The sequence below is a fragment of the Momordica charantia genome, assembly GCF_013281855.1.
Source record: "Momordica charantia cultivar OHB3-1 chromosome 7 unlocalized genomic scaffold, Mcharantia_2.0 BLBB01000007.1, whole genome shotgun sequence".
NCBI classification, from domain to species: Eukaryota; Viridiplantae; Streptophyta; class Magnoliopsida; order Cucurbitales; family Cucurbitaceae; genus Momordica; species Momordica charantia.
The window spans coordinates 16,474,980-16,596,875 of NW_028275165.1; the positions used below are offsets into that span (position 1 = coordinate 16,474,980).

A 121,896-nucleotide genomic window follows, 5' to 3' on the forward strand; every position below is an offset into this window, starting at 1 on the left:
ATTTTTTTTTTTTTTTTTTTTGGGGAGAAATAGGTATCAGAATTATTTCTCAGCAGAGGGGCCATCTGTCCGAAAGAGCATGACAACATGTGAGACAAACTTCATACAAGGATGGGTTATTTGAATTTCATTTAAAAAACACAAAACTTTAATAAGATTGTGTTTTTTTTCCTCTCCTTTTTTTTTTTTTTTGGAATGAATGTTTGGACCAAATATATTATTGTCTATATTTCCTATGTTTGAAAAATATGGTGTTGGTAAATGTGCTTTGATTACGTTTTTACCCTTGCCATCCTACCTAATTACTATAACATTTAATGCTTTCATTTGCCTTATAGAATCCATCAAATTTGTGCAATTATTATTTTACTAATTTTATTGTTCTTGCCTAATTTTTATTATTTTTGGGTCCGAGTTTTTGTTTCCAATCTTTCAACAATGTAAATATTTTGTGATTGTTTCTGTTTCTCATTTCTCATTTAATAAAAAAATAACATGTAATTTTGGGAGTAGATATTGTTGTTATTTCTATTTCTATTTTTCCTCTAAAATATAAATAAAAGCATTATTTTGTTTGAATTACAAAACATATAATAAATATTACAAAAGTAAATACAAGATAAAAATTTTGAATATTTAATCTTTTTTAGACATCTTGGATATGTAATTTAAAAAATTGAATTTCATACATAAAATTTACTTTTTTTTCCTTCTAAATTTAATATTGTAGAGAAGAAGAAACACGAAAGAATTACAAAAACAAGTTTTAATTTATTTCTTAAAAAACGGAAGATAGAAAGAAAAAAAAAAAACAGATACCAAATGCAGCTTTGTTTTAACTTATTAAATTTGAGAAAAACAAGAGACAAAAAATAAAAAATAAAAAATAACGTTACTAAACGGACCCTTACTTGTTTAAATGTACTTTATTTAATGTCCTCCTAAATTCATTGCAAAACACAATTTTGTCAAATTTAAAGTATTTGTTTTAAAGAAAATAAGCTTCAATAACATTACCAAATGATCTTTAAGCTAGTATTTAAACTTTCCTCATTAGCTATACCAAGCAGCCAAAGGAGGAAAATAGAATAACCACGACATCGAAGAAGATGACGAAATTGCTCATTTTGCCAACTTATGGGCTACAAAAGTTACCTCTCTTAACACGATGAAAGTTCGATAAATTCAAAATTTTGAGCTAAAGAAAAGATATCACCCATCCATGTGCTCGATTTCATCGAGGGCTTTAATCTCTCCATTGAGCATCTAAATCGTTTGCAAAGAATCAGACTCAACTTGGATCTTGCACAAATTCATCAAAATTATAAGTTCTTCAATCTACAACGAAAGGTATTTTCAAATATAGTGAATATACCGTAATTTTTTTTAATTTTCTAATGAATTTTTCAATTTACAAAACACATGTTTAACTTACGAACCATACATGCATTTAGGAATGTGCAAGTCCACAATGAAAAAAGAAAGTGTAAGGAAATTTGAGTGGATAATTTTTATAAAAATATTTGTAAATTTATATTTATTCTACAAAAAATAAGCATTACCAACAATGTTTCTTATATAATAATTACAAATAATTAGAATTTCATCTTAGGGAGCCCAAATATTCAAACATAATGGTGGGATTGGTAGAACCAAATCGACGTCGGAATGAGCTAGAGACAAGTCGAGATGAGAAGGATGAAAATAAGGTGAAGAGGGGCTGTAGGGCCATTCTGCCCGAGAGCACAGAAAATAACTGTGGGATTTTGAGAGGTTTTGGCAGCACAACAGAGGTAGCAGCTCGGGTATTGTCAACACAGAAATCTTGATTATTCGGTGGGGTGTTTTTCATTCATGTACCTAAGTATATTGTGTGAAATAATGAGAAGTTAGGGACTTTTGTTGGGACCTCTAGAGAGTGAATATCTCTAGGAGTTATTAGAGCGTTTGTATTCAATCTAAATTTAGTACGAAATCCACCTCTGAACAGTAGATTGGACGTAGCATATAGTTGGGGTTCACAGTATAAGTTTTTGTGTCATTTTCTGCTTTTTCTTAACTTCTCGTATATTATTGTGTAATTGACTTTATAATTTATCTGAATAATTGTGAAAGAGGAAATTGTTTGGATAGACACCTGAAGGAAAAATAATCTCAAATTAAGCAATAAATATCCAAGCCAAGCTAAAAGGCATCACACATTATACACAATTGTTTAATAATCTTATCTCAATTCTGAAATTTTTAAAATATTTATTTTAGTCCTCAAACTTTTAAAAGGTAACCACTTTGATCCTTGAACTTTTTAAAGATGATCATTTTCTATATTATTTTTTTACCTAATATCCACTTATAATATTTTTCCTTTAATTTATGTGGTATGTAGTTTGGATACATACGTTAACACATTAATATACCTACTAAATCCGTGTTATTAATTTGGTAAAATCAAAATAAAGATAGGAATTAAAATAGTAATTATTGTTTTAATTTCAAAGACTAAATCGACATTCTTAAAGTTCAGAAAATGGAACAAACTTGAAAGTTTACTGCTAAAAATAGAATTTTACTTTCATTGTAAAAGTTGGTGAAAATAAAATAGAATTTTGAAAATTAAGATCCCATTTAATCACTATTTCATTTTTTATTTTTATGATTTTAAAAATTATGCTCCGAATGATTAACTTTATTTTATTTCTTAAAGTAGCTGAAAAATTCAATAACTGTTTTTTTTTTACTAACATAACTAATTTTAAAAGTACTTTCAAATTATCTGCAAACAAATAATTCCTACGTTTAGGGTATTGCTTCTTACCAAGATTAGAATATCACTTCTTATAAATGTAGCTTTTTTGCTGAAGTTTTATTTTGTACCGAAGCCATAAGAGAATTGAATGATTGTGGGCAATGTGTAAATAAATGTATCTGCATCTAGTGTATCTGCATCTAGTGAGTTTAATGACGTGTAATTTTAAATAACCATTATTAGGTAGAAAAATAGTCATCGGTAATATAACGAATGAGATCTCCATTGTAATAAAAATACTAGACGTAGTCTCGAGATTGGAATACACCAATATAAACTAAGTATTTTTATCCCCATCTCTTATTCCTTAAAATTTAACCTACAAGAAGATCAATTATGGTATAATTTTTCCTTAAGCATTAATATAATATAAACACGTGGAAATCATTTAATTACCCTTCTAAAAGACTAATTTAAAACAAAAATACTGAAAAAAGAAGACGACTCATTAGAGATGGAAAATGATAACTATTTACAACCTCTCTCTCTCTCTCTGGCATTAAACTGCTTTATTTATTACAGATAAAACAGAGAAATACTATTATTGTAATTAATATAATAAAAAGTAATATTGGAGATTAGGAAGTGAAAAGAAAAAAAGATTATTCAATTAAGGGAAAGAAAAGTTCTGGGCCTTGTTTCAGGAGGCCCAATGAACAACTCTGTCTCCACCTCTGAAATTGGGCTGCTGCTTTCTGTATAATTTCCCAAATTCTCTCCTTTTTGCCCTTCCTTTTCTCCCCCCACTGGCTCTCTCTCCCACTGTAAACCCAAAAATATAATAATAATAATAATAAATAAATAAATAAATATTGTAATGATTTTAACATTGGGCTAAGAAATGAAATGAGATTTTACAGAAATGAAAAAAACATATCAAATAAAGAACACAATATAATTTTGAAAACCAAAATGATTATCAAGCCTTAACAATTATGATTTAAATATATTTTTTTCTTTTTCCAGCTTATTTACAAATGATTTTGCTTCAGTTGCAAAAGCTAATAGCTAATTAAAATATATATTCTCAAGGTTGGGATGATTGCTCACACATGTTGAACTTAAAAAGAAGAAAAACGTTGCTCTAGTTTACAGTATTTTAAATATGGTTATAGAATTTTCCTTCAATAATAAGTAAAAAGATTGAGAATAAGGGTGTTCAAAAAACTCGATGACACCGATCAACCCAATCTATACGGTTTGGGTTGGGTTATGGATTCAAATAAATGAAAATTCTATAGATTGAGTTTGTTTAAGGGTTTACCTAAAATAAGTTCGAGTCTTATAATTAATTTTTTAAAACTATTTTTATAGTCACCATAAAAATTATATATTGTTATGTTTATATTAATTTTATTTCATTCAATAATTCTATGTGAATTATTTGTTTTAGAATTACTTCTAGAAACAAAATTTCTAAAGTTTTTTTTTTTTTGAGAGATATTATCATTTTTTTTATACAATACTTTGAATAAATGACCAAATAATCCAAACCAACCCAACCCAAATATTTCATGGTTCGGTTGGACTGAGTTTATCATTTAATAAGGGTGTTCGGGTTCAATAAATTTACAACCCAAACAATTGAATTGAGGCTAAAAAGTACCTCAACTCAACTCATAAACCTCTTTCTTAAAAATATGAATAATCATATCTACTAAGTTTCCCAATTTGGGTTAGCACAAATCTTAACATGTGAAGATTTATTTTAATTATGTACTTTCAAATGGCAAAATTTAGTCATGTACTTCTAATAAATCTTAAAATGTATTCTCATCGTAGTCTAATGTTAGTTTTAATCTTAGGGCAAAATAATAATAGTAACAACAAATTTTTTTATTTTTATTTTTTTGAGAAAAGGGATAATGTAAATATATTTTTAATATATTTAGAGGTAAGGTCGATGGAGAATATTTTTTTTTTCGATCGAATGGAGACTATTTTTTGTAGGAAAAATTAAGCATAAACAACCGATTTGGAAAAATTTTAAGATTTCTTAAAAGTATGAGAACTAATGTAGATATTTGGGGCTCGTTTAGTATCGTTCCATTTTTTTATCTCATTTCTAATTTTTGTAAGAAATATAAATATTTTACAATTAATTATATTTCTTATTTTTTATTTTTTAAGAACATTCTCAAAATTTGTATAAAAATTTTGAAAACCACCAAAATAAGTTTTTTTCTTTTTTATTCTTATTTCTAATTTGTTCCAAAAACACAAATAGAAATATCGTTTAATCATACTTAAATTCATGGATGTTAGAATTTTTTTTTTTTGTTAAAAATGAAGAAACATAAACCAAAAATAGAATCGTTAACAAACGAGCCCTTCAACGACCAAAATGATATTTTTACCCTCTAACCTATTAAAATAGTTTAACCCAAAACTAAGATGAAAAACAATATTAAATTTCTTGGAAGCCATACGATTTGTAGGATTTTAACCAAACTTCAAATGCTCCAAAAATAAAATAAAATAAAAGATTTTTTCAAAACCTCTTTTACTGTTCAATTTTAGACAAGGAAATTATAGGATAATAATGTATTTATAAAAATTTTACGCCTAATGCTATATATAAAAATAAATATTATTCTTATGCTATTTTTGTAATTCTCTCTTTTAAAAATTAGAACGATTTTTAATATATATTTTTAAAAAACAATATAAATAAAATAGAAATGGTCGCAAAAATATGTTTTTTTAATTCGATAATGCGAAGAGGTGGGAATTCAAATCACCAACCAATCGAACACATATGCCTTAATCAACAATAACAATATTCAAATTAGGAAAAAAGTTTTTTTTAAAGAGACAAATGGCAAAGATTCAAAATTTTAAAATCTTACCAGATACATTTTCTTTAACATGATACATTTATTTTGTAAGCACTTTGGTTAAATAAATATTTATTTTTTTATTATTTTTACTTTTAATGGGTTAAAAATCACTTTCCCCTCAAAAAATAAAAATAGAAATAAAAAAAACAGAATAAAATTCAACCAAAAACTACTTATTTTCTTTTAAAAGAAAATTTCTTTTTAAGTCCTCCCTAAAGGGCAACTTTATGTAATATGTTTACCTTTTCAAGAAGACTAGCATTTTCAGCTTCCAAGACTTTCTCCTGCATTTTATTTCAACAAATAAAAAGATTATTACAAATTCTTCCTCCAACTAAAAAAAAAAATTCTTTTTTTCCCATTAAATTAAAACCCTGAAAAAAAACAGAAAAAAATAATAATACGGAACTGTTGAATCTGTTTCACCTTTTGCTTTAGTTGGCTGATCTGTTCTTCAAACACTTCCACCTGAAATATGAACATCAAGTTTATAGAGAGAGAAACAAACATTGAATCTAGTGAGAGAGAGAGAGAGAGGATTGAATCAAACCTTTCTGGCTCTAACTCTGCACACACTTTTCTCCAACTGTTGTTCAAGTTCTTGAAGTTCATCAATGGAGCAAGATCCCAGATCTTCTCCCAACATTTTCCTACAGTTCATTATTTCATCATTCAAATTAAATTCTTTGAAGAAAAGGGAGAAAAAAAAAAGTAGAAGCCATGGGAACCGTTTTGAAACTTCAAGTTGCTCTATCTTCTTCATCAGGTTTGCTGCTTCTTCTTGATTCAGATGCTCCAACTGCAAAAACATTGGTCAATGTGGATCATAAAATGTAGTTTCGTATTAAGAACTAGGAAAAGAAAATTCTTCTAATCTAGTTTGTTCTTGATAAGTGGTGAAATGTACTAATAAACCACTTAGAAAGCAACATAACATCCAAGCTTCGAGGACAAATCGCATGAACTTAAATTACCACTAAATTCAAAAGTTTATATTTGGAATCTAGGCTCGAAACTAACCTCAGACCCAATAAGTGGAACGATTTGGATGGAAATGATATTGCAGAGATTTGAATTTAGGCTAATTCAAATCAAAATACTCAAACTTATTCACCACTAAATTCAAAAGTTTATATTTGAAATCTAGGCTCGAAACTAACCTCAGACCCAATTGTGGTGGAATGATTTGGATGGAAATGATATTGCAGAGATTTGAATTAAGGCTAATTCAAATCAAAATACTCAAACTTATTAATATTTATAGATTCCATCTCAAAACCAATTGGGAATCCTTAACTTGGCTTTTCGTGGCTCTTTTAGATCTTAGCCGGATCCTATTTCTAAACCGGATGCTCGTTTGAGCTTTTAAACTCTAATACCATATTAATATTCATGGATTCCATCCTCTAACGAATTGATAATGAAAGGAGTAGTCTATTTATATTATAAATCATTGTTAGCTCCCTTATCTTTTCTTTTCAATGCAGGATCCTCAACAAAACTCGTTATCAAAATCAAAGTAATCAAGAAAATGTTTGACTCATTGAATAGAATAAAACATCACCAACATGAAACACGAACAAAAACGTTCGTACCCAACCATAAATCTTACGAATGGGTGAGTGGATGTGGAAACAGATATTCGAAAGAAACGGTATAAAAATGAAAGAAAAAGACCTGCATGTTCACAGATGAAGAATCAATGACTTCTTTGGTTTTTGCATGCTTTCGGTAACGTTCTATAGTTGCCTGCATGCTGAAGAAAAGCAGAAAAGTGGAAGGAAATTAGCCTTCGTTTCGGAAAGATATTAAAGAGGCATAAAATCAAACTAAAAGAAAAGTCTCAGAAGATAACTACAGAACTCTTTCGTCACCGAATGAGCTTAAGAACGTAGAGATCAGTAGTTATATTTCCAAATCAAAGAGTATAAAGTAAATGCATAACACAATATTAGAGAACAAATTAAAAGTTTTGAATACTTCCCACATGTCATTATCATATTGTCTTGTGACTCGTCTACTACCAATCAGATACAAATAAATAAGTCTAATATTACATTCATGTTTTTGTCTAAAGCCTTTCTTTTTCCTCTTTTGTATGTTTCTCATGTACTCTAAACGATAGTACATCTTTTTCAAAAAAAAAAAAAATGTTGACGTTATTGTACTAAAGTAAATTTAATTATTTAACTAGGCTGAGTAAAACAGAAGATATTTTTTATTTCTCACATATTTTCAGTTGCACTATAGTTAGGAGCTTTCCCACTTGCAAGGAAGGAAACCTGGCCAAAGAAGTAGTGACTTTACTCATCCTTTCTTGTGAGTGTTTGGATGTGAAAGAATATTTCTAGTTAAACATAGTAGGAACTAATATCAAAAACTACTAGAAAAGTTGATAGTTCTTGCTTTTCTTAATCTAATTAAGTTTAATATCAGATAAGTCTTGTTAATTCTAAATTTGTGAGTATTCATCACACGCTTTCAACATAACATTAATGATCTTTTTCTGAAGGATAGTCTCAAAGTGACACGCCTTCACATCTCCTCAAACTCTTTGTGCCATAACCACAAATCTCTACTTCTTAATGGGTATTAACTGTTGTTTTGTTTAGATTTCATGTTTAAAGAGCTAAGTTTGAGCATATTCCTAATCTCTTAACAAGTCTCTTTTTTTTTATTACCCAGAGTCCCAAGTGGCTTGAATCCAAGACTTCAAGATATTCCTTGAAGCCCGAACCATCTTTTTGGGACATCTCTTAACAAGTCCTTAAAGATCTCTTAACAAGTCATTAATGTTTTGGTTTTTCAGTTTACATTCTTTTTTCTCCCGTTTTTGGAACATTTTCGTGAATTAGATGAGCTACGTATGTGCAACATCATTTTTAGTCTTGTCCTGGTTTTGGTTAAGAATTTTGGACCTTAGTTTGACCTGTTAGAGTTGTTTACCTATGAATTTATAAACTCTTTCATTATTGTTTAACTTTTAAGGCGTTTTTACTTAAAAGGGATCTTACTTTCCTTCTGATGTAATTCCCCACTTCCTGCATTTTGTAAGGTCCATGTTCGCAAGACTTAAACATATGCAAATATCATCATTAGAAAGGTCTAAATTTAGGGCTAAGTTCATGTTGGAAACAATAGTCATAGAGCAAAACTGAAAATAGAAGCCATTAAACCACGCATATCCATCCATTTGGAGGAATTCGGGACATGGGTTTAACATCTTAAGCATAAAAGATTAAACATGGAGGTTTAAGGGGAGGGTTTAGAAAATCAGTGTTTAGGGTGAGGTTAAGGAACATTGTACAAGGAAGTGGTTCTAGGAGGAATAGGTTTAGGGTACAATCTAACAAATCCTAAGTCTCATCTTAAGCTAAATTCATCCAAATCCAAAGCCTCACTCCAAATACAATCACATAACATATGTATTACATATATATTGATCTCACATGATTTGGAACTAACAACCTGAGCTCAAACATAAAAATTCATTTTTTTCTTCAAGAAGTGAAGACTTTCATCTATTATCTTTGAGAGGAATCAAAACCACAAGGGAAGCTTGCTTATTTAACAAGTTTAAGAGAGCTAATAATGTGTTGAATAGAAAAGTTCTTGATGATACATTTTCATAGATCTACTTTGGGAAGAAAGATTAGAATAGTTGGAAAAGGAAGGTTTGATCTGTATGGAAGATTAGAGTGGAAGATCAAAAACCTTTCCAATTCAGAAATTGAAAGATTAGAGGGGGAGATCAAAATGTTTCTAATAATTTACTATTATCCATCGTATCTCAAAGGTCGATGGTTTAATCTTTCATCTTCGTGACTATTGAACTAGAAAATGGAGAATAATCTTTATACTAATAGAGAAATAGGAAAGGAGAATCCTATATTCTTCATTTCATTGTCTTATTCAGGAACTTAATATTTAAATTATGTAATTAAACTAGCTATATATTGTGAATGTTACGTGATTATTGATGTTTCAAAAACTGCATGAAAAGAAATCTGTAGTTCTTTTATTTTCATTTATTTTTCTATATATTAATTCAAATATAGAAATGAAGTTATACTTAAAAAATGATTAATAATTATTATAAAAAATTGATTGATAAAACATGGAAAATAATAAAATCCTATTTCTTCTATATCGAGGGTACAAATCCGAAAGACATCAAAGATTTTTCATATTAAGTTTTCTATATCTAAAAATAATTTTTCATGATGTTAGAACTCATTTCTTCTCACTCTACTCTAGCTCTTCTGGATCAATGGGACACCTATGGTGATTATTTTGTCACATGCTATACAAATTTATTGTAGATTTTCTAATTCTAGACTATAAGAACTCATGTCAATTAAAAGTATGAGTCAAACATCTCCAATCTTTTAGTAAAATATTATAGGTTCTAAAACTCAAATCACACAAAGAAACTAGAGATCTTGAAACTTACTCGAGCGAGTTTCACATATCTTTCAATTTTGGAACAACTTTTAAAAAAATATTCTTTTCGATAACATTTTTTATGTAAAAATAGTTTTAATTAAAATAAATCTCTAAAAGTTATCTAACATATGTCAAATTATCATTATCATATAATGATTCTAAAGTAATTTATGGTCACGAGGTTGAACTCTAAAATGATTAATTATTTCAAAAGTGATTTTGATTTATTACCAAATAGTTTAGATTTAAAAAATAAACATGAGCTTTTTTCCTTCCAAAATCATTTAAGAAGTTAATCCAAATCGAAGTAAAATACTCCTTGTAAAAAAAATGGAAACACATGGATTTGATCAAAGTTCATGTACTATACTTTCTCATGCAATGCATTGACTCAAGTTCATATCAAATAGTGTGTCTTTAAAATATGTATTCTACATTTTTATTATTAGTGTTAACTTTACGAGCCTCAATCATATGATGATAATAAATTGTATTTAGTGATAATTTCAGTGTTACAAAATTTCCATAATATAAGGCTTAGAAAGACATTCTTGTTTGGTATGCCTTTTGAAAAAAAAAAATACTTCTAAGTGAAATAAGTATTATATAAGTACTTTTGGAAGAAAATGAGTTAAATACTACCTCTAAAAGTACTTAAACACTCTTCTTCTTTTTTTATCTATTTTAAAAATTTCTCAAATCACTTTAGATAATAAAAAATAATAATAATCAAAAGCATCATTAACCACTCTTTAAACTCTTAACCAAACATTTCCCATTTTTTACAAACACTTTTGATGATCTATGATGATCACTTTAAAAAGCATGTCAGACACACTATAAGTTATAAAAAATAAATAATAAATAAAAACCATAATTTCCCAAAAGGGTTGGAGTAATTAAGGTTATTTGGACTGCCTGTTGGGGAGATTATTTACCATACCCTTTCTGATGTTGATATCCTGTAAGCAATGGACTTAGAAAGTTTTTTATACTTCTCCAACTTATTTTCCTCCTTTCCTACCAATAACATGAAATGAGTGCTAGCATTTCAAGTCCATGTAACTCAAAACTTGTTTCCAAACATTTCCTTATATCAATATCATGAGAAGTCACCAAAAAACACTCAAATCTATTGATATCTCCATCCATAGAGAAACTAAAGCTAAAAAGAAGCACCCTACTAAAATAATCCTTCCTTCCATGTGAAAGTTGGTCAAGGATACTAAAATAACTCTCACTAATCCTATTTGTGATCAAAGTTATCTATGATAGAGTAAATTTGTCTTACTTTTCAGAAACATATATAATACATATCTCAAATCGAAGGGAATGAATTAGTGTCGAGGTTATTAGAGTCGACATTAGTCATTGTTTAGATCAAACGCTCTCTAATAATTGCACTTAAATATTTTATCTTTATTTATATTATAGGCAGATTTCTACATATATATTTCTCTTTTTTTGATAGTGACTACTTATTAGTCAATTAGTCAAAGTGATAAGTCGTAAAGTCATATATCTGAAGTTATGTGTCAAAATATAGTGACTACCTATTTTAGAATATAACATACTACACAAGTTTCCGATCTCAAATATGGTAGGATTAGATGCTTTTAACTTAAAAAACACCCTCCATAAAATACTTTTATACTGTTAATCTTATAATACCAAAAAAAAAAAAAACTTCCAATTTACTAAAAGGTGGTTAAGTAGCAATATTTACACCAACTAAAAGCTTGTACAAAAACTTTCTCTAAAGCTGTCAAAAGAGAGGTATTTTCATTGCAGGTTCGATTTGTCGTTAGAAAAATATATGATGATGTCAATTATCAACCCATTAATTTTTTTTGCAAAGGAATCAACACATTAATTACTATTAGGGTGACATCATAGATGTTATTACTCTCCAAATCTTTATCTAATGAATATAGAAATTTTCTATATTGCATGCAATAATCTTCTATACAAAACTAATAGAACTTGCAACAAAGATTCAAGATCATTGAATCATTATAAACAACGTTAAAATGTTGTAACATTAAAATATAATCAAAGAGATATAAGTTAAATGTAGGTATAAGAAATCATATTAAGAAATTAAGGATATGCATGGAAATATTAGTGACAAATGAAAACATCATTATTTACTAATGAGTAATGATATCATATTTCTTTGGAAATCTTGAAGCCTTTATGGCTTGTTTGAAAGCTTTTATAAATGTTAATAGTATTGCTACATTCAAATCACTGTTCACAAATCCAAATTCATTAATAATAACAGATAGTCAAAAAAAGAAAACTAATAATAAAAGATAGTTATCAAAACATATTTTAACTAAATTTATATTCTAAAAAGAATATAATTTTTTAAACCAAAAAAGGGGTTTCTAGAAAGGAGCAGCCATTTCAGACTCTTGCTTCTGATATGTTATATCTATATAAGGAATCTACTGATAAATTAATACAAACCAAACAGCAAATTACAGTGTGAGCACTTAATTTATGGCTCAACATAGTACCAACCCTTTTTCACTTCTTCCAATAATTTCATTGAAAACCACAGCAAAAACCCATACTAATAGGCAAAAGAGAGAAACATTATCATTTTCCTTCTATCCAAAATATAGGACTCAGAAGGGAGAAAAAAGGAAAAAGAGGAAGATAAACAAATTTACCCCATTTATTTGAAATCAAATCACATCCTTATATTTCCATGAAAATTAATTTTCCATCAAATCAAAACATCTATGGTAACTGCATCCAGATCACTTCCATTCTCATAATTTTTAACATGAGCATCTGCTGGGAACAGTTCAAATTTTAATATATATTTTCCAAAGTGTTGTGTTCAAGTGATTCATGCAAGAAAACCCTATTTGCTATGCCATTAAAGTCAAACATATAGACATGGAAAAAAAATTTCAGATCCAACCATCCAAACTAAACGAATATTAGGCAAATAAAACAAAAAAGAACTATTTCATAGGAAAGCTCCATTTCTTAGTACCTTGAGCTTGCAAATTCGTAAAGCTTTCCTCTAGGGGAGAAGATTATAAGAGCAACCTCAGCATCACAGAGAACTGAGAGCTCAAAAGCCTTCTTCATCAGTCCATTTCTCCTCTTGGAGAAGGTCACTTGCCGGCTTGTGGCGTTCTCTATTAGCCTCATCTGTGTCTTCCCTCTCACCATTTTTGGTTCTATTGGAGAGCCCTTCACACAAAAAGAGGGACAAACAAAAACTATATGAGGAAAAAAGAAAAAACCTCTTAAAAGCATCTCATATATGAGTGAAAATGAGAGGGAGCCTCAAAAGGAAAACCCTTACCACAGAGAGGAAAACTTGAAGGTCTGTTCACAGACAGTGATTATCTAGAGGGATTTGAGATGGATCTCAAGAAACCCCCAAAGGGTAGGGAAATGGGAGGATGATTTTGCAGATCAGATGAGAGAAAAATAGAGAGAGAGAGTAAAAAGATAGAAGAAAGAGGGAAGGAGGTAAAGAAAAATAAATCCAAGGCCACAGAATGGAGCAAAAGTGGAATAGAAGCTGAGCTGATTGCAAAAGCCAAAGCCAAAGGCAAGGACCACAAGCTCCAATCTCCCCTTTGCCAAAAACAAACAAAAGATCAAAAACAAAAAGTAAGAAATAGAGAAGTTCTTCAAAACCCCAAGAACCAAGACCCAAAAACCAGTGGGATGGGATTGAAAAACAAAACTTCAAAAACCCAAAAGAGAGAGGTCAGGCCTCAGGGGCAGAGGCAGGCCATTTTTTTTTCTGGTTCAAGATACAAAGAAGAACACCCACAAGGCACACCCAGCTTTCCTTTTACCTTATTCCTTGACACCCACTTTACAATTTCTCTCTCCCCACCACTCCACAAAGAGCAAACCACCAAAAAAAGGAAAGGGGAATATTTGCAATGATACTGTAAAATTCAAAGCACTACCCAAAATCAAGGAGAGGGAAAGAAGAGCCTCATGATCCAATTTCTTGTTTTGGTAAAAAAAAGAGAAGGAAGGAGAGATTACAAAACAGAGAAAGAATATGAAAGGGAAAAGAGAGGGCAAAGTCAGAGAGAGCTGAGAAAATGAAAGTGAAATTAGAGAAAAAGAGGGGAAAATCAAAATGGGGATCGAATTGGTTGCTTCCAATTGGGGTTTTTTTTGCCTCTTTTTTGTAATCCCAGTCCGTACACTACAGCATGTTTGTGGTGAGAGAAAAACAAGACAGAGAGAGAAATACGGGCAGCGGGCAGGGGGCAGGGCAGCGGATAGTACTATGTTAGAACCACGTCCTTATCCATCCGTACGGTTTGGAAAATTGGAGTCCAATCACAAAGCAGCGCCTAATATTTTATTGGGTGATCTCTAAACCGCGTCTGCGCGTGCTTCTCACGCGCTTTTTCAATTTCTATCTATTTAATTCCAAATTTTATTATTTTTTGTGTTTCCGTTCTTACCTCAATTTTCGCTACATTCGCTCACTAATTTTTAGTGCAAAAAATATTTATAATTTTCCTAACACTCACTCATTTCGATGAAAAATTTAATATGGCTAAAGCACGAGATTAGTACAAAAATTTACGATGGTATCCTAAGTATCCCATTGTACTTTTGATTTCACCTCGATTTTTGTTATAATTTTGTTAGGATTTGGGAGGGAGAGTTTTTTTTAGTACAACAATTTGGGATATGGGGATCGAACCTACGACCTCGAAAGAATGAGTAATGTCAATTACCGTTGAACTATATTCCATATTGACAAGAAAGTTAAATTATATCTAAACAAATTTATAATGAATAATTACAAAATTATTTTGTGTAACGTCAAAATTAATTTTCTTATGTCATTGTAATAATAAAATTGGAAACATAATCCAATCATCAATTTGTTACCTTAGGTTAAGAGATAAATACTGGAATTATTTCGTAAACTAAATTCGGCTTTTGGAGATCTCAGAAACCAATTAGACGTATAAATAAAAAGTTAGGAACCAATATTAATAATTTTTTTGGTTGATTATGTAATTAGTCCTTATGATAGTGACATAACATTGAAAAAAAATATAATTTTTAAGAGTTGACCTTTTTCTTTAATGCTTCCACCTCATCATAGTTAACAAATACAATTTTATAATATGATTTTGGATCTTTTAAGGGAGCAAGGTCAGCTACAATTTTCAATTAGTATGAGGTAAATATTTAACATTTAATTGACACCAATGGAAGGAGAGTAGATAATATGTTGAAAAAATAATTAATTATGATCGAATATTTACGTATCAATTTACTTCAGAAATTAGTAGGTCATGATGTATTGATATTTCTGAAAAGATCCGTTCGTAATTTGAAAATAAAATATTTTATTCGTGGTAATTGATTTTGTTCGTGCACGAAAATGTTTGTTTAAGCAAGGAGGCGTATTCCTTTCCCGAGTCTAGTGATCTGCACGATGAAGGTAGACACTCTAATACCTAAGTCAATATTGGTCAGAGAACGTGTGTAGTATATTCATAAGGGAGTTGATCAACATATCTAGGTAACGGGTTACCAACTCCTATAACGATTAATAAGAAAGGTCAAGATTCTCTCCACAGGATCTCGGTGGCTAAACTGGTGATAGACGCTAACCACACTCAATTAAGTGTGTCCTTCCTGCACCGTTGATGGTAACGACTAGGCAAGGTCGACCTGGTTCATCCAGTGTCACCCGATTGGCCTACCTTGCTCAACTACCTGACACGTGGTAGCCTACTTTTTCACCCTCATAGCATATTTATTACTTTATTGATTAAATATATTATTTTTAAAATTATATGAATACATTAGCAAATATCTGTCGCTGTTAAACAGCGAAGCAAGCAATTAATTGTTATTAAAAGAAAAACAAATAAAATAATAAAATAAATAAGAGGAGGCAAGCAATTAATATAATAAGCAAAATATTGTGAATATTCTATTTACTCCGAGGTATAAAATATATGTCAATATTTCTATATGTCTATAGGTTGGATATCTCGACACGAGGGAATCAACATTTTCATAATATCATAATAAAATATCACTAATATAAACATAATATTAAACTTAATCAATTTTAATTTTTTTAAAAATAACGAAAAATGTTTATTTGTTATGAATTTTCTGTTATTATAATTTTTTCAAAAATATCTCGTCATTGACAATTTATCAATGTTTCTATCGACTCTTTTATAAAATGTTGAGACCTCGACATTTCTCATCCATATCGATATTTAAAACCGGATTTTTTCATATGTTTCATTAAGTGAATCCCACCCTCAAAACTATAAAAATAATTACTAATATTTAAATTGTTGATAACTATTAAAATAAAATAATCCAATTTCTTACAATTTGAGACATGTTATGAACTTATGATTAAATCATTGAGTGAAAAGTATTTGTTAGAAATTTGCCTCATTCATATTATTTGATCGCAACAAGAATTTTAAATGTCCAAAAGTGGTTGATATATTGTTAATGTGCGATTAAATAATTTATTTTTAAGTTTAATAGTTGCGAGTGAGATAATGATATACATATTAATCTATTAAACTGTGTTAAGATTGACTACTTTTTTAGTTAGGTTTTATTTATTCTATAATTTAGATTTATTTTAATATAATAAATTGGAAGAGTGAGGATTTGAACTACGACTACAACAAGAAGTACATTTCATTTACTGTCGAGCTAAGCTCGTGATGACTCGTAATGTAGATTCTAGTTGTCAATTAATTGATTAATTAATTTTGTTGTCCTTGTTTATGTAACAATTTGACTTGTGATTTATAAATATATATGCTTAATTCCAAATATTTTTTCTTTAGTTCGTTTAATTCCAAATAGATTGCATGTTCAATACGTTTGGCATGATGGGTGTTATTAATTAATAAATATTATAAAATTTACGCATGGGTTTTTATAATTGAATTATTTGGTTATTTATAAACTCTTATTTTAGTTTTTTTTTCTTTTTATCTTTTTTTAAGAACTCCTTTTGGTGGTTTTAACCATTCAATATAAACCTCTAACAAATTATTTCGGGCAAATTGATCTTTCAAAAATTTTAATTTCAACTTTATGTACTAAATTTATTCATCCAAGTTCTTATTATCACTAAATATAAAAAGATGATGTATAAATTTAATAACAATACTTTTATATATATATATATATATATATATATATAAAATCAATTGTTAATATAACAGCACTTTTTGTTGGGTTCATTTTCAATAACAGCAAACTAAATTCAATTTTGATGAGTTGCTATCAGCAGTAATAAAACACGGGTAAGTTTTCGATTTTACGAGATATGTCTATTTCATCAAATTAAAATTGATCAGAATTCAAAGAAAAAAAAGACACTAGCACTAGTTTTTAATTGAACTCTATGAGTTTTGGCAAAATTATTCCACGGTTTTATACATGGATCAAATTTATTTTGTGGAAAGCTTTACTTAACTAAAAGTGAGTTATTGGAGATTTTTACATTTCTTATTATTAAAATCAGTTGGTGAATTAGCATAAATCGGTAAAAATTACAATACCTATCCAAGTCTAAACTTAATTTTATGAAATTAAAAATTTATAGTGAAAATTGATACAACTTACCAAGTATACGGGTAAAATTTTTTTACCCAATTTTATATTATTTAGTTATTTTTTTCCTTATATATTCTTATTTCTTGCAAATTTAAATGTACATGTACTTTTCTGGTCCCACTACAATAAGGTCTTTAATACATGCCACATACTTCTAATTGCTAAAAATAGTAAGATTCTCTTATTTTTCTCATTCTTACGTATCCAAGCTATGTACTATGGAAAAAGGGCTACATAAATTTCTATTCCCATTTTACCCTTTTTTTATATATTTTATAAAGTCAACTTTCCAAAAATAAATAATAAAATGATGCTAGATGATAAATTTTATATTTTTACTTTGCCTTTTATATTTTTATTATCTTACATATATATTTATAACTAAAAATAATTATTTTAATAGATGTAATTATATATTAATTTTCAAACCCGCGAATTGTGGAGTATCTCCACTCCCTTCCAATGACTTTCTCTTCAAGATTGGATAAACATTTTGTAAAGAAAAAAAATAGCGAGAAGAATTCGATATTCATGAATGTGTAAATATTTTTTAATTATTTTTGTTTTTTAAAAAAATTGATATTCAATCTTAAAGAATTGGCTTAAGGAGAAAGAAACTTGTAATTTTTTCTTTTTACCTCTTACTTAACCTTCAGTGTTTAAACCCATCAAACTTTATCTTATATATAGTAAAATATACCAAACCAAAACTTTTATTTGCATGCACGTGTTGCAAACTAGTTTAACGAAATTGGTATATATAGTGTAATTAAAACAAGTCAAATCTACCGATTTCGTTTAAGCTCATGGTAAAGTTTAACGAAGAGATGTAGATTCTAGATTAAGACAATTACACTAGAATTTGAACTCAATTTTAAAACAATAAGGGTAAGATTTACAAAAATATGGAAACCAATAAAAAAAAGAGATTGTGGTTTGTAATTATTTCAAATTAATATATACCAAAATATGCTTTAAGTACAAAACACAAAAAGGGAAAAAAATCCTCAAGATTTGAGATAAGAGCATAAATAAAGTATGTAAACAATAATAGAATGTGAAATGTCTCTTGTTAGTTTGTTTGGTATCCAAAAAAAAAAAGGGCTAAAAATAGCTTACAAAAGATGACTTAGATTTTACAATTTATAGCAACTAAAAAGCAAAAAGTTTGGAATAAAGGGATAAGGGTGTGTTTTCAACTTTGAATGTGCTTTATCAAAAAGTGGATGCATAAAAATTATCAATAGTACTATTATAAAGCATTTTAATAAAAAAAAAAAAGTGTTTAAATAATGAATTACTTTATTATTTAGCTCTAATAATTAATTCACTAGTGTTTTTAAATGGGCTGTATTTACTTGACATTTAAAAAAAAAAAGACCCATCATTCAAATGGAACAATTAAAATTGTTAAAATATGAAATATGAAATAATTGAAAAGAAAGTGTATAGAGAAAGATAGATTAGTAAGAGAAATTGCAAAGTGCAGAGGGAGATTGGTAAGATTTATATAGAAAAGAATTTTGAGTAGAAGAGAGATTAGTGAGAGAAAATATAAGAGATGACAACTTGGTGGAGTGGAGTTAGAGATTCACTCCCGATTCCCATTTCAATCCATAATATAAGAGGTGGAGTAGCCCCATAGGGAAAATTATTATTTAATATTTAATATGAATTATTTTCAAAAATTAAAAATATAAAAAAATGTATTAAAAGTATAGATATTATATGAAAAATTTATATTTATATTCTTTAATAAAGGATTTGCGATGGTGTCCCCTCCCCCGACCCCACCTCGTTCCAGGCCTCAGAAATTTTGTCATCCATCACGTCTAAGGACAAATATATATAGAGAGAAGTTAATGAGAGAAGAAAGTAAGGAAGTCAATAGTGAAAAAGAAACATTGGCGAGACAATGAGAGAAAACGTGCCGAAGAAGAAGTTAATAAGAATTAAGTTTTCTTAAAAAACAATTTAAATGCTTTTTAACTTTTAGTATTTATAACCCTATAAAATCACTTTCATTATTATTCTTATTAAGAAAAATAAATTAGCTTCAACTTTAGAGAAAATATTAAATGTCTGAACTACTAAATTAATGTTAAACTAAAAATATCCAAACTTATGGAAAAAAAAATATCAAGTATAGTTTATGCATTAAACCAATAATTACTCTCCCACTATTGGTTGAATTATATTATATAATATTTGAAAATTAATTCACTTTAAAAGGAATGGTGGAAAATTTTAGAATATTTCTTTAATTGATGCAAGATTTGAGATATCTTATCATATGGGAAAATAAAATGCATTCAATTCCAAAGGGTTGATGTATTGTATGGCTATGATTATTGACAAAGATTGGAACCTATTCATTACTTTCTGGTCTGTTTTTGGAGGAACCCTTTTTAGAAATCAAAGAAAAAATAATAATAAAACAAAATTTAGACAAAAATAACAAGCCATGTTATTTTGTTGGAATCCTCACTTTGTGGCTAATATTTTTTGCTAAAATAAAAGATCATATAATATAAGTTTTTCAAATTCCATATATGGTTCTCAATTGGGCAACCTTTTAATGTCTCTTTCTCAACTTATTTATTTGAGTACTCTCAACTTTATTGTGGGATTACATTAAAAGAAAAAAACAACTGTTACCCCATTTTTGTATTTGATAATTTTTCTATAAATATCTAACGATATCGACATTTTATCGATATTTTCATTGACATCAAAGTTTAGGTTTCTTAGCACTTATATAGAATAGACATCTATTTGTTGGGTACATAGAAAAAAAATGTTAGCAGACATTTGTTTCTATTTTATTGATAGGATTAAAATAGTCTTTTATTCAAAGTTTAGAATAAAAAAAATATGATTTAAGAACCCATTATAGGATTTAGAGGAGTTTCGGATGCCTTTTGCAAAACAAATGTTTTAGAATGAAAATTATTGTATAAACACTTCTAGAAGAAAATTGCTAAGTTAAATTTTGATCTAATCACGGTTTTAAGTTTTTTTATTAAAAAGAAGTATTTTAAAAACAACATTTTTAGTTCTCTATGATCCTTTTTACAAGACACGTCAAACATGGTTTAAAAAGTGAGAGATTTGAATCTTTTCGATTTTCTAAGAAAGAAAAAAGAAGGTTAAAAAAATATTTTTAGGCCCTATATTTTTATTGGAATAACGATTTGGACCATAAACTTTAATCTGTAACAATTTAGTCCTCATACTTTGTAACAATTTAGTAGCTAGTCTTTAATATGTTATAATTTACGATGGAGACTAAATAGTTACAAATTTTAAAGATTAAATTGTTACACCATTACAAGTTTAAAATGAGATGATTTTTAATGTAACCATTATTGGTGATTCATTATCCAAAGGACTAAAATTAATTAAGATGGAATGAGTTAAATCCCACAATAATCACATACTATAGAAATTAATAATCCAGATCCTATATTTTTATAATTCACGATGGATGGAGATCGTTACAAATTTTAAACGATGAAAACTAAATTCTTGCCTTAAAACAAAAAGTAAAGAATGATAAAGTTGAAATTGGAAAATGTGCCGAGGGGATCCCATCTCCCGAGGCGAAATCTAAGCCGTTGATGGAAATCAAGTGGTCGTAGTTATGTAAAACAGACAAAAAAGAAAATGAGGATCCTCAAAATTTGGATAGTACGTTGAAACCTAAGCCAATGGGATTTTTTATTTGTGTTATTTTTACTATTTTTCAAGAGAAAGCCAATCGATTTTATTATTGTTATGTTTTTTACAAGTTAGTTAAATTATGGACAATGATTCCAATTATACTCATATTGATAAAATTTTTGTTTTTTACTCTCAATTTTTAAAATGATTTCAAGTAATACTTTCTTTGACTTTTCCCTTAAAATAAAAATAAAAATAAAAATGTAATGTGGTAATGAGTTGTGAAAAGAGATGCGTGTGTGCACGAGTGACTGATTTGGTTTCAACTATGCCTTAAAGTTTGTTTGCTGTAGGGGATAGGAGCAATGCATTATGATAAAAGTCATATATTGGTAAAAATTAATAGTCTAATCGGCTGTGAGGAGCCGATTAGACTCAAGAGAGAGGTTCGGTAGAGAAATATGTTCGTGAGAGAAAGATTGTAGTAGAGTGAAGTGGGTAGAAAGTATGGCTCTATGGAAAAATTAAGAAAATGACTCAAAAAGGAAAAATAATTGAGATCAAATCAACCTCTTAATTTCATTCTCAAATGTAAGAAATTTAACGAGCAACAGTGATTTTGATTGTCTTAGATTTATTTGCTTGTCTCTTTCCTCCTTTTCATTCATGTCCTATCATTATTTATTTATCTTTTTTTTTATATCCATAGGTGTTAGGGTTAACTTCCGTATATTTCGACTAATCTAATGAGACAACCGTCTTATCCATCTACATAATTAATTGATCATGAAAGTGAGGTCCCAAATTTTGCCCATCATTTGTGGTTTGCTTTCCCCTCAAACTAAAATTTTATTTCCCTACAAATAGGATACTATTTGAAAAAATATTTTTACAGCCCAGCGTCATGTTACGTTTTCATCTTACATTTTAACATAAAAGCTCATATAATAGTTGATTTGAAGCAATTATAAACGTTAAATGTTAAAATGAAACTTTTGAAATAATTAAGGACATAATTGAAACTTACCCCCAAAGTCCAAAGTTCAAAAACATATTTGAAACCTATCACCCTGCCCGTGTGTATTTTTACAACTCACTTCCGTATCATATTTTCGTCTTCATTTTAACCAAAAAGTGGATGGAACTTTTGTTTTTAAGGAGTTTTAAAGGTTAAGAGTAAAAATGAAACTTTTGAGACGATGAAGACATAATTTTGTTACGTTCGAAGTTCAAGGACCTAATTGAGCCCAGAATATTGAGAGTTTAGGGAATATATTAGACAAAATATTGAAAGTTTTGAAGGACATATACTATATATTTTTTTAAAATTAAGAGGCTTTTTAGATAAAACCCTCAAATTTTAAGGTCCAACCTTGTAATTTAACCTATATAATATCACTAAATATTTAATTATTTTGGCCTTTTCTGTGTAGTACAATACGTGGAGATGGAGATCGAACTCACAACCTCTAGGTTGGAGATATATATCAATAACTGTTGAACTATGCTCGCTTCGACTCTTTTTTTTTTTTTTTTTTTTTAATTTAGTCTTTTAGTACCTAGAATTTGAGTTCAAACTTAGATCCATTCTTACTGTTACAATTTAAGTTAGGAATTTTAAAAAATGACACGATTTATTTTGTTATAATTTAATATCTAATATAGAAATAACAATAAAAAACATGTTATATATCACTTGCTAGAAGTTAAGTTTTTTTAATAACAGTAAAAAAAATCGAAAATTAAAAGAAATTTTGCTAAGAAGAATTTTTTTGAGTATTCAAGATCGGAAATTGAATACATCAAACAAAACAAGTCAAATCACATATTTTATACTAAATAATTTAATAGTAATGATATAATCTCGAGTTTATTAAGATTCAATTGAGTCGTGGTGAACTTAGAGAGGGCACCCGCCTCCTTTTCAAATGTGTCCTCGACAATTTGACTCCCTATTCGATTATATTTTTAGGTGCAAAATTGTTGAGTCGTTAGGGTTTTTACGAATTTGGTTCAGCTAACTAGTCTAATATTTAATTATGAGTGGGCAAAGTAAAGACGTTAAAGGAGAAATTCAATTTCTCTTGCTATTGAAGGGTAAGATATGAGCTACACCATGGCGCACTATAGAGAGACCATTTAACATGATCTATTCTTTACTTCAGAAATACACGAAAGACACAGCAGCCAAGCTATTAAGCTCGATTAGAGTGTATCCATATAACTTCAAAACCTCAGTGATAGCCTGTGCCTAAGCTAAGTATCTAAACACAACCGCCTGTAACTGCCTAACTAATTCTGGCAACAATATAATAGACCAAAGTCAATGAATCTGCCACTATAGATAGTAAATCATTTCGGTAGGTATGTAAGCAATCCGATTCCTCCTCTTGAGAGCTTTAGGTCAAATTCTTATTAACTTGAGCTTTAAAGTGTTTGTTTTCTGAGTGCATGTCTCTCCTCACATAGATTGGTCCGAATAGCTCGACCAATCCTACCCCACACCCCACACGTGTTCTCAAACCAAATTAGTTTTTGGTATAAACACTTGTTAACTTTTATAAAATTTGACGGATCACGTTGACTTTGAAACTCCTCAAACAATATCGTTTTTTTGGCTATCATTGAAAGCAAATATTTTTTTTCCGCACATTTCTCCCTTTGTCCGTCATTATTTTCTATGTTTTTATTTTTGACCGCTATTAAAAGCAAGATTTATAGTGGATATTTTTATTCAAAAGTGGTTCAATTATTCCCATTTATCTTGAACCACGTACATGAATATAGTTCGATGGTAATTGTCCCATGCTCTTTTTGATAAAATTATATTTTGATTTTATAAAGATGCCACCATGTCCTCCACTAACGAACAATCGTGGTAAGAAAATTTTTGGACATGGCCCACCTACTAAACTACATAATTTATTGTGATTGGCCCACATAATTTAATTTAATTTATTACTTTTTTTTTGTTGCAACGGTAATCACATACTTTCATTATATTCAATAAATATAATGTTGACTTGACATGTTCTAGAATTTTCAAAAACTTAGGCTGACGCAAGCCACAAAATTAGGCTGTGACGCAAGCCATGTATACCTTCATACCAAGGGCAAAAATATAAATATCAATAATTTCGACTTTCATTGTAAAAGTGAAAAAAAAAACGGAAGAGAATTTAGTAGAATTGATTTAAATCTTGTGACGTCCATCTACCAAAATTGTGCGTAAGTTTTCTAACGACTAATATTGTAAGATTGTACGTGAAAAAATGTTGTATGATTAGACAATCAAAGTGCATATAAAATAATTAAAAAATAAAACATATTATATTAAATAATAATGATTTTATGTCAAAAGTGGTACAGTTCAATTTGTTAAGACATACGTGATTATGACATCGAATCGAATCATATATATGTTTTCATGTATTTGTTAGGAGTTTATGGATGTGGCACGTTAAAATAATACAACCCAAAAAACTTCAATTATTAAGAATTATAGACATTTCAAAGTGACCAAAGTATATTATCTCTTCGGAAACACAGTCTTCTGCTTTACAAGCGGTAGGAATCTCAAAGATGCAATGACTATTTTTTTACCTCAACTAATTAAGGCATTATATAATTATATAAAATATAATTATGTATTATTAAAGTAAAAGAAAAATATACTGGAGGCTTAGATTCAAAATTTCTAATATTTGTTGAAATGTATTTTATTAGTGTAACTTAAAAAAAAAGCATTATTTTAATAATTTTCAAATAGCTAGAGCTTTCATCTCGAGTTAATTAAACTTAAAAGATTTATTTATATTATAAGTTATAATCTTTTTAAAAAAATATTTACAATAAATGAAAAGTATTGATAACCTACCAAGATATCTTTTAGAATAAATTCAAATGTTTGAATGGTAAATTTGTCAATCCATATAAGTTTGATAAAAATTTTGTTTTTGGTTTTATATTTTTTAAAATCGAGCTTGTGTATAGCAATTTTGCTTTTTACAAATACTTTTGAAATCTCGAGTAAAAGAAAAGGAAAACTAAAATTTTTTGAAATAACATTATAAGGCCTGCTTGGAAAACTAAGAGTAAGAAAAAAAAATTATATTAACAAGTTCAAATTTAAAATTTAAAAAAAAAAGTTGGTTTGATTAGAGAGAGAAGAAAAATTTAGGGGCAACCGGATATTGGCGCATAGACTCCCTTCTTCTATATTTCAGAGAAAGAGAATTAGTATATGATCTATTCGAAGCAGCCACCAATATGAGAATGATGGAAATTTTTTTTCGGGAGTCGCGGCTGATCTACCTCATGGCTAGATAGATAAATATTTGGATTTCTACGATTACCTCATAGTAATCAATATAACCCGGTAACAAAATCCTATTTCTTGAAGGAGTATGCATTATTTGTGGGGAAGAAGTAATAAATTGTGCGTTTAAAAAAATGACGAAACATATCAAATGTTGAATAAGTGGATAAGTCACCATTTTTTTAAATCTTGAATAAATATTTTAGAGCAATAGAACCTTGTAACAAATTAGGTATACATGTTTGATTTTATTTGATAGAACGAATAACAAACCCAACAAATCTTAATAGTAGAGAATCTATCTAATAAAACAATCAAGTAATGACAAATCAAATTTAAACCACCCAAAATTGATACGATTTTAAAATTATATAAAAAAAATATTGTTAAGGTAGATTTATTTTTAGGGAAATTTATGAAACCTTAGTATCCTAATCTTGTGTTTGAAGAAGTTGGATTTAGGGTTTGTATGGTAGCAACCTCTCACCTTTTTGCCCCACATCTTCATTTCAGCTTTTCGAATGAGGTAAGTCCAGCAGTATTTTGTTCTGATTTTGGGATTTTGAACGATGTAAAACGAAGAAACGAAAGGTTTAAAAAGCTTGTTATTTGTCTTCTCGTAATTTAGGGAGAATTTAAAAATAAAAAATAGATGTGGGACCGACCATTAATTTGAGAAGTATATCTACTTAAATTCAACTACTTTATATAGTATATACATGTTATTAATGACCTTCTAATTTTAATATTTGTCCAATTAGTATATACATGTTACTATTGACCTCCTAATTTTTTGATATATACATATACTGACATTCTAATTTTGATAATTGAGTTGCATTATGATATATACATGTATTGACATCCTAGTTTTGATAATTCTTGAATTGGTATTTACATGTATTGACCTTCTAATTTTAGTAATTCTTTATAAATTTAATAATTCTTCCATGGGTATATACATATATACATTTATCGACCTTCTAATTTTGATAATAGAGTTGCATAATGTATTGTCCTTCTAAGTTTAATAATTCTTCAATTGGTATATACATTTATTGACATTTGATTTTTAATAATTCATCAAATGTTTAAAAGGATGACATAAAGTATGATGGAGAGAATGAAAGGGCGAATGATTCTATAGATGAAGAGAAGAAAAATAAATCAAACTCAAAAACTTAATTGAATAATGATACGTTGAATATTAAGAAAAAGTCAAAAAAAAATATATATGGAAAAGGGTACCGTTGGAAAATCATAAAACTCTTAAAATTACCTTTTAGCCATTTGCGTAAAATTTAAAACCCGGTGGTCCATCTAAATTCTCCAAAAATTTAAGGCACGTTTATTACAAGGGAAAAAGGTGCGAACCAGAAAATTTGAGATCATATTTTTTTTTCTTTTTCTACAATTAAAACAAATATAAAAAAAAAATACAAGATACGATATTTAAGACTATAGAAAGGGATATTTCATAGCAATGGTACAATCTCTCTCACATATATTTTCTTTTCCCAAATAAAAACTTCTCATAATTTTGACTTGTGTTAAATAGCTTTATTTTTTTAAGCGCAAAATTGAAAAACAAAAATGACAAAATATATATATGTAGTATATGTATTTTGAAAGTTCAGTATCAAATGTATAATTTAAATACATGTTTAGACCAATGTTTTTAAATTTCAATTTTACATAAATATCAATGAAAATAATCGATATAATGTCGAAGTCAATAGATATTTCTAGAAAAATCATAAAAATTATTTAAATTAACAAATAATAATTTCACCATTTTAAAATAAGTTTAAAATTCTTATGGTTATTACCGCTACATCAACGATATTTTGTTGATATTTTTTAATATTTTATCGATTCTATTTTGTAATATTATGAAAATATCAATTCACAACTTGTCGATATGGATTTCAGGAAGATATGATGAAAATATTTGCATGTGAACGGAAATTTAATATCATGTAATTTTTTAAATTGGTTTTTGGGGTCCACAGCTTGACATAAAAATAAAGAGGAGAACGTTACGTGCTGGTTTTGAAATGGTTTGAAGTTTGAACTAAGAAGCATCATCACATTCATTTGGAGATCATCTTACTATAATTAGTAATATATTTTTTTTTCAAAAAAAAAAAAGTAATATATATGCATTTAAATTCGCAAGAAATAATTTATCTAAAAAATAATATATTGAAAAATATACGGGTTTGTACCATAGACCATCTAAATTTTAATCGGTATCGTGTACCGTTGATGTCAAAATCCAATTTGCTGATGTGGTCGTTTTCGTTGCGTGTGAGTAACCTTCGAAATAACGCTAGTTTGGTGCTTTGCCTAATGCACTCCGAAGCTTAAGTCGGTATTTAATTTTTGCATAGAGAGTGATTTTAGCGAAATAGATTTAATGGCAAATGATTTTGTGAAAGTAATTTTTATGCAATATAGTGACCAGCACAGGACTAGTCCAATATCTCATGATGGATGATACCATGAAGCCGAAGACCATTGCGAGTCATCCCACGGACTAAAAGTGATTTTGAATGATTAATGTTTGATTTCAAAAGGAATTTTTAGAATCACCAAATTAATAATATATATTTTAAAAATTAATTAACAACATTTATTAAGAGATTGTGATGAAAGAAAACATGATATATATATAGCTAAATAATTGATCTCATAGAAATTTTAGAGAGAAATAAACCTAGAGAAAGATAGGGACTAAAAATTTAGAGTGAGATTAGAACAATTCTAGAGAGAACGAACAACATTAGAGATTAAAAAAAAAAGTTAGAGAGGGATAAAAATTTTCGAAATGAAAAAAGACAAATTTTTCGAAATTTTAAGGTGAAAATAAATCGAAATAAAAAGACAATTTTGAAATTTTGAATAAATAATAACCATTTTAAAAACTAATTTCCTATTATTTTTATTTTATTATTATTATTATATATATATTTTTTATAAAAATCACTTATTGATCACAAATCACTTAAGAGTGATATTAGATTTTTCCAAAATCACTTATAAATCATGGTGAAACATCACTTCCAAACATATCCTTACGTAAATTAACAAAAAAAAAATAAAAAAGAAAAACTCAATTTTCCTTTAAAATTAAATAACTTAAACTCTTAGGTATAGTCGTTTAAAATTATCAACTTGAATGTAGCTCAGCTAGATAAAATATATATTTTCAACTAAAAAATTGGAGAGTTTAGTTGGAGAGTCGAATCCCGAAAGGAACAATATTTTGAAGTGATGGGTTCATGGTTTTTTTAACTCTTCTGTGGCCCTTTTCATTTTCTCCCTCTTCTTATCCATAGGGACACCAAAAGTCTACTAAAGAAGTCCTCTTAACTCTTATCAATGGATATGCCCCTTTGGGCATATGAGTCTATAAACTCTAAAGAAAATTGATCCCATTTATACAACTATATCATTTTGTTATCTTTCTTTTTTTAGAAGGAAAAAAAAACGATTTAATGTATTGAACAAGATTTTCAATGCATCAATTATAAAAGTACGATTAACTTATGGGACTAGTTGTTTAGTTTGTAAAGTCTAATCGTCAAATAAGCTTGTTTGCAGTCCAAAAAAATAGATCTCAACGAGGTCGGGAGTATCCCTTATTGGAGATGCAAGCATATAGTTCCATGTCAATTTGAATTGAGAAAAAATTTAAATATATAAATTAGAATGTCTCAATCGACATGATGATTTTTAGACACAACCATGTGGTAGATAACATGTACTATGGAGAGTCACGTTGTTACGACAATGGCTTTTTTTTCTTTTTTTTTTCCCGTCTAAGTGAAATAAATGAAATCTATTGTCTTCAGCTTATTCACATTTTCTAATTTAAGCAATAAACATAAATTTTTGGAAAAAGAAAACACTTTTTATCGCGCTTAAGGAATTTCAATCACTTTCTATTAAATAAATTATAAAGATGCTGTTGGGAGACAGTTTTAATTTAAGGGAAAAAAAAAAGTCTACTTTGTAGGAAAAGAAATGAACTATATTCATTTCCACTATTTAAATGAATTAATAAACAATAGAAACATATTTGTATTTCTAATTATTGTTCTCTACAAATTTTTAATAAAAATATGAAACAACAATTATTTTTTAATAAAAATTAGCAAGGAAACCAATTTGAAGAACCTCTTCTCCTTGACCAATACTTGCATATATTACGGGTGATGAGTGATGAGACATCTCTAGTTATTAACTAAGAACAATTTTCTAACATTACATTCGCAGTTGCAGAGAATTCTACAAAAAAATTCCAATGGCAGAAAGATTATGAACTGGAAATTGGAAAAACCCAAAATTCTAGATGATATACAGACCAGCAAAGATCTTTTTACAAAACCCCTAACGCACTTCAAACATAAATAAGAAAAAGCCAACAAAATAGCAAGCAATTTACAACCCTGATCAGCTATGAACATAATAATTGCATTTTAAATAACTCCCATAATAAAAGAGTAATTAACACGGGGCAAAGGGTTCGAAGAGCCTCTCGCAAGGGTTTGGATCGAACTGTAGAATTTCAGCAGCACGTTCAAACTCTTCTCTCAAAACTTTGATACTATACTTATCGACCACTCGACCGAGGTCGTGCGATGTCTCAAATGGATCCTCTATGCATATCAGATGACGATCGTTGCCGATCCTCCTAGTCCAATCTTTTGCTCTCTTGCTGCACATTGAGTTGACAAGTTTGGGTTATGATATTCACTGTAATTCTGTTGTCAAAGGGGATAAAATTTCTAGCACATTTATCATATAAAAGAAAGACAAAAAACAATGAAATTATAATAATATCTTAGGCATGACCGTATTGAGAATAAAGAAATCAATCTTTCCTTAATATGAATGAGGAAATACAAACGGAGGATAATGCAAAAATAAGGGAAAAAAAGAGAACTATGAGATTAGAAAGAGAGTTGTTCGAGTATAACATACGAAGCATAACTAGAAAACACCTTGATATGGTCATAGCCACCTAAAGAGAAGAATTAAACCTAGCTATAGAACACGCCTCCCGAGTACTCTCAACTTTCAAAATAATGAATCCCCCCATGGAGTTGGAGAATAAACTGTTACTAAACTGGAAAGTCTCAATACAACATAGATCAGGAAATTTCGGAAGAACGAAAATTTAAGTCGCCTAATTTAAGTCACATTTTTTGTTATATCTATTAGTATTTGGGTCACCATACTTGCATCTTAAATAATCTCACAGGAAGCCCGCCTAATCCTACTATATTTAGTTGCCAAGAAAACTCGTAGGATATTAAATTCTAATTAGGTGGTTATCATAGTTTGAACTCATTTTTTCTAAACCCTTTATTTTTCCATTGTAATTGCCCACTAATCCAATTCATGGTGGAAAGGGGACAGCAGTGGGCTTTTCTCGACAAAATCAGTCAGCATTCTCTCTGTTGATTAAACCCTCACAAAAACTGAAAGCTCCCGTGACCTCCTACGTATGGAATTTTATGGTCCCTAAGAAGGTGAAATTCTTCTTTGATCTGTTTTCCATAGAAGTTAATTCTTCTTTGATCTGTTTTCCATATAAGTTTAAACACGGCAGAGAGGCTACAAAGAAGATCTCCGTTCTGGTCTCTTTCTCCTTCGGTATGTGGGCTTTGTAACAACGCAGCGGAAACAATAGACCACCTTTTTCTTCACAGTTCTTTTGTTACTAAGGTTTGGGCATTTGTTCAGTCAGAGCTGGATCTTCAGCTTTGTCTCCCTAGGAGAATAGATGACTTATTTCTTAGAAAATTTTGGGGGAGCCTTGCTCAAAGGCAAAGCCTACGTTCTGTGGAATTACCTACGTTTTGTGGAATTGTGCGGTGAGGGCGACACTGTGGTTGATTTGGAAGAAAAGGAATAGGAGGCTTTTTGAAAACAAGATACCTATCGAGGAGATGTTTCGTATTAGTGTACAGCATGTTGCTTCTTGGTGGTCCTTATACCACAAAAAATTCTTTTGTAGGCTAATTTCGTAATTATAGCCTACAAATGATAGATAGGAATTGGAAGGCTGCCATTGTTTAGCTTTTGGGGATGGTCTTTTCAACCCTCTGCCCTTAAGTTGTCTCCTCTTTTGATAGATCAATGAATACTTTGTTTCTTATAAAAAAAGAAAAAAACTAATCCAATTCATGGTGGTTAGTTCAACCAAATCACAGCAACTAACAAAATTACGATTTGACGAAAACTCCATATTCTACAGGCATAAGAAGATTTTTCTACCTGGCAAAGCTCTGGCTGCACAACAGAAACTAGTTTGAACTCGTTTCCTCTCCACTAACTCTCTTATTAACGTTTTCCTTCACCTAACTAACACTCTCGTCTCTGTGTACTCTTCCTCTTACGAGTGAAACGAATGGGGGTAAAATACTGTGCCCATATCTATCTCTTACTCCCAGCATCATATTTTCAGAAGCGCAAAACTAAGAATCACCTGATAAAAGTTCGGGAACTTCAAGGTCGTAGGTTTAAGTTTGGTGATTGTCTAACAAAAATATGAGAATCTTACGAGTTTCCTGATAAGCAGTTTGCAATAGGCCCCAAACTCAAGCTATTTAAGAATACTGCAACAACTGCACCTCTCTTTTTCGCTTAAAAGATGTTGAAAGAATCATGCACGTCAACCTCTATAATATAGTCCAGCATTATGTAAAACCCGGAACAAAAAGACTATCCTCGGTATCCTCAAGGGTAACAAGAGTTTCATTGATTTTAAAAGTTCATCCATATAATCATATAAACAAATATTATATCATATATCTTACCTAATAATGCTTCCAGTACGAATTGATATGACCGCATTCGCATAATCATGACAATATGCCCAATAATGGAAGAATCTCCAGACGAGTTGAGCAATACTTTCCTTGTTCTCAGATCCAAAAGTTTTTAGCCTTTCAACTTGATCAAAGTAAGCACACTCAATATTATCAACAGTTTCATGAAAAGTAACCTTCATTTCCTGATCCAGAAGGAAGAAAAAAACGATATATGAATCACTAAATGAAAATCAAGCATAAGCTTATATGAAGCCAAACATCAAATGTGACACCTTCATTGGACATATACAAGAGCTAAACTGCCAATAACATCAGCCAAATCTATTATCAAGAATATAGCCCCCTTAAGCAGAACAACAAAACATATATAAGACTCTTGGACAGTAGAATAGAGTTAATTGAACAACTGAGCAACAATTGTTAAAACAAATAACAAATAACTGAAATAGAAAACAAAAGAAGCTCCTATGGTACACATCAACAGCTTAGGGCTTGTTTATTGAAATTGATCCAAAACAGCTTTCTTTTGTTGAACAAAAAAGTCTAAGAACATATTTGGATAACTGCTTTTTCTTATTTTCTTTTAGAATGTTTTCAAAGATGACCTTTTATTCAAGTTGCTCGTAGCTTCAAATTGATGGGTTTATGAACATTGATTTCAACCCACACAATAAGATTATCCTTAACAAATATTCATCACTCATCTGATCATAGTTCTTAAAAACACTTTCGAAAGGCAAAAACAGAATACCATTTTGCAAAGTAACATTCATGAGAGCTCTTTTTTATTTAGTGAGTGCAATAAGCACCAAACATGAAATTCGGCCACTATATGTTAAGAATTGTACTACTTCTGACATAAATAGGATGCTAACTCATGTTTTATTTTCATCTTTCTAGTTCCTTGCCTCTTTTCTCCCTAAATCATAAAGCTAGATGGCCAATTTTAACAGATATCTAAAAAGTTTATTGCTACAAAATAACTATATGTAGATTGTAGATCGACCACCCATGAGAAAGGAAGGTGATAAAAGAAAAAAAAGAAGGATTTAAAATGCAAGTCTAGACCATGAGCATAAATTAACAGATTTGAATACGAACCTGTAAACATGGTAGGATAGGAGGCTCTCGATTTTGTAAGAAATGGATGCACATCAAAACATACCTGAATTGATAATAGGCATATTAGCATATTCCCATCAAGATAACATGCGAAATTCTGAACACTTGACAACTTGGAAGTGTCCACAACTTTTGAAAATCAAAAGTAATAAATTGTTTATATCCTTGTCATACCGATCATTAATCTCTAATCCTGATAGCTTCATAAGAGTAATTAATTTAACATGGATCATAATGTAGCAGAATTCCATAAAGTTTGTCAACTTACGCATAGCTAGAAAGGGTTCCCTGGTACGTTTCATTTACTCCTCTTGACTTTGCCCAATGCTTCACAATAAAAGCCAACTGTGGTAATCTCATATCTATCTGTGCATAATCCCGGAGAAGTTTTGTATTTACAACAGCCAAAACATTGTTTATGCATATGTCACAGCATATTCCCGTCACCGGATCCTTAAGCTTTATAATAGGAACCCTTGCACGCGTCAGGGCCTAGAACCATAGCCAACTCGACGTCAAATAATAGAAATTTCTTTTTTGGATAAAAAACCAACATGAAAGAAAATACAAGGACATGTAAAATAATAGGAATTTAAAGGTTTTTTTTTTTTTTTTGTGCATGCTTGAATGTTGCTTGAGGTTGAATCAGACCATTATGTCTCCGTTTAATTATTATCTTACAAGCATACTATCCTTTTTCCTCACCTAAAAAAACAAATACACACACGGTTCGGAGGACAGAATGCAAGCTCATATGAAGTCGTGCAACTAAAAATATAACACACAATCATAAATTGACCTGACATCATTACTAAGATGCTACAACTTCAACCAAGTAAAAGATTCTGAATGGTAAATAATCTAAATACCTGCACATTCTGCAGATTAGCTGACTGCAGAATATCTGCCAACTTCAGTATGATCTCAGACTTGTCAATATCAGCATCCCTAAGCACAAGACACACGTCTATATCACTATTCGAAACGCCAAAGGAGTTTGCACATGATCCAAAAAGACAGAGGCGTGCACGAGGCCATTCTTTAACCACCAATTTCTCTAATGAGGTTATCAATTGCCTCTGTTTTTCTTTTTCTCCCTCAGGTGGTATCAGGGATTCATAAATCGCAATAAGAGGAACTGTCATCATATCTATGTCGCCACGGCATCTTATATGTCTTCTATAGATCCTATCCCTTTGCGTAAGTACTTGATTCCCCCTGCTATCCTGCATAGGAAGTTTCAAAATAAATTTTGTCTCCAATGTGATCATTTCTTGCTTTAATATTAATAGCGCCTTCATACAAACATTACATAGTAAATCTTCTCGCAAGTTGATATGGTATTCAAATGAATATTTAAAGAGATCGTAAGTACAATCAGCTAGAAAAATAGTAAGGTCTCTTGTTTCAAGAGGCATACAATCTCAATGTTAAGATGATAAGTTGCATGCCTTTTTCTATCAATAAACTTCAGTTTTAGTATCTTATCGATTCACACGTGAGATATTTTAATACCAATGTTTTCATACAACAAAAGCCATTGTCCAAAAATACAAGATAAATGAAGAGAGAAAGATTCAACCTTCTCACGACGAATATACTTGGCATCAATTTTCTCATCAGGTTCGTCCTCAAGCAACAAGGAACCAACCAGCTGTTCACTGATACTGTCATGTTCCTGGTTGTCATTAATGTTCCTTGAATCGACTTCCTTCCCCATCAAACCCCGCCCCGGATGGCTGTCTCGGGCCCTGCCTTCAACAATCTCAGCGTGCAAATTCAAAACACTTTCTTCAGTATCCAATGCTGATTGAAGATCACTCCTATGCCTGTGAGACCCCTCCCCATATTGACTTGAACGAGCTTTCTCTCTACTCAATCCACGCTCTAAATCTCTCCTTCTAATGTTCCCGGAATCCCAGTGCCCTCCCCCCTTTCCCGTGCTCAGAAATCCCGGTGGCTCTGTCACCTTTGCCGGAGGGCGGAAATTGTAGTTTTCATCCAACACACGTCCTCTATTTTGCTCTGGGGAATCATACTCTCCACGGCGAAAGGAATGAACATTGGCATTCGAATTAGAACTCCCATATGATTTGAAATTCGAATTGCCATGAGAATCCAATCCCTGATTTCTATTCAACCCATTAGCGATTGTCTCGCTAAACCCCACTTCGCGGTTCAAATCCTGCGCAGAGCTATTCCCATTCACCAAAACCCTCGGAAATTGACTAGGTGAAAAAGAGCCAAACTGAAGCTTATTCTCCAGTTGATTATGCTGCGAAAAGTTAAGCACAGCCCCATTCGCTCTCTCATGGTTTGCAGGAAACCCTAGCCTCTTAAAATCATCCCCACCCCCAAGAATCCCCTCAATTCGATCACCCGAACTCTGGGTCGCCGGGAATTGGGTTCCCCCAAACTGATTCCGGGGAAGAGGAAAAGGGTTCTGCCGAAAGTGTTGAAAACCCACGAAACTAGGAGCGGCGGGAGTAGATAGAGACTGGTGGGAGTTGGACCAAGGAGAAAGAGGAATAGGGTATAGAAGATCGGAGCCATTGGCAGGCCAGGGCGGCGGGAGGGAGCTCAGGGACGGACCCACCGCCGCAACGGCAGGATCAAGAGACGGAGGAGGGAGGGGATGAGGGTGGTTGAGATGCGATTGGCGATTTGGGGGTCGTTGGAGGAGGGAGAGGAGAAACTCGCCGCCGTTGGATGGGGGCGGAAGGGGAGAGTGTTGACCGTCGCCTCCAGCGTCGCCGGCCATTGACGGCGGGTCAGCGGAGGTCAGTGATGGGGATTTGGAAGAGAGAAGAGAGAAGAGTGGGTGAAGCCGAAGAAGAAGAAGAAGCTTTGTTTATATAAAAGAGGAAACTTCAAAAGCAGGAAGCTAAGAGGAATCCGCACAATGGAGGGAAATATCATAACATAAATCATCGAATACTCAAATTCAGATCAGATTTTGCTTTCCTTTTCTCTTCTGGTATGCTCTTGTGCATTTATACTCTCTCGAAATTAGGTCTTTTTTTCTTTCTTTATGTCTCTTTTTTATTTTCAATGAAAAATTAAATTTTTTTTTTCCAATATTAGGAGTAGGGATTCGAATTCACGACCTCTTAATCGAATACATGTGTTTTAACTTGATGAGCTAGGCTTAGATTAACAAGGTAAAATTAAGTCTTACGTAAGAGAAATAGGAATGACAAAAAAGAAATTTATATTGTTAATTTAAGTTTAAATGCTATTTTGATCTATGTACTTTTGACTTTTCTTCATTTTAATCCTCATACTAAAAAAAAAACGTTCATTTTGGCCTGGTCCTTGTTTATAAAATTTTAACATAAATTTTATACACAATGGAAATTATTTATTAAAAATTTATGACTACAGTGAAATGTCATATTAAAATAGACGTTTTGAAAATATAGAAACTAAAATGAATAAATGCTGAAAATAGAAAAACAAAGAGCGGATAGAATTAAAATAGAGGTTTTGAATAAAAATGAGGCATACATGATAATTTTTATATTCTTAGTCAATTAAAAATGAATTAACTAAATTGTATACTAGAATAATTTTTAATAAAGAGAAATGACTGTTAAATTTTTATTGGGACACGTTTTGACTTAAAAGACATGCTCCTCTACTTTCCGGTATAAGTGCAGCTATAAAAGTATTATCTAGACAGATAAATAAATTAAATAATGCTTAATTATCGTAAAATAGGCTCGTATTTTATCTTTTTTTTTTTAATAATGAAAAACAATTTTGAAAGGAAGAACTATTTGTATTAAAACCAAAAATTAAATAGAGTTACTTTTCGATTACTAACAATTATTTGGTTGATAATAAATTTTAATTTGTTTTATTACTGTTTTAGCAGCATATGGCGTTGAATGACAAAATTTTGGTCAATTAGTAAATGTCACGTGATTATTCTATCGTAAAATTACACGTGTCCTAAATTAGTTTTAAATTGATGAATCAAATTGTGTCACTTATCTGATGAAATCAACTAATTGGATCAAACTTATGTCGGGGTTCGGAGAGATCCAGAAGCATAGCATTTAGAGTAATCTACAATTAGACACGCTCACGAGCTATCGAATTAAAGTTCACATATGAGAGAATTAATTAGAGATTGTAACACTACATACATAAATACAAATACAAGTTCATTAATTCGAGTTTCTCTTCTTTGAATTTATCGTCGAACAGATGGTAATAATTTTTTTGTTTCAACCATTTATTTGACATTAAATTATAATGATTAATTAAAATAAAATCGCAACAACAACACAGATTAATATACTTTTTATAAATATTATTCAATTTTATTGTCATTTTATTTATGAATAGTGAATTATAATTTAACCACTTAATTGATTTTAGTAAATAATAGCTAATTAAAGGAAAATTGCTGAAATCACCCTGAACAGGAAGAACTTGATTAATCACCCCTCCCCCAACTAACTTACAAAACGAAATTGTTGTCCATTCTTGAATAATCAAACTCTCCAACTATAGAATTGTTATAATTTAATCTAATATTTTTTAATTTATTAAAGTTTGAAAACTATAATATTAACATAAACGTGAAAAAATATTTTAAACTCAATAACTACAACTTAATTGTAATATAGAGAAATTGATCAATTTTTTTGCGAGTTGTTGGATATCAAATGTCAAGTAGAATTCGAATATTATGTCTACATGTATTAATAAGACAGTAATTTAATGATATATCAAAGTTTTGTCGAATGATGTAATTTAGAACTTTTCACCTCTTAAGGTTAAAATTTAGAATTTCAAACGATGAATGGACAAAATTGAAAATTATCTTAGAAAGATTCTGGAGCATTTTATGTATTTAGCCTAAAAATATTAAAGAGACGTTCGATTTACGGATTAGATTTGAACTCGATCATTAACCGTTTAAACATGTCAAATTTACAAACTCAAAAACTTTCAAACATCATGCTACAAAATCAAAAGTTTTTTTTTAGTAATATATATATATATAGGGGTGGAGATTTGAACTCACGATTTTTTGGTCCGAGATAAGTGCTTAATTCCTATAGACTCATCTCATAAAGTTTAGAATTAACTCATTTTAAGATTCACCAATTAAGAGAGTATAATAGAAAAAATGTTATAATGCAAGGATAACGTTGAAAAAATGTTACTAATTAAATATTTAGTTCAATCTAAAATAATATTAATTAATTTTTTAACATTTATGTTATAAATTTTGTATAATTTTTATATTTTACATGTTTTAATTTTAATAAAAATAAAATGGGTTTATAACATGAAATAATATATTTATCCAAATTTTTATATTTCTTTAATATAGTTACGCATTTTGAAATTTGAAAAGATCACAATTCCACTCCTTGAATTACATAATCTGAAAATAATTTTAAAAAACAAATATGCCAAGACGGAATTAGAGAAACAGAATGTTAATTGACAACCAAACAGGTCCTAAATTTTAAAGTGTCTAATAGTAGGTCCTAAACTTAAAAAATATATATATATTTAGTAGATCCCTAAAGTTCGATTTTTATATTGGAAAAGGGCAATAGGTCTTTTAACCTATTGGACATGTTTAAAAATTTAAAAACATGTTAAGCACAAAATTGAAAAGTAAGTAACATATTAAACACAAAATTGGTAGTCCATGAGCTATCAATTTCGTGTCTAATAGCAGTCTATGGCTTTTAAAATATATCTAACGAGTTAGAAAACTACTGGACACAATATTGATAGTTCCTGACCAGATATTTTTAAAAGTTTAAGAGCCTACCGACACAACATTGAAAGTTCAAGAACCTATTATAATACTTCTAACCTACCGAACATCAATCCTAACTAGGATTAATATGTATATTTCGACTTTTAATCTCGAGGCTTTTGAATATCTAGAGAAAAAAGAATAAGAATCAATATCAAAATTGTTGAAAACATGTCACACTTGAGGAAAATACATCAAGTGGTGAATATTCAATCCAAAAGGGATACAGATTATATTACGAGAATCAGTGGACTTGCATAACCATACCCCTCCTGGCTTATCTGCTAAATCATAGAAAAATGAGGTGGGATGAAGAGTGAATTCGAATTTAGTTTCGACTCCTCTTTCAGGAGCTATGATTAAGCATTGTCCTCCCTGCACAACATTACCCGACAACTCTTTTACGATAAACATGATTTTTCAGAGCATGTTTGAGAGTGATTTTGAACATGGCTATAATCATATCACTTCCATTTTAAAATAGAATGTTTGTCAATGATTCATAAACGACGAGTTTTTTGAAGTATACAAGTAGACGAAGAACACTACTTTCAAAGCTAGAAATTTGCTTAATGAATAATACCTCTTTGGTGAGAATAATCTCCTCGTTTGCAACAGAGAACTTGACTTGAGAATCCGTTAAAGTAGCACAAACTGCAACAGATGACAAGTTTTTGAGAACATATGCATCACTTTCTTTCAAGTAAATGTGAAAGAGGGAAAAAAGAAAGAGTTGCATTACTTCTATGATTGAAGTATGCAGATAGCTTTGTTACAATGCTTCTGAATTCATCTGAGCCAATTGAAACACAATTTCCATAGTCAATTTCGCCTACGTCCTCCTCTTCTGAAGGAGACAAATCCAATTCACGACGCCCTCGAGGCAGATTCCCTAGAAGTATCAGAATGAAAGTTCTAAAGCAAGCAAGATTAAGGTATCCTAAAGCGATTTGTTCTTATTGATTCCATCCATCAATGGTGCTCTGTTTACAGCAAACGAATAACAAACTGTGTTCTTGAAACAAAAAGAAACAAAAGCTGCAGAAATTTAGTATCATACATGTTCATAAAGAAATTCTCAGAATATATGAAAGAATCAATCAAAATTACAGAGCAGTGGATTTGGTTAGATTACATGCATCTAATAGGTCCCTAAACTTAAAATTTGTCAAACAATTTCGTGTTTAATAGGTCCTTAACTTTAGTTAAAAGTATCTAATAGTCTCTAAAATTTTCAATCTCGTAGGTAAAAAAGTCTATGATTTTTCTTTAAATGCCTACATACAATTGAAATATTAAGTATCTATTAGAATTTGAAACCTTATAAGTTAACCGAAAGAATTTGAAAAAATCCCAACCCAGAAAGACAAAAGTGAAAGAAATGTCATTTTAGATTTTCGATGCCTGAAGAAACAAACAAGGGCTTCTCGATTGAAGACAACAATGGTGCTCTGTTCACAGCAACTAAGTAATAACCTAGTGTTGATGAAACCAAAAAAAGAAACAAGATTCTGATATATTGAGAACAAAATGAAAGCCACAAAAATCAGTATCAAACATGTTCATAAAGACATTCTCAGAATATACGAACGAATCAATCTGAAGAAATGACGAAATATTCTTCAATTAGAATCAAGATTCATTAATTCGAAACAGAGTATAAAATGCATTAAACAAACTTGACTTCTGAGTATCAAAAACACACATCCCCCAAGAAACAACGAAAAACCCTTAAACTACAATCAAGATTCACTCATTGTGAAGACAGAGAAACAGAGCAGACAAGGAATTCAAACTCGAATTCCCAGAACACAAAAAAGAATCAACCCAACAATTCAATAAGAATAATCATTCAAAATATTGGGCATGATACTCACTTGAATTCTCGAATCGAAGGAGCAGGCGATTCTGATTTTCGAGAAGATGGAAGGTCATTGCAGGATAGAGCCTGCCATCCATCAAAATAGAGTGCAAGGAGTCGAGGCAAATTCTGGAAGTGTGATTCCCATCCACGGCAAAGGAGGTGAAGAATTCAGGCGACATTTGCAGCGCCGCGATGAAGGGAGGGGAAATTTGGGAGACAATTATGCAGAACTTGGTGGGCGAGAATTTGACGTCGGCCCGTGTAGCGATTCGAGTGAGAGAGCAGATTGCGTCGAAAAGAGGAGCGATTGGCTGAAGCCTGATCAGGAACATGGCGGTCGCAAGCTCAACTGGTAATGCCAAAAATGGCGGGCAAACCAAAGACAACACTCAACGAGAAAGAAGAACAAGGGCCAAGTTTTGGATTTAGGGTTTCTAATTTTTTTTCTCATTTTCCTTTCAAAACTTTCTAAATCTCTTTCCCACTCCTCCTTTTCCACTACCACTAGTTTTTTTTTTGTTTTTTTTTAATTTTCGTAATTGTCCGAGTCAGTTACGCATATCTTGACTAATCTCACAGGACAACATGCACTATCGCTAATAAACAACTATTTTTCTTGATTTAGTTCTGATGTGTTAGAAAATTTTTATAAGGTTATTTCGTAAATTATCATTACATAACATATCATGCCACTTGAAATGATATTTTTGATAGACAACTATTTTTTAACCAATATTTTATAGAAGAACCTAATTTTAATTTTTTTTAATGAAAATACTTAGGTCCTAATTGTTGTCCTCGCCCTATTTGAATGGTTTACAATTAAGAAATGTAAAAATAGAGAATTCTTTATTAAAAAACACCAATCTTGACCTAAATATTTTGTATTTTGTAAATATAAAAAGTAAAATTGAAAATTTTTAAAAATTGAGGACCAAATTGAGATTTGAATAAGACGATTAGATATCATCTTGTACCTTTAGTTTATAGAATCAATAACAAATTTACCATATATCAAAAATTAAAAGGTTTTATGTCTGAAAAAAAGAATCTTAAAAATTATAATGCAATTTAATTTTATAAAATAAACAAACTACTTCTGAAAAATGATGGAATATTAATATGTGAATTCAAACCACAAAAGAAAAGCGAGTGAAATTTTGGGGTATGCAAAGAATCTGACGATTTAGAAAATTTGGTCAACTCAATTTAAATTTAGAAAATTTATTAGATTGGATTCTATTTTTGTTTGAGTTCGTTTAATTAGTTCAAATAAATAATATATATTGTAACAAAAAGTTCAAAACATTTTTTTACAATCTAATAATTAACTGATATTTTACCCAGTTGAGTTGATTCAGAGATCTTTCGGAATTAGTTTGAGTTCAACGATATTACAAAAGTTCATAGAGGTGTATCCGTATTTGGAGGAGTAGGTGAACGTCCACGAAGGAAATGATCTACATGAAAATGAAAGAATCCGAAGTAATTAATGAAGAAAATATTGCAGAATCAAAACTAGCTCTAGTCTACATGAATTAACTAATGGGTGCTCATATGAGAGTCGGTTTAACTGCCCTAACTGTGACAAAATATTTTCGAGAAGTTAATATCAATTGAGCAATTCAAATTTTTAATTAAAAAAAAACAAAATGTTTAAATACTTTTTACTTTATGTATTTTCAAAAGCATCTATTTTTTTGTTTGCATACTTTTAATTTTTATTCATAAATAAATGATTCAAATAATTTAAGTCAATTCCACCTAAATATTTCATACTTCTATAAAAATTGGTTCAATTATCTAGCAAAGGTGATTTGAAAGTTTGAACTATTCAGATTCATTTGAATAATTGATCGGTTATAGGCAACAAGAGAATCAAAGTTACCTATTAAAAAAACTTATAATGTCATGACCCTTATTTTCCCTTCTTTTCAGGAAAATAAGTAGGATCGAAGATTTTAACTCATGACTTATTGATCAGAAAAAAGTGCGTCAATTACCGTTGAGTTAAGGTTATATTAAGATGTCCACGTTTATATTCTAATCTCTAATATTTTAAATTTTTTTCAATTTAGTTATTATTGTTTGAAGAGCTTTTGTTAGTCATTTCATGTTTTTATATTGTTCAATTATACCTTTTTATGTTGGTCAATGTTAAAATCGGTCTATATAAACTTACGTAATGTGATACTTTTGTAATCTAGCAAAAACGTTGGGAATAATTGGGCCACCTAAGGGATAAAGGATCTCATTCCTCTCCAAAATTTATAAGAAATTTTAATAGTATAATTTCTAATGTTCGAAGGGAACTTGTTAGACACTTTTCTAAAGTTCATGTTAGATATCCAATAAATGAATTAAATTTTTCTAGTGGTGGTTTATTCATCTTTAAGATGGTATCAGAGCAGGAAGGTTTCTCTCCATTTTATATTGATACCCGTATTAGATGCAAAATTGAAAAGTAAATGAGCTTGTTTTTTTTTTTTAAAATATATCGAATAGATCATAGAACTATAAAATTGAAAGTTAGAGACCAACCAGATACTTATTAGACACAATATTAAAAGTTCGAAAATTATTAATAAAGACTTTAAAATACATATATTTATTAGGACACAACATTGAAATTTTATAAATGAGTACTTATTAGACACAACATTGAAAGCTTACGATTAATTAGACATTTTTAAAAGTTTAAGTACCTACTAAACATAACATTGAAAATTCAATAACTTATTAGACACTTTAAAATTCACAATATTAAAATCTTACGAACTTAGTCTAAGCACCTATTAGTAACCTCACTCAAAGTTCGAGAACTTATACTTTAAGCACCTATTAGTAACCTCACTCAAAGTTCGAGAACTTATACTTTAAAGTTCTAAGTATACCTATTTGACACAATAGTAAAACTTTGGTATAAAAATTACACTAATTTAATCGAAGATATATTCATATAAACTTGCTAATAATGGAGGCTTTCACACCACACAAAGCATAACAAAACAAAACAAAACCAACCAAATAAGCTTAAATTTCAATGGCCAAAAATCCTCCCTTCCATTTCCGTTTCTTGTGCTCCCTTAAACCTAATTTTCAACTTCTTTCCCCTCCAAGCTTTTCACCCTCATCCATGGCCGCCTCCACCAAAATTCCTCCATTGTTTTTCCTTCAACTCCACCATGCGGCGCTCCCACACCATGTCCAAATTCAACCCGTTTCACCACCTCAACATTTCCCTCAACCCCGACGGCTCCCTCTCCCGCCTCCGCCAGCTCCCCACCGTCTCCGCCACCCCGGACCCGGCCGCCGGCGACCCAGTTGCCTCTAAAGACGTCCCCCTCAACGCCGCCGCCAACACCTGGCTCCGCATTTTCCGACCAACCACGATTCCGGCCAACGACGGTGTCGTCGCCAGACTTCCGATCGTGATTTACTTTCACCACGGCGGGTGGGTCCTCCTCACCGCCGCCGACGCCGCCATCCACCGCAACTGCGCCGACATCACCAGCGAGCTCCCGGCGATCACCGTCTCCGTCAACTACCGCCTCGCCCCGGAGAGCCGTCTCCCGGCGCAGTACGACGACGCGGCAGAGGCGCTGCGGTGGGTGAAGACCCAGATGGTGGAATCCGGAGGGGAGAAGTGGATTAGGGACTACGGCGATTTCTCCCGGTGTTACCTCTACGGCGTCGGCTGCGGCGGCAACGTCGTCTTCTTCGCCGGACTGAAGCTGCCGGATCTGAAACTGGAGCCGATGAAGATCGCCGGGATCGTGATGAACCAGCCGATGTTCGGCGGGGTTCAGAGGACGGAGTCGGAGCTCCGATTCGCGACGGACCAGCTGCTGCCGTTGCCGGTGCTGGACCTGATGTGGGACCTGGCGCTGCCGAAGGGGACGGATCAGGACCACCGGTACTGCAATCCGATGGTGGGGGGCCCGCACAAGGAGACGATCGGACTGCTGGGACGGTGCCTGGTGATCGGGTTCGGCGGCGACCCGATGGTTGACCGGCAGCAGGAATTCGTCAAAATGTTGACCGCGGGTGGGGCCCAGGTGATGGCGTGGTTCGATGACATGGGATTCCACAACGTTGACCTCGTTGACGATCGCCGAGCGGCCGCGGTTTTGAGTCTAGTTAAGGAATTTATTATTTGATTTTTCTTTTTTCTTTTTAATTATCTTAATTATTTATTGGATTTTATTATTCGTAAATTTAATGGGAATTTTCAGATAATTAAAAAGAAGAAAGAAAATTAGGTCTTGCCGCTAAGTAGTAGTTGTTTGCAATTTTTTAGGCTAAATGTAACAAATTGTAACTAATTTGTAGGTTGTTGATCTTACAAAATTTTCAATTTTACTCAAAATTCTCAATTACATCCTAAAAAATTGGTTAAAAATGTCAATGCAAATTAAAAAAAAAAGAATAGCTTATTCCTCCATCTCTTATATGGATTTCATAATTATAGGAATTGGTTCTATAAATGAGACCGAGATTCAATGGAGCTATTTTACAAATAATCTCTCATTGATTTATTGATGTTGTGCTTTTTTCTTGGCGGGAACAAGTTATGATAGAATACGTCTTGTTTATTTCGATGAAATGGACGGAGACTTTCAGTATCTTATTGATGGCTTCTCTTGCATTGTTGGGCATGAACGATTTTGTTGTAGAATTAATAGTCTTTTTTGGAATAATTACCATCCACTAATAACCGATGCTACATCCATTCAAGGTCATCAGGTATCGAATTTGGATTCTGAATCTTTGGGCATGGGCATTATAAAATTGGTTAACAAAAAGCTTATTCTCAACTTAGAATTTGTTTTGGTTGATAAAAGGTATTAATGAAGAAACCTGTAGAGGTGTTTTTATATGGTTGAAAATTGAAATATAAAAGACATGGAATCTTGGGGACATTTAATGAGCTGAAGATGGAACTAACTCAGGCTTTTAAATTATAACCATAAATAAAAGCTATTTATTGGCCTGCTTCACCGCAACCCTACCATCTACTTTTTGCTGCAATTACAAATCTACCCCTCTTTCTCTCTCTCAATTTTTGAGACGTAAATCTCCAACATAACTCAAATAAGACATATATCCCAATTAAAAGATTAAAAGTTCGAATCTCTAACATTTTAATGAGAGTTTTAAATAACGATCCTATAACATTGCTTGTCAAAAAGAAAAAAATGATATAAAAGTTTCGTGGTTGAACTTTTAAGTTTAAATTAAGAGGTCTATTAGACACAAATTTAAAAGTTTATAGACCTATAATGGACAAATTCATATACTTAAACTTTTTTTTTTTTAATAAATGGGAGTCGGAGCTTTGCTCTACTGTACCCAGAAGCACCCACACCCACCCTCGCCCCAAGGTTCGTTTTTTATGTTAAGTTTACCGAAAGATTCGAACCTGGGACCTCTAAGCCAATATAACCAAGAGATTCCAAAAGATATCTTAAAAGCTCATGTAAGCATAGTTAGTAAATGGGATTAAATACGAGTACAAATCAACTAATGTAACATTATAGAGTTTTGATCAGCTCCAAACCAATAGTGATTTTGATGACACATTTACTATAAGGTCATGGACTTATTAATATCCATCTCAAATAAATAACATCATCACTCTCGTACAGTTAAATGCATCTAATAAAAATTCTTCTCAAAGGTTCTCCCTTGATGTGGGGGCACCCCCACAATCCAGAGGGTACCCTACAGAACCCAGAAGCATATGATTCAATGGGTCAGAATTTTTACACATTTGGTAGACCCAATGGACCTTCCCCACCACTTTCACTTTCACTTTCTTGCTGAAAAGGCTGTACTGAAACTCATGCTAGTTTATAAGCACAGAGAGAAAAAGGGCAAAAAAATGTCAACTTTTAAAGTAAAGAATAGTCAGTGATGGCATGATTTGAGGGTGAGGACAGTGTGAAGAAGTTTGTAGGCTAAGGAAAAGCTTTCGCCTTTGTGCTTATATCATATTCTTCACTTTAACCCACTTGTGGTTGTGGGGAGCTTTTTGAAAAAATCATCGCCATCAACCATAATCATGGGAAAGGAGAAAAAGGGAATAACCAACGCCATTTGCTTTTGAAATTATTGAAGGAAACCGCTACAATATGCCCGATGTAGATTCGAAATGTAACAGTGTAGGCTACATTGTTACGGTCTCTTCTGATCATTTCAAGAGTTTATACTTTGAATCAAAAATGGTGAAAAAACATCTAGTTTTGACTCACCTTGTGGCCTTCCTCTGAGACTTGAAAAGGAAGTTTGACGGGGGCGATGGGGAAAACTCGAATGGAAGATGCGGTGGCTCGGCCTCGCCTGAAAAAACGGCCACAATCTCCTTCATTGTGGGGCGTTTGGATGGTGATCTCTGCAAACACAGCAATGCAATCGTGATACAAAGGAATGCCTGTTCCTTATCCAAGGAATGAATGGATGGATCAACAAGATCCAAGAGCTTCCCATTGCGGGCGAGTTGTCGAGCCCACGAGATCAAGTTCGCCCTCTCGAACTCCGACATTGGCGATGCCATTACCTGCAATGGTCGCCGCCCCGACACTAGAACTAATAATAGCACACCAAAGCTGTAGACATCACATTTCTCAGATATTTGCCCGCCTCCGCCGTACTCGGGGGCGATATAACAAACAGTTCCTCTCATACTAGGGGTGCTGCTGATGCCACCACTCTTGGGGATGTCACTGGTTACTCCATCTAGGCTGTTTCTTCTTCCATTTCTAAGATCACCACTCAATCCATCCAACCACCGATCAATACTTCCTCTACTGTTCTTATTGATGTTCTTCTTCTTCTTCTTCTTCTTCTTCTTCTTCCTCTCTATTACCGAATCTTCATCCCTCTGCCACCATAACTCTCTGCAACTACTGGAACTGAGCTCCTTCTTCTTCTTTGCAAGTTCCTCACAGAACTCCTCCTTCCACCACTCCGTTGGCTTCTTCCTGTTCTTCTCTTTCTTCCTCATTCTACCTTCATCTAGGGAGGCCCACCATTCCAATCTCCTCTTCTGCTTCTTCTGCTTCACGTTCCCACTTGAAGAAGCAATGCAGCTTTCAGATTCAACCCATTCGCTTTTGGGTCTCTCTTTTTTTATCTCATTTCCAATCCATTCCATCACATAATCCTTAACTCTCCCAGATTCAGAAACATCAATGGCGGATTCCTGTTTCCACCACCAATCCCTCCCGGACCCACCCTTCTTCCTCTCCTTCCCACTCTCAACACTAATCCTATCGAAATTCCCCTCCGACAACGGCGAATCCAGAACCGTCACCACGCAGCTATCCGGCAGCCGATCCACGGCGGCATTGTTCTCCTCAAACCCAGAAGTCAATACGCTCTCTGTTTCCTCCAAAATCGACCCGTTATCGCCGACGACTCTGCCACCGTCGTCTCCGCCGCGATCTTCCTCTTCCGATTTGAGCCTCGCGAGGCCGAAATCCCCAATTTTAGCGGAGAAATCGGAATCGAGCAGAATGTTACTGGGCTTAATATCGCCGTGGATCACAGGGGGGTTACAGAAATGGTGAAGATACTGTAAAGCAGAAGCGACATTAATGGAAATTTCGAACCTCTTTCGCCAGGGCATGAGCTCAGGGCATTTCCGGTCGAACAGGGCATCCTGTAAACTCCGATTGGGCATAAGCTCGTAGACCAAAATCAATCGACGGCGGCGGCGGTCGGAGGAGTGGCCGAGGAGGGAGACGATGTTAGGGTTCCGGAGGAGGGCGGCGATTGAGAGCTCATTGTGGAACTCGCGCTCGCCCTGGAGGGAGCCAGGGGAGTCCATGATTTTGACGGCGACGGAGAGGCCGGAGGGGAGGAGGGCCTTGTAGACGGAGCCGAAGCCGCCGTGGCCAAGGCGGTTGGAGGGGGAAAACGACGCCGTGGCGCGGCGGATGAGGGAGTAGGAGAATCGGCGGTGGGGGTTTTCTTGGTGGGTTTCGGAGGGGGCGGTCCGGTTGCGAGAAAGTTTCCGGTAGATAAGGAAAATGGTTATGAGGAGAATGAAGAGCGATCCGGTCAAGGATGCGGCCAAGATGACAAAAAGACGGCTTGGCCGGTGGAGGTGGTGGTGGTCGCCGGCGGTTAGCGGCGGAGGGGCGGCGAGAGATGGCATGATTCTGTAAATGGTGAAGGAATGGAGGGTATTTTATGAGACTGGAAATTTCATTCTCATGGAGAAGACTGAACTCTGACAGAAGCCAAGCTGAAGGAGAAGGAGAAAAAGAAGGAGAAGAAGATGAAGAATTTTTTCTCTCTCTCTCTCAAACTGTAAATATTTTTTTTTTTAAATAAACAATAAAAAATAGTTTAAATTAAATTAAAATTTTTGTTTTTGGTTGGATTTCTATTTGGTCCTCCTAATTTTGAAAATATCGATTTGGCCCATAGATTTGGTTAAATCTAACAAAGTAATCTCTCTAGCATGTTTTAAAAAATTATCACGCATCCCAAGCAAATGTATCATACTGAGAGAATTATAAGACCGAATCGTGATTCAAATGAAATCAAAATGAAAATGTTTTTTTTTCAAATTATTTACTATAAATTCCCTGGAATCAATAAAATATTATCGGAATTTAAAATAAAAGTCACATATATAACAATTATTAAAATAAATTTTTTATTTCTAACTTATTTTAAATACATTTATTAAATATATTATTTTAAATTAAAATAATTATAAATGTTATTTATTTTAATAATGGTAGGTATTTTTTTTATCCTAACAATTTACAATATATCAACAAAATAATAAATATTTAACTCAAAACTATATCAACTAAATAATTTAATATTAACAAATGATTAATGATTAGAGTAAAGATGCGCATAGCTTAAGGTATTCATTACTATTTCAAAATTCCAACGATTTTTCACTATTGAAATTGTTGAACTAAAATAAAGATGTTAAAATAACAGACATAATCAACGGTTTAACAAATTCATAGAGATCAAATAAAAAATTTTAAAATTTTAGGAATGAATTACAAACAATAAAATAGTAATTTAAAATTTAAAAAGTCAAAATATTATTTTTTGCAATCAACTTTTAAAAAGTAGTTATTATTCTATACTCCCCCAACAAAGTTTATCTTATTTTCAACAATATTTTAATATAGATACTCGAAAGTCATCTTTTATTCATTTGTTAAAAAAAGATCGAAATGATAGTTTTTTGAAAAAATTGAATGGTTAAAATAGATAATTTAAAAATTGATTGGAACTAAAAATAGATTTGAGATTAATTAACCAATTAGATTAGGAACGGTCACGAGAACGTTGTCATTATCAGATGGTGACAGTCGAATGGCCTTTGATATTATGGGAGACGTGTCCGCCTCTTAATTGGTTGGTTTTTACTGTTCCGTAACCCGCATGTGAAGGGAATACGTGAGAAGCAGTTTAAGGGAGGCGGTGTAAGACAAGCGCGGCTCTTGTGCGCGTGGGATTGACTTGTTATTCCCTAAACCAAGTACTCAACGAATCTACGTTGGTGGGATCTACGTGACTGAATTCGGGTTCTCTCCCCACGCGCGACCTGTGTCGCGCGTACAAATAAAATTATTATTATTTTTTTTTTTTCCTTTTGCTGGAATTTGGAAATTTTCAAACCTTGTCGATTTTCCAATGGTTATTATATTATCGAGAGATTTTCTGGGGGAAGTGGGAACATACCCTTCAATTGCAATCTAAGCCTGCAAAAAAATATATATATATATGTATATATTTTCCCTTCTTTTCTTATCCATTTATTTTACTTTGTCTAGATAGTCTCTGTACTTGCCACGTGGATCATTCATCCCGAAACATATCTAGGTCTATACTCAGTCATTTGAATGGTAAATTGGAATTGGCAGAATTATCCACTGTCAAATTGAAAGATAGTCCAGCTCAACCTCAACTTGAAAATGAGTATACTTTCGACAAGAATTTTGCTGACACCGTCCTATGGAAGGTGGATGATGCCAACAAAAAATATGCCGACACTAGATACAAGTGTCAAAGTGGAAGGGTTGCACTCCCAATATTCCACTATAAAAAAAGTGAAATTCCTCCTTTTAAAGATACACAATCTTTAAACAAAATCTTCTAAGTTCGACTTGACGGTAACTCGAACTTGTTTGTTGATGTAGCATCTCTTCCAAATTCTTGCATCAACAATAGTAAATGTATCTATAATACTCATCCAAATTTCACTCTAATTAGATCATAACTACCTTTTAATATACACTTAAATAAAGGAAAATTCAATTATTATTAATGACAACTTTATTTTTAAATTATAAAAACTTGTAAAATTCAAGTCCCTTTTTTTTTCTAGATCAAGAGAAAAATTTTTATCGTTTCCTAAAAAATCTTTTGAAAAAAAACGGGTCTTTCTTCCCCTCTCTAACGCAATACATTCTAAAAAATCATTAAAATATGCAAACTTCAATTATTTAAACCATCTTTAAAAATATCGTGAGTTGAAATTTCCATTTCTACTTACTGTACTACAAAAATCATGATATTTTCTTTAAGAGAAAAATAGATTGTTCTCTCTTATTTAACTAAAATTTTAATAGATAAGTGAAGTATGATATGTTCGTATTTGTATTGTATCTCCATGTTTGTAAACTATTATTAATTATATGTTGGTCAATGTCTTGGTTTATATTCTTTCAACTTTTATTCATTTTAGTTTTTTTTAGTTTTGAAATATTCATTTTAATCTCTATAATTTTAAAAATTTATTATTTGATATCTTGAATTTTTATTTTTATCTCATTTATTTTGATCAAAATTTCAGCACGATCCTTTACTGATTAAATTTCTTGACATAGAAAAATAAATTTATATTAAAAGATTCCATTTGATATAAAATTTATGTTAAAATTTTGTAAATAAAGACCAACTTGTAATCTTTCAAATGTAGATAGACTAAAAAAACTTCTTAAGCTAACTCAACTATCCATCTTATATTATTATTTTCAATCATTTCTTTGCTAATTTGTTAAACAATTGGTTAGTTGAAGTGATATAATTATAAAATTGATTTTAGAACCTATAGTCTAATTCGAAGAATAATAATCATTCTCTTACAATTTTATCTTCGTTTTTAAAATTTATGTTATTTATATTAAACATGATTAAATCATCAACAAACTAAAAAACTTAAGCTGATACATTGTGATAAATTTAACCATTTATAAGATATCTAACAATTTCCTTATTCTTTTTCGTTTATTTTCTAATCTCCTTCAAAAATAATTCTCGAAACCATAACCAAACTTTCAAAAACTAAAATCAAGTAGTCTCTAAAAACATGGTTATATTGTTATCTTTATTTTTTTTTTTAATTTCTACATTTCAAAAGTGATTTTATAGGTATATGGGTTTTTATAAGCTCAATTTTTAAAAATTAGAAACTAAAAAAGGAGGTGGATTTTTATGTTGTGAAAAGAATATTGTTTCTATTAAACTTTTTTATTGTTAGAAGGTCTTGTAAACTCCAATCATATATTATAATAAACAAAAAACAATCATGAAAAAATGTGGATAATGGAGACATCACATTTTCTTGGTCAATAATCCATTAAATATTTCACTTGACCTTATACATTCTTTAATCATTTAATTGAATATAATGCGATACCATATAGTTTTTATATAAATTATAATATAAAAGAAATTGAGTCGTGAGGTTGATAGAGCCATTCTATTTGAACTTATTAAATTTAATATATATAGTATTTTTATGATGATCAACTTGTTATGATATTATTTTTTATTTCCTGGACGCTAAAATTTCATCTTTTAAGTTATCTTAGCCATAATTAATGCAAACTAAATAATGGTATATAAATTTTAATAAGATTATCTATTATTACTCTCACATTTGAGAAAAGGGTAAAAATTAAAATACAGTAAAATAATTATTTTAAAAAATAAAACATATATAAACAAAATGTAGCTTCGTGAAAGGAATCTAACAATAATGAATTAAAAAACAATAAACTTTTTTTAAATTTATTTTTCTGGGAATTGCTCCCAATAAAGAGAATAAAAAAATGTGGGACACACTATCTCAGTGCTTGGTAGACTTGTTAATTTAAAAAAATTAATTAATTAAAAAAAAGTTTCATTTAACTTCCAATTTTTCAATTTTTTCTTTTGAAAATTTTCATGTAGTTTTTTAATTTAGTTTTGAGAAGGTGATAGTTAATTGATAATTTAAACTTTAAAGTTAAGCTTGATATATTGAGGCAAGTACGGAGGAAAAATTGAAAATTTCTCTTAACCCTATTTTAGTTCTTGCAAAATTATTTAATAGAAAACTTAACTCGTTTTAATAATACAAAATTTGACTCACTATATGTGACTTTAAACATTTCGAGAATGAAGACATCTTTGAAGAAAAAAAACATGGTCATATCATTTTTAGTATTAAATATTTATTATAAAAATTAAAGACAGATACTAAAATTAAATGTTTAGATTTAGTTCGCTAACTTTAATATTTGTGAGTACTTGCATTAGTATAACTTAGCAGTAAATGCATCTATTTCTAAAAATATTTGTGTCTTTTTAATCTCCGAGTTTTATTCTATATAGTCCTTCATACAACTAATATTGTTGATTAAACAACGATGTAGCATGTCTTCTAGACAACCGTTAATAAATTTGAAACGACGTGCCAGGCAGAAGAAGAAGAAGCGGTCACTAAATTTTAACGGTATCGAGCAACAACGGTATTTTCTGTCTGATGGAACAGTAAGGTGTGAGTTGCAAAGTTTTAGCCCAAAAAAAGACAGTTAAGAAGTAGTTTTCGAAGGGCATTAGGAAAGAAAGAAGACTTTTCTTGTAGGCATTGAGTGAGAACAAAAAGGAGTATAGTATTAAGGAAAGAAACAAAAATGTGAATAAATGTGGCATTAAGTAACTTCACTTTCAACTCCAACAAACCTACAAAAACAGCTCAATCACTTTGATGTAATGGTTGTGTGTTGTATTTGGCAGTCTTTGTTGTCTCACTTAAATGCCCATGAATGGAATCGTTTAAGAGTAGGATCCAAAGCGATGATCTCGCCTCTCTTACTCGTCTTTCGAACGAGTTTGTCTCCTTATTTAAGAGTAGTACCCAAAGTAATGATCTCACCTCTCCTACTCGTCTGTTTCCTCCCAACGAGTTGAACTCATCATGCTTTTCTTGAATTCTTAGCTTCATCACCTTGATATCGCTCATACCCTTATATCACCTTTTAAAACTTATTGTAATTTTTTTATTTGACTAGAATACTACTTAGTTCTCTAGTATCTCTACTTTCAAAATGCCTATTTTGGTCTCTGTATTTGAAACTTTTTAATGAGTTACGACTTCATTTGTTGTTATTTTTCTTGAGTTCTCAACTTCATCACCTTGATATTGCTTCATACCCTACCTCCCTTTAAAACTAATCATTTTTCTTTGGTTAAAATGTTATTTTGATCTCGATACTTTCGGCTTTATTAGTCTCTCAACTTCTATATATTTTGGTCCTTGTATTTTCAACTTCAGTTCGCTTAGTCTTTCTACTTTTAAAAGGTTTGTTTTTGTCCTTGTATTTTGGTTCCTATTTATAAAAGTTAGACAATGGAAGCTTTTTAATGTAAATTTCTAACTTGAAATTATATTGTGTAGTATCGGGTTGAAATCATGATAGAAAGAAAAATAGATAAGAAAATAAAATGAACACTTTTTAAAACTACACGAATCAAAACAAGCGTTTCGAAAATGAAAAGACTAAAATAGACAAAAACTAAAAGTAGAATAACGAAAATGAACAAAAGCTGAAAGTACAGGAACCATAATAGTATTTTAAATTTTTTTCCGACTCAAACAAAGAACAAACGTTTTGAAGTAAACCATTTTTCTTTCAAGCAAACACCTGAACTATATAAACTAGTCCCACTAAAGTACACAGTTTCAAGTAAAATGAAAAATTCTAAGCTCTTGAGCTATCAAACAATGGCATCTCCAATCAAATCAAACAACTATAAAAGGATTCAACTTCCTCATTAAACATGAAACAGAAAACTAATTCAGTTTCTAATAAGAGAAAAAGAACGCTAGTCATAGTAATAAATTACATTTATTCGACGTGATTCAAAACAGATGCATACAGACTAAATTTTCACAAGTTATTCTTCTGCAACAAATGCACATTGTATGGAAGAACTTTACAAAATTTATGCAAACTTTTCCAATTCTAATAGATAAGAACACATGAAATCACTACGAGATGAAGAACGAGACGAAAGAATTTTAAACGGTACAAACCCAGTTGAGATATTTCACAATTCCTACCTGTCACACTGCACGATCGAACATACTACCACGGCTTCGATCCACCATTTTCCTGGGCGCTGCTTGGGGTTGAAGAAGAACTGCCCCTTCTGGAGTGGGTGGATTGCCCGGTGATGGTCCGCCCCATAAACCTTCCAGCTTTCGAGAGGCCACTGCCAACAGCACCAAGGCCACTCCCGACCATGCCAACTCCAGCGTTGATGCTGTTACTGACAAGACCAACACCGCTGCCAATGCCGCTACCTACCATTCCAACTCCACTGCCAAGGCCAGACCCAACAAAGGATGCAGCTCCCTCAAGGGCATCCATTGTGCTGCCCAAAACTCCTTCCTCCTTGAGTTTCTTTCTCTCTTCAAGGATCTGCTTCTCCTTTCCCAGAGCGTCCAACTGCTCCTCCTTGTTAAACTCGTGGTAATGAACCTGGGTAACAACGCGAATAAATACAGTAAAATACCTTTACAGTCTGTAGAAGTATCTTTAAAAACATGCAAACATGTTTTCATCAAAGAATTGAACTCTAATTATTCTATAGAACTATTTCTGTGGTTCTGAATAATAGGGAGCAAAAGGAATAGTTATGCAAACATGTTTTCATCAAAGAATTGAACTCTAATTACTCTATAGAACTATTTCAGTGGTTCTGAATAATAACACGCAAGAATAAGATGTCGGTCTACTTATTCTATAGAACTATTTCTGTGGTTCTGAATAATAGGGAGCAAAAGGAATAGTTATGCAAACATGTTTTCATCAAAGAATTGAACTCTAATTATTCTATAGAACTATTTCAGTGGTTCTGAATGATAGGGAGCAAGAGGAATAGTTATGCAAACACGTTTTCATTAAAGGATTGAACTCTACCTTGACTGTGAGAGTTCCTCGATCTTTCTTGTCTTTCACTTTCAGTGTGTTGAGCGATGCAAGCAATCGCAGCTCAATCTCCTTAGTGACCTCTCCTCGAAGATCAATCAGAGGTAATTTCGCTATCCCCAGTTGCTTATCTTGACCAATATCCTGATCATAAACCTGTTCAAAGTGTAAACAAATGCCGTAAATTACTACTTACTACAATCGGTTCAGATCAACAACTCCACAGCAGGGGTAGGCTGTTATGATAGATAGGGAATGAAGGTTTCTGCCCAGTTCTTACAGGCAGACATCACAATCTTCAGGTTTTGCCATTAGCATTTAGTCCATATTCAAGCAAGCACCGTGTAATTCTATATATAAATCCAGCCTTCTCGCGTGTTGTGTGTAATTCTTATACTGAATAAACACCGAGTAATCAACTGAGATAACGGGTGAATGACAGATGGACCTGATGCTTCCGAAGACATAGAACCATCTTGCAAACCATAAAGAGAGGGGAAAAACCAAAGAAGTGCACATTAACAAAGAATAAAAACAAGGAGTATAAGTTCAAAACCTCGAGGATAACTGACTGTGTCTCCTTGTCTTCTACAATCAATTCGAATTCCTCATTCCAAACAGGGTTGAGGTTGTTCTCAACTGTCTTTGTTTTGTATTTGAATAGTGGCCGAATATGCACAACAGCATAAGGATCCGATTTTCCTATCATTTCCATGTTCTTCAAGCTGTTAGCTTTCAGAACTGTCAGGGTAAGCTTTCCTTGTGGTTTAAGCTCTAACTCACTGCAAATTTTATTCAGAGGAAAAAAAACAATTGCTCAAGGGTAAGAGCAGATACAGACTAATAAATATCTCGCCCCAATTTCATAGATGCAGAGGGAAACAAAAGAGAGATTATGTAACCTTAAATCGACAGGTATGCCACCAATTGGAACAACAATCCTATGTGGCCATTTGAGCATATCGGAAACAATTGTATCCACGGTATCCTGCATTATGTGGTACAAGCATGAGCAATGTAAAATATCTAAACATATAACAAAAAGATAAATACTAAAAATTTTGAAAAGTCAAAATACCAAAAGAAACTTACATCAATCATATCTGAAATTCCAGGAATAGCAGTTAGGCTTCCACCAACGGCCTTGAGATTATATAAAATTTTTGGCTCCGGCTGAAAAAAAATGTAGCATTCCATAAGTTCAATGACTTCGAACACTTGCCAAAAAGTTAGCCCGGACAATCTCATTAAAATGTCATTTAATATTCAATACAATGTTCTAGGCTTGTGAAGCAAGGATAATAAGCATGGAGATAGAGATAGCTTAGCTTCCATTTTAAATTTCGAGTTCTTGGAAAAGTACATTTGTAAAGAGTATAAAAAAAATTTTGTAACTTCAAAATGGCATAATATTTATATTCGGTGGAACTAATTCAGAAGGCAATCTTGTGATTGTACGGTTGTACCAAGTAATATTCTTGGTATGGTTTAATTCTACTTTTAAAGCGTTTTCTCCTGTTCAAATGCTCTAGTTTTTAAGTATCTAAATGACTAAATGTCTAGGAATATGGAAACAGTTACATCATAAATTCAGGGCGAGGATTCAATTTTACATTTCTTCAAGGGAGGTAAATTAATATTCAACAGTACGATTAAACAAACCATCAACCTTCGTAGCCACATCAATGCCATATTAAAATGTACCTCAGCAAGTAGGGCGACAACAACAGCAGAAATACAGGGTATCTCTTCAGCAAGTTGAAAAATAACCCGAATAACAGTAAAAACTTGAAGGTCCTTCAGCTGCAGCAGAAAAAATGATAGCATTAGCCAAATAAATACTATCATGATCCAACACTTGCAAAGTATAGTAACACATATAAGATTTTAAAAAATGGTTAAACTACAAGCTCTCTAAACTTTCAAGTTGCCTCTAGTAGGTCCACAATTTTATGTCGCCTATTAGACAAATTTATTGACCTATTAGACACAATTGAAAAGTCAAGATCCTAGGATTCTATCAATTTTGTGTCGAATAGGATTGTGAATTTTAAAAACAAGTATTTTTTTTATATTCGTGAGTGTTTGAGGCTTATGCACACATTGATTAATCTCACAAGATGACCGTGGTGTGAGTGTGACCCTACTATATTTGATTGCTAAGGAAACTGGTAGGATATTAAATCCTAGGTGGCCACCATGGTTTGAACCCATTCCCTCCAAGGCTTTTACTATTTACCATATAATATAGACACTTTTAAGGTATAGGAACCTATTAGACAAAAATTGAAAGTTTAAGGACCTATGAGTTAGAACCTATCAGACATAGCTTGAAAGTTCAAGGACTATACATGTCATTTAACCTGAAAAAAAAAAACTACCAAATATTTCATGCACCTACCTGAATAGGTATTGAAGCAACAAGTGCAGCTTCAACACCTAAAATGATGCTTGGATCTCCACCCCATCGAAAATCAATATCCATTGTGATCTGACCTTTCTTTAGACTCTGAACACGTATACCTGCAATTATAAGGAATTTCCAACACTAAAAAGCAATATTCAATGGTTGAGAATACTTTGACTAGAAATTGGGAAATGACAAGTATTTTCTTCAAATAGAACACTAGAACTGAGAAAATGGCAAGGAAGGCAAGGAAGGCAAGGGACAGAGGTTTGTGTTCCTCTCTCAACTTCGATCTTGCAAGCATAGGCATGCACAAGAGAGAAAATAAAAACAGGCCAACAAAAGGAAAAAAAAAACACTAACCAACCATACAACGAAGGGAGGAAAATCAAACTTCAGTTAAGACAAATGAAAGGGTGGTAAATTCAGTTAAGTGTTGATTAAACATATGTAGTGAAACAAAGAAAGACAAAATCAGGTATATTATAAGCAAAAAGGCCGTACACAGAACCATCACCATCACGTTTTACAAATCATGAGAATAATAATTTCTTTACCAGGTGCAGATCCTATGTCAATCAAAGAAATATAGGATTAATGATGCCACGAGGCAATTATAACATCAGGGCTCTCGTCATATTTTCAAGGAAAACGATATATAGGAGAGGATTTGAAGTTGTAACAACAACCAACAAACATAGAGGCTGTGGGGGGATACCAAATAATCATACCTTCAATTTTTGGTGCCACTGAACCAAGAGATAACTTGCTGAACTTTAATGAAGTAATTCCTGGGGGTCTGTACTCTTCCAGCAGAGGTTCAACAGATTCCTTTATAACCAATTCTGCTGCCTGCAAGTGGGCAGATAAATTTAGGAAACTCAAAAGAGAATATGAGGTCATCTGAAAATGCAATATGATCGACGGTTTTCTATCAAAAGTAATAAAACATACTTGCATACTCTTGAGTATTAAAGCAACAAAAATGTTCAGTCTATAGATAGTAATAACATTTAAAACATATCTTCATTTGTTAAGGATGAATAAACCACTCAACCCAAAAGCTTAAGCTAATGGGTTGGGTAAATTTAATTCATTTATATGGATTCTCAACACTCTCCCACACTTGTGCGCTTGGATAATTGACAAGGTCCAACAAGTGAAAATCAATATAAATGGGGGAACAACAATGTAGGGGTTCGAATACGTGACCTCCCACTCTGATACCATGTTAAGGATGAATAAACCACCACTCAACCCAAAAGTTTAAGCTGATGGATTGGGTAAATTTAATTCATTTATATGGATTCTCAACATCATTATTTCGTAGACCTCCTAAAGGCCACTCGAGCGAATGCATAGAGGGTAAAATATAAACCACATTTCATACAAAAATGTGTTATGTCTTTAGTACTCTGATCTTAATTGTATAAATGCTATGATACGAGTAGGATTTTTGTAAATGAAGTTTAACACTGTTACGCTGCAAATGCGGCAAAGAAACTTACATCTGCAACAAACGGCCACATTTTGCTCAGCAGCTTGTTAAGCCATTTCACCTAAAATGATACAACAAACATACAATTGAAGTAAGAGCTCACATACAATAGACATCACATGGCTAATCAAATAAAATCAATGACTAGTCACAACAAGTCTAGTCATATTGAAATGTTTTTAATACATAAGCCACCATGAGAGTTGAATATGCAAAGTAGATAAAGGGAAAAGAAAAGGACTATTGAAATAAGTATATCGCTCAAAGGAAAAAACCCATGCTCTTTTTCAACAAAAATTACTAACACAAAGCTGAGACTGCACCATTTTCAAAATATCTTCTTCTATATGTTAGCCTCGCCCCAAAGTATATACCTAAAGAAGAGAGATTAAATATCCCTCGGGAAAAAGTCACCATATGTCAAATTGAAAAAGAAACTCGTACAATAGTTTTAAAAGGAAACTCACGGGAATTGGAAAGAAGAGATGGTTCGCTAGCTCATGACCTAAAGCAGATATACAAATCAATATGCCCTCTCTTTTGCAATAAATCACACAAGAACTTGATCTTCTCAAAATGAAATTCAAACAAAAAGTCTAACCTTCAAAGGCATCCCACTAAAACTACACATGGTTAAGTCCAGGGTACGAGAAAAATCAAACATTTTTTTTTGTTTAGAACTAGGAGTTGGAACTTTGCTCCTCTATACCCAGGGCACCAACGCCCGCCCCAAGACCCGGACTCTATGCCCAAGGACATCAAGGATTTTTTATATTAAGCTCACCAAAAGGTTCGAACTTGAGACTCTAAGCCAGTATGACCAAGAGACCCCAAGCTCCTGCCAACTGGGCTTTAGGGGCGAAAAATCAAACATTAAGAAATATAAAAAATTAATAATAATAATAATTTCAAAAAAATAAGATCCGAACGTCAAACTCTATCGTGGGCACAAGAACCAACTTTGACATCATGAACAATGCTCATCAGTCATCACTGGAAAATTTTCAGCAAACTTAAAATCATTAACAGAAACCTTAACACAAAAAATTATTATTATTATTAAAACCACCATTATTGTTTATGTTAATAAACAAAAAAGTATCTTATTATATTTTTCAATAATACAACTAGTGTGATAAAGCATCACACATTCAAGATATGCATTACGGTAAACACAATAATGATCAGCAAAAAAATGAAAGGACGAGGTAAGAAAAAAACATGAACCTGTTCATAAACTGGGAAAGAGATCCATTCAGGAAAATTATCCCCGCATAGTTTCTTCAAATCATCTCTACTGAGAGAACCAAGAATTTTCATATCAACGGCCTGTTCAATGGAATAGACACACAAGTTCTCAGAAAACATGCATGGCCAAACTTTATATACTAACATTTCATTGGCAATCTGTCTTCCATTGACCATATTGATAAGTTAAGATAATTTTCTAATGTGCTTTCTTAACAAAGGAATAGAGAGTTGCAATCTCCCAAAAGCCCCAAATAACCAAAGGTGTCAAGCATGATTCAACCCAAAAGCTTAAGTTGATGAGTTATGGTAAATTTAATCTTTTATAGATAATTTAACACCCTCCATACTTGTAGGCTTGAAAATATGGGGATGAAATGACATTATAGGGGTTCGAACACAAGACTATCTACTCTAATACCATGTTAAATCAGCTTAAGCTAGTGGATTAGTCTAAATGCAATCTTTTATAGATACCTTAACACAGGAAAAATAAATGAAAAACTCCAGCAGCCATGATCCAATCAAGTCGAGCCTAAAAAGAAAACAGTTCCCAGGCCATTTCTAATCATAAGGAACTGATACCAGTATATTATATCACAAGAAATTCGTCAAATAAGCTACAAAATTAGCCTATCAACAATATATACGCAAACACTAAATCAGAGAACGAGCGCGCGCAAAAAGAGACTTATAATAAACAAAAATTGGCATAAATTTGAGCATGATAAACCAAAGAAATTCCAAAACCTTCCTAAAGGGCAAAAGACAATCCAGATACCTTAGCAACTCTTTTGGTGCTTCTGTGCCTCATCATGTGCTGCCACCCGGCCATCAATGCAATCCCAAAGATCACCCCCATAAAGATCCCCGAAATCAACCCCATTTTCGCGGAATTCTCGACCCCAATCGACGAAATATATCAGAAACTACAAAAGGGTATGCAAGAAATCAGATCACAAACCGACACAATTGCGAAAAGGAAACCCCATAACAAAATTACCAGTGGAATTGGAAATGGACGAAGGAGGAGCAGAATCTGGGGGAGGCACTGAGCTCCGAGCGATTGAGTGATGAAGAAGAGAAAGCAGATTCGGAGAGAAATGAAACGGAATTGGGGTCACTCTCGCACCGTTTAGAAAGGATAACAATAAATTTTTAACACGCACCCCTGTCTCTCTCTCTCTCGAAACGTAAAGGCTTTTTTGGATTTGATGGCTTTTCTGAAACGGTTGATTTGTTTCTTGAAAGGGTCGTCGATGTTTAAGAGAGAGAGAAGAGAGAGAGTGGACGTTTGTAACAATGTCTTCGAGGAGTCTCGGCCATGGGATTTGTTGAAATTGGTGAGATTGGTAGGACACAGGCGGAATTCTTCACCTTCCTGCATTCAATACAATTCCCATCTTCATCTTCTTCTCCAAATTTGCAAAAGCAAACAAAAAGGAAAAAAAATTAAAAAAAATCTTCTTTTTCTTCTCCCTGTCTCTCTCTCAATAATTCTTTTTCCTCATTGTGTGGTTCGTGTTTGATAAGAAGATTTGTGTTTTGCTAAATTTTAAAGATGAAGTTTAAGGAAAAAAATGTCAATCCTTTCAAGAAATGCAAAAAAATATGTCAATTCCAACAGAAGTTTAAAAAGATAATAATTCAACTGATTATAATAAATATATCCATACACATGACCGATTCTGTTCTTTGTTTTTATGGTTTTTGTTCTCAGTTCTTGAAAAATAAAAGTCATATATTTTTTATAACTGTTTTTGTTTTTGTTTTATGTTTTCGAAAAACATAAAACAAACTGTTTGAAAATATTTTTTATTTTTTATTTTTTAAAAGTTAGACGAAAAGATATATAGAGTAGAGATGATAATTCATGGGGTGAAGTATGTCCTCCATCTTCATTTTGAAAATTTTTAGTCATCATTCTAACCTCATTCTCTTATTTCGGGAATTGAAGTCTAGTTCGATCTAAGTCGAAGAATTCTCATTTGGGAATGAAGTTTTTTCGTTTGGAAAGTTACCGATTTAGTAATTAATTTTAATATTTTTAGAATTACCATCCTAAGAAGAGGGATAAATACATATATATATATATATATATATATATATATATATATTTTTTTTTTTCTTTTTGCAAAGGATAAATATATAAATTTTAAGTATAAATAATTAGTTTAAAAAATATATTTAATATTTTATTATTAATTTAATAAAATAGTTTTTTATCAAAAGAAATAACCCGTTACTAAAATATATATTTATTATTTAAAAAATAGAATCGGAGAAAAAATCGTAGAAAATACATTATTTGTTCTTGGAACGAAGACCTAACTATTCTCTCTTTCTCTAAACCTTCCTTTTTAGAGAAAGAGAGTAGAACTAAACATATGGGAGTAAAGAACAAAATTTTATACATAAAAGAATTCGAGATATATTTATTAGAGAAAATCAAATAAAAAAATGAAAGTGAAATAAAATTGAAAGAGCCAAAATTTAGATAGAGAAAAATGGGTGATATATTTGCTACAACGAAATTAGATTATATAGAAAAATAAATGTTATAAATGATAAAATTTGAGAGAGAAAAAAGTTTGGATTCAATTTTTAGGGGGAAAAAAATGAAAGTAAAATGTTAGTAAATGAAAAGTTTGAGAGAATATGATAAATTACATAGATAGAAATTTAGGCATGAAAAAATTTAGAGGAAGAAATAAATTTGTTAAAGAAAAACATGTCACAGAAAACAAAAAGTTGAAGAGGAGAAGAAAACGAGACCTTCAAAATCATAAATCTTTTTTTTTTTTCTACGTTTTAAAATTTACTTAGAATTTAAAAAACATTTATAAAAAACATAAAATTGAAAATTGAATGAGTCATCAAAGAGGACTGTTTTTCAAAAACCAAAAAAGAAAAAAATAATGGTTTATCAAACGATCGTGATTTTATAACTCATGGATATTATATTAGAAAATGATGTATGATTTATGACTCGTTAAGATAATTTTTTTAGTTGGACATGAGGCGATAAAAGTGTCTACTCATTTTTTGAGGTTGAAATTTCAATTGATACTTTAGTCTCTAAAGTTCAAAAAATTATTCTAAATAATCTTTAACCTCATTTGTCCGTTAATTGACTAACAAAAAGATAATAGGGTGCTTATTACACTTCATTTATCCCTCTATTTGACCTTCAAATTTAACATTTTCAAATTTAAGATGTCAAACTCGTGTGTTATCCCGTGGGTTTGTCAAGTCAAGAGTTTGTTGGACAACCCGACGAGTTTCAACCTAAAACTTACTTAGGTAACTGTTGTAAACACAATCATTTAAAAAAGCTAAATTAATAGTAATTAATTACTAGTTACTAAAATCAAACTTCAGTTTTTTAGACAATAAATAAAATTTTGCGGAGACAGGATTTGGACCATGACTTTAAGGTTACGAGCCTTGCGATTACCAAGTTGCTCTATCCTGTAACAAAGAGAAGAATTGTGAATTTGACATCATTTGTTTTGTTCCACTCGAGCTCTCATTTTTTGAGGGTTTTGATGTAAATAGTACATGATGGAGCTCTAGTAGAAAATATTGGTTTCCTACCCCTCCGTTTAACCCTCAAACTTAACATTTTCATATTTAAGATGTCGAACTTGAACTCCGAACGACCCTCAACCTATATTGGGTGAAGTTTTACTTATCTTCACAGGCATGTATTAATTATGTAAGTAAACAAAGTATGTGCCATTTGATTTTTTTTCTTTCATAAAATTTATTATACAACTGTGTACACGTAACAGAGACCATTTAATATAAAGTCATTATTATATTTCAAGAAATCCATTGAGTGTACTATCATGTTGAAATTGTGGTAGAAAAATGAGATTAAGAAAAATTAGAGATTAAAATTATCATTTTTAATAGTACAGTGACTAAAACGAACATTTTGAAAATTAATGGACTAAAATGAACTAAATTGAAAGTACAATAATCAAAATAAATATCTGTAAAGTATAAAATCTTTTTGTTTTAATACAACATAGGGCTGGAAGATCCAACTTTTCTTCTACCAATTATCACTAAAATAGTATTTATACTTAAAAGAGTAAAAATGAAACCTTTGTTAACCTATGGGATATGCATGAATCCCCCATTTATATATCTATATATATATATTTGTGAAAGAAGTATAAATTCCCCATATAAAAAAGTTTTTGACGCAATTCTCACGCTGTAGTTTCAGTATTCAGGCGTCTCTCGATTCCCAATTCCTCCTCCATTGCTCCCTCCCTCATGAACTGAACTTTCTACCCTAATATACACAATAAATTCCATTAGATAAAGCTTCATACCTGTCTCCATCGGCCCCTCACTCTCGATTTACAGTAAAAGTTTCATCCCCCTTCCCCCCACTCGATTATTTCCTCTCTCCACGTTCTGGGTATGTTTCAGATTTCAAATTTGATTGCATTTGAACTGCACCCATCTCAATTTTAGCATTTTTTATTACGTTCTTTATGGTTTATACTACCCTTCAATTAATAGTGCGAGACTGTTGTGTAAACTTTGAAGTGGTGTGTTAAATTTCCATTTTGTTGTTTTCTTGTTCTGAAATGATGACTGTTCATGAGATGAATCACTGTGTGCTTCTTTTTTGGATGAAATATTTAGAGTCTTATGATTGTTGTTTGTATGCACTAGTTTATAGTTTCCAATATGATCAGTGCCATACTTTAGGGCAATAATTTTGAGCCAAAAGGAGCTTTCCTCATTAGAAAATTTCCAGAGCCAGATTCTTATTTTCTTCGAGGAACAAGATTGGGGCCATCATAATTAGCAGTTCGCTCGAGAAAGAAGTTGCTTAAGATTCTTCCAATAGTGTTGGCAACCAATTTTGGCATTTTACTTTTGAGTAGTTTTTATCTCATTGAACGCCCAAAAGATATAATGTTGATTTCATTTTCTTTTTGCATATGAGTTTCCTGATAGTTTATCTCGAATGTCTGATTATTTTCTTAAAATTTTTGTTTCTATTAACAAGAGTGTCTGATTATTTTCTATAGTCAAGGTATCTTATGGATGGACAAGAGAACGTACTCGATGCCATATATGAAGATGATGACTTGGAAAATGACGATGTTGAAATGGCTGATGTGGAAGAAGGAGAGTTCGTCGACGGCAACGTACCACATGATACAGAGACAAGCAGTCTTACAGATGTCCATGCACCAAGTATAGATCATAAAAGTAAAAACCGTAGACGTCGGGCAAAGAAAAAGAAGAACAAAAGAAAGACTAGCGAGTCAGGTTCAAATGGCACAGATATTAACAGGTTAACTGGAATTTCCTAATCTTGCAAGCACACGTTCCTTACTTAATTACCCATATTATTTTTGTGAATCACATAAAATGGATATACTTTAATGGATTTACAAGTAGCAATTAGTTAGGAACTTGTATTCTGGTTGTAATATTATTCTGATTTCTGTTTCTCTCAGGTTTGTGTTAGATACATGCCGGCGTTTGAAGGAGAAAAAATCATACATGGTGTACACTGCTGTAGGTTGTCTGGGAGTCTCTGCATTAAGCGAACTTATCAACGAGGTATTTTGATTTTACTAGAACGTGATAAGAATATCTTTTTGCTTATCGATTAACATCAGTTGTCCAATTGCCCCAAGACGACTTGTTAGTAAGGCCTAAGGGCATGTAGTCTCCGTGTAACACCTACCCAGAGGTTGCATGTTCGAACCTTTGGATGAGCTTAATAAAAAAAAATTCTTGATATCTCTCGGGTCAAAGTCTTGGGACGGGCGTGGATGCCCTATCATGGGAAAGCAAAGCTCCAACTTTGGGTTATAAAAAAAACATTAGTTATATAATTTCCTTTCTGTTTTAATTTTGTCCTACTTTATAGTTCTTTCCCCCTATTCATCAAACCAACCTATATGAGTTTTATCAGTCCTTTTCTTTTTGGGTTTTCATTCCTGCCCTAAGTGAGCACAACTCATGAATTACTTTACTTCTGTGCCATATGCCTTTGTTCAGTTATTATTTCTATCCTCAATACTTTTCCTGAGGTCACGAATGATTCTGCCCTCTTCCTGCTAAAAGGTGAAAATTTTCGGTTGAACTTAATTTTTGACTGGCCTGCCTAACCATGGCCATCCACTCCAGCAAGTATCATACCACACAGTCACTCTTCATATTTAATCAGTATTATTTACTACCCTTGCAGATTCTGTTGCTGAAGCCATTTTGCTACTTTTAACCTTGTTCTCTGAGCTGTGAACCACCATGGCTGGACCACTTCGTCTGTGCTATATAAGATGATGTTATTATCCCAGCATATATATGTTGGTTACGATCTCTGTAAGATTTGTCCTTTACTAAACTTAAGCATTGGTCACTCTTTGGCATCCAATTCCAAAAAATGTGTATTCCACCCGATTATTCTTGTTGACTCCATTGAAATGCAATGAAAGTGAGAAGTTTGAATATATATTTTTAACTGTCATATTCTTGGTGTCTAGTACTTGGTCTCATTTGTTGGTCCCAGGGTTTGAAATTTATTGGTTTAGTACTTAGTCTATTCTGAAGGCCCCGCCAGCCCTTTTGAGTTACTAATGACGCTTCCCTAGAGATAGGAAGAATACTTATAAACCAATGGTTGATGTTGCTTGAACTGATATTAGCACTTCTCTTATTTTACTACACAACACCCGTATGATCTGTGTGTGTGTATACAAGTTGACATTTCGGAACTCCAGGTCAATGCAGTTCAGGCTTGTGGAGGTCAGATGACTGCAGATGGCCGGCGCTTTCGAACAGGAGGTGGTATATTATGGAGCATCATCAAAACCCGGGAACCAAATGCCTATAAAGAGATTATGAAACGAGCGAAGGAATTTGAGGTGTGTAACTAAACTTGTTTGACGTAGTTTTTCACTCGGAAGACTAATAGGCGACTTATTCTTTTATTTGTGTCATATGAATGTGCTACTCCTATCCTGGTCGCATAGGAAAATGTTATCAATATTCTTGGAAGATGCTTATTTATTTATTTTATTATCAAGAAATTTACCTTTCATCAAGAAGAATTGTAATCTACAAAAGGATCAATTTAGGCCAACACCACGGTCTAAAAGGCTGAGAGTTCAGAAAAGGAGCCACTCCAGGCCTTGACCTTACAAAACAAGAAAAATCTCCAATCCAAAAAAATAAGGCCTTGCCAATAATTAAAAAAATCGGCAGAGATACAGCCATTAAACCTAACTGAGGATGAGAACTCTCAACTCCTAAAGATTCTAATATTTATCTCAATGTAGATACTTAATTAAAAAAAAAAAAGAAAAAAAAAGCTCAAAATCCTCCGGTAACAATCCTTGTTACAAGTTACACAAACTCCAAAGGGTCTCCAAAAAAACCATCCCCAATCAAACGAGCGAACTGATAACTCCAAATGATGTGACCTAAATCCAGAGATGTCTTCCTACAAAGAATGAACTAATGCGGCCTCTACAAGAGGAAAGAATGCCTCTAAATCCACAATTTTTAAATTGTTTTGTTTCATAGTCAACTCAAGGCAAAATTTTCATCTTTCCGAATCTTTCATCTTATTCTGAGTGGCCTCAGTTTGCCAGGGAGCTTCTATCTGACAGTTCTCAAATGGCTTATATTATGTTTTCTTCTCTCTTGGATTTTATTGTGTTTTGAAGAGTTATACTTTTAATTGTGTTTTTGAAGTCTTTATTAGTTATTACAAATTTGGTAGTATGACAATCACAGTCACACGTTTTTTGGTTCATAATGATGGGGCAGAAACAATTTAAGCAACCAAATCTCAGGGGGGAAGCAACAGGAACTGAGAAAGAGAACTCTGAAAAGGTTCTTCCCCACATCTTCTCTGATGGATCTTCACGAGATCAACCGGGTATCGCCCAGAGCTTTACTCCAGAGCAAAATCAATCTAAACAACCAAATTCTGAAGAAAATCGATTGTCTGTTCACGATAGAATAAGAGTACCAGTGTCATATGATGACGACCTCCTTGGAGAGAATCTGAACGAAGAAGACATGACTTGATTGTGGTCAGATCTTCCCATTTTTTGAACACTTACTGCACGTTTTTAGTTAACGCCAAACAGAACTGACAGTATTTTACCTCCGAAAAAAGAGGCGGAAGAATGTTATATAAGCTGAGTTTGTTCCATTTCTTTCCAGTGCTTCCATATGTTCTTTTGATATCAGAACACAGAATTTTGCAGTCTGTTTTTGGCTACTACTGTGGTTGGAGCATTCTGCCTTTTTCTGTTGAGGATGGAATGAAAGTTTTTTCTTTTCTGGGTTGTAAATGGAATTAAGGTTATGCAATTATTTGTTCCTCTAATATTCTCTTGTTATTTTGAATAAGATGTTTTAGGTTTAGCCAAACTCTGATGTGCAGAGTGGTGTAGCTCATTCTTGTCATCCGGTCACCTAAATAGTATGCGACACTGAATTTTTAATCATGGCTCCCTGTACTATACTTTTGGCCATGAAATTATTGAAATATTTATTTTAGTTTCTATATATAATTATTTGTGTTTATATTTTTAAAATGTTAGTTTTTATTCTGTAATTTAAAAAAATTTATGACTATATTTCAAAAAATTTAGCAAGGGAATGAGTTCAAATCTCGCTATGGTCACCTACCTTAAGAAGTAGTAATTCTGATGTGTTTTTCGACATCAAATGTTGTAGAGTCAGGTGGTTGTCTCGTGAGATTAGTCAAGATGGACCGAACAAAATAGATGTTTATATTTAAACCACCAATTTGGTTTCTATAATTAGAATTCAGTTTTAATTTGGTTGTTATGATATAATGTTTCATTTTACTTGTGTATGATTTGGATTTGATTTCGATTTGGAATTTGGTTCCAGGTGTTGGGTAAAATTTTATAAATTATCCCTAAATTGCTTTTTACCAACCAAACATTTATATTTATATTTATATTTATTATTATTATTATTAGTATTTTTACTTAGATTTAAACCTCAATACAATTATCTAACATAGTCAACTAAACTTAAAAGTTCATTTACCTGTAAATAGAAAATGAGATAATTTATAAAATTTAACCAAATTATAGGATCAAATTAAAATTAAATCAAATCATAAGGACTGAATTGAAACTTTTTGATACTATAAGGATTACATTGAAAATCATCCAAATTCATATGGACCAAATTTGCAACAAACCCAAACACTTTCAATTAAAGCAATAGTTATAGTTAAATAGTATAGTCATTGGCTTGGTTCTAAGAAAGTACTCATGAGGAACTATCTCTATTATGACCTCATTATTTTTTAAAAAAATAACCTATATTTTTGCATTTTTCTAACTCAGCTATCAAACATTCAATAATGACCAGGAGAAGCGTAATTTCCCCGTTTTAATTAGCCTACGATTGAAAAGTTATAATGGTTTTTTACATGAATGGAAACTATATTCTAGGTGTAATTTTTGCTCTTTTATGATTTTTATTTTACTATATTTAAATCAATACATTAAAATTAGAGAAAATTAAAATGATATGTAATTATTTGGAGAAAAAATATAGCACATTTTCGTACCCAGAAAAAACCCAAGGAATTTTTTTAAGAAGTAAATTTTTATATGAAAATTATTATTATTATTTATTAGTTAAACATTCAATCTTTATGTTATATTTATTAAGTATTTTATAAGTCAAAACGACAAAATAATACTTTAAGAACTTTATTTTATTGTTTCTAAAATCTAGACATTATTTTAGAAACTATTTTAAATGTGTAACGAGAAATAGGAAATTCTCAAATGCTTATATTTCTTAAAAAAACGAAAAACAATAAATGAGAATGTTACATAAACATGTCCCTAGCAGTACTTAGCACTTTTTTTAACTAACCAAGAATAGGAGAGGGAGCTATTATCGTTGTTTCAATTCCTTAATATATTGTATAAAGTTTCTTAGCATTTTAAGTACCATTTTGGTCACGTTTCTTAAGTGATGTGTATCCTATCTCCAATAGTGTATATATATATATATATATATATATATGAAGAGTTGGGAGTGAAATAAGCATTTTATTTATTTTCCTTAATTGGAAAGTTGAAAAATCAAGTTCCTTATTGGGATTACTTATTCCTTGTATTAATTTACAAGTATAAAAATAAAAGGGCAAGAGCTCATCTTTGAAAATAATCTCCATGTAACCAATCAAGAAGTTCAACGGAGATTTATCTTTTATCTTTTTTAAATAATTTAAAAGAATATAACTTCCCGCCATCTATCTCATTCGAATCTCTACCCTCATATATGAGTGAACTAATAAAATTTAGTTGATTAGATGGATATTTAAAAATACATATGTATAATGGTCTCTTTTTTTAAGAGTTAAAGATGGTAAAAAGGTAGTCAAATCGAGCATAGCTCAAATGGTTAAGCTACGTTATTTTTTCTTTTGTTTCTATGAATTAATTTAGAAAAACTATAACTTATTTTTAATTATAATAAATAAGGAATTCAAACGTTTTGTAACTATTTATCCTTTTCGACTATATAAAGAGCATTTTCTTACCCTTCATTCCAATTTTTTTCTCACCAAAATTTGAGCATTCTTTATCCGGTATTTTTTTCTTCTTTAATCAATGTCTTGTGTTTTTCTTATCTTTTTTAATCTAATGTTTAAATTTTAGTTTTTCTTTCGATGCAATGTTAATAATTGTAATTTCAAATAAGATTTTGATTACCTAATTCAAAAAGATTACAAGAGATTGACATGCTTGCGTTTTTTTTTCCTCTTTCTTTTATGCATCGTTATGTTTAGGAACAGAAAAGGATGAAAAATCCATGAATATGTGTCTTTTTCATATGTTTATTCTTGCTTGTTGTGTTTACTTATGAGAAACTTTCAAGTAGTCGACACTTCTCAATTTTTTAGTCACATCAACCGGATCTGTGAGTGATGAGAATTATTAAAACGTTGATTTTATGAGATAAATATGGAAAATACAAAAAAACTTAGTAAGATAAACTTTGAGATATAAAAGAGTCCGATTATATTATAAGTTTTAACTATTTAATTAATTTTTATATTTTTATACTTTAAAATAAAACTATGCAGGTGTTTTATAAATACTAGTTATATATAAAATGGACTACAGGGAGAAACTTTATTTTCCTATTTGTCCTTTTAACTTTAAACATTTTCTTTATTATGTCATGACAATTTTATCATTCATTATTTTTTTTCACTTTTTATATCATATTTGTATTAATAAAAGATAAAAAGAAGTTATTAAATGCCGCCATGAACGTGCACACCTCATAAATATATCAATTTGATCCATTTATGTCTTCCTCTCAATTATTCATCCCTCCACAATTTATTGTAGGTATGTAAATATGTCATAAAGAAATGAAAACTAACAAATAAGTCCAATATAAATATCATGAAATATCTGAATTATCACAAGAAAAAATTTGAATTTTATATTCAAACAAAAAAAAACAAAATATAATAAAAATTTGTTATTATTTTTTAGATAATTTATTAGTTCTGTCATATTCCACAAGTCTGGGTGGTGTAGTTGGTTATCACGCTAGTCTCACACACTAGTGGTCCCCAATTCGAACCTGGGCTCAGACAAAACTTTTAGGTATTTATGGTGTAAATATTATATATATATATATGTATATTTTTCACATTTTGACAACTTTTTGTAATATTCTGGAAATGTTGATTTACTCTTAACGTAGATGTGCATATATATATTTCAATATTGTAAAATATTATGCTTCCTATTAAATTTTCTCTTTAAGTTAGCCGCTATCATTTATATTATCCTAACAATCTAATCTATGTGTCAAACGATATGCAAGTGTACACAAAATAATTGCAACAAGTAATAAAAGGATCGTTCCCACAAGGATATTTACCAACACACCCGAGAAATTAAATTAAGGAAGTAATGACCGAACAAATATGCTTTTACTTATTTTTTAAACTAAACTAAAATGGATGGAAATGAAACAACAAATAAGTTAGAGGGGGTGCATGAACAAGGCACATAACAATCCACAAGTAAATTCAAAATAAAAGGGGAGGGGTTGATTCTAGCATTGAAATCCTATTACAGCCAACCATACTTGATATTCTTTCGATATAAAACAATTACTGATAATCGGTTAATATTCTATTAGATGGTAATTTGTAAACTTTATTTTAAAAGGGTTATTAGATCAATTCAATTATAAACAATTACTGATAATTTGTGAATGACAATACTTCACAGCTGTCAACTGTCACGTAATTGCGACGTTTATTAATTATCACGTAAAGATCAGAGATGATGTCCGAATAAATGTCGGAGCGGTTTCGTCATTGATTCTGTTTGATCACATGATTTCATCATCATCTCAAGCTAAATTTCTAGTAGTGATTTGTTTAGAAAATTGTAAAAAAAAAATAGAAAAATTATTGTTATGTACATTTAATGAACTATAAACATATTTGGTATGAAACTGAGAGAAAATATATATTAGAGCTGTAAATTTTTTTTTATAAACAAAATGAACTTTATTAGACTACCAAGGTTTACATGTAAAGAATGATGTCTATTGGCATCTTTAGCATCTTAGAACTTTTTTTTTTCTATCTTTTCTGATTGCGTACTTGCTTCTACCATACTTTGATCTTTCATAGAAACATTTAAATATTGATTTATTAGTCTCATCTTTAATTTTTTTTAAAGATATCATTTTATTTGTAAAAAATTTAGTGGTGATCATCTAAAAATTGGTACGGAGTCGACAAACATGTTGAGAGGCTATACCAAACAAGAAAATCTATTTATATATAAGATCAAATTAAAATAGTATACATTAGATGCAATTGAAAAATAGTTTCGTAAACGATACAAATTCCAAGTCTTACATTTTATATGCTAGAGGGTGGAGATAGAAAGCGGGAGAGAAATTAAAGAAATTTAGAAGGATAGGAATAAAAAAAGTTTTGTATTGGAATAATAAAACGATTTTCGATCGAGTAAATAGTAATAAAATGATAAATTTTATATGCTTCGTGCTTTAATGAGTTATGATATGCAACATCAAGCAGTGCTGCTTTCTTGGTCCAAAAAATGCATTGTTGGAACTGGATTGTTACGTCAAGTGGCTCGAGGTTCAGGGGTTGCCGCTAGAGTTAAGAGAAAGATCATTTATATTGATACTGGCAAGATCGCTTTTTCGGACAATGAGCATACTCGAAGAATTCTATATTAGTTATGTATCAAATTCTAACAAAAAAAATACTTGTATGTAACAAAAATTCTAAAATTCACCCAGATAAATGCATTAAATCGCACTTGGTACTCACGAGTATATCAAAAGTCTACCAAGTTAGGATAAATGATATTGATTGTACAAAAAGAAAAGGATCTTGGATTGAATGATGGGAACTGCGGAAAAATAGAAATAGGAAAACCTGATGAGGATTAGGAACTCATCCAGGTCAGCAGCCACCATAGACCTATAACCAAACAAGTAAAAAAATCAAGGGTAATTCTTGTAATGGTTAGCAAAAATATTTGATTTATTTCAAAAAATGTCACAAACTTTTTTAAAATTTCAAATATAGCGAAATATTTGAATTTTATTTTCGAAATTTTTATTATTCCAATTTTATCCTTACGATATATGATATATATATTTGATGTATATCTATATCTGATATGCATCTTATGTATATCATACATCAAATCTATATTTTATATACATTTGATGTAAATTTGTATATGATATACATCCAATCTATATCTAATATACATCCGATGTAATTCTAATATACTTTCGATATACCTCTAATATACAGTATCAGATGTACTCATGATATACATTATTAGATATACCATTGATATACATCAAATGTACGTATTGTACATATAATATATATCTGATGTATTTCTAATTAATAATATACTAAATATATTTACAACTGATATACTAAATATAAGGTATATCAAATGTTTAATTTTTAGTGGTATATCAGCTGTTTAAATTCTAGTTTACAATTTCAATTGGTTGATTAATATACTAATATAATAAATAATGTTGATTACTATATCACTATTATTTATTCAATATTAATATTAATTAGATACTAAATATAAGAGATATCAACTATTTAAATTTATAAAGTATGTCAAAATTTTAACTTGTATTTTTGACATGCATAGTTCACGTAAACCTTTTATATAATAACTTTATATTTCAAAAATAAAAAATAAAAAATTTTGCACCATTGTTTTCATCTGAAAAAAAAAGGATATAATAGTACTATATCAACACACATGTATTATAGTTATATTAGTAGATATAATTGTTATATCAAAGATATATAAGTGGTAAATTATAAACATATTAAATATATATCAAATATATATCAGTATTATATTAGTGGTAAATCATATAATAATATAAAAAGTTATATCAGTAGATACCATATCAATGGTAAATTAGATACATATCACATATATATTATGTGTTGTATCAGCATGAGAAAATTTATAATCCTCGCGTAGTAGGGAGAACTTCTATACTACTTCAATTGAAATTGTGTAATGTGTAAAGGAGTTTTATTATTATTTAAATAAAAATATTTTTAATTTTTATGTGGGACCCACGGGTAAAATTGATCAACCAAGATCCCACATTCTCTCTCTTAAATTAATGGTACATTCTCTTTCTTATTAAATATTTTAGATGTGATTATTTATTTTCACTTTTCTAATTTATTTATCTCTTTATTGTTACTAGTTCGATACCTCGTGCAAATGCACAAATATTTTCTATTTAACTTAATTTTACAATGACATAAATAAAATGAGAAAAAACAATATTAGTATAATAATAACAATGATAAACAAAAAAAGAAAAAAAATTAAGATGTATATATACAAACTTCATTAAAATATAGGTACTTTACTAATTTAATCATTTAATCTATGAATGTATTTAAATTGCATTGTTTCATACCTTTTAAAGAATGTTATATTTGATTAAGAAATGTATAAATACTTTAATTTTTTATTTTAATGTTATTTTATCTAATTTTGGTCCATTATTTTCTAAAAATATTTTGTTTGTTTATTAAAAATTCTAAAAAAATTTCAAGCTAACATTTTGTTATATATTAAATATTTTAGTTTATACTAATTTAAATTCAAGTTAGTATATTCCAACTTTTTAGATTTCATACAAATTGTTGTAATTAATTTATTAATTTACTATTTACAATTAATTAAAACTTTATAACCTTACACAAATTTTTTTTCAACAAAATCAACATGAACTTGTAATAGATCAATACATTATTATTATTTTCTCAAAAAACATTCTAAATACATAAAACACTAATTATAAAAGAACAATACAAAACAATAGTAACAAAAAAAAAATCAAAGTTTATCAATACACTAATCTAAAATATTTTGATGCTTAACAATCACTATTATTTTACCTCATAAATTATGGAACGATGATCTCGCAAGCCTTGGATTCAAGATATAGTGTCGACACATGTATTCTCTATGACTTGATGAATATGTCGCCAACATGATTTTGAGATGTTTTTGAGATTGAATAATATTTGAGAGCAATGTTTTGAGAGAATTAAGTGTTGTGAAAAAATAGTGAAAGAAAGTATGTATTTATAGTATTAGGAGATAAAACGTTACAAAACTCTTGTAATTCTATTATAAATTGTAATTAAAGAAAATAATTTAATTTAATAGTGTGAAAAACCTTTTGTATTCTAACCTTGTTTAAATCATGGATATTTATTATTATATTATTATTGATAATTAATAATCAATAATTAATTTAATATTTATAATAAATTATTAATAACATAATTTGTAAATTAATAAATTAAGAAATGGACAAAAGCGTCCAAAAATGTTTCTCCGACATCCTCCCATTTTAATATAGTATAGGTAACATCTTCACTAACTTCTCTCATCTTCTATTTTTGTTTTTTTGAAAATTTCTCCATTCAAACTAAATTTCTTATTTATTTTTCTTAACGATTTCCACCTCCCCATTTAAATTATGTATGACTTTTCTATTTATTTTTTATTGTTCTTGTTCTTTATTATTATTTTTTCTATTCCATTCTAATCATTTTTATATATTTTTTTCATTTGATTATAAATACACTTTCTTTTATGTCATGAACGTATTTGAAAATTTTATTTTGTTGAATTATAGGTTCTAAACTAGCCATTGATTTGAAAAAAAAAATCAATTAACCTAAAATTCAACAATATTTGCACCAAAAGACAAAAAAGAAAGTGTATTTATAATCAAATAATCAAAATTCACAAAAATGATGAATTAAAAAAATGTAAAATATTGAACATAACATCCTTAGAGATTTACCTTTTCGGGTGGGGATGAATACATCCAAACATTTTTATGAATTCAAGAAAAAAATGAAAAAAATATAAAAATTATTAAAATGTAATAGAAAAAATAATAATAAAGAACAAGAAAAATAAATAAATAAATAAATAAGTCATACATAATTTAAATGGTGAAGCAGAAACCATTGAGAAAAAAAAACAAGAAATTTAGTTTGAATAGAGAAAAATTCAAAAAATAAAAATAGAAGATGAAATAAGTAAGTGAAGATGTAAATAAGAATAAAGAGATAAATAAATTAGAAAAGTAAAAATAAATAATCACATCTAAAATATTTAATGAGAGAGAATGTACAATTAATTTAAGATAGAAGCTAGGATCCTAATGGATCAATTTTATACGTGGATCCACATAAAAACTAAAAATATTTTATTCCTTTACGCATGACACAATTTGAATTTGAGTTGAAGTAGTATGAAAGGACTAGAAATTTTCTCTATCAACGTAGTAAATCAATGATTATATATCAGTGGTAAGACATGTTAGAAGTTTAGTATCAGAAGTAAATCAATTGTATATAAAAAATATATATGAGTGGTTAGATATATTATAAATATGTTAAACGGTGAATTTCTAATTTTATAATTAGAACTCCGTTTTTCCTTAAAAATATGTTATATTTAAAAAAATTAGTTGCGGTGGCTATTTGGCTTATTTTACTGAATTTTTTAAGTGCCCTTAAAAATCAATCTCTCCACGAAATTACAAAAATGCCACTCGAAGGGATTCTGACCTGGTTCGTCCTCTAGAAGAGCAGCACCGGCGGCAGCACCGCCACGAAGAAGAAATCTCGGCGGACGGTAGCCACGGTTCAGAGCAGCACTAGCTTCCTTCTTCGGTTGAAATTCGTTTAAATTTTCAAATTTCGAAATCAACAAAACATTGGATTTAGCAAAATATTGTACTGGATTTTCATTTGTAGGGGAAAGCGAAAGGAGGCTTGGATGGGGAAGGAGGATGCAAAGCTCCGGTCTCGGACCAAGCACAAGGGGAAAACAAAGTTCGAAGAGTATTTGGGTATGGAGACGAGCATGCGGAACCCTGGATTGTCTGCCGAGGAGGACTTGGAATTGGAGCGGAAACTCGCAAAGAAACTGAAGGTCAAGGCTGGGAAGTTGCGAGGTGAAGACGACGGTATCAATGTGTTATTTGAAGGAATGTCTTCAATGATTGATTCTCCCGAGGAAGACCTGCGGTTCTCTGAAGAGTTTGCAGTTGAGCCATCTAAGAAGCAAACACTGGGTAAAGTGGGGAAGAAAAGGAAGTCGTCAGATCAAGGCCCTGATGGTGATTTTGCGTCCGTGGAAGCAAGCGAGGCTGATATTGAGGTGGAAAAATCTTCAAAGGCGTCCAAAAGTAAGAAACGTAAGAAGAAAAAGATGTTAGAACAACACCCAGATGATATAGTTACTGGTGGGATTGCTGGTGATGATTCCATAGAGGTTGCAGTAGATAAAGTTCCTGTCAAAGCTTTGGAAGGAAACCAAAAATATGTTGCTCCTTACCTGAGATTACAGAAGGGGAATGAGTCTGAAGATCAAACTCAACTCCGAAGGCGCGTTCGAGGTGTGGAGGTTGGGCTATTATGGGGTCAATGTTTTCCATTTTTATTTCCTTTTAATTTGAAGTTTAGTCTGCACTGTTTTTGTGAATTTGCTCAGGTCTTTTAAACAGGCTCTCTGAATCAAATGTGGAATCAATTATAGCGGAAATGTCTACAATATTTCGTGTATGATATCTTCTTCTAACTTTTTGTTTTTTAACATGAGATAATTGAGTTGGTAAAAGGTTTATGTGGAAAATGAATTCAACTGTTGAGTTACATGTCAACCTGGCACTTGTAGCTTGTGATTTGATTTGGCTAGTTTTCCCCATTATGTATTAGCTTGTAAGTGAATCTAGTTTATGCTTTATCAATTTGCAGTCCATCTCTCGCAGCATTGCTTCTCAAGTTATTAGCGAGGAGGTTTTGGCATCTTGTTCACGTGGTCCTCGAGGCAATGAACAGTTGAGTGTCTGTTTTTTTTTTTATCAAACTTCACTTCTACCTATTTCTGTTATATCGAGATTCTTCTTTGATTGAATTTGACATAGATTTTGTCATTCACCACTCCTACCTAACTTCACCCTCTAATAGACCCTAGTTGAAAACTTTATTGTAGTTTAGAATGTTGGTTGGTACAATGTCTAGACATTTGGTAGTTTTTTTGAACAACAAAAGCCAAAAAACTACGACATGAGGGACCAAAAAACTCAAGAACGAGACTTGGGAAATTGAATACCTTTAAAAGTAAGCTTCATGTACCTGAATCCACCCCTTAGGTAAATTGAAAACCTTTCGCCTTCTCAAAAGCCTTAAAGCAAAAATTCTTCAACAAAGTAACAACCAACCAAGTGAAATTAAAAATTTTGCCCACTTTACTTTCAAAAAGAATAAAAATTCACATTGAGATAAAATCGACCGAAATTTCAAAATGACTCTCACTTGCAAAACCAAAGCATCCAAACTGTCTTCAAGGGAAAAATAACCACGAACTTACATAGACCATCACAACATTGTGTGAGTCTCCTTGGTTTTCAAATAAAACAGTCCCAAACAGCGAAAAACCAACCTACTGTGGATTAGAACAACCTAGAGTTTGAACAAAACTTTAAGACTTGGAAAGGCCTTTCGACTTCAAAAGATATCTATGGAATTGAATATTAATAGAAAGCCTTTCAATCATTAGAAGACAAAATCAATGGTGGATCCATAGAGATTCCAAACCTTTTCTGGTGCTTCTAAATGAGAATGGCCTTTCAACATCAAGAAGACCTCAGACCTCTGCTTACTTTAAAAGGCCTCGACCAATGCTTGGAAAATCTCAAGGAAAAATAGAACTAGCTAGAATAAGCTCTAAGTCTTGAAAAGGCCTTTCAACTTCTAACAACATCTTCACAGCTGCTTTTAATTTGAGTGGCCTTTTAACTTCAAAAAGACCCATGCGTTTCATATAATCTTCTAGGCCTCTGGCGTTCAATGTAATAATCTTCATTGATTCTTTATAATAGGAGAGAGGTCCCTAATTCTTAAAAAAACTTGGGAATCATGAGATCATTGGGACCTGTTGCATCTTTCTTTCCTGAAGATTCATCAAACAAAACTTGGAAGTCTTCCGAAAAAGAGATATTACCATAAATCGTCAGGTGAGAAGTCCAAAACTCTTGATATTCTAGGAGAATCCGTACTACTATTGCTGATACAGCCCTTCTGATCTGGGTGGTCTTGGCCTAATCAGTTTCAAAGCAAGAAGATACGGCCCTTCTAGCTAAATGGATTTGGAGATACTTTACCGAAGATTGCTCTCTAGATTGATACAAGCCAAGTATTCCATACTCGACCTCTGCAACATTCCACACAATCGCTCCCTCGTAGTCGCCAGAGGTCCTTGGAGACACATAGGAGATACTTTAACGAAGATTGGTCTCTTGATTGGCTCAAGCCAAGTATTCCATACTTGACCTCTGCAACCTTCCACACAACCGCTCCCTCGTAGTCGCCAGATGTCCTTGGAGACACATAGCCAAGCAATATTCTATGCGTTTGGCGATGGCACCCTTCCTCTGCTTTGGAAAGATGTTTGGCTCAACAATGAGCCCTTATGCCGCACCTATCCCCTTCTATTTACACTACACTCCAGAAAATTTGATCTTGTTAAGGATTTCTGGTCTTTGGAAACCAACTCTTGGGACATGCATTTTTGGAGGAACCTAAAGGATGCGGAGATAGCCGAGCTGGCAGCTCTTCTCCACAATCTATCCTCCCATCGGCCCTCATCGAATAGGGACACCTATGTTTGGAGTTTGGAATCTCATGGTTCTTTTACCACTAGCTCGCTTATGAAAGACCTTCAAAGCCCTAACTTTTGACAAAATTTCTTCTATGTTTGTTTCTTGTTAAAGGTATGCTGCTGTTTTTGCCTCATTTGTTGCTGGTATGGGTTGTTTGGTTGGTACTGACTTTAGTGCAAGGCTCATGGCTTCCCTTGCTAAAACCTTTGAGGTGAGCTTGCATGCTGAATATATTGAAATATTTGGTTTTACATGGCGGTAGAGATTTCTGCTAAAATTCGAGAATTATTAAGAAAATCATATGATTTTTCCTTTTTCCAGGATGAACACCTGAAAGAAGATAACCTTTCCTTGCGAAATCTTACACTATTGCTTTCCTATTTATGCATATTTGGAGTTTGTGCCAGGTAGGTGCAAATTATTGTTTGTTTGATGGATTTTAATTTTCTCTGTTTCTTTTTTAAATGTCTGATAATTCTAATGGAGTGTATATTTGGATAATTTGTTCCCCATGAGATCCCCATTTAAATGGTTAAATCTTCACGAGGAATCTGCATTTTAAAAAAGAAAATTTCTTAAATTTCCGAATAATGTCTCATAATTCATAAAACAATAAATATTAAAATTTAAAGTTCACAAAGACGTAAACACACAACAATGTGTCTTTAGTTTCACATATACATACTTAGGTTTAGTTTTATATTTATTTTTTAATAATATAAAAAAGTATATATAATAAAAGAGAAAAAAAGAATAAATGGAGCGGAGCCCCATTCCGTTCAGGCGGGAAAAGTATCACTCGTATTATGTAGAGCTTCTACCTGATTTGAGGAGAAGATTTATATACTATTGACCAATGACTTCTTATTTGCCTCCCGTTTGGAACATTGTAGTTTTTCAACTGCCTAGAGTTGGCATATGATTGATAAGTTCTACAGGGGCTGCTATTATTTGTTCTTGTATTTTGTATGATCATCAATTTCATTATACTATGAATATAACCACATCTTTCTAATAATTGTTGTATCTTTTGACAATTTTCAGTGATCTAATCTATGATTTTCTGAATATACTGAGCAAGCGGTTGACAGAAATTGATGTTTCCACCATCCTGACAGTCTTACAATGTAAGTTGACTGCGAGTTGGATATATATAATTCCTTTAGAGCACCATCTCCTTGAATTTTTAATCTATTACTCTTATTTCACTTGAAATTTGGATTTTGGCGTACTTTTCAAAATGTTTTGGTCCTAGTTATATTTTAAATTTATTATCTTTTTTTTTCTGAAGATTTTGTTGTCAGTGGTACCATTTCTAGTGATTCCTTGAACATTGATCGCCTCAAGGGTTGTGCATTATGGTGAAAGGCCTGCCCTTGCATTTTACCACTTGCAATCAATAATATTAAGTAGTTTCACATGTTTCCTCATTGGGAAAGGTTGTTGAGTTTGGTGGTTGTCCACTTTCAGATCTTGTGAAAATTAAAAAATATGGAGACTTCTCAGTGTATATGTATATGTATATGCATGTATATATATATATATATATATATATATATATATATGTGAACAAAAAGATGCATTAGATCATGATTATTTTGTAGTTTTCTTGGTGCGATGCAGAAAAATTTGGGTTGGGTTTCATCTAGAATTTGGCTATGAATGGATATTCATGTAATGGATAGAGGATTCTAAGCGTCACAAGTTCTTGTATAACAAAAATATCGTTCTTCATGAGTAGCTACTAAACGTTGTAAAATTGTTGGCAACAGAAAATTAGTATATAACTTAAACCATCTCGAATTTGACAGGTTGTGGAATGAAAATAAGGGGTGATGATCCCACTGGAATGAAGAATTTTATTGTTAGTGTTCAAAGTAAGGTTAATGAGTTAAAGGCAGCCCCTGGAGATGGTCCACAAAATATCAATGGAAAGAGAGTGAGTCTCTCGTAATCGGATTTTATTTTTTATTTTTTTTAATGGATAAGTAATATTTCATTTACCTATGTATTTTAGTCAAAATTTTTAATGTTATAAATTATAATGTCCATGAATGCAGATGGAGTTCATGCTTGAGACCATATGTGACATCAAGAATAACAAGAAAAGACATAAGGATGATCCTGCACACCATACACGGATAAAGAAATGGCTACAAAAGGTCTTGCTTGTTCTATCTTTAGTGGTTACTGTATTTCGAAGTGTAGAGCTCTACTTGCTAGACAGTTGTATTTTATCGAGTCAACATTTTTACTTCAAAAGTGTACCCTCACTCTTGTATCTTTGAACAATTTTGTTCCTTTTCATTATCTTAATGAGAAGTTCGTTTCTTGTTCAAAAAAAAAAATATATATTTTTACTTCAAAAGCAGATTTGACGATTTATTAGGGTCAAGTGGGATTAGATTTGTTGGTCTAATAATGCAACAAGCAGAGAAATACTCTAGTTGAGATCTTTTCTTTCTTTCTTACGACGGTTTCTTTACAATTCTTTCTTTCTTACGACGGTTTCTTTACAACATTTGGTTGTCATAAAACTCATAAGATTATAAGATTTTAATATCTTAAGTAGGTGACCGCCAACCTGGGCTAACCTCAATGGTTAAGTCATTTAGTCCTTCCCTCGAAGTCGGAGATTCAAATTCCCACCCCCAAATTTGTTATACTAAAAAGAAGAAAAAAATCAAATAGGTGGCCACTATGAACTTACGAGCTTACTTGAACTGTTCAATCTGTTTTATAAGTTGTACAATTGTGTCTAGATTTCTAAGGTGGCCGGTATGAGTTTGAACTCATTTTCTCTCACCAAAGTACCTTTCACCTTTTTGTCACATGGCCTGATACTGCAAGGCCAACTCATTGTTGTTTGCTCTATTTTGAGTCCTTTAACAAGTCATAAGACACCTTATAACTAGAACTGATCTTTTAAAAAATAGTATGACTGCACTCTGACCTTTCCTTTTTATCCTTCAATTATTTGTTTTCAGTTAAGAGTAGAAGATATATTAATTAGAGGAATTAAATGGAACAAGCTGATTGATCCTGATAAGAAGGGGCAGTGGTGGTTGTCTGGGGATATGAGTTATATGACAACGACATCAAAAAACGTCACGGAGTTCGCTAGCACAATTGATAAAGAGGTTGTTGAAGCTCAGAAAATGCTTCAGCTTGCAGCTGCACAGAGAATGAATACAGATGCCAGGAAGGCAATATTCTGTATTATAATGAGTGGAGAGGACTATGTTGATGCATTTGAGAAGCTACTAAGATTGGATTTACCAGGAATGCAGGTTGGTGGAATTTTTCCTCACTTCGTACCTTAATTTTCTATTTACATTTTTCTGAAGATTTCGATCTTTCAATTTTGTGTCTTAACACGTCTGAATTTAAAAAATAAGTTAGGGACCTATTGAACATTTTCAAAAGTTATCGTAATTTAACTCAAAAAATGTCCTTTCATTCTACTGACACCATCTTCTATAATGGTCTACAGGACAGGGAGATCATGAGAGTTGTTGTGGAGTGCTGTTTACAGGAGAAAGTGTTCAATAAGTACTACACAATTTTAGCTTCCAAATTGTGTGCACATGATAAAAACCACAAGTTTACATTACAGGTAAACTTATTCCCTTTCCTTTTTTTCTCTGCTCTACACTCTTTTGGTTAGTCGAATTCCGATGCGTCTACAAAATTACCGCCTTTTGACTATCTCTCACTTCATCATCACAGTATTGCCTGTGGGATCACTTCAAAGAACTGGAAACAATGCAGCTTATTAGGTCGATGAATCTTGCGAAATTCGTCGTCGAGATGATCACTTCTTTTACTCTGTCCCTTGCGGTTTTGAAATCTGTGGATTTGAGTGATGTCAGGCTGCTTACTCCAAAGAGAATCATGCATTTTCGCATGCTGTTCGATGAAATTTTTAAACGTCCTGACAAGCTGATATGGAACGTATTCACTCGAGTTGCTGTTAACCCCGAGCTTGAACCTCTTCGAAGCGGTATGCTATTCTTCATTAGAGAGTACATGATTAGAACTAATAAAGTTGATGCAAAAAAGTTTAAGCTTGTCAAGAAAGCGCTTAACAACGTCGAGGGAGTTCTTATGTAAGTCTTGGATTGATAACAAGTTTTCAATATTAACTTATTAATATTAGTCATTTTAACTTATTTAGAAATAGAAGATTTTTTAATTTCTCTATCTTTTTACATAAATATCTATCGATATTTCCATGAAATTAAAACATCGACATTTAAACTTTTGTTTCACTATACAATAGAAAGAGGAAAATTCGACATGGGTTTCAAGACAATGCTGGTTAAACAATGTTGGAGAATTATTAAAAACCCAAATAGCTTGTTAGCTAGGATTACGAGAGGAAATTATTTCAACCATGGAAATTTTATGAGAGCAGAAGTAGGAAAAAATTCTTCAGTTGTGTGAGAAGCATCTGAAGGATTTTTTGGTAAAGTCTTTAGATGGAGAATAGGTACCAAATCGCTTTCAATCCTTGATTGTTACTGCCGACTCGTTACCTATTAGGCATATCTCGTGTATTTTTCTCATTATCTTTCCAAATATTTTCTCAAATAATTTTATCTCTAAAAATCTTTATTTGTCTTAATTCTTTCATTAATTTTCTTTTATTAACTTTTTTCTCCATCCATCTAAATTCCTTGAAATTTTGTCCTCCAAATACAAATCTCGCTCCCATCTCCATTCTCTCTCTCTCATCTATGTTCCCCAACTTTTTGTCTATTAATTTTCCCTGTCCTCATTCATAAATTATTAAATTATGAAAATAAGGTGTCAATTATTGAGTGAAAGTGAAGAATTAATTAGTTATTGTGAACTTAAAAAAAGTATTATTATTATTTAATAATTCCAAAAGTTAAAATAGAATATGTAAAGTTTTCTTTTATTTATATAAATTAATTAAAAAAAAGTTATAGTTATTTTTAATTAGGATTAATAAGAAAATTTTAAAAATTTTAAAATTTTTTATTATTTTATAATGTCAATAAAGAGGTAGAATATGTATAGTTTTGTCTCATTTCAAAAGTTATAACTTATTTTTAATTATAATTAATAAGAAAATTTTAAAAGTTTTATAATTCTTTTTATTCTACAACTATTATAAAGAGCTCTTTCTCACTCTTTTTTCTCGCCAAAACTTAGTTTTGTTTATTCCTTTGGTATGTTTTTCTTTTTAGTCAACGTCTAACGTTTTTAAAATATTTTAGTTAGATTTCAACTTTTGTTTTTATTTCAATACAAGGTTAATAATTGTCGTTTTAGAGAAGACTTGACTATTTACCATATGTAAGTAATTTAGGGTGTATTTTGAGAGTGAGAGTAGAATAAGTGATTTTGAAAAAAAGAGATTTAAAAATAATTGATTTTTCAAAACCACCACCTTAAATTAAAATTAATTTAAGTAATTTTATATATTTCTAAAATCAATTTTTTAATTTGCCAAACATGATCAATGAAAATAGAAGTGATTTAAAAAATGGCAAAAGAGATTTTGTCATTAGATTTTGCTTAAACATGACATATTTTCTTTTGTCATTCTCTTTTTTCCATGGATCAAATAAGTAATCAAAACAAAGTTTTCTTTCCTTTTATGCATTATTATTTTTAGGAGAAAAAAGGGTGAGAAATCTAGGAATATGTGTTAAGTCGTTTATTTTTACTCGTTTGTATTTTACCTATGCCAAACTTTCTAAGTAATTTACGTTTTACAATCTTTTTTTATGCAATAATTGGATGGTGATGAGAATTATTGAAACGTGGATATGAGATAAACATGGAGAATAAGAAAAAGTGGAGGTAAACATTAAGAGAGATAAAAAAAGACTTTCCCCCCTCCTATCAATGTAGAGGCTGTTGACATGTCCATATATTAAGCGACTTGTCGACCGATATTTAAATCACCGATCAGAATACATGTCAATTACTGCTGAGTTATGCTCAATTACTGCTGAGTTATGCTCCTAGACTATGCATAAAGGAATGGACAAAAAACATATACCTCGAAACAACTTTATAAAGAGAAATTAATAATACACAAAATGGGGAGGAAATAATTGACTTAACAAAATTGAGTGCCAAAAGATGATCTTTTTAAAAAATATTTCGATTTTAAAATAATAATTTTTCACAAGGAAAAAATACGTTGTGGATTTTTTTTTAATTAGTTTGATGTAGTAAGATTTTGTAACTTTGATTCATTTTAATTTGGTTGCCTTCAAATATTCATCTTTTATGTTATTTTTCTTTTTAAAATTATTATTTACTTTTTCTGGTTCTATTGAGATTTGGGTTTTTTTTGCAAAGAAATAATAAAATCAATTTTATTTTGAGACAGGCAAGACACGAACTTTGTTCATGAATATTAATATTAATATCTAAGTTCCTTACCAATGTACAGACACCTTAGGATAAAATAATAATTTTTATATTGGAACGGCTAAAAATAAATAATAATATATTGGCACAGCACAGCTAACGAAGATCTAAGAAGTTGTTATTTGATTAAAATAAATTTAATATTTTTATAATATATCAAAAGGCTTCTAAGTTCTATTGACTAATGATATTGATTGAATGATGGGAACTGCGGAAAGATAGAAATAGCAAAACCTGATTAGGATTAGGAACTTGTCCTGGTCAGCGGCCACCCTAGACCTATGACCAAACAAGTCCAAAAATCAATATCTCTCACGAAATTACAAAAATGCCACTCGAAGGGATTCTGACCTCGTTCGTCCTCTAGAAGAGCAGCACCAGCGGCAGCACCGCCACGAAGAAGAAATCTCGCCGGACGTTAGCCACGCTCTTGAAGCCGCCGTTGTCCTTCGTCTGAGGAATCGTCAACGGAGGCGTTTGAGCCGAATCGGAATCCGGCGGCGTTGAGTACGGAGGCGGTGGCGGCTGATTCAGACTCGGCGGCAAGCCGAGGCCGGGATTGACCTGGATCTCGAAGGCCATGCCTCGCTGGCATTGAACGCCATCATCGGCGTTGGAAAAGAAGTAGTTCGGGCCTTTGATCGTCAGCGGCACCGGGATGGTCAATGGCTTGTTGAAGTCGGAATCGCCGCCGTTGTACTGGACCGTGTCGTTATCGGCGGCATCGTCGATGGAGCAGCTCTTGAATGTCGTTAGGTTGTAGGTCTGGATCACGGTCTGATTCGAATTCGTATTGAAAACTGCAATAAAACAAGGTAAACGAAACAATGACAATTAATGAAGTGCTGTTAGTTAATTGATTGATGAATCGATGATCGGAGAGAACAGAACTGTTATCGGGTTTTCAATTTTCAAATTCAGATTGGGGAATAGAAACCTAGATTTGAGCACAGAATTTGACGTATGAAGAGACGATGGCAGAAAGTTAAATCTATTGATCTAGTTGATCAAATTAATCGAACATTCGTTTGCTGAAAAATTTCTGAGCAAGAACACTCGAGGAAATTTCTTCAACTAGCTAACTAACCATAGCCTAGTTTTCTCTGTTTTTTCTCACGAAACAAATGGCAATCAGGCGGAGATTTCAGAGAGCAATCAACCATCAAGAATGAGAATAATCTAAAGGAGGAAGAAGAGATTGAACTCACTGAGGAAGTCGCCGAGATTGAAAGTTTGAGAGGCGGTCCAAGAGGAGTAATTGGTAGCGGAAGTGTTCTTGGTGGCGTTGAAGAACCAACCTGCAGCGCCACCCACCGTGTGGTTAGTGTAAGCCGTCGGAGGAGCTTGAGACGCAACCGCCGTGATCAGGAGAGAGACGACCGCCGCGAACGCCGCCGTCTCCGCCGCCATCGATTTCGGACTGTCTGAAGATGAGATGATGTAGATTTGATGAGAAATTTCTCCCTTCCGTATGGACTTTTGAGAGCTTTTAAGTTTTATTCTACTAGAAAACAAATATCAAAACAATTCTTTTTCGAAACAAAATTCAAAATCATTTGGAAAATCGAATTTTTATTTGGATTGAAAAAGGTCGGTGGAAATTCACTATTGATTTGTTTATAAAAAAAATAATAGAAAAACCATTGTGGCCCATTCCATTTGTGATTTGTAACATATTTTTCTTCTTCTTTATCGTTTCATAATTTTTAATAAAAGAAAACATAAATTAAAAAGACAAATTTTATACGAAAATTAAATTTTCAAATTAAATACTCAAAAGTTCTATATTGTATTTATTATGCATTGTATAACTAAAAAGCCTGTGAAACACATATATGAGGAAACTTACTCTTGTTGTTTATAAAAATTTTGTAATTTGAAAAATGTGTCTTTGAAATTAGAAACAAGACATAAGAATAATTGACGGAGGTATCTGTTTTTCAAAAAATTTTAAATGGGAAACGATAAATAATAAATGAGGAAAAATACTTGCTCCTCAAGTTCCATTTAAATGTTTTACAACTAAGAAGGAGAAATATAAAAATAATCTTTTTCTTAAATAATAATGAGTTGTCAAATATTTGATGGCGAGGAGGACACAATTATTCTCATTGTTGAGGAGTCAACTATTTTCTATAAATGAGAATGTTACTAAACAAGTTCGAAATTGGTGAAGTATTTATTTATTCAGTGAATAAATATTTGTATGAATTGAGTATTTGAAATTACATCAAGGAAATTGAATGTTTTTTTTTTAAGATTTAAGTTTTTTTAATATAAAAATAATTGACAATAAAATAAAATCGAGGTATTTACGGAATACATAAAAGATAGGTGTTTTCACATATAGCCTAAAATTTATAATCTAAATGTAACTCCAAATATAATATAAAATCTTCCATCACATTTATGCTATATTTTAAAAAAATTGAAAAGTCATGACATCTTAGTAAATATATATTAAATTTATGTAAAATTTTCAGTAAATATCTCTTTCACAATTCACGGTTTTAAATTCAAAATTTGTGTCTTAGGCTCTTAGCTTTCCTTAAAAATAGTGTATAATTTATTTTAGCGTAAGAATACACTTTTGTTCTCTAAGTTTGAAGATAAGTGTCTATTTCGTCCCTAAATTTAAAAAATGGACAGTTTGGTTCCTGACATTTGAAAAATGATTTTAAAAGGTTCATGAAGTCAAACTTCCATTAGTATATTTAACGGAAAATGACGTGGCAGTTTAAATTGGTGAGTGGACTCTATTGACATGGACTTTTTAAATGAGGTAGCAAAATATATGAGTTTTATATTCTTTTAGGATTGATGTGGCATTTTCTTTCCGGTTCTCTCCTCTCTCTACCTTTTCTTTCCTCCTTTGGTAGCCGCCGCTATCAACTGCACCACGCCATCAACTTGAACCAAATCTTTGTCTTCCAGATCTGAGAAGCTGAGTGGGGAGGACTTCTTCCAGATATAAAAGGGCGATCAGAAGGGAAGCTGCAAATGCGTGAATGGAGGGTAATCGACCGGCATCGAAGCCCTGGACTTAGTGCTAAAAGTTTTAGATCTAGATGAGTTTATTCTTTTTAACTTGGAAAAAAATAGAGATGTAAGTGAGGTACGATTATTTTTAACTTTAGCAATATTACGATTAACAAAACATAAACATATAATTTTTTTGTTCCCGTTCTTATTTCCCAAATATCTTAGTGCTGAATGAGTTTACGCCTCATATCAGTTTGCGAAATTTTTTTGTTCGTATTAAAGGGGAATGTGAACTGGAGAGAAGTTGAGGACGATAACCCATCTGGAAAGTTTATCGAAGTTGGTAGAAGAAGCAAAATCAAGAATTAGAAATCAAGAATTAGAAATTAAGAATTAGAAGAGGAATTCATAACCCAAAAGCAATATAGTGAAATAGCCATAGCCATGGGAGATAGTTTCATAGAGGTGGTAGAGAGGGGAAGTTAACCCACATTTTTCTTAAATAAACTAATTTGGTTTCTTTTCTTTTTTTCTTTTTTCGATAACCACAAATGTCGCATCATTTACCATAAATAGTAAATATATTAGCAAATGTCACATAATGCTTCAAACTTCGTTAAATATACTAACAAAAGTTTGACTTAGGGACGTTTTAGAACCATGTTTTAAAGGTTGGGGACTAAACTGTCAATGTTTGAAACTTAAGGACTAAATAGAACATGGACTAAAAGGGTATTTTACCCTTGATTTTGCGTTGAAAATCTTCCATTTTGTCCACTTGTGTAATTAATGTGGGAAACCTCTAAAAAAAAGCAGCCCACCTAACACTCACATGAAGGTTGGTAATTTATTGCAACACTTTCATAGGAATCACTCTAAAATTAAATACTACTCACATAAAATGAATCCCAACATGATTGTTTTAAATACATATATCTCGAATTAAAAGATTATTGAGTTCGAATCTTTTATCTCAAAATTAAATAAAATATTTTAAGATTATTTTTATTTAATTTATAAACTTTAAAAACTTTCGATCATATTCTTAAAATTTTGAATGAAATTACGTTTAACTCTTACATTGTATCATAATAAAATGATGATGTGAGTGATTAAATTAATTTTAGCGAGGTCTAATATAATTAATTTGAATATATAAGGGTAAAAACCAAAATAAGTTTGTCAAAAATTTAAAAAGCTAATGCTCCCCAAAGAGTATTACTCTTAGTCTTTGCCCATACTTTTTCTTTTCCATTTTCCAAAATTGCTCATTGTTGCACTTTTCACTAATCATCTCTAAAGTTTGAGGATTGAAGATATGAGATTTGATGGTGCAATAATAAACTCATTCAATATACATAATTCAAAAAAAAAAATGAAGTTTAAATACTATTTTAGGACTTTATTTTCATAACGTTCATTTATGCCATGTGAAAACTTTTGTTTATTTTAATCATTTTATTCTCCAAATTTCCGTTTTGACTCTTAGGAATTTAATAAGTGATCGATTTGGTTATTATTTGCAAAATTTTTAACACAAACTTTATCCCCAATAAAAGCTGTTTAATACAAATTTATGACTACATTTTAAAAAATTTAGCAAATGAAGTGTCATGATAAAATTACGATTGAAATAAATGATATAAAATGATAATGAAGGGATAAAAATAATCCCTTTTTAAAAGTATAGGAAAAAATAAACGTTTTGAAAGTACGGATGGATTAAAATAAACAAAAGTTGTCCACCGAAGCCTAACTTTTAAGACATTTATCTCTAACCAAAAGATCGTATGTTCGATTCTTCTCCCTCATATGTTGTACTAAAAAAACAAACAAAGGTTGAAAGTACAAGCACATGTGTTTGAAAAGTTATACACACATATATATAATTTTTTGATCACTTTTGTTCATCTTAGTCAATGTATTCTCAAAACGTCTATTTTGGTCAATGTCCTTTAAGTGATAATTTTGGTCAATTCATTTTTATTTTTATCTCATTTATTTTGATCATAATTTTAACACGATACTTCACTCATTAAATTTCTTGAATGGTTTTCATTGTGTAATTTTTGTGTTAAAATTTTGCAAATAAGAACCACATTGGTTGCATTTTAAAAGTATTTGGACAAAAACTAACGTGGGGAGAGTTCAAGAACTAAAATGAACAAAAATTAAAATTTTAGAAATAAAATTAAACATTTTTTGGCATCCGCTTAGCAAACAAAGAAAAAAAAAAGTTAAGAGGATCCTAATAAATGGACGAAATTGAAAATGGTGGGTAAAAAATAATACTGATTAATCAGGCTATTTTTTTTCAATAAATAATATTCTGATTTCCTTATTTTATTTATATTGATTTTGTTATCAATTATCATAAACCTATTTTGTTTTCTGCCCTTAAGAAGAAAGCAAGGACCGTCTGAGGCCGAGTTCCCGTTGTTCTTAATCGGCGGCGGCGTTTGAGGCTGTACTCCGGCACCCAACTCGGACGTTGGGCTGCAAATTTCATTAGAGAGAGATGGGAGGCAAAGGACAGCGGCGGAGAGAGCGGAATTACAGAGCTGCACATGGAACTTACGATCGTCTCCCACCTCCGCCGGACTCTTCGAAACTCGATGCTCTACCTTCCAAACTCCGCAAGCTAATGTCCTTCACTTCCTCTCGAGATCAAGGTATGTTTCCTTACAATTACCGTTTATTTGTTCGTCGATGAGTTTAATCAATTTCATGTAGTAATATACTCTCCCCCGGGTTCTCACAGAGTCTGAGAAGGTCTTGAAGGATACTCAGGACAAGCGCAAGAAAGAAGCCGTGAGTTCTGAAAAGGTAATTGGTAGACTGGTAGTTTGTTAGATTTTTTTTCACTGTCTCAGATTGCATTTTTTTTGAAGTAGTGGAGTTGAAATTAGGAGTTGGTGACAAAAGATCGACAATGTATCATTTGGTATTTGAAATTTCTAATTAATGTGTTGTTATAAGCTTGTTTGCAAGAAAGTTGAGATTAATCATCATTTTCATCATAGTCTTCTTCGGTTGCCCATGTCTTACCACGTAGATGGTTTTGTGTTATAGTACAAGGTATCCATTATTAGTTTCTTTTGTTTAGCAAAAGGGTCCTTCTGTTACTTTGTCAGGCGTGGTCATGAAATTAAGCTTACTCCCCGTGGATGGGCATGCAGAAATGCTCATGCCTGCTGGAAGAGCATGACAGCGGCTTTGTATGCCCTTAATTTCTGATACTCCTTTGTCGTTTCACTTTCACTTTCTTTACAGAAATCCCACCCGGAGGATGCTCGGGGAAGAACTGATGTAAAAAACGAAGGTAATGGTGGGAATTCAGAAATGCCTCAGCTTACAGATAGTGGTGATGACATGCAAAGCAAGTCCAGTGAGAAGAAAGACAAAAAACGAAAGAGAAAGCAGGTTAATGACCTTCGTTTTGAGGAACTAGCGGGAGAATCAAATCGGCGTTTAAAGAAACGGGAACGTAGGAAAAAGTAAGAACTTTAATGCAGGTTATGAGGTCGCATGCATTTTTAGTATTGAGATGACTCGTTCATTTTGCATTTTTTCTATTACCCATCTATAAATGGAAGTAAAAATTAACTTTTTAATGAGTTGTTTAAATGATGACTAGAAGAGTCCAGAAATTGTAATGTCCTAATGTTTTCCCTTTGGGTAGTGACATAATTTGGCTTCGTAAGACGATCCCACATACCTCATTTTTGTCAACTTTCTGCCCAAGTTTCGAGCAGTAATGTAAGTTTCTATCGTTTGGATCCATAATGTTATTAGCAAAGTGATAGACCGCAACATGCCTTACTTGTGTGAGTAAGAGGCATGGTGAGTAGAGTAGAGGATGCTTAAAAGGGTAATTTTGTCCTTTGCTGCATGGGCATCGTGGAGTTATTAATGGGGGATGAGTATTCGTGAGAAAAGGGGATTAATTAGAAGGGCAATGGAGAGGGGAGATTTCTGTACCAGGAGAATATGTTGGATAGAGGAAAAACAGGAAATTCAAGTACGGGACTCTCAAGTTTCCTATTTCACATTTTCAAACCATATTTCTTTCATTCTTTTCCTCCAAATAAAATCCCTAGTCCACTTATTCATTGAGTTAAGGGCTACGGCTATCAATCGGTATCATATGTTTATAACTGGGGGATGACAACTAAGAAGATGGATGCTGGTACGAAAGTAGTTGAAGAAAGAACCAAATCAAACCAATTTGATGTATTCAATTAATCAATTTCTAGGGACTCAAGTCAATGTTCCAATGATAGACCCAGTAAGAACAAGGGATGTACAAGGGTTTGCAGAAATTGGTGTATATAATGAAGGATAAATACTTGCAAGGAAGGAATGATGGAAAAATTCTGCTTACGCAACAAATAGTCAAGGAGTCTGCAAAAAATGCGAGCATGTGTTCTACAGCTAATGGAGGTTAACCTGCGGTAAATGGGCCAAAATAGAGTAAATCTGCCTGGAGGAGGTTGGTCTCAGCAAATTGGAATTGCCAATTTTCAAGGAATATTAGTCAAGATAAGTTAAGACTCCTTGATACCCAACAATTTCGAGCACTGGAAAAAGGAAGTCCAAGTGAAAATATTAGTGTGTGTGACTACAGAGTTAGTGAGGTTCTCAATACACGTAGACCATTGTGAGACATTCAAATACATGCTTGACTAGCAATTTCTTAATGAGTAAGAGGAGCTGAAGTATGGTTGCTTATTCTCCTGGATTTTGGGGTGAATGATGGAGGTGTCATGGAGAGTTGAGGATAAACTTACATCAAGGTGCAGGTGCATAGTTTGATTGATTATAGTGCAAATTGAAACTCACATTGGTAAGGTCCTTTGTGACTTCTAGCCAACAAGGGCATGCTACTTTAGTACTAGAGTTAATGGTCTAAGGCCTGGAGGAACCAATGTTGATTAAAAAAATGGGGTCATTGGTCAAAAGGTGTCGTTGAACCTCAAGCTCATAGGGAAAAAGGTTATGTTTGAAGTTCACCATTGGCAGTAGGTGTCACAATGAAAATGCAATTGTTGATCATTGATGATGATTATGGGAAGCTATTAGAGGGCAAGGAAGATGATGACGAATTCAGTTGTAGTGATGTCAGAAATATTATTAAGGATACTAGGGATGCAATCCAAAATTGTTTATCCAAACAAGCTATTCAGAAGGTTGGTGTTAGGAATATCATTAGGGCAAATGTTAGAAATATTATTAAGGGTATTAGTCATAGCCAAGGAGTTCGTTAGTAAAAGGTGGTTATGAATAGAGTGAGTGGGAGGGGATGAAGGAAACCATTGTTTTATTGTTTAGGCTTGAGTTTATTCAAGAGGTAGGTCTCCAAATTTTTTGAATTACTTGTAAATTTTACTGTTTTCTTTTAGGTATTCAGTACTGGTTCTATTCTCTAGATTCTATCAATTATGGTGCTAGAGCAGTTAGATGTTCGGAATGTTAAAAAAAACTCTAGATGGAATGGAGAGTGGTATTACAGCAATCATATTGGAGGGATTTGAGGCATTGAAATCGAAATTAAAGGGGAACACAGGAATAAGTAATCCAAATTCGTCAGAGGAGCCTATGCAAACGTAAGGCAATCAACCCATGTCCAATCAGAGGACAATTGTTGGCAATACTGATGAAGGGAAGGGAAAGGAAAGAAGTTGCTGAAATGAAAGCAAATTGAAATTGAAGAAGGTGGAAATTTGAAGACCATGAGTTGCCAAATGCTGAAGGTGCTTGGTTGGGCTGGGAACAAAAAGTGAGTTGTAGTTCATCGTCACAGGAGAAAATTTGAGTTTCAAGCGGATAACCCTTTTTCCTTCAGCTCAGGCCGTATTGCCAACAGTCCTTGGCATGCTGCTGCTTTGAGAAATCAGCACCAAGCTTTTGTGAGTCATATCCCATTATATGGAATGAAGGTTTCTTTTTATGGCTTATTGGTTGAAATTACCTCCCTTTACATCCATACGTCTATGTTTCATATGTCTCAGCTCTCATCTATGGACCGGTGTTGGTAATCTAATTCAGTTTTGGGAAATCCTTCCTGACTTGCAAAGGATCTAGATTTGGTGATGGAATTGAAATTTGTGCAGTGTTTTGGCCTTCCCACGTTTTAATCTTTTTATTTATTATTTTTATGGGAAATTGAACTTTTCATTGGAAAAAAGAAAAAAAGAATGAAAGAAGAACACAAGGGCATACAAAAAATAACAGCCCAACAAAAGGGGTTCAACATAAAGAAAAGGAAAGGTTAACACCCAGCTAGTAATGACATTCTACTTTTTAATGAACTTGTGGTTTTGTTAAATTGAAGGGGATCACTGTCTATGAAGTATGAAGCAACCTTGGAGGCTTTTGGCCATGTTCAACATTAGTTTCTCTTCCTTTTTAGGATAAGGTGAAACTTCGGGTGTAGAGCCTGACCCATGTATATTTGACTTACGTGAGAAAGAGGCATGGTGAAGCTGAGTATAGCTAGGGATGCATAAAACTTGGGTAATTTTGTCTGTAACGCCGTTGTGGAGCTAGTTATTGGGGGGGAGGGGGGGCGATGTAGCCGTGATAAAAGAGGATGATTACTTAGGAGGATAGGGGAGAGGAAGAGGAAGAGGATCTCTGCTTATCTCTGCTTAAGGAGAACAGGGTGGGGTACAGAGGAAGAACACATAATTCAATATGTATTTGGAGAGATGATGGGGGACTCGAATTTTCTGCTCCATTTTTTCAACCAGAATTCTTATCTAAAATTTAAAAAGCATGGACACTCATTTTGGGTAACGTGTCAGACATCCGACTTTCTGATACGTACTACACATTTGTTAGCTCAATAGTTGTGTGTCACACACAAGTTGTATAAAGTGAATATGGATTTGACACTTGTTAGACACGTATTGAACACTTGTTAAGCATAAAAAATAGACATAAATAGCAATATGTGACAAAGTATAATAAATTTAGAGAGTAAAATGCAACAAACTCATTTTGTTGACTTTGAGTTTTCTTCCGGTATAAAAATGATATATACTTAAAAGGTATACTGTAAGGCCCCTAATAGTCAATACTTATGTTAGGAGGGGCAGAGAGGGAATTTCATCCCCCTCAAGTTAGTTAATACTTATATGGGGAGGGGTGCTGTAGTGACAGGGTATGTTTTGTTTGTTTAAGGAATCTGGGTAGGGAGAGTGCAGTCCTCTCGAATTGGCTGTGAAGACTTTTGTATGCCTTAGGGCTCTCTTTGCTTTGAATATCAACTTTTGTCAGGAAGATTCCTAACAAATTGGTATCAGAGCAAGTCATCCTAGGGAGGTTAAGGAAAATGGCTCAGAAACAGATTGAGGAGCGTTTGGAACTAATGGACGTGGAAATGAGTGATTTTTGGAAGGAGCTAGCACGTCTTCCGGCCATAGAGGAATCTCTGGCAAACATTGCGCGTAGCGTGGAGATCTTAACAACACGCTCTGAGGAACAACGACGCCGACCGAAGAAAACCACCCGACCATCTCGGTCGGTGAAAACAACACGGCGGCGAAGCGAAAGGCAGTTGACGACACCGAAGTGTTCGATGACAGGAAAGGTGACGGTGAAGGAAACTTAGATAGAAGCAAGTTCAAAAAGTTGGAGATGTCGGTTTTCTCCGAAGTCGACCTTGACGACTGGATGTTCCAGGCGGAAAGGTATTTTGACATACACCACTTATCGGACTCTGAAAAGGCAACGGTTTCGGTAATCAGTTTCACTGGGAAGGCATTAGCTTGGTACCGTTGGAATGATGGAAGACCACCTTTTCGTGACTGGGGAGACCTGAAGCTGCGACTTTTTACCAGGTTCGGTTCTTCCAAGAATAAATCTCTCTGTGCTAAATTCTTGGCAATCAAACAGGAAGGAACAGTGGAAGAATACATTGAAGCTTTCGAAACCACGGCCGCGCCGCTGCCTCACCTGACGGAGGAGATCTTGGAGAACGCCTTTATAAATGGACTGGATCCAGTGATCAGTACGGAGGTGTTATGCTGGGAACTGGTTGGGCTGGAGAAATTGATGCGCAAGGCCCAATTGGTGGAAGACCGCGAGTTAGCCTGGTCCAAGAGAGCAGAAGAGAACGGTGCACGAGAAATCTACCCGAATCCCAAGTCGCAGGCAACACAAAGTACGACGACAGCTAAGCAGGAGGTGCCCCCTACTCGTACGATCACGCTACCCAGCTCAACCTCGATTCAAAAACCTATCACCAAGGAGGAAACCCCTTTCAAGCGACTATCCGAGGCAGAATTTCAATCACGGAAAGAGAAAGGATTGTGTTACCGTTGCGATGAACGGTACACGGTAGGTCACCGATGCAAGGGTAAAGAACTTAGGGTTTTGTGGTTCAGAAAGACGGAACCGAAGCCGAAGTAGAACTCGAAAGAGACGTTGTCAAGGAGGCCGACATGAAATCAACAGAAGTAGTGGAGGTGGCCGAGCTTTCCCTCAATTCGGTGGTAGGGATATCAACACCCGGGACTATCAAACTGCGCGGACAGATCGAAAATGAAGCCGTGGTAGTGGTAGTGAACTGTGGAGCTACACCCAATTCCATCTCTCTAAAACTGGTAGAGAAGCTCAACATCCCACGGTCCGAGCTTCCAACTACGGTGTCATAATGGGGTCGGGTACAACCATTTGTGGTAAAGGGATATGCAATTTAGTAGTGCTCTCCCTACCTAATCTTACGATCGTGGAAAATTTCTTACCCCTCGAGCTTGGGGGCATCGACGTGGTGCTGGGTATGCAGTGGCTGACCAACTTAGGGGTAATTGAGGTTAACTGGCAAAACTTAAAGATTCCAGGACTCACGTACGACACTCAAGGGAGACCCGTCCTTGACTCGTGCCAAAGTGACGATGAAAAGGCTAGTGCAGACATGGGATATGAGGGATCAAGGGTACGTAGTTGAGTGTCGTGCGATTAATGTTCAAGAAAGGGAACCATGGGAGAGTGAGGCCATCAACCGCACATCGGAAGAACGGCTCATCAACGATCTGGTCGTAGGGACCGTTTTCGGATGCCCTCGGGACTTCCCCCCAATGCAACATCGATCATCGAATCACCCTAGCGGAGGGGCACCCATCGGTCAACGTCCGACCTTATCGTTACCCACACATCCAGAAAACAGAGATAGAGCGTTTGATTGAGGAAATGATGACCTTATCGTTACCCACAAATCCGACCGAGTGTGAGCCCGTACTCGAGTCCCGTGTTGGTAAAAAAGAAGGATGGCAGTTGGCGGTTTTGTGTCGATTACCGGGCGCTGAACAACGCCACAATACCGAACAAATTTCCCATACCAGTTATCGAGGAGTTGCTAGACGAACTTCATGGCTCCCAAGTGTACTCGAAGATAGACTTGAAGTCCGGGTATCATCAAATATGGGTCCATGAGGAGGACGTGCCCAAAACTGCTTTCCGGACACACGAGGGGCATTATGAGTTTCTGGTAATGCCATTCGGCCTCACCAATGCGCCATCCACCTTCCAAGCACTCATGAACAGTATCTTCCGACCTTTCCTTCGTAAATTCATTCTTGTTTTTTTTTTTATGATATCTTGGTATATAGCCCAGATCTGCAGGCACACCTCCAACACCTCATTATGGTGTTCAATGTGATGCGCGACAACCACCTGTATGCTAATCGATCCAAATGCTAGTTTGGGCTACCTAGAGTGGAATATCTCGGGCATTGGGTGTCCGCACAAGGGGTCGAGGCGGATCCGGAAAAAGTGCGAGCCATGATAGAATGGCCGGCGCTCCATTGCCCGGTGCTGTAATGAGAAGCTTTCTGCCAAGTTCTTCGACCCATATCAAATTCTGGAATGTGTGGGTATCGGCTGGACCTCCCCAGTTCGTCAATTCATCTAGTGGTCCACATCTCTCAACTCAAGAAGGCAACAGGGGACACGACAGAGGTCTGCCCACATCCACCTCGCCTCTCCGAAGATTTTGAGTGGACAGCGATCCCTAAAGAGATTATGGAGCTGCAGCAAAATGAGGATACTCGCCAGGTAGAGTTGCTCGTGCGATGGAAGGGGCTACCAGAATGGGAGGCAACATGGGAGAACCGCTCAGAGTTTCGGCATCAGTTTCCAGAATTCCACCTTGAGGACAAGGTGCTTTTGTACCCCGAGGGTGATGTAAGGCCCCCAATAGTCAATACTTATGTTAGGAGGGGCAGAGAGGGAATTTCACCCCCCCTCAAGTTAGTTAGTACTTATATGCGGAGGGGTGCTGTAGGGACAGGGTATGTTTTGTTTGTTTAAGGAATCTGGGTAGGGAGAGTGCAGTCCTCTCAAATTGGCTGTGAAGACTTTTGTATGCCTTAGGGCTCTCTTTGCTTTCAATATCATCTTTGCTTTGAATATCAACTTTTGTGAGGAAGATTCCTAACATATGCATTAACAAACGTGTCCTTGCCGTGTCTGTATTCTAAATTTTTAGAAAATGATGTGTCAATGTGTCCTTGTCATATTGTGTCCGTGTCTCACATCCATATCCATGCTTACTTTCTTATGGTTGTTTACTAAAAATATTCCCAAATCCTTTGTTTATTCAACTGAACTCAAGGCTGTCACAAAATTAAATTACCCTTAAATCCTATTGAGCCCCACAATGTTTATCTAGCAGTTAAATAATTTAAAATCTGTAATAGGCAGTGATGCAGTGTGTTTCTGTATACACTTGTTTATTTACCCATTTTCAGTGCCATGTACCATTTTACAAAAGTTTATTGTAGAAGCTTAGTGACCTGGTAAAATATCTGTTCCCGTTTCTAACAGATATTGCCATTACATTTATTTTTAAATAGATTTCAGGAGGCGAAAAAAAATAAACATAAAAAACCCAAGACAGAGGAGGATCTAGACTTCCCAAGACATGAAAAAATCAAATTTGGAGACGTGGTTGAAGCTCCACTGAAGTTGGTTGCAGTTCCGAAGGTAACATCTAATCGTATAAGATCAAGTTAAATGAACATTTCAGTTTTGAGTATTTAACAAGTTGTATTTGTCTACTCCTTCCTCGGTGTTTCATACAGGCATTTAAATCTGCACAAGTTGCTTCACAAGAGAGGAAGCGATTGCAGGCTATAAATGAATATAGAAACCGCAAGGCATGGACCTCAAGGCCAGGGATACAAATACCTTCAATGGGGATATCGCCCGCTGTCTAATTGATGTAAGTGTAGCATTAGTCCATTCTGTTACCATTATTCTGTTTTTCTTTGCTAGAGTCTGATCTGGATGTAGTTGTTAAAGCTTATCCTCTTAATCTTCTAAAGTATATTGACAATGGAAAGAAACAAACTGTGTTCTACTTCTAATCAATTGCAGAAAAATGGTTTTGAATATTGATAAATGGGAGACCCTTTTTCTTAAAAATATAGACTATCAACATTATCCATGAAAGTTTGTAAAAAATCAATACCCCAATACATATATTAGAAATAGTTTAAAGTCATTTTTAAGGTTCTAAGTTGCTTCATATTTTCTTTTTCCCTCAACTCTATTTCTTTTGTGCACATATTATCATTCCACTTTCCAATTTTCATATTAGTTTTGATAACTGATTATGTTGATGTTTAATCAATTCACACATATATGTTAGTTTTAATCATACAAATATTGATTTTTTTATCAATTCAAATCATTTATACAAAATTTCACTTTTGTTTGTTATTTTTCTTGAAATATCTATCATCATTCCATTATAATGTAGGTGTAAGGCTGTAAATTTGTTTCATTAAACCCATCTTCTTGATTTGTCAACTTGTACAACAGAGAACTTTCTTAAAAAATCTTTGCATGTCAATGTGCCGGAATGTTATTACACCACACAGCAACACAAATAGTGACCTGGCAGTTGCTTTGCAGTTTTTATTTGAAAGGACACCTTGCTAATTTTAGGCTGCAATCATAACCATCTTATGCCAGAATAATTCTGCCATCAAAGCAGCCAGCCACCCTGGTTTTTCCCTTTTCTGATTTCTCCTCTTTCTATGTAACCTAAATGCTTTAAATCTAAGAAATTAAGGACCTGTATTGCTAGAACAAGTTTTAGAAATTGTTTCATCACACTCAGATTGGGTTTCTGTACACTTGAAATCATGTTTACAAGTTTGAGAGATTTTTGAACATGTAGATATTCAACTTTTTAAAAGCATGTTTGATGGAATTTTTTTTGGTTCTCTCACTGTTAAAGGTCATATCCACATCTTGAAGAACATTTATTTTTTTTGGGTGGAACAAAAAATTTCCAAATACAAAACTAAGCATCTTTAGTTGGCAGCTGGATTTGCATTAATGGTGGTGGTTGTGTTGGGGCAGGAGCAGATTTGGTTCCATTAGGAGGCCATAAGCTGGCATTGGCAAATGGCAATGGGAATCTCTGCATCACTAACCAAAGTACAGAGAAATATATCAATATTTGCTGGGAAGATTTGCTCCAAAAATTACCCATCAATCAGCTAAGAAATCAAAGGTAAGATTCTGAAAATCTTTGATAGAAGCTAACCATCTTCTGCTCATTGCTTCATCCGAGAGTAATAGGCTTTTTTGCAGAGTCGTTTATTGTTCGAAAATTGAGATTGAGAATGAGAATTGTGGGTGTTTTGGGTTAAAATTATACTTCTCAAGTCTCGACGTAGTTTTGTTCTTATACTTTTAAGAGTTTATATTTTGTTCCTTTCCTTTTGTCTTTTCCCTCTCTAACTGACTATATTTATTTACATTTGGAGAGAATTTTTAAGTTGGTATGATTATAAAATCATAAATATGACATAGTTGATATGTTATTTTTGCATAAATGAGGCGTATATTTAATATTTAAAGGATGTCATTTCATTGAAAATTATTATTTTCTAGACCTCATCACCATTCTTTGAAACTTTGAGAAAGTTATATGGAAAATTTAAAACATTTGGTGTTGTTTGATAATACTTTATTTTTAAATGTTTTGTTTTAAATTTTTTTTTTTGGGCACATTATCGTTACTAAAATTTTCACCTCTTGAAAATATGTTTGAATTATTAGTCAAATTTTAAAAACAAAAATAAGCTTTTGAAAACTATATATATATATATATATATATAATTGCTTTAAAAAATGAATCAACTATTGATAAAACAGTGAGCTATCATTTTAATTAAGGTTAAATTAATTGATTGTAAAATGTTTAGGTAGTTCACATACTTTTTAGTTGCAATTTGCAGGTTTAAATCTTCTTTCCATCCTCAAAATTTCATACTTATTTCATTTTAGTCCTTGAATTTGTAGGTCTTTTTTTAATTTCTAAAACAACGAAATAGATTCATCTTTTACATTAATTATTTAGTATAAATCTAATTCTACTTTGGAATCTAACGTCTTCGACTTCAAATATTTGTCTATATTACTAGACATTTGTTTATTAGATAAATGAACAAAAAATGTATCTATATTAGGTTTGTATTTATTAGTTTATAAAGAAAGTAATAAAAAGGATTAGATGAGTTTTATTTAAATTAGAAATAAAAAGGAACTCAAGTTTTGGGATCAAAATATATACACTTGAGCTCGAAATAAGATTTAAATATAAATTATACTTTAAAGTTACTAAATTAATAATTTTGGACGTCTGATAACAAGAAACTGAGAACTCATTATATAAAATATTGGAATTGACCCAATAGTCAAAAGATGTAGAAAATTAAATATTTTTCAAATATTAAGATAAAAATTATAAAATAATTCTAAATTTAGAAAATGAATGATATAGAATTAATGAATTATGATTCAAAATATATTGTAATGTTGCGCAGCCACGAGCAGCCCCTTCTTCCAACTACCCTCCGACAGCCTAGCACTGCTCCCCTCAAACGACGTTCTCTCTTGAATTTCCCATTATACCCCTCCTTCAATTAATTCTATATATTCTTTATTTATTGAGATAACAAGAAATTTGATTTAAAGTTTATGAGTTATTCTCTAACATTTCCATTTCAAATTTCTCCTTTTTTCTCCCAATTTTTAAGAAACATGTATGTTTAGGCAACTATATATATTTTAAATTTTCATTGAAAGTAAGAAATTTTAGGGGTGCTTGTTTGGTTTCGACTTTGCAAACTTGAGTTTAGGTTGCCTGAGGGGTTTATTTGGATGGTGTAGGGAACTTGAATGTTTTAATAATAGACTTTTAATTTCATAATTTTTACAAAAACATACAGGGTGAGAATATGAATTTACGATCTTTTTGACGGAGATATATGTCTTAACCAGTTGAACTATACTTAGGTTTGCAATTTCAAATTGTTCTTTAATTGATGAGAAGATGAAGATATTATTATGCAGTAGTAAGGAGGATTTTGATGACTTCAAAGCATATGAGAACTTTTATTAATTTAGTTTTCTTTTCTAATTATATTGGAAGTTTCTCTTGTTCGTTTAAAAACCCGTCTCTCCCTATATGAAGCTATTTCTTAAGTTTCACCGACTTGTCCAATCTGAGATGGAAAATACAGGTTCCATTAAAGAGAAGCCTAACCTATGAAAACTTTCATAAAAATTTTTGTTGAATCAAGAATGAAATTTTCATTATGGACATGCCAGGTCATGGATTAGTATTCGCATCCAATCTTTTAAAAAAATCTCATATGTCTTGAATTTTCTCTTTCTAAAATGAAATATTCATCGAATCTCCCTAAGTAGGATAAAAATATATGAAATGAAATAAAATACCTATATATAGAAAAAGAAAATTTCCTATTGTGACCGTTCGACCCAGTTTACCGTTAATATTGTGACCGTTGCCCAAAAAAAAAAAAAATTTTAGTTATTGTTCCTCGTGCAAGTGGGTAGTCCGGAGGTCAAAAGCGTAATTTCTCTAAAAGTAAGAGAAAGCAAGAAGCCACCTCTGTGGGTGTGGCGTACGCCAAGCACATAAACCACTTTTGATATTTCCAGCTGTGTCCAAAAGAGCCCTGTCACATTACCCAAAATACCCTAACCATGGTTACCTCCTCCCTTAACCCCAGTTAACTAACTTAACCACTCTCTCTTTTATTACCCCTAAACCCTTCTTTTGCTTCTCCACTCTCTGCTCTCTCCTCTTCCCTTTCTAATGGCGGATTCCAAATTCCTCTTCTTCGTTCTCGCCCTTGCCGCCGCCGTCGCCGTCGTCTCCGCCCACAATATCACCGACATTCTCAAGGACTTCCCGGAGTACAGCGATTTCTGCAACTACTTGCAGCAGACCAGGCTCGCCGACGAGATCAACAGCCGTCAGACCATCACCGTCCTCGTCGTCTCCAACGGCGCTCTCTCCCCCGTTGTCGCGAAACATCCTCTCTCCGTCATCAAGAACTTCCTCAGCCTTCACATCGTCTTGGACTACTACGATCCGACGAAGCTCCACAAGATCTCCAATGGAACTACACTCTCCACCACGCTCTACCAAACCACCGGCCATGCCCCGGGGAATCTAGGTTTCGTCAACATTACCGACCTCCAGGGCGGCAAGGTCGGCTTCGGCTCCGCCGCGCCTGGATCTAAGCTCGATTCGAGTTACACTAAGTCGGTTAAGCAGATTCCGTACAACATTTCGGTCATTGAGATCAGTGCGCCGATCATCGCGCCGGGGATTTTGACGGCTCCTGCTCCATCTGCCTCCGATGTTAACATTACGGCTTTGCTCGAGAAAGCTGGATGTAAAACTTTTGCGTCACTGATTGTTTCTAACGGCGTGATTAAGACTTACGAGTCGGCTGTGGAGAAAGGATTGACTATATTTGCGCCGAATGATGAGGCGTTTAAGGCCGACGGAGTTCCAGATCTAAGCAAGCTCACTAACGCTGAAGTCGTTTCGCTTCTTCTCTACCATGCTGTGTCCGGTTACACTCCGATCGGGGCGTTGAAGACCAATAAGAATCCGATCGACACTCTGGCCACTAGCGGTGTCGGAAAGTTCGACATTACCACGACTACAGCCGGTGATGCCGTGACTCTCCACACCGGAGTCGGCCCCTCGAGAATCGCCGATACAGTCCTCGATGCGACTCCACTCGCCATTTTCACCGTCGACAGTGTGTTACTTCCGTCGGAGCTGTTCGGAAAGTCTCCTTCGCCGGCACCAGCACCAGAACCAGTAAGTTCACCTTCACCGACGCCGTCCTTGGCTCCAAGTCCTAGCCCTAGCTCCGCCGAGGCTCCGTCTCCACTCGCCGCATCGCCGCCTGCTCCACCTTCCGAGACGCCCGACGGTTCTCCGGCCAATGCACCTACCGCGGAGGCGCAGACGAGTACCCCGGGCAACTCCGCCGTTCACGTGAAAGCTCCCGCAGTCCTCATCGCCATCGCTGCCACTGTGATTTCCTCCCTTCTCTTGTCCTAAATCGTAATTTCACCCATCAGCAATCTTTCTTTTTTTCTTTTTAGTTTATTTTAATTTATTTTTGGAATTGCTACTTTTTTTTTTGCTTTAATTTATTAGTATTTTTCTGAATACGCCTGTGTAGCTAGCTGCCCATTTTAGCAGCAACCCGAGCCCCGAGTGACTGGGAGTTTGTGCGGTGGTGGGGCCCGCGGGCTGCTGGTGTTTGGTTTGGAGGAATGAGCTGTCAATTTTACAAATTTTTTTTTGAATTTTATATCATTTTCATTTTTTACAATCTTTTTAATTTAATTTAAGAGAATGGTCTTTTTTTTAGTTTTAATCATGTACAACCCGTTCTATGATTTGATAACGTGAAACTGTCGGTGAACGGCATGGGTGGTGTGGTGTTGCCGTGGGGTCCACCGGGGGAGGGGTGTTTCTGGAAGTTTGTTTTGTTTTAAGTAAAAAAGCGCGTTGTGTAGATGTTTCCGGAGCCTTCACCGTTTGTCTTATTTATTTATTTATTTTATTTGTTTATTTGTTTATTTCTTTTCTCGTTTGCGGCGAATTGTGGGTTCGCGTCTGGGGGAAATCAAGTCATATTAAAATAATATAATGAAATAAATATGGCGTTTGTTGGACCGAAAATAATTTTCATTAAAATATGTTTTTTTAAAAAATATTTAAAGCATTTTTTTTTTTTATTTTGATGTGTCTTTTTAGATAATAACTTATAGGGAAGATTCAAATTCACAAGATCGATAAAAGTTAGGGGAGTGGATAAGTTAATTTCTGTCGATGTATATTTGCTGGGTTGTCCACCAAAACTCAGTGTTTCGGTTTGATATTTTAGGAATATTACATAACAAAGGTTAAAAGAGAATAAATTAAAACGTGTGATCCAAAAAATAAGGCGTTGGTATTTTGGTTTCAATCGAATTGAACTATTATGTTGGCAATGCATAAATCATGTTTCCAACATTCAATTTATTTTTGGATCAAAATTATATGATAAAATGAAATTAAGAATCTGATTGGTAATATTTTTATTTATTTGTTTCTTTGTTTTTGGAAAGCACGAGTTTGATAACTGTTTTTCTTTCTCATTTTTACAAAATTGTGTAAAAACTTTTGAAACAGCAAAATTAAGTTTCTAGTTCCTAGTTTCTTTTCAAAAAATAAAAAATAAATTATTTTATTATTCTTAACTCATAGAATGCCTAACAAATATTAAGAAAATAAAATATAACATAAACAATTTAAATTTTGATTAAAAAATTAATTTTCATATAAATTCAATTTTTTTTAATTTAAAATTTTAGAGAGTGAAAATTAAAAATGGTTAATCAAACCATGTTTTTTTTTTTCAATAAGAAATAAACAAGAAAACATAAGAAAACAGTCCTAATAATCCAATTGAATCTAGGAATTTAAAATTTTAAACAACAATCAATCATCACAATATTTAATCGAAATCATTATATGAGATATTTCCAATTTATTAAACGTCACTGTTGTTCTTTTGACATTTGTATTTTGGAATGAGTAATTATAGGGGAAAAAAGAAGCCCTTTGCTCAACAAAAGAACATTTGTATTTTGTAAAAGGCATCTTGAATTAGATCAATGACTATAGTTGGACGGTGAAAGTGTGTATTCACCCAATCTCATGTAAGCCTAGAGGTTGTAGATCTCGAGTCTTAACGGGCAATGAAAGTGGTAGGACAAGTAGATTGTAGTTCAATCGGTCAGAACACTGCCCTGTCAAGGTGGAAGTTGCGGGTTCCGAGTCCCATCAATCTCGATGGATCAAAATCTAAGTAGTGTAGTCTTTCCTGGTCAAATCAAAGATTTGGGGCTCAACCTATTCATTTAGGGAGTGCAGACTAACCAAAATTTACATGTTTTAGTATGATATTTCTATAAATAAAAAATTGTCAGATTTCATCAATAGTTTTGCCAAAATATTGTAAATTATGGATTATTATTACTATTTCTTTTTTTTTTTTTTTAGAATATTAGATTTCAAAACAGAGAGTGAAAATTTGAATTTACGATGATTTATTAATGTCTTACGGCTGATCTATTGAAAGGAGTAAACATGAGAATGTTTGTATACAAAGCCAATTTTGATAATAAATATATTATGAAACGGTATTTACGAAAATTTCCTTCGGCATTATTTGCTGGGCCTGGGCCCAGTAGAAGAGGCCATTCTGAATGGAGCCCCATATGATATGGGCCGTTGTGCTACAAGGTTATGGGCCCGAAAGTCTGGGCTTCGACATTTGGCCCAAATTTCATGGAAGTATAATTAATTATTTTTAAATATGGATAAATCATGATTTTGTATTGTATGATAGTGATAAATGATTAATACAAATCTATAATTACCTAGATAATGGTTAACTATAATTAATTACAATATTTTAGGGTGCACGTTTTTTATTGATGTTAGTTTTAGCACAAAACCGACACTGACCATCGACTATTCAATTTTGGTTGGTTAAAATCAATTTTTTTGGTTTGTACAAAAGAATCTATCCGTTCGATTGATCGGTTGCAATTAATTTTTAATGGATGTTGGAGGTTAAACATGCGGATGAAGAAGGAAAATGAGGAAAGAGATAATGCTTTGGTCAACTAAACTATGTTCACGTCGGAAAATCTAACCAAAGTCGAAGTACAATTTTTGTTATCGAACATTTATACCTTCTATTTTCATTCACAAATATCAAAAATATCAAATTTGGCTAACTTCTATCTTTTTATCATATTGGTATATTGAAAGGTGTTTTAGAACCTCAATTTTAATCCTTAAATTTTTTGTTAAACTCAAAATTTATCTATGAATAGTCATTAAAATAGATATAACAATTAATAGATAACAAATAGCCTACACCAATCTTTTCAATAACCTATAATAATTAAGACTTTTATTCCAATCAAAATGTTGAAAGTTCAAATCTCCACTCCCACACGTCATTGTATTAAAAAAATTAGGATTTTTATCAGATAAAAGAACTTTTTTTTTTGAGATATTTGGAATAAGTATTCAAAATTATTAGGGCGACCAACGTCTATGTGAAAGAATATGTCATTATTGTCTTACGTTGTTAACATTGTTGTCCAGCATCATACAAACCATGTAGTCATGTGACAAAATCAATAATATCAAACACTGACCTAACACGCTTTTAGTTATAAGTCAAATTTCTATCTTTATAAATGAGCATGTTGTAAAAGGCCATATTGAACGATCCCGACACTTGACCCAGCGCTCTGATAGTTAAACACAACCCCAAAATTAGCTTCGTCATATCACACAAAGATGGAAGGCAAAGCAACAACCAAAAACGTATCCATCCTCCAATCTTTACTTTGCCATAGTCTTTAATATTCCACTCCCTAAATCATAAGATCCATAACCCAATGCCACTTTTTTTAGGCATTTTTCTTTGTGGGTACCTTAGCCCTCATAAACATTTTGAATAATGTTTTCAAAAGCAACTTTAGAATCTCAACAATTTTCTAACAAAGTGTGATCATTGAGAGTGCAAGGGCTCTTCGTTCCCATCATCATAATGATCCTTACAAAATATGGTCCATCTCATTTTCTTAATAAGAGTTCAAAATTTCTAAATGAAGTGAAGTTATGAGTGAAAAAGGAGGGATAATTAAAGAATAACTAACGAGTGCCATTGATTCGTAGATGAGTCAGTCGGTTCGAAAGTTGGTTCAGCGATATCTGTCGTTGATGGGGTAGAGGGTCTGCAGATACTCGTCGGAGCACCTTTTTCACATAGGGCAGTGTTCCAGATCATAAGGGAAAATCCGCTCTATCAAATTTGGTGCTTTTTGATCCCCAGTTGCTATGGAGAACAAAGGGGGCAATCAAAAAATACCTGCTTTTGACGCTACGTTGTGCCGACCTGGGAAACCCGAGGAGACTGTATAAACTTATCTACAAGTCCGATTGGAAGATGAAAATATTTAGAATCCTTCTAAAAACGAATATAGTGTTTCGATTGATCCAAGTTATTTTACTATAAAGAGAAATGTATATAATGTTTGGGAATTGCAACCCCTAGTTCAAGGTAAAAAGATGCTTAAGATCAAAGAAAGAGTATTTTCCACATCGATTTTGTTGGGTAAAGATACGACGTATGTGTAAATTAAGCTAAATAAGACTGACAAACAATTTACAATATAATTGGTTATAAACAATTACAGATCTTGATAACTTAATGAACATTAATTTAACGAAATATAGTTACGACATGTTACAATAGTGCTGACCTAAAGATAGTTATTTACTCTAGTACACAAGTTGTTTAATGACTAACTTCGATAGAACGACTACTTCGAACTGCTCAAATCTGGTAGAACTTTTAGACACTTGTTCTCAACACAAACAAGAACAACAAAAAGAGAGAATTTCTTGTGAGGAGGAGAACACCCAATTGTAGGATGTCTTGATATCTCAAACGAAGAAGACGACTATAGTTGTACAAACATTGTAACTCCTTACACAAAAATAAAGTAACTTTAATAAAATGAAACAAACTCCTTATTTAAACATTATAAAAAAAAACTCCTTATTTAAATATATAACTTCAATTTTAATAAAATATATGAAGAAAGATAACAAGTAAATAAATAAAGAATTAATAAGCAAAATGATGTATATGTGAATTGTCAATTACGAATTTAATTTCCAAATATTAAATTCGTAAAAGTTAAACTCGATATCAATATTTTCAAATTCCACTTCTGTTTACCCATTAAAAATCCAACAGGTTTATGTAACTACACATTTAACCCATGATATATCTTATATCAAATATATCAGATCTAGTGAGAAAATTTCTACATAGTTCAATGATAATTAACATATATATCAAACCAAACACTAAAAAAAATTTAGAATATTTCACACTTTAATTTAGTCGATATTTTAGGAAATAAAAGTTTCAATTTTGATTGAATTCAACGAATTAATATACCGTCCCAAATTAAAGTGGAATTAGGAAATTGTTCAAAAAGTAACAAAATCAATCTAACTACGCCAACCTGAGTATAGTTCAAATAGCTAAATGCTAATTCTCCAACAAAAAATCGTGAATTCAAATCTCCATCCCCACATATACTAAAAAAATTCTAACTATCGAAAATGTATAATAATATTAAAATCTAATTTTCATATTCTCACGATTTAAAAGTTTTGATTTGACGAAATGAAAACATTATAATAAAAATTTAATTAGAGATGTTAATTTTTCTCCCGAGTATCCCTCTTGAATAGGGCGTAGGTATTCATTCATTTTTTTTTTGAAAAAAGGTATTCATTGATTTAATCGAGTACTAGAGAGTATTTTCATTTTTGTTCAATTTGTTTTCTCTGCCTTAGATGAGTTGAGTTTGTAAGGTGATTGCAAACAAAGTCCCACATTGGTTAGGGAAGGGACTGATCATGGATATATAAGACATGATAGTTATCTACATTGGTTTGAGGCCTTGTGGGTGAAACAAAAAACAAAGTCGTACGAGCTATGTAATCCGTGGGAGCTATGTTCAAAGCGGACAATAGGATCATCATCTTTTAATTCCTCTCATACATTAATAAAAATGATTAAAAAAACAGAAATTTATATAGGTAACGTTATGCTTATTTTTTTTAAAAAAAATTTTATTAGTAAAACCCCTCTCTTAAAAATATATATTTAAAGTTTTAGCCAAATTTTAAAAATAAAAACAAATTTTTGTTGGTTTTCAAAATATGGCCTAATTTTGAAAATGTTTATAAAACTATATAAAAAAATAAAGCAACACAAAGTAATGATAAATAGAAAATCAAAACAAATAGTTATTAATACTCAATATCTTTTTAATACAAAGCAAATCAAAACTAAGAAGAAAAAACATAGAATTCTTTTTCATGTAAGTATGAAATTCTTAGGCCCTTTCACTTTTGAACACTTCTATAGTCAAAAATCAACCACGACTACATTTCGACAACAAAAGTGATGTGATGAAACTATTTTCACCCCTAAATCATAAAAGGATTTTTTTTTTTTGCTTTTAGAAACGTTATTTTCGTCGCATAAAGCCTCATTTCTTATAGTGTTCTTCAAATATATATGTAAAAGCAACAAGTTTTTCATTAGACTCTGCAAAGAAAAGTTTGCCCTATAATCGCTGGTCAAAGAAATGATCAGCCGTTATTGTTATGCTAAGGCAAAAGAAAATAAGAAGTTTCTCCCTTATATTTAAAATAGATTGGTTAAAAATTTATATGGCATAATATTTATTATTTAGTGATAAGTTCTAAAAAAATTTAGAAAATAAATTAGGTTACTAAAAAAAAGGTAAATTTATAATTGTTCTTTTAAAATATTTAGAAGTGGGCATAAATTTTGACTTTTCTTCTCCGGCCTAATTCCTCATCTAAATTTCTACTAAGGTATATTAACTAAATTGATTAAGTATGATTATCATTGCAAGTTCATCATTTTTAAGTTAATTAATTTTCTCAATTTTCATCAACAAAGAGAGTAATTAAAAAATGTTAACACACACAAGGGCACTTAAACTGAAAAAATACCCTAACACTAAAATATATTTTAAAAAAAATTAAATTACAAATTTAGTCCCTAAATTTTATTTAATAACTCTTTACATTCTCAATTTAGTGTCTAATAATAGATTCCTATATTTTTAAGTTTATGTCTAATTAATATATCACTAATTTATTAAACACTTTTTAAAATTCCCAAGACTATAGGACACAAAGGTTGGGACGTTCAATTAGAAACAAAATTCAATCCCATATCCAATAAATCCATGATTTTTACAAAATATTCAATAAATCAAGAGCCTGATCATCGATATGATAATTCTAAACTTCGAGAAGTTATCAATCACAAAACTGAAGTTTAGAGATTCTAAACACTCCAAACAGGTCAGTTTGTTTCTCGTTTCCAATTTTTTTTAAGAAATTTAACTATTTTGCAACTATGTTTGTGGTTTCTAAAAACAAGTTTCTTTTTTCTTTTTTCTATTTCCAATTTCCTCTAAAACATAAATAAAAAAATTTGTTTTATCATACATGAATTCATGGACGACGTTGGACCATACAATTCATTTTCCTTTATTTTTTCTGGATTACCCAGGAGTCGGCGGCCCTTTGGCCTTTATGATGCCCTATACCTAGAGTATTTACACTGTCTCATACCCGTACAGGCTATGAATCATTGCTTAATTAATTTTTTTTTAATTAAAAAAGAAAAAGCAGAAATTAGAAACTAGAAACAAGAATGTTATCCAACGAACCCCTAATTAATTTAACACAAAAAAAAGAAAGGCACACTGGAAAACCAGCATGGCTAGGGTTTCCCAAAAGCAAAAGAAGCCTTCGGAATAAAGACTAAACTCAAAACCTTTACTTCCAATGGCCGCCATAGAGAAAGTAAGTAAGAGAGAGAGAGAGTTTTTTTTTTTTTTTTTTAACGCCTACTGAAAACTGAAAGAGGGGTCTGTGGTTTGTTCTGGTTATTGCCTCGAAAAAGAGCTGTTTTCACAGAGCATTGCACGTGTGACCCAATACCCAATGCTCAAAAAAAAACCCTAATCCTTCTCTCTCTCCTCTCCCCAGTTTTCAGAAAAAAAAAAAAGAAAAACAAAGAAGCTTTGAAAATTGTAAAATCTTACCTCATTTCCTTAACTGCCCCACATATAATTCCACCACCCAATTTCCCATTCTCCGGCCGCCGCCAGCCGCCGCCAACCGCCACCTTCTCCGGTGGCTTGCCTTCTTCAGCTCAGTGTAACACAAGATACGACCAAAATAAAAATGTAAACCTTTTTCCCAAACAAGTTATCAGACCTACAACCACATGTCATAGCTACGAAGAGAGGATCTTTTTTTTTTTTTTTTCATTTTTGGGTAATATAATCAACTTTTTGATCTAATAGCTAGGTTAAATTACCAATCGGGATTTATGGTTTTAAAAGTTTCAGTTTCGTCTTAGTTTCAACGTGGGTGCAGAATTTATCCGGCCCAAAACTCTTATAAGAACAACAAACACAATCAAACCATATAGAAAATTCCTACAATTATTGACTATCCTTCTTTTTGGATTATACCTGTTATCTCAAGTTTTAGATCGAACTAATCTATTGAAATAAATAGTTCAGGGAGGGAAGAAAACTAAGTATGAAAAGTTAATGCTATAAGGGCAGAATTAGAACATCTTTTAAAATTAGAGAAAGTTGAAAATTCATACTTTAAAATAATAATTAGTAGAATCTTGTAGCTAATTGCTGGAAAAGAGAGGGGGAGAGGGCAAAGTTTAATTTTGGCAAAATATTCAAGAACCCCATCTCAAAATTTGTACATCCTTCTTCTAATGAATAATAATAATGATAATAATGATTTTGATAATTTGTTATGTTGAATGAAAACCACAGCTAAAATCTCTCAGAGATCATACACGAGAATATTGGAGTTGGAAAAAGGATGATGAAAAGAAAAAAACTAACTAAAAACCCAGAAGAAAAATTAAATTATTTGTAAATTAAAGAGAGAGTTGAAGGATGGATAAAGCAGATGAACAGAAAAATCATAAGCTCACAAAATCAAACCCAAATATCAAATTTTCTTTCAATACGGTGGCCGACCTGTTCCCCAATACGCCGCCGCCGCCGTCTCCGCCGGCAATTGGCAAGAATTCACCACATTTTGCGCCACCCCATGAAACAAACCCCCATTTGGATCCCCCAACATCTGCTGCGGCGGCGGCAGCTGTCCTCCGGCCATCTCGGCCGCCGGCGAAGTTTCGTCCTCGTCGTCAATTGGGAGGCGTTCATACGCGGCATTCCCGAAAGAAGCAGCCATGATAATCACCGGGCCGGACGCCGTAAGTGGGCCGATCGCGTTGCCGCCGACGACCTGCCCTTGTCCTCCGGCCAAGTAAACGGTCAGCCCGGACGCCCCCGGAGGAGCCGGCGGTGGCAGGAAGGAGCCGGAAAGGGAGAGAATTTCAAATCTGCCATGTAGGGTTATGACTGCACCGGCAGCGGCCGGCTGCCGGAGGGTGACGTTGGCGACAGTGCCGGTGGCGCTCAAAATGCAGAGGCCGCGCTGGCGGCGGCGGGCGAAGGCGGCGAGGGAGTCAAAAATGTCGGCGGCGGAGGCGATTTCGATGAGGTGGGATCGGAGGGCGTTGGCGCTGTCTCTAGTGATGATAATGGGCGGCTTAGGCTTGTTCTTGGAGCCCGCCGGTCGCCCGCGCGGCCGTCGAGAGGATGAATTATTTGAATTTTCTTTAGCCTCCTCTGCCGTGGTGGTAGGAGTTTCTTCGCGATCCCTCTTGTGGGAGCCGCCGCTGTCGCCGCCGTGATCGTCGTCGGAGTTGTGGTGGAACAAAGCGTGGTGGGGGTGGAGGTGGAGATCTTTGGAGAGGAAAGGAGGGAGAGAGTGAGGGGAAATTCGATCCATATGGGAGAGTAGTAGTAAAAATTTCTTATAAAAAAGCAATCTTTTTGCTTGAAATTGAGAATTTTCTTCTTCTTCTTTCTTCTTGTTTGAATTTGGAGAATTAATCAACTGGGTATTGTCTGGTTGATCTTGTGGGTGTAGCCATGGATGAGAATTGGAGTTGCAGGCCAAGACATGATAGGGGATGAGAGAGAGGGATTTGGAGAGGTGGGTTTTTGGGTTAAGGGTTTGGGAGAAAGAGAGAGAGAAAATGAAGAACCGAATGGCATGGAGTGGAGAGAGAGAGATATATATATATATGGGATAAACTTCTGCTGTGTCCTCTCATAATTGATATATTATTTTATTTTAAGAACCTCGCATAATTATTAAATGCAACTAATATGATGGATAGTAAAAAAAAAGTACTTCGAGCACCAAATCGTTCTTACTGCCATCAAAAAATTGACAATTCATTAATTTAAAAAATATATATATATATCTGATTTTACATCTTTCAGTTGTCAAACATTTAATAATGGTGAAAAGACAATATTGATCCTTCAACGATAAGAGTAGTATAGAAAACACCTCATATTAGGATAGTAATATAAATTAGAAAATAATTAGGTACTGACACACTACCATTAATTAAATAGTTGAAAAATAAGATAGAGATTCAACAGTGGCGAACAACATAGGGATAGGTATTTATGAGTAGTGTCTTTCTCATAAATTTTATGTGTATATATGAGTTATGTTCCTATCGAGCTAGCTTACGGACGGACCAAATTATTTGAAGGGACGGGCCAGCAATGTGATTGATGAATCTACACCGTTGAAATAATAAATGAGAAAGAATTTAAAAATTGTGTTTCAAACATGAACTGAATGAGACACATCAATGATTATCCGAAGAGAATCGAATTGTGACGACCTAATTAAATAATTTATATATTTTTTTTGGTGTAATGTTGGGTTTGTAAGGGAAGGATTATTAGGTCTAAGGAAATGGATCGATGATGGGTTTTGGGTTTGGTTTTGGTAAGACAGAGTGCGCATGGGCGGTGCTGTGGGCCCCACTGCCCCCTCTCTCTTCCTCTCTCTACACAACATGCACTCCTCAAATCTCAGCTTAATTTTCACTCTTTCTCCATTTTTCAGTAACCGCTAGCTTTAAAGTTTTTACTTTTAAGCCCCATTTTTCTCTCTTTTAGGGCTTTGGGTTTTTTACTTTCTAGAATAATTAGTGAGAAAGTCCTGGGATTGTAACGTCGAGCATAACTTAACGGTTAAGATAAATATTTTTTTCTTTCTAAAAGTTTAAATCTTCATTTTGATACTATCAGGTGTGGTTCGACATTCGATAGTTCTAGTTGTAGGTAGCAACCACAAGTGTAATTTTTCTTATTGGAAATTTCCGATAATAACAATAAGATCTTTGAGAACACTTCAAGACGGGATCCTGTAAGAAGGAGTTAGCACTCTGAAGTTATCTAAGTAACATTTACACTTGTGCGTGTAATATCAGATTTCACATATCTTCAGTCTCTGTTCTTACAAGTATTTAGAGTACCCTTTGATGATCGTTGGTGTAAAAGGTTTAAAGTCAAGCCCACGACTACTTCCAGATTTACAGGCGAAGAATGGTACATGTGGGGAGGAGGATGCGGCCTGTCCATACTGACATGGACCCCGCATGTGCGAGCTTTTAAGTGAATTAGGGATGACGTGGGCATAATCGAACTTCCGACTTAATCAGTAATTATCCTTAAACTTCCGTGCTTGGTAGGGTAGAAACGAATAAAGATACGCTTGCTTCCTTGTCTTGTTCTCTACTATGAACTGGGATCGCTATGGTTAGGCACGATCCACAACAAACAAAGGGTGCAAATTACAATCGGATATAACATCATTTTTTGAAATTAACTAGGTTTGTTAAAACTTTATGTAGATCATGGTTATAAATAAGTTGAGCCTGTGTTGAACTTATATATGCAACAATCGGATCTTCTTAGATTTAGATTTTGTATTATTAGGATGATTTTAAGATTCTAGCCTCCTCTCGGTCATCAAAATCATTATCTCTTTTATAATTATAATATAGCTACTATTTCTCTCACAGGAGGGCATTCATTTTACTCAGATACTTGTCGTAATGAAAAAGTATTTTTTTGGAAAACCAAAAAATTCGAGGGCCTATGTTTAATACATAAGTTTGGTTATCCTAACTCGCTATGAGTTTGTTAATTTTAGATTTTTGTTAATTTCAAGTTTACATATATAAATTCATGTGCCGTAAACTCGGGTTTTCGAAACTCACTTAGTCACTTTTTATATTTTCTACTAACATTTACAGATTATATTCATAAATACTATTTTGGTCTACGTACTTTCATGTCTATTTTGATTTTATACTTTTAACTTTTATTCAATTTAGTTTTGGTATACTTGTGAAATATTCATTTTGGTCCTTTTACTTTTAAAAAGGAATCATTTTCGTCACCCTTCATATTTTCATTTTTATCTCATTTATTTCAATTAAAATTTTAGCATGACACGGTTTACACAATAAATCTTTTGAAATGTGGTTATAAATTTGTATTAAAAAATTTTCATTGTGGGTATAAAATTTTGCAATTTTAAGGACTAAAATAGTCACTATTTAAAAGTACAAAAACAAAAAAAAAAATGACGAGAGTACGTGAACAAAAATATTATTTAAACCTACAAATTATTAACCTAACTAACTAAACACAAGAAAATATGGGCAATTGACTTGAGTTTTTATAACAGTATTTTGTAGCATCTAAAATATTCAACAATCAACGTCAAAATGTTTTTTATTTTAATTTCACAAAACAGTGATAATTTGAGCATACTTTAACTAGTTAAAACACTTATTTTTCTTTTACCAAAAAGTCGTGAATTCGAATCACCGATCCGATGTTGTATTAAAAAAAGAAAATGGTTTTTGAAATTATTAAGAACTTTCCATAAAGAATAACTCAAAACGTTTAATGATTAATTATTTTTATAAACAACTTTCCATATAGTTTTAGTTTAGTTTGTTACTCGAGAATATATGTTCATAATATTAATTTTAAATTTGCGAGGATTTCCTGTTTATGGGTAATTATTTAATGGGCGTATGGATGTTCTCTAGATTTGAGGAATTCAATTTCCAACTTAAATTCTTTACTTAACTATAAGAACTGTTCGGCAGATAAAAATCAATTAAAAATGCATGTAATCTTTTATTATTGTAACTAACGAAAAATTAACCATAAGAACTTTTTGGAGTTTTTTTTGTTTGTCGTCTTTTTTTTTCTGAGTTTTTTTTTGTTTTGTTTTTCTTTTCCACAAAGGTTCATATACATATATATATATATTTTTTTTTTGCAAAGGAACATATGCATATAATTGATGAGAGGAAACATCATAATTCAATTTTGAAGCTTTTTTTTTAACAAATTCAATTTTTGAAGTTGATGACATTATATGTGGAAATTTAACTAATACATAGAAGGTATTAATTTTATAACTTCATAATTCAATTTGATCAAATCAAAATTGTGAAGTTAAATAATGATAGTAAAAAATTTGAAATTAAAAATATATGTATTCTCTTTTTTTTTTTTTTTAAGTTCAACAATATTTAATCAAATCAACATTGATATATGTCTTGATAAATTTTTTTTATTAAGTATAACATATGGGATGGGGATCAAACTCACAGCCTCTCTAAAAAAAGTATTTTTTTCATTGTATTATTTATATGATGGTAATTTCTTTAGAGTATAGTGACTAAACTTGATAAATGAGAAAACAATGACTAAATTGAACAAAAATTTAAACAATGACTAAATTGAACAAAAATTTAAAGTGCAACTACTAAAATAACATTTTTTTTAAAGTTGATGAATCAAAATTAACTAAAGTGAAAACTACGAACCAAAATATTATTTAAATTTAGAGCCAATAAGTGAAAACTACAAATGATGACATAAGCAAAATGGTAGAATTACAAGTTTCTCAAGGAGTGGTAATAACAAACTATTGTTATAGCAACCGTTATCGTTTTTCTCTATCGTTATTACTATCGTTACTGTTATCGTCGCTATGACTAAAAAAATAAGTGAGGAGCATAGAAAGTCATTTGTCAGATGATATCACTAAGGTCAGAATAACAAATTTTACAGGATCGGATCATATGTTATTGACCTCCAAATTTGTATCATTCCTACAATTCACCCAAATTTTAATGCTATGAATAAATAGATGTGTTAGGCCACTATAACTCCATCCACAAACTAATAGTTCTATTTTATTAACTTGACGACAAATTAGTAGTATTTCGAATTATTTTAAAAGGTTTTTTCAAAAAAAAAAAACATATATATATTTAAAGGTAATTTGTCACAAATATTTTAAACTTCAGAAACTCCAAAGTCCGGTGAACGTTATTCTTTCATAACTTTAAAACGAAATAATAATAAGCTTAAAAGAATTTTAATCCATATGCTTTTAATCTTAATTTTAATTTACTATTAAACTTTTTTTTTAGAACTAAC

The 121,896-nt window shown here is 32.4% G+C and overlaps 12 protein-coding genes, 1 non-coding gene and 1 pseudogene across 17 annotated transcripts in view; 7 read left to right on the forward strand and 7 right to left on the reverse strand.

The window, feature by feature from the left end:
* Positions 1–283, forward strand: part of AGL6 (AGAMOUS-like 6) — a 5,286-nt gene extending 5,003 nt beyond the window's left edge. The window contains exon 7 of the mRNA XM_088126375.1: positions 34–283. Within this exon, the coding sequence (XP_087982501.1) occupies positions 34–124 (91 nt within the window). The 3' untranslated portion in view covers positions 125–283. The remainder of the gene's footprint in view (positions 1–33) is intronic.
* A 2,951-nt stretch (positions 284–3,234) lies between these two features.
* Positions 3,235–14,284, reverse strand: AGL20 (AGAMOUS-like 20). Its single transcript, XM_022288206.2, has 8 exons — positions 13,421–14,284; positions 13,103–13,305; positions 7,324–7,402; positions 6,375–6,445; positions 6,197–6,296; positions 6,073–6,114; positions 5,889–5,930; positions 3,235–3,568 (listed from the first exon to the last, which is right to left on the reverse strand). The coding sequence occupies exons 2-8, from the start codon at positions 13,282–13,284 to the stop codon at positions 3,413–3,415; spliced, it is 672 nt and encodes a 223-aa protein (XP_022143898.1). The 5' UTR covers positions 13,285–13,305; positions 13,421–14,284; the 3' UTR covers positions 3,235–3,412.
* A 15,728-nt stretch (positions 14,285–30,012) lies between these two features.
* LOC111020889 (Nucleotidyltransferase family protein) lies at positions 30,013–36,639 on the reverse strand. The gene is made up of 6 exons (XM_022297691.2): positions 35,252–36,639; positions 34,539–34,895; positions 33,938–34,161; positions 33,649–33,712; positions 32,533–32,729; positions 30,013–30,425 (listed from the first exon to the last, which is right to left on the reverse strand). The coding sequence occupies exons 1-6, from the start codon at positions 36,428–36,430 to the stop codon at positions 30,215–30,217; spliced, it is 2,232 nt and encodes a 743-aa protein (XP_022153383.2). The 5' UTR covers positions 36,431–36,639; the 3' UTR covers positions 30,013–30,214.
* Positions 36,640–39,586: 2,947 nt separating this feature from the next.
* On the reverse strand, positions 39,587–41,795 carry LOC111014988 (uncharacterized). The gene is made up of 4 exons (XM_022289878.2): positions 41,338–41,795; positions 40,203–40,352; positions 40,044–40,114; positions 39,587–39,835 (listed from the first exon to the last, which is right to left on the reverse strand). Exons 1-4 carry the CDS (start codon positions 41,654–41,656, stop codon positions 39,635–39,637), a joined length of 741 nt encoding a protein of 246 aa, XP_022145570.1. The 5' UTR covers positions 41,657–41,795; the 3' UTR covers positions 39,587–39,634.
* A 2,550-nt stretch (positions 41,796–44,345) lies between these two features.
* Positions 44,346–45,599, forward strand: LOC148210455 (putative carboxylesterase 9). The gene has a single exon (XM_088126376.1). It carries the CDS (start codon positions 44,510–44,512, stop codon positions 45,482–45,484), a length of 975 nt encoding a protein of 324 aa, XP_087982502.1. The 5' UTR covers positions 44,346–44,509; the 3' UTR covers positions 45,485–45,599.
* Positions 45,600–46,821: 1,222 nt separating this feature from the next.
* LOC111020883 (Protein kinase superfamily protein) lies at positions 46,822–49,640 on the reverse strand. Of its 2 annotated transcripts, XM_088126831.1 has the most exons (2): positions 47,579–49,640; positions 46,822–47,172 (listed from the first exon to the last, which is right to left on the reverse strand). In XM_088126831.1, exons 1-2 carry the CDS (start codon positions 49,483–49,485, stop codon positions 47,136–47,138), a joined length of 1,944 nt encoding a protein of 647 aa, XP_087982957.1. In that variant the 5' UTR covers positions 49,486–49,640; the 3' UTR covers positions 46,822–47,135. The 2 variants fall into 2 exon arrangements, with proteins under 2 accessions (XP_087982957.1, XP_022153370.2); XM_022297678.2 differs by having other exon boundaries at positions 46,822–49,640.
* A 5,827-nt stretch (positions 49,641–55,467) lies between these two features.
* NTMC2T4 (Calcium-dependent lipid-binding (CaLB domain) family protein) lies at positions 55,468–63,256 on the reverse strand. The gene is made up of 12 exons (XM_022292560.2): positions 62,726–63,256; positions 62,504–62,651; positions 61,702–61,803; positions 60,485–60,535; positions 59,708–59,828; positions 58,971–59,092; positions 58,274–58,372; positions 57,662–57,742; positions 57,472–57,557; positions 57,126–57,351; positions 56,561–56,725; positions 55,468–56,119 (listed from the first exon to the last, which is right to left on the reverse strand). The coding sequence occupies exons 2-12, from the start codon at positions 62,606–62,608 to the stop codon at positions 55,724–55,726; spliced, it is 1,554 nt and encodes a 517-aa protein (XP_022148252.1). The 5' UTR covers positions 62,609–62,651; positions 62,726–63,256; the 3' UTR covers positions 55,468–55,723.
* A 2,667-nt stretch (positions 63,257–65,923) lies between these two features.
* LOC111020873 (phosphorylated adapter RNA export-like protein) lies at positions 65,924–70,221 on the forward strand. The gene is made up of 5 exons (XM_022297669.2): positions 65,924–66,157; positions 66,780–67,048; positions 67,215–67,320; positions 68,487–68,630; positions 69,538–70,221. The coding sequence occupies exons 2-5, from the start codon at positions 66,792–66,794 to the stop codon at positions 69,799–69,801; spliced, it is 771 nt and encodes a 256-aa protein (XP_022153361.1). The 5' UTR covers positions 65,924–66,157; positions 66,780–66,791; the 3' UTR covers positions 69,802–70,221.
* Positions 70,222–73,316: 3,095 nt separating this feature from the next.
* Positions 73,317–73,390, forward strand: TRNAV-CAC (transfer RNA valine (anticodon CAC)). The gene has a single exon. It is a non-coding gene; the product is annotated as a tRNA-Val (tRNA).
* A 5,487-nt stretch (positions 73,391–78,877) lies between these two features.
* Positions 78,878–86,256, forward strand: LOC111017795 (uncharacterized). 2 transcript variants are annotated; one of them, XM_022293682.2, is made up of 12 exons: positions 78,878–79,031; positions 79,145–79,788; positions 79,884–79,951; positions 80,147–80,229; positions 82,165–82,264; positions 82,375–82,460; positions 83,098–83,180; positions 83,865–83,992; positions 84,114–84,215; positions 85,041–85,343; positions 85,547–85,669; positions 85,783–86,256. In XM_022293682.2, exons 2-12 carry the CDS (start codon positions 79,167–79,169, stop codon positions 86,164–86,166), a joined length of 2,082 nt encoding a protein of 693 aa, XP_022149374.1. In that variant the 5' UTR covers positions 78,878–79,031; positions 79,145–79,166; the 3' UTR covers positions 86,167–86,256. The 2 variants fall into 2 exon arrangements, with proteins under 2 accessions (XP_022149374.1, XP_022149368.1); XM_022293676.2 differs by having other exon boundaries at positions 78,887–79,060.
* Positions 86,257–88,564: 2,308 nt separating this feature from the next.
* LOC111015128 (early nodulin-like protein 18) lies at positions 88,565–90,013 on the reverse strand. The gene is made up of 3 exons (XM_022290064.2): positions 89,676–90,013; positions 88,819–89,267; positions 88,565–88,746 (listed from the first exon to the last, which is right to left on the reverse strand). The coding sequence occupies exons 1-2, from the start codon at positions 89,875–89,877 to the stop codon at positions 88,831–88,833; spliced, it is 639 nt and encodes a 212-aa protein (XP_022145756.1). The 5' UTR covers positions 89,878–90,013; the 3' UTR covers positions 88,565–88,746; positions 88,819–88,830.
* A 3,807-nt stretch (positions 90,014–93,820) lies between these two features.
* LOC111021190 (coiled-coil protein) lies at positions 93,821–104,190 on the forward strand. Of its 3 annotated transcripts, none has more exons than XM_022298072.2 (6): positions 93,821–94,121; positions 94,211–94,275; positions 94,723–94,946; positions 102,309–102,438; positions 102,537–102,676; positions 103,787–104,190. In XM_022298072.2, the coding sequence occupies exons 1-5, from the start codon at positions 93,968–93,970 to the stop codon at positions 102,669–102,671; spliced, it is 708 nt and encodes a 235-aa protein (XP_022153764.1). In that variant the 5' UTR covers positions 93,821–93,967; the 3' UTR covers positions 102,672–102,676; positions 103,787–104,190. The 3 variants fall into 3 exon arrangements, with proteins under 3 accessions (XP_022153764.1, XP_022153750.1, XP_022153756.1); XM_022298058.2 differs by having other exon boundaries at positions 103,825–104,190; XM_022298064.2 differs by having other exon boundaries at positions 103,831–104,190.
* A 2,366-nt stretch (positions 104,191–106,556) lies between these two features.
* LOC148210456 (fasciclin-like arabinogalactan protein 10) lies at positions 106,557–108,185 on the forward strand. Its single transcript, XM_088126815.1, has one exon. The coding sequence runs from the start codon at positions 106,595–106,597 to the stop codon at positions 107,861–107,863; it is 1,269 nt and encodes a 422-aa protein (XP_087982941.1). The 5' UTR covers positions 106,557–106,594; the 3' UTR covers positions 107,864–108,185.
* An 8,062-nt stretch (positions 108,186–116,247) lies between these two features.
* On the reverse strand, positions 116,248–117,672 carry LOC148210457 (AT-hook motif nuclear-localized protein 18 pseudogene; annotated as a pseudogene).
* Positions 117,673–121,896: the final 4,224 nt, after the last annotated feature.

Bases quoted from the DNA above. Each gene is read 5' to 3' on its own strand.
- AGL20 (XM_022288206.2), bottom strand. From the start codon at position 13,284: ATGGTGAGAGGGAAGACACAGATGAGGCTAATAGAGAACGCCACAAGC. The intron at 7,403-13,102 runs GTACTAAGAAAT...GCTTTTCTTCAG, and splicing joins TACGAATTTGCAAGCTCAAG to CATGCAGGCAACTATAGAAC. The intron at 6,446-7,323 runs GTCTTTTTCTTT...ATGTTTTTGCAG, and splicing joins CTTCATCTGTGAACATGCAG to TTGGAGCATCTGAATCAAGA.
- LOC111020889 (XM_022297691.2), bottom strand. From the start codon at position 36,430: ATGGCCGGCGACGCTGGAGGCGACGGTCAACACTCTCCCCTTCCGCCC. The intron at 32,730-33,648 runs GTTCGTATTCAA...CTTCTGGATCAG, and splicing joins CTATCCTACCATGTTTACAG to GAAATGAAGGTTACTTTTCA. The intron at 30,426-32,532 runs GTAAGATATATG...CTCAATGTGCAG, and splicing joins CGTACTGGAAGCATTATTAG to CAAGAGAGCAAAAGATTGGA.
- LOC111014988 (XM_022289878.2), bottom strand. From the start codon at position 41,656: ATGTTCCTGATCAGGCTTCAGCCAATCGCTCCTCTTTTCGACGCAATC. The intron at 40,353-41,337 runs GTGAGTATCATG...TGATACTTCTAG, and splicing joins CCTTCGATTCGAGAATTCAA to GGAATCTGCCTCGAGGGCGT. The intron at 39,836-40,043 runs GTATTATTCATT...AATGTTGTGCAG, and splicing joins AGATTATTCTCACCAAAGAG to GGAGGACAATGCTTAATCAT.
- LOC148210455 (XM_088126376.1), top strand. From the start codon at position 44,510: ATGCGGCGCTCCCACACCATGTCCAAATTCAACCCGTTTCACCACCTC.
- LOC111020883 (XM_088126831.1), bottom strand. From the start codon at position 49,485: ATGCCATCTCTCGCCGCCCCTCCGCCGCTAACCGCCGGCGACCACCAC. The intron at 47,173-47,578 runs GTGAGTCAAAAC...CTTATAAACTAG, and splicing joins TCTCAGAGGAAGGCCACAAG to CATGAGTTTCAGTACAGCCT.
- NTMC2T4 (XM_022292560.2), bottom strand. From the start codon at position 62,608: ATGGGGTTGATTTCGGGGATCTTTATGGGGGTGATCTTTGGGATTGCA. The intron at 59,093-59,707 runs GTATGATTATTT...TTATAATTGCAG, and splicing joins AGTGGCACCAAAAATTGAAG to GTATACGTGTTCAGAGTCTA. The intron at 57,352-57,471 runs GTTACATAATCT...TAAAATTTGCAG, and splicing joins GGCATACCTGTCGATTTAAG to TGAGTTAGAGCTTAAACCAC.
- LOC111020873 (XM_022297669.2), top strand. From the start codon at position 66,792: ATGGATGGACAAGAGAACGTACTCGATGCCATATATGAAGATGATGAC. The intron at 67,049-67,214 runs GTTAACTGGAAT...TGTTTCTCTCAG, and splicing joins AATGGCACAGATATTAACAG to GTTTGTGTTAGATACATGCC. The intron at 68,631-69,537 runs GTGTGTAACTAA...ATGATGGGGCAG, and splicing joins AACGAGCGAAGGAATTTGAG to AAACAATTTAAGCAACCAAA.
- LOC111017795 (XM_022293682.2), top strand. From the start codon at position 79,167: ATGGGGAAGGAGGATGCAAAGCTCCGGTCTCGGACCAAGCACAAGGGG. The intron at 80,230-82,164 runs GTTGAGTGTCTG...TTCTTGTTAAAG, and splicing joins GGTCCTCGAGGCAATGAACA to GTATGCTGCTGTTTTTGCCT. The intron at 83,993-84,113 runs GTGAGTCTCTCG...CCATGAATGCAG, and splicing joins AAAATATCAATGGAAAGAGA to ATGGAGTTCATGCTTGAGAC.
- LOC111015128 (XM_022290064.2), bottom strand. From the start codon at position 89,877: ATGGCGGCGGAGACGGCGGCGTTCGCGGCGGTCGTCTCTCTCCTGATC. The intron at 89,268-89,675 runs GTGAGTTCAATC...GTTTTATTGCAG, and splicing joins CAATCTCGGCGACTTCCTCA to TTTTCAATACGAATTCGAAT.
- LOC111021190 (XM_022298072.2), top strand. From the start codon at position 93,968: ATGGGAGGCAAAGGACAGCGGCGGAGAGAGCGGAATTACAGAGCTGCA. The intron at 94,122-94,210 runs GTATGTTTCCTT...GGGTTCTCACAG, and splicing joins CACTTCCTCTCGAGATCAAG to AGTCTGAGAAGGTCTTGAAG. The intron at 102,439-102,536 runs GTAACATCTAAT...TGTTTCATACAG, and splicing joins AGTTGGTTGCAGTTCCGAAG to GCATTTAAATCTGCACAAGT.
- LOC148210456 (XM_088126815.1), top strand. From the start codon at position 106,595: ATGGCGGATTCCAAATTCCTCTTCTTCGTTCTCGCCCTTGCCGCCGCC.